At 33.5% G+C, this 113,970-nt stretch overlaps 2 protein-coding genes across 3 annotated transcripts; one reads left to right on the forward strand and one right to left on the reverse strand.

Annotated features, from left to right (window-relative positions):
- Positions 1-28,902: 28,902 nt before the first annotated feature.
- On the reverse strand, positions 28,903-67,571 carry LOC129217301 (tyrosyl-DNA phosphodiesterase 2-like). Its single transcript, XM_054851575.1, has 7 exons — positions 67,223-67,571; positions 64,621-64,712; positions 58,676-58,870; positions 46,271-46,481; positions 44,911-45,081; positions 31,222-31,505; positions 28,903-29,069 (listed from the first exon to the last, which is right to left on the reverse strand). Coding segments are annotated over exons 1-7 (1,095 nt in total). The 5' UTR covers positions 67,364-67,571; the 3' UTR covers positions 28,903-29,068.
- Positions 67,572-67,808: 237 nt separating this feature from the next.
- On the forward strand, positions 67,809-102,160 carry LOC129217302 (transmembrane and coiled-coil domains protein 2-like). 2 transcript variants are annotated; one of them, XM_054851579.1, is made up of 12 exons: positions 67,833-67,918; positions 72,247-72,351; positions 73,107-73,354; positions 75,628-75,817; positions 78,449-78,659; positions 83,510-83,592; positions 90,558-90,621; positions 92,741-92,990; positions 94,996-95,061; positions 95,172-95,327; positions 97,970-98,154; positions 98,981-102,054. In XM_054851579.1, exons 3-12 carry the CDS (start codon positions 73,121-73,123, stop codon positions 99,102-99,104), a joined length of 1,563 nt encoding a protein of 520 aa, XP_054707554.1. In that variant the 5' UTR covers positions 67,833-67,918; positions 72,247-72,351; positions 73,107-73,120; the 3' UTR covers positions 99,105-102,054. The 2 variants fall into 2 exon arrangements, with proteins under 2 accessions (XP_054707553.1, XP_054707554.1); XM_054851578.1 differs by lacking the exon at positions 72,247-72,351 and having other exon boundaries at positions 67,809-67,918; positions 98,981-102,160.
- The last annotated feature ends 11,810 nt before the right edge of the window (positions 102,161-113,970 follow it).

The raw sequence follows: 113,970 nt of genomic DNA on the forward strand, positions 1-113,970 counted from the left end.
CCCTTGAAAAAGAAAACTTTAAAAAACATATTCCAAACTTTTGCCCAACTCTTTTGAATAAACACTAGAGAAATCAGTATTGACACATTCTCGTATAATTTCTCATTGTTTGACTGTTAATTAAATGCAACAGTAAAATACTGACTGTATATAAAGAACTAGAAGCACCGCAATCGTGATATTTTCGATCGAGAGAAAATTAGCCATTGTTTTTACAAAATTAATGCATAATACGGATACAAGAAATTAAAAACCAAAAAACAGTTAAAAAAGAAGTAATAGTGGAAACAAACATTTTACAGAAATCGCGTTTGCAAAATCTACCCTTTACAAAAACTGCACTCGGAAAAACGATACCTACCTTTAAAAAAAATCGCGATCGCAAAAACGAAACTTTTTAAACAAAAATACGAACATGATATTTCTGGTCGTGAATGTTTATTACATTTCATTTTCCCTCATTTTAAAACGATTTTTTCAAAAATGAAACGCTGTAAAACTTTTCCTAACCCCCCCCCCCCCCCCTAGGCGGTAAACTTATAAGCGAGTTTTCATTTTTTTTCAACACATTTTTTTCTCCTAGGAGGAAAAAGAAAGTTACATTCACTAAAATAATCACCGTTTTTTTTTACAACTGATAGCAAAATAGTCGTTCATGCCCATATTTTGACTAGAATAGTCGCCCTAATAGCCGTTGCCGCCATTGGCAGCACTGTACTTACCCCTCCCCCCACACACACCTTCGATATTGTTGCACCCCCAGAATTCACATCATCATCACATCACACCCGAGGGTCCCCTGTTCCCCAGAATTCACAACCTAAATTCGCCAATACATTTTATGTTGTTTTTTTGTACATAAAAATATATTGAATATTTTTAAGCGACTTCGTTAAGGAAATTGAGTACTCAAAGAGTTAATGAAACATATTATAAACACAGAACATTTTAAATTGTGCTTATCAAATATATTTAAAAACAAGTAATAGGAACTTCTAACAAACTAAAAACTTGATTATGTATTAATTTTATGGGGAAAAAAGCGGAAATCTTTTGAAAAAAAAATGAAAATTTAAAAAACAAATTAACAAATACTCGATAAATACGAATTGTCACTACTTAGAAGTAGAATGTATCTTTTACTACGTATAAATCCATATTTATTTATTTATTTATTTATTTTTTCTGAAATTGGATTTTAATAGTAGCAATTCGTGAACTCCATTTGTTTAGTTGAAGGACATTCATTTTAAAATTCATACTTCTTTCAAAAAAAAAACTATGTTTGCAACACAATAAAAATAAATCTGACCTTTCGTTCACGGTGGAATACATTTGCATCAAATATTTATTTTCCATTTCAGCTGCTTGCAACAAAGCTTTCCGTTTTCTCCATTCAACATCATGTTCCTGATCAGAATCCTCGGCAAGACTTTCTCCCGGAACCTTTTCTTCAGCTTCGTGATCACTTGTTCCAACTTCTTCTTCGTTAACCTTTGATCTGAAAGTGAACGATGAAAATGAACTTAAAGGACGCGCTATATGTTAGGGATTGCATCTTCTTAAGCATCCCAGACGACAAAGAGAAAGAAGTCACGTGATAGATTTTAAAGGGAAGCATTGGACGAAACTAGGTTTCTTTCGCAAGTTTCACGCAAAACGTGTCAACCATTCGTCATTGTTAAGTCACGTGACTTGAGCTGTTTGCCTTAGCTTTTGCTAAGCCAATGATTGGACGAGTTCCCTCTACTTACTAATTCCGACTCTGAGGTTGTAGCCGAGTAAGCGGTTTTTCTCAGTATTCTTAGTGGTTCCCAGCAAGTAAACAACTCGTTTCGCGTAGTGCATTCTGGGTAAAAATCCAGCTAATATTCTGAAGAAGGCAGGGGAGAGAAGGATCCATATTTACCCGGGAAATAACCGGAATGCGGTTAAAAGCAGGTTTTTTTCAGGGTAAAAAACACCTGCCAGGCTTTTTGCTATTTTTATTGACATTTTCCATGAGAAATAAATTCAAGTTAAAATATGAAATATAGGCTCCACCCCCCCCCCCCCCCCGGATATAGTAGTCTGAATGTTTTCGCACGATTTGAAATTTTAGGTTTGGAGTTTTTCTGAAAATGTATATGTATTCCACCGTAACTAAAGCATAATGGAACTTACTCCTGCTGTTCTTCGCTCTCATTTGAATTTTCTTTGCTCTGCGATTCAACTTGTTCTGATTCCACGCTAGCCTAAATTTAAAATGAAGAAAAAAAAGACTGCGTAGATGCATGAAAACAATTTAGGTACAAAATATACAATCATTACTTAAAAGAAAGCTTAATATTTTATAAAAAAGAACACAATCAAAAGATTATGGTTTGAAATTCCATGCGTTTCTAAGAGCAAACTCATCAAGTAATTTTTGTTGTATATGTCGTCACATCTTAAAGGTTTTCAACAGAAAACTTCTCAAACAATGCGTTTAAAAATACAAGTGCTTCGTATTTAACACACATACTAAACATACAACTCTGGTTGTTTGCAAAAGTTGATATGTCAAATTTGATGTGGCAAAAACTTGATATATAGAGTCAATAACTTTTTGTGAAGAGTTGTCGGAAAGTTTTTCGTCAGGAAAAAACTATGTACCTACACTTCTTAATCCTATTTCGGTAAATTAACTTACTTTAAATCCATGCGCAATATCTTTTCGTAGATTTTCAATCATAATATCTTTACGCTGAAGTAATTTCTTGAATTCTTCTAAAATACTGAAATCTTCTTCTAAACTAGTACTCAAATATTTCGTTTCCATTTCATGACGCAGCCGATCAGATTCGCTTTCCTTGTGCTGTTTCTCGATTAAAATCTTGTATTTTTGTTTGTTTTTATCTGAAAGAGACAATTTTATTTTGTGTCATTACGCAAATGATAGTGAAATTCATTTTATCAAAATTTATGCTCGTTGGAATTTTATTTTTCATTCGATTTCATTTTCTGCAGAATGCTAAAATCCGGTTTTAACGGTTAGTGAAATGTGAACGGCATGTTGAAATCTGAAAAAAAAAAGTAATAATAATAATAATAATAATAACACTCAAAATTTTACTATGCTTAATGCCTTATTCTGTTTAAATATTTAAAAGTTAACATTCACAATGTTCAATACGCTTCTTAAAAAAGAAAAAAGAGTTGATCGTAATTTTGTTCAGCAGAAATATGAAAGAGCGTCTAAGCAGGGTTCAAGAAAATTATTTTTCTTTTCGGTAAGAATTTTAAAATTTAAAAGCGCCCCGAATAACTTTTTAACAATGAATCAGTCAACTTCATCAACTTTTATTCTTTAAGATGACCACGTGTTTCGATTGTCAACTGAAGTGCTTAAGAATAGCTTCACTGTCAAGAGTGTCGCCTTGTAAAAAAGCAATATTTACGTAAATCCATTAAATGAAAAAACTCGCAGATTTGGACATCAAGGCTTAAGACTGAATCACGAATGAATGCCGATATGTGTAGCTCATAAAACGTAGTTTGATAAATGTATACAAATGATGTGAGAGGCGCCTGTACAAATTTTTAAATGTATTCTTTTTTCCCTAATAATTATAAAGGCTAAAAATATTCCGAACAAATTTTGATCCACTTCATTGAATTTATCCAATCGCTTTCATTTTTTGCTAACTTTAATAACCAAATTTTGGAAGAAAAAAAAAAAGCGTACCAAACCATTGAGTGGGGAAACACTACTTATTCGGAAATGCGCATTATAAATGAATTTCATTATGCGCATATCTGAATCTATATATATAAAAATGGAGTTTGGTACATTTGTTCCCTAAGATCTCAGAAACTACCCGGCAGATTTGGCTGAAACTTTCAGCGTTTGTTCAGTTTGGTACTGGGAAGGTTTATAGACCAGTTCGAAAAAAATCCGATTGATAGTTCCCTTTTTATTCCAATTTTAGTCCCAATTTTCGCATAAATGCCCCCAATATGGGGGTGGAAAAAAACGTGCACATATTAACATTATATGTCCATCGAAAGCGCCAATTTTTCTGCTGAAGATAGCACCTGTAAACCATATACCTTTACTAGATTACCTTTTTAAACATGTAAATTTTTAATTTCATATTTCGGAAATTCTTCAAATTTGTATATGCTTAAATGTCGTGCTTTCGTTTCTAATTGAATACTATTTTGTTCTTTATACTTATTGCTATTTTAGTTTAATGAGTAAGGAAGAAGCTCGATTTTTAATCACGTCAAAAAGGTTTGTTTTAAATTCTTTCGCTTAAAACAGAAAACAAGGTCAAGTAACGATTGTTTCTCATAATTATTACTCACCCAGGCAACGCCGGGTATTTTTGCTAGTAAGTAATAAATGCCAGTAAAGGCAGTTCATAAAATGTTTCTTGCACTAATATTTCAAAAATATTGTGTATGTTAGCACAAAAGACTATGGTCTACGAGAAAAACAACATATAAACTCATATCGCATTAAAAAGTTTTATGGACGAGACATGTGTTAAGTTGAACTACGCCTAATAAAAGCTAAAACAAAATAGATATCGATATTATTTAATGACGTCTAAATTGTTTCAGTAGCATCAAAATCAAGTTATGTGGGCCGAACAGTGGGTCATCGAACATCCGTCCCTGCATCATGAGGCACCTTCTTGAAGAAATTCTCCTAATTGCCCATTTTTTCCTGTGAAATTGAAGGAGATTTTCAAAGTAATTAAATGTAGAATGGTCAGTTCTGCCACCAAAACAAAGTCCTGGCAGTTCCGTTAAAAACCATTGCAAAAGCTTATTGATCGAGCTTTGGCTAGCGTTAAATTTATTAAGTTTTTCCATTTCCACCAGGAATGCCAACAAACATTAATTTGCGCTTCTGAGTTTCATGTAGCAATCTTTTTTTTTTTTTTTGAGCAATCAGGATTGCTTATTGCTTTCATTTGACTGTTTTTGATGTCCTATCATTTTATTTTCCCACCGCCACCCTCCGCACCATCACCGTGGACCGGCTGGCTCCACACGATGCTGCTCCTATAGCGAAAGCCGTCTCCAGGTTGCATCCATGTCCTACACACACGCGCATACATACACAACTACACACACACACGCGTACATACACACACACACAAACACATACACCTACACACACATACACCTACACATACAAACACATACACACACGCATACATACACACACACATACACACAACTACCCACACATTCATGCCTGCACACAGACACAAACACATATGCCTACAGATACATACGCATGCCCCCCCACACATACACATGCCCCCCCACACATACACATGCCCCCCCCCACACACACATTCATACACACAACTACCCACACACTTATGCCAGCACACAGACACAAACACACATACACATAACCCCCGTACACACAAATACCCCCCCCCACACACACACACACACAAACACACATGCCTACATACACACACTCGTGATTGCGAAAAACATAATTTGAATTCAAAATGTCAAAATTCAATTTTTTTTTTTTTTTTTTTGAGCAATCACGATTGCTTATTGTTCTCATTTGACTATTTTTGGCGTCCGTGCCTTTTTCAATTTGGACCAGCGAGCAACACCGCCCACCGTCCTCTGCAGGCGGCGCGGCGCGGCTGCTCCGCTCCTGAGCTATCCGCTTCTCCTGCTCGGAGGCGTCCATGTCCTACACACACGCACACTCACACATATACACACACACGCCTACGTGCATACACACAGGTTTACGCACACACACAAGCCTACACACTTACACACACAACTATGCACACGTAACCGTCCAGGAGGAGAGGCAGGCTTGGAGGGGAGAACAGGAGCTGTTTCTAGAAACAATAACTCCAATGAGTAGGGTCCTGCCTCAGTTCGTGATTGCGAAAAACATAATTTGAATTCAAAATTTCAGAATTCAAATTAATTCTTTTTTTTCTCTTTCTTTTCGAAACATAATTTAACGATCTCCAAATAGAAATACGAATTTCTTTTTTTTAATTACTTTCTTTGATTCCCTGCGGCGAAGCAAACAAAAAGTCTCCAATTGAGTTTCCGCGCCATTGACAAATTTTGCTTTTTTTAAATTAGGTTTTGGTTTATATCGTATGACATTAAACGACAATCATAATTTTTCTGCTGACGCTCTCATTGCAATATGCTATCTTAGAGATATCTTTCAAATGTTTGCTATAAAGCAAAATGATTCATGTTATAATAATCATCGAATTCGTTTATAATCAAAATAATAAAGAAAAGAGATTTTCTACATTTTTACCCGACTCATTTAAAAATTAATCAATTTAAAAATCGTGGGTTTTCGCTTAATTTTTATTGAATGTTTTTTTTTTTTTTCGTTTTTCTTATTTAACTGAAAACATTGATGTGGATAAGGGTGTGTAATTTTTTACTAAATATGTATCATAAAATATATCATAGCGTGATGTACTTAAAATAGTTTTTAGTGCAGTGTTGTCTTAATGAATGATGAATGAAAGTGATCTGAATGAAAGTGCCACTAATGGTCGGTCAAAGGTCTGAATAAAGAATCCATTTACGATGCGCCATGATATGAATGAAGATCCAATTCATGGCTACGGGTGCACTATAATCTGAATGAAGACTTTATTTATGACCCATTATGACATGAATAAAAAGTTGATTTATGAGAGATCAGCTGCGTTGCCCGGCTTTGCCCGGTCTACCTTAAAAAAAACTATTGCTTCAAGTGAAGAATCTTCAATAACCAGGATTAAATGAAAGAAAAAAACCATCATGCAAATTTTTCTCGCCAAACATTGACGACAGATACTAAAATACTTTTAAGAAATTAAAATAAAATGAGAAATATGGATTTAAGAGGCGTAACCATGGAAACACAAAATAAAATAAATTTAAGAATTGAAAATGAGATAGATGAAAATAAACAATAGATTCAAAAAGCGTTACCGTGGAAACGCAAAATAAAATGGTTAAAAATTTGAATAGAGAACAGATTTTTGAACTTCATTTAATTTGCTTGTAACTTTTTTTATAATGGAGGTAGAGGGTTAAACTTTAGACCTTAGGTCGAATTAAATCTAGAGTAAAAAAAGCAGCCCTTTCCAATGCTGTAAAAAAGAAAACTGTGGGACAGTTCCTTCACTTTTTATTGATGGATTTAGTGAAGAAAGTAGTGCCTAAATTTCAGCTAAGCCTAAAAAAATTCTAGCTAAAAACGTAAAAAAACTTCCGCCGCAATTAAGTTGGAGCATTGGAACAAATTGCATAGAACGCGGAAAATTCTTCCCTTTTCAACGATATATAATATTACTATTTGCGAGTATTTTTTTCACCCCCATATTCGGGAATTTATTTAAAAATTGGGCCTAAATTGGAATTAAAAAAAAAGAACTATTCATCGAATTGTTTTCGAACTGGTCTGTAAACCTTCTCAGGACTTAAAGGAACAAACTGTGAAAATTTCAGGATATCGGCCGGGTAGTTCTCGAGTTTTGCGAGTTCAAACACACAGACGCTTTTTGGAGACTTCATTACTTTCTTCTATATCTAATACTAGCTGCGTTGCCCGGCTTTGCCCGGTCCACCTTGAAAATAAAAATTGTGTCAAGTGACGTATATTCAACAATCAGGCGTAAAAAATAATAAATAAAAAAACATCATGATTTCCCTTCCAAACAATGACGAAAGATATTAAAATACTTTTAAGAAATTAAATCCAGAAAGATGGATTTAAAATGCGTAACCATGGAAATACAGAATAGAATAAGTTTAAGGAATTAAAACGCGAAAGAAAATGGCTCACAATTCGCAACTCCAACAAACTATAGGGGGCGCTGCAGTCACTTTTCTAATGGCGGATGAAAAAACTAAAACAAACGCACGCTGTAACGTATAAATTGCTTCTAAACTTAGGAAATGACAGAAATTTTTGTTCGCATGTATGATTTTTTTTTTTTTTTTTTTGTTCTTTATTCATTTGAAAAGATTTTTCAAAGTCTTTTGGTTATTCTGACCCATGTAGAAAGAGATTAGAAATCAAAAAGTATTACGAAAGTAAAATATTAATGCAGAACACACAGTAAGTTGTTCTGTAGCAGCCATTTTCACGATGTTGAATTCGGAACTCATAAATTTTTGGTTCGCTTCGAACAGCATTTTCATTTTGTACCTTTTTTTCTATATATTAGTACATATTATGTCCAGTTTCGTGACATTTCCGGCATTTGTTGACTTTTTTGTGACATTTCCGGCATTTGTTGACATTTGTGTTACATAGTGCACATGCGTGACAGACTGTCAAGAGTAACATTTAACACTAGATAATTTATTTCTATGACTATATCATTGGATATCATGCATTTAATTCATTCGTCATGGAAATAATTAACTGATATGCGAAATCTTGTCAAGATACATTATTCTTTCACACAATTTTAAAACCATAACCCTATAAACAGATTTTTTGGCGAAACTCTTCCACCGATAATGACAGCTTTTGCAGATCAATAAAGTAAAGTTGGCGTGATATTTTTGCGATAAAAATTCCAAACTTTTATTTTTTATTGTTCAAATTCTTAACGTTCTTTCTGGGTTTTTCAATCTGTTCTGCGATAAATATTTTCAAGAAAATTTATTTGCATACTGTCCATTTCAGTTGGATGATGTAGTAACAAAGGTTATTTAAATCATTTATGTGGAATTTGGTTAAGGAAAAGAGTAATTTTAAAGCATGGCCTTAGTGTACAGTCAATGTTGTTAAGTCCGCTTTTTTTTCATCGAATTAAAAAACTGATATTTATTCAAATTCACTCAGAACAAGATGAATTAAATGTGTACTCACAGTTTATATCAGATATTTTTGATGTCACGCTGTTGCGGATGACGATTCCAAATGATGAATTACGCAAATAAAAAAATACACATAACAAACTGTTTGTTTTGCCCAAAATGAACACGTGGAACGCAATGTTTTAGTTTTTTCGGCAGTTTTGTAAATATCCGCAAGGTAGCGTATTCGAGCTCTGGAGTTGCGAATTTGAATGGAATCGAGATTTCTTAAACTTTATTTAAAAAGGCTTGTAACTGTTTTTCCTTTCGAGATAACAGCTTATTTTTTCGACCATAGGTCGAGGTTATGTAAATCTGGAGTAAAAAAGGTCGCTTTTTCCAATGGCGTCAAAATGAAAGCTGTGGGACAATTCCTTCACTTTTTATTGATTTATTTAATGAAGAAAGTAGTGCCTTATTTTCAGCTAAGCCTAAAAAAATTCGAGACAAAAACTCAAATAACTCCCGTCATAATAAAGTTAGAGCATTGAAACAAATTGCGTAGAACGCGGAAAATTCTACCCTTTCTAACGATATGTAATATTTACTATTTGCGAGTAATTTTTTACCCCCCAAATTCGGGAATTTATGTGAAAATTGGGCCTAAATTGGAATAAAGAAGAACTATTCATCGGAATTGATTTCGAACTGATCTGCAAACCTTCTCAGGACTTAAAGGAACAAACCGTGAAATTTTCAGCGAAATCGGCCGGGTAGTTCTCGAGTTTTGCGAGTTCAAACACACAGACGCTTTTTTGAGACTTCATTTTATACTATGTAGAGATATGGAAGAATGTATTGGATTCGTGCAAATTTTTGAATTTCGAATTTTGACGGATTCGAACGTTTTGAGGTGTGCTGAGTCCATTTCGACTATTTTTGGAAAATGTCTGTCTGTCTGTCTGTGTGTGTGTGTGTGTCACGTCTGTGTGTGACCAGTTTTTTGTGGCCGCTCTACAGCAGAAACTACCGTATAAAATCGATTGAAATTTGGTACACATATGTGCCCCTATGTGAACTTGTGCCCATTGGTTTTTGGCGCGAATTCTTGCAAGGGGGGGGGTGGAGCAATATGATGTTTTTTGAGTTATGCGTGCTTGCTATTCCTCAGGAAGTAACTGGCGGAATCAAACAAAATTTGGTCCATATGTTGCCATTAACAGGAACAGGTGCTTATTCAGTTTTGGTGTCAATAACTCAAACGGGGGTTGAGCTATAAAACGTTTTTTGTCGTCAATTGTGACTGCTGTATCTCAAGAAATAACGAACGGAATCAAACAAAAATTTTTTCGACAAGTAGCCCTTAGCGGGTATAAGAGCTGATTTTATTTTGGTGTCAACAGCTGAAAAGGGGGTGGCGCAATCGAACGTTCTCTTTTTCCATTGTGAGTGCCCTATCTCAAGAAGTAATGCTACGTTATGGATGAAATTTGGAATTAATGTTAATCCATATATAAACATGCTTTGGTTCAATTTTGACGCCAATCGTTCCAAGAGGTGTTGATTTTTTTTTTTTTTTTTTTTTTTTTTTTTTTTTTTTTTTTTTTTTTTTTTTTTTTGCGAATGAAAATAGTTTTATTAATGCAACAATAAGAAAGATAAATCGTAATAGATAGTCGTCAGCGTATTTCTCGTGATTTTAATTGTATGATGATCAGAAATATTCATAGACTAATAATAAGAGTAGATCGAGCTTTGCCAGACTTGCTGATGAAAAAATTGTTTCATGGATACATCATGTGACTAGTGGAAGGCTTGGCAAAAACTTTGGCGGCATGGTTGCTAGATGGCAACATTATCTATAGTTTGGCACTCGACATGTATCTTAAGACGTAATGTGTTTTCATTGTAATTTTTTTTCCTGGTGCAGGGGTTGAACTGTTTTTCTTTTAGTTATGCATTATTTTGACATTAGTAATTAGTTTTTGATCACAGTTTTCAGTAACTTTTATTTCATTTGGAACTACTACTTCAGCGTTGGCGTGAACGTTTTGCGTTAACGCAAAAATGTACTAATCGGTATCTTAAATTGAAATTGTTGGCAAAAATCTTACCGTTTGCCGATTCTTTTGGGGCACTTGCATCTTTAATTGCTTAGATATCTCGCCGGCGTTGATCGTCTGCTACGATCAACGCCAGCTGTTGCTAGGATATTCACCAGTCACATGGTTTGGTTTATGAGCAGCAAAAGGGTTGCCATAGCTCGGCCCATCTTATGTTTGTTAACAAATAAAGTATTTGTAACTAACTCAAGCAAGGCTTTTAAAATAACTTTCAATTTTCGCTCTTTGCTTTGCTTTTGCAATAATTCAGACATTGGGATGGTCGTCAAGTTTTTGCATGTGCAATTTTGTTTTTGTTGGGAATATTGCTTCCTCGTCAAGCATGAGGAGGGATCAGAAAAAAAAAAGAAAAAAAAGAAAAATATAGAAGAAAGTTTCGTGATGGCCACAACATACTAGTTTTATACTATGTAGAGAAGAGATGCGCCATTATTTAAATGAAGAAAATCCACTTACGATGCGTCCTGATCTGAATGAAGGAGGCAGGTACGAAGACTCATGATCTGGATCAAGAACGCATGAATGATGTTAAATTAAAATGGGATACAGTGACAACCATAGGTGCCAATATGGGAGGGAGCAAGTGTGGGGGCTCAGCCCCCCCCCCCCTTAGAAATTAGAATTTTCTTGGTTTTTGTACATTTTTCTTTGCAAAAATAAAAACAACATTTCTTCTCCAGCCATTAATGAATAAATTATTAAAAATACCAAATTTTAACAATTCGAATCTGTACTGAAATTGGTTTCCAAGAGGAAAATATCTTGCTAAAATATGGGGGAAATATATGAGCCCTCCCCTCCCCCCTTAAAATTTCGCATATGGGCGCCCATGATGACAACAGACAACAATTTTACGCTTTTATATGCATGGCGTGGGAATTATAACTACGAAAAATTAATCGGCTGGCAGCCGGTTTGCATAAAACACTGGCTTGGATTATTTTTTTTTCTTTAGTCCTACCTTTATCATTAACGAGATGATCTTAACAAATTGAAATCAACGTCTCGCGTTATTCACTACTACGGAATCTTCGAATAAAATCAGTTTGACAAATAAAAAAAATTAAATTTTCTACAGAATGTATAAAATTTTCATTAATATTTCAATACTATCAGTTTTGTATCAGTTCTATACTCACGTCTATGGAATATAACGTTTTGTTGATGTCACGACATTTGAGTAAAAACTTTTTCTTTTCGTCTTGCAAATGGAATTTTTCTAATTCAAGATCTTGTTTTTCAAAATCGGATTCCAGCAAGCTTTCTCCCATTTTACTCAGTCCTTTTCGTGCATCTCTTAAATGTGCTTCTGAATTCTGAAATTGAAAACTAAAGTCATTTTGAATTTCAGTTTGAAATTTAAGCAGACTTCCTCATTTTTTGACACGGATGCTGTGACGCTCATGCACACAGTGTACCACAAACAAAACAAAATAACAGTTTTTTTTTTTTTTTTTTGATGCGAAGCTGTTTTATAATGCACTCAAAAGGACAAAATAACTTTCCTGGGTCAGAAAGCACAATTTTAGTATTCCTGAAATTTTCAAAAAATCCAAGAAAATGGCACCACCACAAACGAAGAAAAGTGCGGCTCAAGTCATGAAGAGAATTTCTTTATCATTATCTAGCTTTCAATCATGACTTAAGAGTGTTGAAATATGCAAGTTTTTCTTATTAAGGACTTTTTTTTTTTTTGAAATGATTAGAACCGCACTTTTCTTCGTTTGTGGTGTCATTTTCTTAGAATTTTTCAAAACTACAGGAATACTTAAGTTGTCCTTTCTGACCCAGAAAAGTTATTGTCCTTTTGAAAGCATTATGGAAAGTGCTTAGTTTTTTCTTTTTTTCTTTTTTTTTTTTTTTAATTTCGTTATTTTATTCTTTTTAGTGTAAATGTATTGCAGAAGTAGAATAATGTTACCATCACGGATCGTCATCTTATTTTTTCACGTAAATGCTCCGTACTAAAAGGAAAAAAAAATCTGTATACGTGTCTAAAACTTTAAGCAGTTGGCACTAAAAATTAATCCTTGTTCCTCTCTAGGATTTATTTGCTCGCTAAATTAATTTAAAACCATTTAAATATTAAAGGTTTCCCAAACTAATTTATGTTTCAAGCCTACAAGTTAGTCGTGATAAAGATCCTAACATGTCTCTTTATTTAGCCCCGTTACCGATTATTGGCATATTTGAGAGCAATGATAAGGAATGCATTTCATGCTTGCTCCAGAAAAATCATCATTCAAAATTTTCATTATGATTGCTATTAATATTACTGTTGTAAGGCAAAGAATATTTGTAGGAAATTTGCTGTTTTCCATCCCAACCGAAAGAATAATTTTATTTTAGAATTTTAATATTTCATCGTTTTCCGTGACGAACATGCCAAGCATAAGAAAAGTACTTAAAAATAAAGACTGCCTTTATAAAAGTATTTTAAAACAAGTAGAAACAAACTTTTATTTATAGTCCTTACAAAGATTGTGCAATGTACTATAAGCAAGTACTAATAAAGTGCTCAGATATCTATACTATTATGTTGACATACTATTCCCAAATCTCTATATGTTATGGAAATGAAAATAAAAATGTCTAATCCTGATACGGTCTCAATAAATGTTGCTCATAAGAGGAAATAATTTATAACAAAGTTTTAAAATTAGGTGCTTTCCGAGATACTAATTTATGATATGAAAAATATTGGACTTCATATTCGAATGCAGTTTTGCGTTATTTTGGTTTTACTATACAAAACTTCAAGGTGTACGGATACTTTTGGAAACCACTGTATATTCTCTGTTTTATTTATGTAGATTAATTTATTTTTGATGGGATTTTACCATGACGAAAAATTTTATATTCATCCGATTCAGAAGCAGTCCATTTTCTAAATGTTAAAACACTACAATATCAATAGTTGGAGTTATTTAAATGCAAAACTTCGCTTCTCGGTGGAACCTATATATAATGTCATCCTTCTCAATTGGTTTGACTCTTTAAATTCCAAAAGTGTGACTAAAACATTCTAAAGGCTTAAGCCGAGGCATCGCTTCTTAAGCTCTTAAAACTTATCTGAGATCCTATTGGTCAATCATAGTTTTGAAATTAAGCAGCTAATTCTAACATAATTCGTAATTTTTGTAACAAATACTGAAATTAAAACTTAACTTCAGAGTCATTATAATATTTGAATCCTTTTTGTTCTTTTCTAACAATTCTTCATATTTTCTTCTCATAGTTCCATATTCTTCGCTCAATAACCGATTGCTATCCTCCACAGCATCCAAACTTCTTTTTGCAAACAAGCATTCTTGCACCATACCTTCCACGTCGTCTCCTAATTGCTATAGAAAAGCACGAACAGAAGACAGCTTGAATATTTGTTATCTTGAACTCAAATTATGTTTTGCGCAATCACGAATGTGTGTCTGTTCAGGGGGAGGGGTGCGCGCGTGTGTGTAGGCATGTCGGCATGTATATGTGTGTATGTAGGCGATGTGTGTGTGTAGGGCATACACGCCACCGCCCAAGAGTGGTCCCACTCGCGGAAGCCAGTGGACAGTGAAGTTCGCAGAGTTTCGTTTTGTGCTTAAGTTAAGCCTTGAATGAACGCAAACGGTTAGTAACCATGACGACGAAAATTTGTCCTCTTATTAAACATTAAAACAACGACTTAGACTTATCCTCGTTGTCATTGTAATCTGAAAATTCAAAGAAACATCAACTTTGTCAAGTGAGAATAGTAAATAATTCGTGATTGCCCAATAAAATGTTATCCATATCTAATGACGAATTTAAAATGTTACACTTTAATGAAATATGCAGGATTCCAATTAATTTATGATGTTTAAAAATATTTTTGAAAAGAAATATATACTTCTAAGAAAATTTTGCATTTTTACAAAAAAGATCACTTTAGCTTACCTTTAGAGCGTTGCATCTTGCTAAATGCATTCTCCATAACAAATTTCCCTTTTTTACCGATACCATGCTTAACAACTATTTTTGAAGATCTTTATCCACCTTTTCGCCTTGAGTTTCATTTTTCTGTCACTTTTTCTCCTGTTAATAAATTAAAATTTTCACAGCTTAAACACCCTGTTCAGAACCTTGACAAATGGGGCATTTATAGTGTTTCCTGCCATGTGCAAATTGGCCTACATTGGGCAGACTCGACGATCCCTCAAATTCCGGATAAAAGAACACGATAATTACGTCAAAAAACAGGATCTCAAACGCTCCTCTATTGCTCAACATTGTTGGTCTTGTGGCCATATTTTTATTTTTTATTTTTTCCTCCGCCAAAGTTATTCACGATTGTTCGTCCATTCATGATTTAGATTTTTGGGAGTCATATTACATATGGAAAAATGCTAATTTAATCGTCAATGATTTGTCTAGCACTCCCCCTTTTCCTAATGTTTGGAAGTCTGTTATTTGATTTATTTTTTGTCCGTGACGTTTTCTCCCGAGTGCAACTGTCCTCTGTAGTTCTGACGTAACCTTGACGTCATTGTTTCCGGTACTGCTCTCATATCTTTTACAACTCGTCTCTCATTCCAATGTTCGCCTCGACTGTGTTTTAGTCGGGTTGAACCTGTCTTCGTTTTTAATTGCACTGATGATGGCACTTGTATTTTAGAGTGCCGAAACAGCTGTTTGCTGGTTTTTAACCTTTTTTCATTTTGAATTTGTACTTTATATACGTTGTCATATTTTATTCTCTATTATGACTTGTTTTCAATACATACAGTGGTGGTGAAAAAAAATTGCATCACCGGCGCCACAAAGGAGAGGAATATCATCCTGACTGCATTCAACACATCATGTTCTGGTGTTCCATGCCACGTAGCTTCAAAAGCTGAAAGTTAGGTTACTGATTCTGGTTGGTTAATTTGATTGGTTTTGGCGCAAAAGCCTTAGTAGGCTATATAGTCCTGGCCCCACAATGTAGTCCCGTAAAAATTTTTAGGCCCAGAGATTTTCTCTTTAGAATCTTGATCTGTAGGTGTTTAGAACACCTACAGATCAAGATTCTAAAGAGAAAATCTTGTGAGAATATATTGGGTAGACATGTTGAATCCTGTGCGAAATAATTTTACAGGCCATCAAAGATAGCGGCCATTTTGGTTCACTTGCTCATTACGTTTTTCGCAACGGGCGTACCTACAAATTTGTTTTTAGTTTTGAACTGCAGTTTTTGGAGTTAAGGAAGTCAATTAATGTATTAATAATGTCATAAAAGCCGCTCTAGCTGTTTCCACAATTTTACGTGGAGATATCTCCGACATTTGTTGTTGAATAGTCTGGTTACTAAAAAGGGTACAAAAAAACAATAAATAATCCAAAATGCTCATTTTAAACTCCTGTTTATCACATACATGTTTCTTCAACAACACAATAAGCGAAAAATACAAGATTAGTTACTTTTAAAAAAGGTTACGATCTGTTTTTGCATTGCATGTTATCGCACTACGACGGACGTCTGTATCATTTGATACCGCAGCCACTCTTTTTGAGCAATTTTTATCAGCCCAGTCTATGTGTGGAAAAATTCGTAGATCTGCATCTTCTCTTGAGTTATTCTAATTAAGCTATTCAATGATGTGTCTCAAATCTCCTTTGAAAAGTATTGCAGATTGCTTCTTCATTAACTGTTAAACCACCAGCAATAGCTGAAAATGTAGCATTTTTGGACATTTCTTCTATTTCCTTGCGTGCTAGTTACTGTAATTTTTCCTTATTTGATACTGAAGATGAGAATTTTTCTACCTGCATAGGTACTAGTGTTTTTCTGTCAATTACAGCAATGTTTGTTCTGCCCTTAGTCGATTCTCTTCTCATCTTTTCGGATTATTTCACAACGTGCTGCAAATAACTATCGAACACACTATGAAGTTCATGAAAAGAGCATACAGGAATGAATCCGTGCAGAACATTGCTGATAACTTCGCCAAAAGTTTTCTTTATTTAGCGGACTTGTGGCATGAAATATATAACGAAGGCAGTTTTTATTGGGGATACTTTGCTAAATAAAAAATGTTCTGGGAACGGATATTTCTGCAATCTAGCTTGGTAGGTGAATCACCACCACCAAGGGCGTGCACAGGGAGGAGGGGGAGAGAAGAGAAACCTGCTGGCTCGGGCCTGAGCCTGAAAAGGGCCTATTATTTTTAAAACTAGGGATGAAATCTGTGCTTAAACAATATGGAAGGGCGGCCGAAACATTTGTGGGCATTTGTGACTGGCCCCAAATTTTCTGTGCACGCCCCTGACCATCACATAATGTGTTCGTTGGAAAGAAGTCATGAGCTAAAATATTTTTAATGCATTCTCCCCTTTCTTTCGCTATTTCCATGTCTCTGTACCCCTGTTAAAGTTGATTCTTTCCCATTAGCTTAGAAGTGATATTTTATGAAGAACTGTGTGCCTCAAAGCATGGTAAGTTGACTTTGGAAAGTAAATCAGACAATTTTTGAAACAAAATGTATCCAGTCTAAACTGGCGGTACTGTTCTGATCAATGATTCATGATATTCATGATGATGAGAAGGCGAATCTTGACACTACCATTCACAAGTTGTTTAGTGAGAAAGCTGTAAAGTTGCTCTGTTTCAGAAATATCATAGGGATTTACATGTTGATAGATAAAATCAACAAGTCTTTTGACATTTTCATCAAAATACTAGCTACGATTGCCTATAAAAATAAGGATGCGGGACACTCTCACAGTGATCCATTAAATGAGAACTAGTAAGACCACGAAACACATTGCATATCATTAAAATTTCATGATACTCTAAATGCCACTCGGCAACATACTTTTTCTCGTCTGCCCTGCAATTTCTCCAGCACTTTTCTGTGACCGTTGAGTCGTTTGTTCCAATTTCATCTCTGGCTTCACAGCATTGAATTTTAACAACAAATTTACCTTGAATGAATTTTTCTTACAGGTAGGGACACTCATTTTCTAGCGCCCTTATCCTCTCTACGTACCATGTTTCATATCGTAAATAAATGACGCAATCAAATACACGAAAGACTGGAAACAGTAATTCAACAGTTTGAATGTATAATTTGTAATTTTCTTCGCGATCAGCAATAATCAAGTGTTTTACAAGTGATAACAGTGAACGAAACACTTCCCAACACTTGCACAGTTCTGATTTGTCACTACATCCTTTAACAGAAACTCAATCTCTGTTTTCAAGCTTTCAATATTTGTGCGTAGCGATTGAATCATTATTTGACTTTTCTCCTCATCCTTTGAGCCAAGAGCATCCTGAAACCGTCTTTACTCGCTTAGCAGAACTTCTCTTGTAGTCTAAAATCAACATCTTATAATGATTTTCTCAAGATTCTCAATGATTTTCTGCAGTCTTCACAGCTTCTTGTGAGCTAAAAGCAGCAGCAAGTTCTTTTGGAGATAAATAACTAAAAAAAACCAACAAAGGTTCATTCTTTCTTTTGGAAGCACAGAAAAGAATACTTTCATTATACGTTGTTACGAGAAATAGTTTTGTTTCATTAATAAAAACCAATGCATTTTCATCTACATTGAGCATTGAGCAGCAACTCTTTTATTTCTGAAAGAATAAATCCATGCCCAGCATTTAACAGAGGCTTTAATATTTCATTTGCCTTTTTAAACAGTTCAAATTTTGAGGATAGATGTTGCGCAGACTGTGTATTGGTTTCTCGCTCATACTTTCGATTATAAGAACTTATACAGTTTGGATGTGCATATGAATTCGCAGCAGAAACATTCATATCGCTGTTAAGATCTGCTACTCTGTCAAAAACTTCGTCTTGATTTGGACCTCCTTCAGTACTTTCTGATTTTTCTAAAACATTGTTTTCACTTTCAAAATAACTTGTCTGTGCATTTTTTTCTACCTTTTTTTTTTAGCGTTTTTCCTCTCGTGTATTTCTTATAGTACTAGTTGCTGCAATCGCACACTATATTTTCTTGCCGCGTTTTTCAATATTGCGTCTTTACGTATTTCAGCAGCTTCCCGAACTCGTTTTTGTCGAAGAACATAATTTTTCTCTTGATTCCTTTTGACAAACTACAAATTCGTTTGTTAAAACTGCATTCAAGATGTCTTCAATTGCCTACCAAAACTTTCTGAACTCAGTTTAAAAATATCAGCCATTGCTAAAATAGTTATTGTCACAGAAAAACATGAAACAAAAAGTTTTTGGAACTGTGGAATATTTTTACTCGAAAACAATTACTTCGATAGCAGACGATAAATAACCTTGAACAGCGTGGAGTGAGGGGGGGGGTGAAAAAGTCCCTATAGCCACTGGTTTTAACATGAATGCAAATTTTAACACAGTAGCTTATGCATATGAAAGGGCTGTTTTGATCAAAAAATCCCCTTCATAAGGTATTTTTGATCGAAAAATCCCCTTCATAAGGTATTTTTGATCAAAAAATCTCCTTCAGAAGATATTTTCAATCAAGGAATCCCCTTCAGAAGGTATTTTTGATCGAAAAAACCCATTCAGAAGGTTTTTTCATCAAAAAACCCCCTTCAGAAGGTATTTTTGACCAAAAAACCCCCTACAGAAGACATTGCTGGCTGCGCTGGTGACCTTGAAAAATATTGATTTACACAAAAGGTTTTACACTGCAAAATCGTTTGGTTTCATTAAGAGTTATTAATTTTTGTACACTTCTAAGTAACCAAAATGTTAAACAACGAGCTGATGTGTGCATCACATGACTTCCTTTTACTCCAATTTAATGTCATTTCCCCATTATTCGCTATTTTAATGTGATTCAATATTTATTCTCTAAATATCACCAACAATGGCCAAATTGAAACCAAAAAAAAAAAAAAACTCCGCCAAATTTGTCGCCAAGTTGGCGACAAAACTTGGCGACCAAAAGACTGGCGATATATCGCCAAGTGTCCGACAAATTATAACGCCACTTGAGTTTACATCGAAATTAACAATGATTTCCCCCCAAAAAGGTGCAAAAGACCCCCTTAGGAACATCCGAAAGCAACCAAAAGGGGAGGTGCACAACTAGACCCCACTACGAGTCTATGTACCAAATTTCAACTTTCTAGGACATACCATTTTTGAGTTATGCGAGATACATACGCACATACGCACATACGCACATACACACATACGCACATACATACAGACGTCACGAGAAAAGTCGTTGTAATTACCTCGGTGATGGTCAAAATGGATATTTCGCGTGTCTATACATTCTTAGGCACTTTTCCGCATGTGGTCGAATCGAAAAAAAAACTCAACATTCATTTGGGGGTGAGCAAAAGGGAAATTAAGGGCGATTTTTGAGTGAAAATTTTTTTCGCGAATACAATACTTCCTTTTTTGTAAAAGGAAGTAAAAAACGTCAGAGATACCTCACGTAAAAATTATGGAAAAAGTCAGAGCGGTTTTTATGACATAACTATTACATTAATTGACTTTCTAAGACCCAAAAATTTCAGTTCAAAACTAAAAATAAATTTATAATGCACACACGTTGCGAAAAACGTAATGAGCAAGTGAACCAAAATGGCCGCTATCTTTGATGGCCTGTAAAATTATTCTGCGCAAGATTCAACATGTCTACCCAATATATTCTCACATTAGAACACCTACAGATCAAGATTCTAAAGAGAAAATTTCTGGACATAAAAATTTTTACGGGCATACCTTGTGGGGCCTGGAATAATACTGTTAAGCAAACGATTGTTAAATAGTGGAAGGAAGAGCCAAAAAAGTGAGATTTATTAAGGAGCATAGGACATAAAACTTCTAGAATTTTGAAGAAAAATTTTTTCCAAAAGAAATACATAAACGAAGTTTCAAATTTTGAATAATGAGCAGAAAGGAATAACACACTGAGAAACAATTTTAAGTAATAAAAAAAATGTTAAAAAAAAAAAAAAAAAAAAAAAAAAAACAAGACAAAGAAAAGGACATAAGAACGAACACGAAATAAGAGACAAAAATCCAATCTCCAGAAGCAAGGGGAACAATTTAATGATTCTGGACTGATTCTGGATTTTTACTGATTCTGGAGCATCTCAGTATATAGTTACATGGCATTTAAAAGTTTTTATTTATTTGTTGTTCTGGAACTAGTCAATAATACCTGACGTCAGAATCTAGTTGATTACATTGCTAAACAAATTTTTAGGAAAACACCAGTAGATGGAAAATGCAGGAAAATGGCTTGCAAGACGTGTGTTACGTCACTGAATTAAAATATCAATTTTATTATGCTTCTCATTCCTTAAGAAAAGGATTTAACATTTCACGAAAAGTAAATTTTGCTTTGATGAATATTAAATCATTCAATTTGGAGATAAATCAGAAAATTTTCTAAATTCGATGAAAATCTAAACTAAAAGTCCTAAAAAAACACCATTTTTTCTTTATTTATTTATTTATTTATTTTTTTTTTAAAGTTTTTATGAACCACTGATATTGTTAAAGTAATGCATGGAAGAAGAACTCATCAAAACAACAAATAAGTGTATAAAGTCTCTTAAAGGACATTAAAAACCAGGGACCAGACCCCCATGCCTACCACTATAAGTGGTTTAACCGGCTGAATAGGGCCCTATCGACAGCTGTTTTATGATCCAGACCAAGAGCCGATCAACCTCTGATCGAGCACTCCCAGAGGTATTGATTTCAAATGGGAACTTGAAAAACTTTGTGCTCTTCAACATATTTAACGTGCCCCAGTCATCATTAACGAACACGGAGGATCTTCGACCGACTGGTATCGAACTCGGAACCCTCTGGTTCTGAGTTCAACGCCTTACCTATCAGGCCGCCATGTCCTTTTTAAAACTAATTACACCCCTAGTTTGCCGCGAACTGATGCAAAAAAGTGTTTTACAGGGATTTATTTTCTAAGTATCTACAATTTCAACATGATTCAATGGATTATTCGCTAAATATTTTACCAATAGTGTCAAATTGAAACTAGATTCCTTTTTTTTTTTTTTTTTTTTTTTTTTTGCCAACTTTGCAATGCATCGCCAAGTTGGAGGTAAAAACGAGCTGCCAAGCTTAGCGATATATCACCAAAAAGGGGAGGTGAAAACCTAGATCAATGGTTCCCAAACTTTTTAGACCCCGGAACCATGAGTAATTTAATTTGAAAAAGGGAACCCCACTTTTTTATGGCTAAAATACAAATTTTAACGATCTATGAGTCAAATGAGAAAGATGAAAAATAATCAATATTCGTTTACTTCCTTCTGCATAGAAGAAACTATTGATTAGGTGAAAATTTTCGGATTTTAACAAATTAACACGTTTTTAGGTTCGCTGAACCGACCTTAAGCTTTTTTGGAAGCTATTTGTCCGTTTGTTAATGTTAGCGTGTATTTGACCGATTTCTTGAGTGTGATCTGACTAAAAACTTAGTATATACATGGAATTAAAAAAAACTTGGTATACATGTGCATCTCCGTGTGAGCTGTTGTTGATTAGTTTTGGCACTAATCTCCTCAGAGGTTGACCCAATCGAACGATTTCCACTTTTAGCGTGACTGCTGTCTGTCAAACAATAGCACAAAGATTCGCATAAAAATTGGCACACATATGTACTTTAATGGGAGGTGCGGAAACATTTTTACCACCAATCATTTTTAAAGGGTGAAAAACCGAATTTCTGTAAATGTGATAATAATTTAGCATCGATTGTTCATATGAGATACAGAGAGAAAAGTTTCGTTATGTCCACATCAAACTTCACTGCACACTCCAGGGTCGTTTGCAATGGTGGATTTAACATGCCGCAAATTGCAAAGATGCCCATTAGCACAAAGGCCTTGAAGGGAATACAAAAATGCTCATGAGGGATGTTTTATACATTTGTGTGATAGATATATAGGGTCCCTAAATATGCATTTACCAGCCCTCAAACCTACAAATCTGCCACTGTCTCCGGGACCCCCAGAGAAATTGATGGAGCCAGAAATGGAGCCTTGGAACCTTCGACCACAACTGATTGAACCAAATTAGTGCATACGGTGGATCTTTGACCGTTGTCTCTATCGAACCAGTGACTCTATAGCCACGAACTTTTGTGGGCTTTACTGAGCTCAGCCCGTTCCCGCAGCATACTATTTAACTATGTACCGAAAGCAACCTTCCAAAAAATTATGATGAAGACCTATTTATGAAAACATAATTTTCCCATGAAATTGTTGCAATAGTTTTACAACTGTCCCTGCAACAAATTACATTAATATGAAAAGTAAAATTAATTCATTGTGAAACTAATAATTGTAAATTTTTGCTTTTTGTGAGAATGCTGAGTACGCAGAGCATAGGAGCAGAATCCAATAACTAAAATTGTTTTAGATATGCATAGGCTGGAAATCTTGTTTTGCATTGATAAGTGGTTACGAGTGGAGAAGTTTAGCGATACAGCTTCGTTACCCTATAACTGTATTCATTTTCAAGATCACACCGAAATTTATTGAGTGAAACTGAATAAGAGAATTGGCTTCCATCAGACAAACTTTAAAATGCGATTATGATTTATACTCGGGCATGGACAGTGTCATAGGTTTCTCAAATAAATAGTAATGGTTTTCAATATCATGAAATAGTAGCTAATCTGCGTTTTCTTAACATTGTTTCTGGCAGAAATTCCCTTTAAGAGAGCAAAACATTGTACGTTGTTCTTTTTTGACTGGGAACACGAAAATTAACGTTGTTATTTTGTCTCTCATAACAAACGTGGTTACTGTTTCCCTTTGAGGGAAAATAGCCACTTCGTTCAGTTTGACAAAGAGCCGATAAAATATTTATCAGCCGTCGTTCCTCATGTGAACCATTGAAAACAGCTCAATATTATGCCTTTTGCTCCAGTTGAAAAACCCTCATTTCATCTGGAAATGCAAATGACCTTTAAAAAACTTTTGTTTTGGATAGCCATCATATTTTATGCGGAAAAAGTAGTGATTTGTGCTGCGCATGGCTTCATGCATCTTGCTAAATAGTCTTGACTGGAGAAAACGAGAATTAGCAAAATAAACTTTTTTCGAAGCTTCATCAAGAACTTTCCTCAAGTCATATGGTATTTATTTGCGATGCAAAACACTGTGACAACTACTACTTCAATCTGGAGCGGCATTTTGGATCCTTGATACTGATTATTTGATTTTTCTTGAAATTGTGGAAACTAAATTTATGCAACGGCTGACTCGCGGCGAAACCTTTCTTATACTTCGGTGGAACCCAAGGGTTCCGCGGAATACACTTTGGGAAAGCTGACCTAGACCATAGTCTTGGACACAATATTTTATCTCTCAATTTATCAAAAAAAAAAAAAAAAAAAAGCGGGGAAGGGGAGGATCAAATTTAAAGCAATGAAATTCGGTTTTCATTTACCCCAATTGACCATATATGGTTAAGACAAATTGCATCATTTCATTAAAAGAAGCCTTACCTTATTTTGCAAAAGTAATTTGAAATATGTATGTTTATGCTCACATTTAGCTATCCAGTATTCGCGTGGAAATTTTTCAAAAAGATTGTTTCTGATATTTTGCTATGATAACAAAATTACACACTTAATGGCTAAAATATATTTACTTACTTTTTATCCTGGAAAGAGCATCGTATAACGCACGGATATCCCCTATGAGAGAAGATAGAGACCCAATAGGAGGTTATCGAGACCTCCCAAAATATGTCGTTTTTCGGTAAATTGTGTCTGAGGATTCGGCGAGTTTGGAAACGGTATTGCAATATTGTTTTTTTCATTACGAATTGCTTATTATCCTCACTTGACCAAAGTTGATGTTCCTGGAGGAAATATCCTCCAAATGGGATTTTTAGATCACCATGACAACGGTTGTTTTTAATATTTATTTAGACATCGAAATTTTTGTTGTCATAGTTGCAAATCGGCTGCGCTTCAATTTTAATAATATTTTTTTTTTTAATCAGGGCTTAGCTCGAGCAGACTTTTAAAAAGGGTTTTTGTATAAAATAGCGTTTTTTTCAGAAAAAAGAACACCCATGTAGATGAAGTAATAAACGACTAAACTTCATCAAATTACAAAACTTCCAGATTACTAATGGCCATCATTTAAGATTGAAAAGAAATAAAAACATATAACGTTGTACGCTGTAAATACCCTTAATGAAAAGTGTAGTGGTGGATTGCAGACACAAAAATTTTGTCGTTATTATTATTTTTATCGTTTTATCGCCCGCATCTTAATCACCATTTCTATTTTTATGGATGTACCTCGTACTACCTATTCTAGAAAATCACCAGTCGTAATATGACTGGTGCAAATTTCTGGGCCATTTCCATTCCATTTTTAGAAACAACAAACCGAACGGTTAGGGTCCTATCGCAATTCGGGGTACCGAAAAACATAATTTGAATTCCAGACGTCAGAAAAGCTGGATGTGTAGAACTTGAACTAAGCTGTCAGGAAAAGTGATTAGACGATAGAAGCGGATTGATGGTGAGAAACTGGGGGGAATGCCCCCCCCCCGCCAAACAAAGAACCCCGAAGTGTACATAAAAATTTTCAAATCACAGAGTACAGGTTTTTTTCTTTTTTTTGTGAACCGTTATGGAGCCTTTTAAATTCATACACTATTGCAACAGTTGCTTTTCCTGTTGTTTTTTTATGTTTGTTTACTAGTAGTACCCGCACAGCGATGCCCGTGTTAAAAATTTAAAGGAAATCCGTTAAATTGAAGAAAATTGACGCCCCCGCCTCGCCTCTGATCTGAAATGATCATTTACACTTCCTTTTACAAAAAAGAAAGTATTGTATTCGCGAAAAAATTTTCACTCATAAATCGCCTTAACTTCCATTTTGTTCACCCCCGAATGAATGAGTTTTTTTTTCCACTCGACCACACGTGGATATACAGCTAAGAACGTATATACACCCGAAATATCCATTTTGACGATTCCCGAGTTAGTTACAACGAATTTTCTCGTGACGTCTGTATGTACGTATGTATGTGCGTATGTATGTCGCATAACTCAAGAATAGTATGTCCTAAAAAGTTGAAACTTGGTACTAGACTCCTCTTGGGGTCCAGTTGTGCACCTCCCCTTTAGGTTGCATTCGGGTGTTTTTAAGGGGGTCTTTTGCCCCTTTTTGGGGGGGGGGAATCGTTGTTAATTTCAATGTAAACTTAAGTGGTGTTACAATTTGGCGGACACTTGGCGATATATTACCAGTTTTTTGGTCGCCAAGTTTTGTCGTTTTTTTTAAAAATCTGGTATCAATTTGGCCATTGTTGGTGATATTTAGAGAGTAAACTATTGAATCACATTAAAATTACCAATAATGGGAAAATGACATGAAATTGGAGTAAAAGGAAGTCATGTGAGGCACACATCAGCTCGTTCTTTAACTGAAATGCGTACGCAACTTTTCAAAATACCCCCCCCCCCCCCCCCCCAAAGTTTCTTTGGGATTTAAAACTGTTCGCCAAAACATTAAATCATATTTACAGTTGCTTTAAAACTCTTTAGCGGTTTCTTCTGCAATTTAAAATGTTTCGCCAAATAAACAAACAAGACATCAAGTAGCACCTTTCCAACGTAAAATAATTCCGTAACTCTTTTGTCTACTGCCAAACTCGCCAAGCAACCAGGCTACCGTAATCCAGTTGTAAGCCCTCCGATAAATTAGCTATCCCATCTGTCAATCGAAAAAAAAAATTCCGTGGGACATTCGACAATCATCTCAGAAAAAAAAAAGAAAGAAAAAGTAGTATATATTTCATTCAGTTTGAAAAAAAAAATCAAAAGTTTCTTGGGAGTTCAAAACAATTCGCCAAAACATTGAATTACATTTACGGTTGCTTAAAAATAACAATCCTAAACTGGATTGCTCAAACTATACTACAGATCTTCAAACTATACTACAGTAGACCCTCGTTTTATGCGGGTTTATTTTACACCTTTATTTTATTTTACACGGATGTGGCAATGCAAACAGATAAAATTTCTCCCTCTTTCAAAATCCAAACCCCTAAAGATTGCAGTAATCAACCAGTAAAGTAACCAACTGCATTTTGTTGTTCTAATAATCGAGCTTGGGCCACTCAAGACATTTTATGCGAGTGGTTCCAGAGCTCTTTCCAGAAGTAAAGCTATTAAAACTCACACAGTTCAGAACTCAATGGAAAAAGAGCTTTTAGGAGGGACAAAGAGGGCCAAAACTAGTGAGGATACCAACGTCTGTGACGCACAACCAAAACCGTTCACATTTAGCCCCCCTTGTCCTGCTTTCTGTGCAAAAATTAAATCCATTAATGTCTTTCATTTTGAATAACTTACTCTTTGCCCAGGCTATTATGCATGTTAGGGAGCAAAAAATATGTATAACCTAAAACTGGAGGGATAACAGGATGGTTTCAATCATTATAAATTTAGATTTTGACGATGAAGTATGCATTCCTACCAAAATATACTGGAAAAAACTCAGTAGGTTATGATACACAGAAATTTTGCATTTTAATTGTTCTTCTTTGGGAAAGAACAGGGATTTTTTCAGTATCAAAGTTTAATCAAATGCAAGTTTTTTACATCGTATACACAATTGAGAGAAATGCTTAAAATCCAAGGAATCTTTCAGGAAAAACCAGTCGAGTTGGCAGGAATGAATACGGCTTTCGAGGGATCCCTGCAAACAGTATACTCGAAAATAGATGATTTCAAGAACTCGAAATGAAATGAATGAAAGGGGGGCTCAACCGAACCGAGCACTGTGACCAGAGGTATATTGTACTAGTCCCCAAAGAGAAGTCTTAAAACAGACCAGTAGCTGAAGCAGAATTCAGCAAACACCTAGTATGAATATCATGAATCACGAAAGGTTCAAGCAAATGATGACCAAGGTGTTCAAACCTATAGGCAGAAAACACTTCACAATCACACAGGATGTGAGTAATAGTTTCCTCCTTAAAGAGGTAATCTCTGCAAATTGGATCATTACTGACACCAATTATAGCAAGGTGCGTTTTAAGGTGTTAAGTCCAGTAAGAAGACCAAAAGCCTTCCTAATACTATTTTTGTTAAGAAGCCTACTGCATTATCGGCATATGATCCTCAGAGAGAATCAGGTCTGTCCTCCTTAGAAAGACAAGCTGAATATGTTCAATGTCATCGCTAGATAACCTCTCAGACGGGAAGGTTTCTTTCACAACATATGCACTGCTTGAGCATAGGACTATGGCTTACCAGTTCTTACTATTTAAGATGCAGCAGTTTGTGCAGGGGAAGGAGTTGAAACCTCCAATCGATGATGCTTGGTTTCTCCTACCTTCTCAGGAATGGCTGGCCCAGTGGCTTTTTGCCTTCTGTAACAGCCTCCCATCTCCTGCCTGCGCCTGTTGCATTTTCGTGCATAAATGAGTACGCCCAGCCCCCAACTGCAGTGTTAGAGGGTTGCAGAATAGCCCCCTCACCAAATCGGTGGGTTGCAGACTTGCACCCTCACCTCCTCCAGCAGCAAGGTTGCTGGTTCTCTCCTTCAAGGCAGTATCCAGCTCCAAAGGAGCTGGGCAGTGGTAAAAATTCAACACCCGCACAACCGCCCTGTACGAGTGCAAGGCAAATTACAAAGCAGTTTCGCCCAGTTCCTCAAGGGGACCATTTAGACATATTACAACCCAGATGCCACCCATCCATCAGCACGATACCTCACACCTTAGATTGGGTATCCATTTTATTCGTCTTTTACGACACGCATGGACTACGTTGGGACTATTTTGCTCCGGTCACCACATGGAGTTTCAAGAACTAACAGGAACAACAAGAGTAAAAGATAAAAACAAGATTCAACCCAATGAAGTGGCAAACAAAATATTGAATTAGGAAATCTTAACAGCTGAAGGAAGAAATGTAGCTATTAAAGTAAAAGTCCTTGGATATTAAAAAATATTTTATTTCACAAAGCTTTACATTTTTATTGAGAATCAACATTATTGAATAATGTCACACATAATATTTAGTAAAAAATGTGAATATAACAAAAATTTACATAGATTATGATATATTTACATAAAAGAAAATGGAGTAAAAGAGAAAGATGAACTTCCATATGAAGCTGGGACACCATTAAATGCACTTTCATATGAAACTTGGAAACCATTGTTATTCCTCCTATTCCTGAAAAAATATTTTACAAAAATGTAATTTAAAAAACCCATGTCTTTTTAGTTTTCAGCAATTTTTCATATGGCAATCTCCTCCAAATAAAAAAAAAACAACGAATATATTTCATGCATGAGGTGTTTACAGCTAAAATAGATCAGTCCATGAATGACTTGACTCACTTTAGCTCTGAACATTTTAGAGAATAAGAGCACAAAGTGATGATTTATGTTAAAGGTGCCAATCACAGCTACAGTGAATTAAGTCGTACGTGGACTTGATCCACTTAAGCTCTGAGTACCTCATATGAAAGGAATGCATAAGGACAATTTATAAAACTAGGAAACCATACAGAATGGCCAGGGGTGAATTTACCAGGGGTGAACCACAACGTATTTTTTGAGGCCCACTTATACATGAACAGAGCTGCATGAAGTATTTATTGTTCACGTGCCTTTTTGGATCTTTGAATTGACAGTAATGCCATGGGGGTCTCGCAATTGTGACATGATAAATCTTCCACATGAAAGGTACTCTTCATTTGAGAAAAGAACAGGCTTGATTCAAATCACTGTCTTTTTGAGATGGACAATTCTTAGGTATTAATCTTTAAAAGTACAGTATCCTCATGACTGGACTCCATTATCAGGAAACCTTGGTAGGTACATTCTAGAGCTCTCTCCTAAAAACTATTCTAAATTTATATCCTGTAACTTAATTTCAGGCCATCTTTGCTAACATTAGAAGGGTCCATATTCATTATTTTGCCTGGTATTTTTAATAACATGTATAGTTTCAAAATTTCATTGCAAATATTTGCATTCCACAATAACGAACATTCCTGTCAGCTAACATTACCTTGGTCTTGAAAATGCAGAAAGTTAAAAGTGTGCATATGCATATTAACAGAATAAGCCTCTTTGTTTCAAAACAAAAGCTTTTAACCATTATGTTTTATTAGCACCAACATACAGAGCAAAAACCAAGGACCTTATTAATCAAGCATTACAAAGATTTTAGGTTATACAGAAACATACGGGAAGACGTTTAATGGAGTTACAAAATAAGACTGAAACGCATCAATTTAAAAAAAAAAACTGTTATGTGATAAAGTAACAATTTTTGTAGGATCAAAAATCTATATTGAATGAATGGCATAGTGTAGACTTTCATAGTGTTTGGCTTGTAAGCTTTTGTAAGTTTGTGACATCAATTATCCCAGAAAGTGTCCTAAAATTAGATGGTTTGACGAGCTATAGAACTAACTTTTAAACGGCTTTATTCACGATTACGAACAAATTACAGTGGTTTGGGAGAAGGGGAGGGGGAGTCAGCTGGGGAGAAAATCTTTATCAAGTCATAAATAGCTGAAATAATAACAAGATACAGGGTGTCCTGAAAAAGACGACTGTTTTCAAAAATTTATAACAGTAAAACTGTAAATGATAAAAAAAAAATTCTTGCAGAAAATTCATGTGGAGGCCTGTAAATTTTCCCCCCTGAGTTCCAAATTGTAGTTGAAAATTTTTCCAATAAATGGCGCTGCAGATAGTAAGCCCCTAAATCGAATAAAAGATAGAAAATTACATCATAATTTTCCAAAAAAAAAAAAAAATGAACAGGAGAACAAAACAATATTTTCAAACAATCGTCTGCTGTAATCCCATCTCACAATCAGAGGAAAAATCTGTAAATTTCAATTCTTTTTTGACTTACAGGCTTACTATGTGCAGCACCATCAATTGAAACATTTTTGAACTAAAATTTGAAATTCTGAGGAAGAAATTTAGCCCCCCACCACATGAATTTTCTACAAGCATTTGTTTTTTAATATTAATTGTTCTCCTATTATAAATTTTTGAAAACAGTCAGTCTTTTTCTGGACACCCTGTATGAGTGCACATACTTATCTATACAAACTGTTTTCAAAGAAAAGAGTTTTTAAAAATGCTTGAGGAACATTATTTCCTGTAAAAAATGTTTTGTGACATTTGTAAAATACATTTTCCTCGTTATACCAAAATAAGGTTTTATTTTTGCTTCACAAAATTTCAAAAAAAAAAAAAAAAACCAACCTTCACTATATGTTTGTATTATATTGCCTTCATTCTTCGTACATGTGAAAGAATATAGACAAAAAAATATAAATTACTAATCAAAAACTTACTACTCCATTTCGAAATGAGCTAAAACACCCCAATGGTCACTTGGAAAGCATCTGTGAGGCAATAACCTTTCTAATCCAATAAGCCCAAAAAATGCAGGTTTTAACTTTGAAGGTGAACTGGCACGCATATACACTCGATCAAAACGACATCTTGGCTTAAATCTGCTATTATATTCAAGATTGTCATTTCTAGTCATGTCCCAAGTGTACGAACACTCTTTTCGACTTCCACACATCACCCACACATCTTCAATACCAGCAGGAAGGTTACCTAGTTCTGTTAACTAAAACAGAAAATAAAATATTCACTTTAAGATATTCCATACTTATTTTTATCCATATAATATCATTTGGGGAATCAAATACATTTTAAAACAGAATTGAACAATGTTTTTGCCTCTTCATTGCAAATGAAGTGGTAACAACTTGGCGTCACCTCATCAAAAATGTTTTAGCATAAGCATAGTTCAAAATGTTTCAACATAAGCATAGTTCAAAATGTTTCAGCATAAACATATTCTAATGACAAGAATTTTGGGCAATGCAAACGAATTTTATTCTCAACATTATGTTCATTAGGGTGGTTCAAAAAAAACTTTTTCAGCCTAGAGTCCAGGACACACCTCCAATTTTTTTTTACACTTACTAATAGTAGTATGCTGTAAAAGTTTTAGCTTCTTACTCAAATTTTAAGCGGGTGCTCAATGACCCTTTAATTTAACATTAGCTGTAGCATAGAAAATGCCAAATTTAGAAACATTTAATTTTCCCAGCTTTTCTTTTGTTTGGTAAATACTTATTTTATTGCAATGCATATGCGTATTACTTGTGTATATTATCATGTGTAGCATTGTTTTTCCAGTTCAGTATATTTTTTAACCCCCTTCCTGTCCCCATACTTGAATCGATTATTGCAGAACGGGCATAAGTCACATTTTTTTCAAAATTGAGTAAGCTGGTTTTTCCATATTTGGTATGTAGAGAAATTGACTGGTGTAGCAGGAAAGTCAATCCTTGTACAAAAGCACTTTATTTTGTGGTCATATTTTTCATTTAGTGCAGAAAGGGCATAAGTCCCGGACTTAGGCCCTTTCTGCACTAATCGTGAATGAAGGAGTAGTAAGATGCAATGGCAAGATCATAGAACTAGATTTTTTGGCGCAATGAAGTAAAAACAAATTACTCCTTTGATCTAGCATTTCGGTAATGGTAGGTTCATCAGTTCAGGGGGATTCGAAATCACGGAATTGGAATGAAATTCATTAAATTATCAGGGGTTTTATTGACATCACTCTATTAAATGCAAAAAAATTGTATGTTTTCAGTGAGATATATGCTGGTCAAAATAAGAACAACAGTGCAGGAGAGAACTAAAAGGCAAATTAGCTGCCTGCTGCTAAATCCATGAATGTAATTTGTTAATTAACCATAATAAAGATTTTTAATGATATAATTCCTTTATCACCTTCTGTACAGCTGAACTTTTTATCCATTGAACTATATCATCTACACAAACATTTGGATGGAGGTGGGGGTGACAAGCAGGCATGTAACTAACGATCTTACAGAGTAATTTTAATTGGAAAATAAATTTTCTACTAATCAACAGGTGAAAACTGGCTGATTATAAATAACCAGCAAAGTGATTAATGAATCAGTGCATACCTAGGTAAGACCTTTTAGACACAGTTATTACAGTAAACAACTTAGTATATGGTCCTTTACAAAAATTTATGTAACCAGTTTAAACAGAATTCATTTTGATATAAGGTACTGAAAGACAAAAAGATATATATAGCAGTAAGTTACGGCCCCTAAGCCAGGGCTAAGGCAGAACTACAACATGCAATATACCAGACAGCCCAGTTTAATATACTAGACAGGCTAGACAATATACTAAACAGACCGGTTATCACATCCCGAAACTGCAGTCTCAGGATGTGATACCCGGGCTGTCTGGTATATTGCAAGAATATATAGTCCAGAGACCAGGAGAGGGTCCCCTCTTCAGAGCCCTTGGTTTTAACACATATTTCCAACCCTAATATGGTAGTTTATATACATATGAGGGTTTATGACCAAACACCCAACCGAGGAGGTAATTTATGGAACACTCTACTACCTAAGTTCAACAATATTAGCGGTTTGTTAAATCATTAAATAGTACAGTTGAACCTCGTTAAACCGCCAAGCTTAGCGACAGGCCAAAAGTTGGCGAAATTTGAGGGTGGCGGTTTAACGAGGTTTCTCCTATCCGTCATAAGTGCATGGTTTTAAGAAAATAGTTAAAAATATGTATTTTCCTTCCCAATTGATCTTTGAATCATAATAGAAAATGGATACTAAGACAATAAATAAAACAAACAAATATTTAAAAGATAAACCTACCGGCATGAATCAATTTAATGTTTAAAAAAAAATAACTATCTAAAGTGCTTTTTTTTTTTGTTTTTTGTCTGGTACATAACTCATCCACATTTTTTTCAAGACTGAGTACATTGTTAATCATTTCTCTGTCAGTTTTTTCGTTTTGTTCGAAGTAGAGTCTAAGTTTTTTGACGTAATCCTGTGCTTCTTCCCCCGTGATTTTTGGTTCTGATTCCTCTTCGTCACAATCCGATTCGCTGTGGTCTGATACTTCGGTAGCTTTAAAAAAAATTAACTATTTCTTCATCTGTCAACACTTCAAATATTGGCTCGTCATGGTCAATGTTTAAAAATTCATCCACGTTCATTTCAAGGCTAAGCACCTCGTTCGCTTCTTGAAATGTTTCATTAAAAGCTGTGATTGCAGGGTCTTGAAAAATCTGTTGGTCAACATTTGCATCGGCTCTTATCAATTCGGTATGTTTCCTACAGATTTTGATTTTGTCCTCACTTACACAGTCCCAGGCTTTTTTTGCAAAGTAAATTGCAACGTAACTTCCAACGTAACATCTCATTTACAAATACAAATGTGACGACCAGCAACAGGCTCTGGGCCCAGCTAGGCTGGTCCTAGTCAATTAATTAGTCCCCAATGAAGATCAATGGCCCTCTTAAAGCTATCCACTCCCTTGCTTATTACCCCCTCTTCCGGTAAGCTATTCCAAGTGCCCACGATCCTGCTAAAGTAGTAGTTTTTCCTGATTTCCAAGTTAGCCTGAGATTTAAATAGCTTAAAACAATGACCCCTTTTCCTGCTTTCCCCGCAAAAATTTAATCCATTTACATCTTTCATTTTGATAAATTTAAATAACTGAATCATGTCCCCTCTGACTCTCCTTTGCTCCAGGCTATACATGTTAAGCCTATTAAGTCTGGTATCATAATCTAAATCTGAGAGTCCCCTTACTAATTTAGTTACCCTTCTTTGAACCCTTTCCAATACAAAAATATCTTTCTGCAGATAAGGCGACCAAAACTGAACAGCATACAACAAATGATGTCTTACTAAACTCCTATATAAAGGCAGAAGAACTTTCTTAGATTTGTTTGAAATAGATCTATTGATAAACCCAAGCATTTTGTTGGCTTTGTTACTAGCAATACTGCACTGTTGACTAAACTTGAAGTCCTGATTAATAAAGATACCCAGATCCATAACATTTTCTGCCTGATTTATGACTGAACCCTGTAAACGATATCTCATACGTTAATTTCCATGACCTAAGTGTAGCACTTGACATTTCCCTACATTAACTGCCATACGCCATACCCCATTTATCTGCCCACTTAGTAATATGATCTAAATCCTCTTACAGCTGTTTTACTTGTTCTTCATTTTCGACAATTCCCATAACTTTCACATCGTCAGCAAAACAATTCATGCTTCCAGAAATATTTTCATTGATGTCATTCATAAATATAATACACAAAAGAGGCCCTAACACTGATCCCTGAGGAACCCCACTTAAAACATCACTCGAATTAGAATGATTTCCTCTCACAACTACTCTTTGCTTCCTACCAGTAAGCCAATTTCTAACCCAAAGTAAAGTTTTTCCTCCTATTCCTATGTCAGCTAACTTGCTGAGAAGAGCAACATGCGGTACCTTGTCAAAAGCTTTTTGAAAATCAATATAAACAGCCACACATTTTTTGTTATCTAAAGCTGAGGTAACCTTGTCGTAGAAATGCAATAAATTAGTAGTACAGGATTTACCTTTCCTGAAACCATACTGCAAACTAGTCAACAGACTATTAGTCTCTAAGAACTTCATGATCTTAATTTTAAACAAATTTTCAAAAATCTTACAAATCACCGAAGTCAAACTTACAGGTCTATAATACCCAGCAATACCTTTAGACCCCCCCCCCCCTGTTTCAAGCTTTCCCAGAATTAGTGTAAGCAAAAAACCTCTTAGGGTTCCCATCAATGTCATCTGTCAGCCTTTGCTCCAATTCCCTTTTCTGAATCCGTACCAAATACTTAAAATTTCGCCTTGCCTTACCATACTGGAGTCTCTCCGCACTCTGACCAGTTTCTTTAAACTGACGAAAAGTGGCTTGCTTATAATTAAGAGCTTCTTTAGTCTCCCTGGAGAACCACATGGGCCAAATTTTGGTACTAACACCTTTTCTCCTAAATGGAACATAGTCCTCAACTGTTTTAGCAAGTTTATCCTTAAATTCCGTACACTGCTGATCTAAGTCGCTATTTTTCAATCCTGACGAAAAAAACCTCTTTCAAGCTCTGCCTAAGTGCAACAAAATCAAGTGTTTCTGAAATTGGGCACAAACCTAAAATTATCATCTTTGCACACTTCAAATTTAACCCGGAACCTAATGCTGTTATGATCACTATCTCCAATATGCTCCCCTATACACAACCCTTGAACAAAACTACCTATGTCACAAAAAACTAAATCCAAAATCGCCTCCTCTCGAGTTCCTTGAGTTACAATTTGATCTAAGAAACAATCACCAATTACTTTTAAAAATTCCTCTTCTTTGCCATTACCAGGATAAAAATTATTCCAATCAATACCCGGAAAATTGAAATCTCCCATTATGATAACGGATCCCTTACTGGACATGTCACTAATAATACGGTACATCTGTTCATCTTGTCCCTGGTTTGAATTAGGTGGCCTATAAATGTTTCCAAAGCGTAGCTTTTTGCCCTTACTGCTCATCAACTCCAGCCAAACCATATCAATATCAGTAGGCTTATCATTTATGACCAATTCATTGCAAATAAAATTGTCTCTAACATAAAATAAAACCCCACCACCTCTTTTACCTACTCTATACTGTCTGAACAAATTATACCCAGCAATATGTAATAACTCTGCATCAGATTCGGTAGCCCGTGTCTCTGTAATTCCAATAACATCCAACTTCTCATCCATAACTATGCTTTTCAATTCATCCATCTTGTTCCTAATACTGCGAGCATTGGTATAGAAAACTTTAAGCATGCCTAAGTTGCTTTTATTTAACACCCTGAAATTTCCTAAATTACAATTGTTAACATTATTACTCTTGTTCGTCACTTTATTTCCATTTCTAGCAATACCCAAAAAAATTTCATTCTCTCGATACCTGATGCTTGAATCATGCCCCCCATTCCAACTTAGTTTTTTGACTCCGAAGCCCCTAAAATTAATCCACTAACCATTTTGACCCCTGTAGAGCTCAGATGCAGGCCATCTCTAGCAATCCAATCCCGTTTACAATGACTCCATACATCAATGAACCTGATACTGCGCTTTCCGCAAATTGACTTGAGTAGCAGGTTCATACACCTAGCACGTTGATTTAGCCAGCTCCTATGCACTCCATACTAGGGAAGCAAACCAACCACTTGGACATTCGTCGAAAAGCTGGTTGCTTTATCCAACAGAGATTCCCATTCCCTAGAAAACTCCTCATTTTTACTGTGGCCTACATCATTTGTTCCCACCCACAAAGTAACCGCGTCCTCCTTATTCAAAACTCCCTTCTTTTCAGCAACCATATTAACGTCTTTTACCCGAGCCCCTGGTAAACAACACCTAGTCACCTTACGCTTTACTCTCCCAACTGTGTTACCCACCTCCCTTACCATAGAGTCCCCCAAAATTACACCCTTAGTTTCCCAATCTAACTCCTCATTTGAAACTTCCCCCTGAATCTCTGGAACATTTATACCCTCTAGAACTGGCCTACACCCTAATGCTAACTGGGCTTCTAAAACTAGCATCTTAAGTCTTAAGTCTGAGAGTTCAGCACATTTAGTGCAAATATAATCCTCCTCAAAAACAGACTCATTTTCCCCCTTATACAGGCAGAACGTATGACATAAATCACAAGAGATCCACCTGTCCCCCTTCTCACTCTTTATCTCTTTCGTAATGCATATAACACCCATTTCTACTCAGTGAATATGTTCCAAAAGGCAAAACAGAAAGATAAAAATGCAAAAAAAAAACACAGAATAAATACTAAAAACAGCAGTAAATAAACAGAGTTGCTACACCCAATAAAGCACACAAGATCAAAAACCAGGAGATCACCACATGTCAGGCTTAGCTCCAAAAATTGCAAAAACACTTCAAGAATACAATAACAGCAAAAATGAGCCCCCAAAACACAATAAAACTAAATTACATGATAAAGTGAAGTAAAAAAACTTAAAACTAGACAGTAATAATGAAAAATTATAATAAGAAAACACTTATCAAATTAGCAGCAATAACACTCCCTGCATCACAGGCGCCCTCTAGTGGCCAAAAAAAAAGATTAGGATTTTCATTTATATCCTCCACGGTTTTCTTTATCAAAACCCGTCTGTAATGGGCCTTAAACGATTTGATGATGCCAGCATCCATTGGTTGCAGAATTCCTGTGATGTTCGGTGGCAAAAATTCTATTCTCACATTAGATAGTTTAATTTGTGGCATGGTGCATTGTCGAGAATTAGCAGCACGTTTCTTTTTTGCATTTTCATTGCATGTTAAACACATTCACCCAGTCCGTAAATTCAACTTCATTCATCCACGACGTTTTATTGAAACGATACTTCGCATAGAGTTCTGGATGAAAATTTTTGAAGCAATGAGGTTTTTTCGCTTTACCGATGACTTCTAAAAGTCGTTTGTCGCTTCCAACAGCATTTGTGCAGTGCACAGTTGTTATCCTGGTTTTCTTCTTCACACCTTTTTCGGCTTTATTTGAAATCGTTTTGGAGGGCATCATCGCAAAGAACAATCCAGATTCGTCCATATTGTAAACATCTTTCAAGTTGTACTCTGCAATAATTTCAGCTAGCTTTGTTTTCCCAGCATTAAGTTTTGCGACATCAACTGCAGCAGTCTCACCGTGTGTGCAAACACAGGCCATTCCTTTTTTTAAATCGGTCGAGCCAATCGTTACTGTACGAAAAGTTTTCAACGTTCAATGTTCTTTGCCAAAAATTTTTGCTTGTTCCTTTATAAATTCAGTCACAGCACCGTGATTTTCGTTCACTTGGATTATCCACATGAGTAGAGCATTTTCCAAATTTTCGTGCTTCCCAGTTTTTATCTTCTTGACTGTATGTAATGATTTCTCTAATCCTAACCACTTTTGTTTCTCCTGCAGAATATCTCCAACGGTTCTTCGGCTAACTTTTTTTTCCAGAATATCGGAGAAATGATTGGCAATAGATTGCTGGCTTGCGGCTTGATTTTTTTCCTTAAACTCACAAATTAGAATTTTTTCGTGCACGCTTAAGATAGTTTTCAACATTTTTACTCTGCGAAATGAGAGAACGGGACGTTATAGAACGCTGATACCTAAAACAACATTCGTTTGCAAAACCTGCATAAAATGTCAAAGGTTTAGCGTCACCCCTCCCTCCCCCAAGCCCCAAACCAGATCCAAGAAGGGGTGGAGAATAGCTGAGTAAAGGCGAAATGTCAAAATGAAGAGTAGAAACGTGGAAGAGCTGATAAGCTCAGGTTAAGAATTCTTGGAGACGTTGAAAACAATGCTCCTTGGGGAACTGAGCTTCGCAGGGGACGGATTAATGGGTAAATGGCCAGAAAGTAGAGGTGGAGCTGAATGTTGACAGAGAGCGAAAGAAAGCTGGACAATTACCTGGTGACTAATCTAGGGAAATTTGTTAAGGGCAACACAATGTGGGCAACAAGAAGTGACAGGTGCAAATGATGGCATATGCACGATTTCTGTGTACTTAGTCACGCTCTAGTAAATGGTTTATCTCCTACTTTGAACTGCCTGACATTCTTTGAATAGAGGGCATTGAAAAGTATCCGTTGTATAGTCTATCTTCTCTAGTGCTGCTTTCAATATGGCGGTTTAAACAGCTATTTTAACATGCTGAGTAAATAGTTTCCGTGGAAAATCAATGGCGGTTGGCGGACAGTGAGGTGGCGGTTTAATGATGGAATTCGTACTACATTCCAATACGGAGTGGGTTTTTTTTTCAGTCTTTCTTGGTGAACCAAGAGGGTGGCGGTTTTTCGGGGGGCGGTTTAACGAGGTTCGACTGTATGCTAAGTATCCATATCGTTTCTTCATATTTATGTATTAGTTGTTCTGCCACCCAGGGCTCGAGATATACGGTCGCCCGGTCGCCACTGGCGACCAAAGATTTTTAACTGGCGACTATGTTTTCAGCTTTTCAGTTTCTTTTTTTTTTCCAGTCTGGTTTGTGAATAGCAACCCCCGCGACAGCCACATCGCATCCGCAGAAATTAAGGTCGCATTTTCCTACGCTCCAGCAGCTCAAAAGCTAAACGGAGAGCTCTTTCTTCCTTCTCCCAGAGCGAACAGGCAACTCACGTGACTAGCGCAGGGAGTAGGAGGGGGAGAGGGGAAGTGCTGCGCGCAAAGGTGTTTCGGTTTCATAGTATCGTTGCCATGGCAGCCACCCTCGATAGAGCTTTCGTTTGAAAGCCAAAGCACCATCTATACTAGCTTGCAAGTTAACTTGTCAGTGACGTCATTAAGCGCGGAGGAAAAACACTGAGTGAAAAGACCGCCTGTAGGTTTGTAAGGAGGATCTCCGATAAGACACCGCACTCGCAGTTGCCTGCTTGGCGAACTAATCCGCTTTGGCATACTTCAACGAGAGTGGAGCACTTGAGCAAAATCGCGCCAAACGCAGAATATCCGGAGATCGCCAACTGTTTGTGAGCTCTGATTGGCTGGTTCGTTCAGTTGCAAATGAATGTATGGATCCGCGCTGCACCGCTCTTAAAATTGAAAATATTTAACGATTCACAGAAATTATGACAAAAAAATGTCCCTTTTGCGTCGGTTTAACTAACTAATCCGATAACTAAAGCAAAGTGCGTAATTTCCCCCCGATTATCTGGCAAAGCGCAAGGAACTATTTCCTTCACTTGGCCGCAGCTCATTTCTCCATAGCCAAGAAAGCTTGCAATCGAGTATAGGGAGTTATGCATAAGATCGTTGCTGGATGGAAGGGATTCAAGGAAAATTAACTGCAAACTGTTAATGCCACCACGTGTTGTTATCGAATCGAGCGTGCGTGCGCTTCTTTGCGTGTAGTTCCCTCACCACGTTGTTTGAAGGTTATTTTATTATCTCAGCCGACGGATTTTAGCTGGACATCGATGGAGCAAAACAGTATCTTATCATTTTTCCAACGACAAACAGTGCCTGAAACATCTCAAACTGCTAGTGGAATACACCAAACTGAAAGCCTGGAAGAAAGTGAAAACACAAAACCAAGAAATCCAGTGTTAACAAGTCAAAATGCAAGTTGTAAGACGAGTGGAAAAAGAAAATTTCAAGATAGGTGGTGCACTGAATTTCCCTGGCTGATGTATGAAAACAATGTGGCTTCGTGTAAGGTATGTGCAAAATATCCAGGAATTTCTGATAAAAACTCGCAAATAGTTAAAGGTTTTCAAGGACCTTTTAAGATAGAAACTTTTAAGATACACGATAAATCAAAAACACACGCTAACTGTGTCGATCGCGATGCAGCTGTAAATAAGCCCGAGTGCACGCCGCTAGCAGTGTGTCGTAAAAGAATGGATGATGCTATGTTTAGCCATTTAAATAAATTATTCAATACAGCATATTACATTGCAAAACATAACAAACCATTTACAGATTTCCAAAATTTGATATTGCTTATGAATAAATTTGATGTTAATGTTCGTTTAGAGCAGTATCAAAATGATAAAAAGTGCAAGGAATTTATTTCCTATATTGCAGAAGACATTAGGCTACAATTAATTGAGGAAATCAAGCAATGCAAACATGTAACACTGCTTGTTGACTCATCAACAGATAAGTCCACTGTTGAAGAACTGATGATATATATCAGATACATAAAAGAGAACAAAGTGAAAGAGGATTTCCTTTCTCTTGTACCATTACAGTCATCTTGTGCTGAAGGCTATTATATGGCTATAGATGCAGAAATGAAAAATTTAGGAATTGATTGGCTTAAAGAGCAGTGGATAGTTGGACTCGGAACAGATGGTGCAGCAAATATGATTGGAAAAGACAATGGGCTTGCTGCAAAAGTGAAGAATAACCTTCATGATATCATCTCTCAACACTGCATTGCCCACAAGTTGAATTTAAGTGTTCTAAGTTCCATAAAAAATGTGAAATACCTGGAAGAAGTGGATACAGTACTTAAAAGCTTGTACAAATTTTATGGAAATTCGCCCAAACGAATGAGACAATTGAGTGCAGTTGCAGAAATATTACAGTCCAAGCTGTTGAAATTCCAATATTTACATAAAGTTCGATGGGTTGCCAGTAAAATTGGAGCACTAACTGCAGTAGCAAACAACTTTAGTTCAGTTGTAACGCATTTAGAGAGTGTAACACATGAGAAAGGAAATGATGCATCTGTAGCAAAAGGACTAGTAAAAAAATGAAAAGCTTCAGATTTGCTTTAATGCTACATTTCCTACTTGATTTTTTGATGGTATTTAAAGGACTATCACTTCTTTTTCAGAAAGAACAATTATTGTTTAGTCAAATTAGTTTGTATGTTAAACATGCTCTAAATGAACTTCAGGAATTAGAATCTACACCAGGCTCATTTGAAAATCGCTTTAAAAACACGGTTACATTGAATGGGAATTACTTAGACCTTCAACTAAGTAATGTTGACACCACAATATTTGAGTCTGATAGGAAGAAAATTATCAATGGTGGAACAGTTTATCTGCAGGAACGATTTGTAGATGATGATACTGAACTGAAAAAAGCTACCTCAGTGTTTGACACCTTTACTTGGCCGAAAGAAAATTTAGAAAATTTCGGGAAAACAGAAATCACAGTTCTTGCCAAGCACTTCCTAAAACATCTTTTCTCCCACAATGGAATTCCATTTGAAATAAATCTGAAATCATTATTAAAAGAATGGTATGAATTTAAAGTGTTGGGACAAGGATTAAAAATAGAAGAGTTGCTACAAAATATACTTGTGAATTCCAAACGATTTCCTCATCTTAGCCACTTATTTGAAATCATTGCTGTGCTACCAACTTCAACATCATCTTGTGAACGTGGATTTAGTCACATGAACTTAATTAAAACAGACATGCGATCTTCAATGGAAGCATCAACACTAAAGGACCTTCTGATGGTTCACATGAATGGTCCTTCAATTCAAGACTTCAACCCGCAAAGAGCTATGGACAAATGGTTTTTCAAATCCATAAAATCAAGACATACAGAAGGACATGTGATGAAAAAGCAGCAAACAAACCAATGACTGGAGGAAAAATTCAAAAAAAAACTTAAAACCTGTTTGCATCCTTTTTTTTTTTGCTTCATACATTTATTTTCCTGCCAAGTTATGTCATTTCAAGTTGTAAGTATATGATTCTCATGTATTTTTTAAAGTAACATAAATGTAGCTGAAAAATTGACGACTTTGAAAGCGGGGGGAGGGGGGAGGGTTTTTTTTGCTGGCTACCAGAATTTTCTGCTGGCTACTAGTTTTTTTCAAAAACCTCGAGCCCTGCTGCCACCAAAGTGTTGTAAAGGTCCTCAAGTATATACAAAAATTTGTAAGAAAGAAAATATTTTATTGAAGTCGCCACACCCAAAAAAAAAATGCAAATGCTGCTTTAGAGATATATACACCGAACGTAAATCTGAGCCTGCATTTAGTGAATAACTGTAACCAAGAAATGAGCGCAACTTCAGATTCTTAGAGGTATATTTTGAAATTAAAAATACTGAGTATGAGTATTTTCAAAAAAAAAAAAAAAGGATATAAAGAAACACAAAAGTAATTCAGTTTTTAGTTATTAAAAAATAAAATTAAATAATATAATCTGAGGTAGCACATGTCAAAATAGCTACCAGTTTCCAAAAATATTAAAATAACTACAAGATGCAAAAGGGTTAAAATCTTGAACACGAGAATCAAATTTTTGCCAAGTACGTTCACTTTTGGCATGTTTTCCAAAAATAAATTTATTTATTATTTACTAAAACTCAACATAACAAAAATTAAACATAAAATATGCTAGTCTAAGATAGCATATGTGAAAATAACATTGGACTGCCTGAAACATTAAAAAATTTACAAGATGCATAAAGAGTGAAACCTCAAACACAAGCAATTAAGTTCGGGTGATTGCAATGGTTCTAAAAATAAGAAAGTTTATTATGTATCGAAATTAAACAAAAAATAAGCCAATCTATAGCGGTATATGTCAAAATAACTTTGGATTGCCAAAAATATCAAAATATTTACAAAATTTCAAAACACGACAAGCAATCTTCAGCAACGTCTGACTAAGTTCCATGTTATCATGGTTCCGAAAAAAAAAGTAGTTTGTTACCTATTGAAATTATATAAAATAAGCTAATCTAAGGTGGCGTATGTTAAAATAACTTCGGATTGCCGAAAATATCAAAATATTTACACGATGCATAGAGATTGAAATCTCAAACAGACAAGCAAATTTTGGCGGTGAAGTCTGAGTGAGTTTGATGTTGCCACAGTTATTGAAAAAAAAGTTTATTATCTCTGGAAATTAAACATGAAATAAGCTAATCTAAGGTATTGTATGTCAAAAGAAAAATTTTTGGTTGTCAAAAATATTAACAAGATGCAAAAAGATTGAGCTAATAAACACAGGAAGCAATTTTTCGCAATGCTGCAAATTGAACACAAGTTCAGAAAATTGCACTGATTCAATGATTTTCTACCGATTTCAAGCACTAAAAAAACTTCATTTCTCAAAGTTTTTCAAGCGCATACAAACCTTGTAGAAATATCGGTAGCACCATGCTTCGATCTGACGTCATAACTCCTCCCCAAACCTCTCCTATTTTGCTAGATTTCCATGCTGCAGCGGTTAAAGGAGAAGTAATGACTTCAATCCGACGCAAAATACGGGAAAGTCAGGTTCAATAGAGAAAAGGCGCTGCAGCCGCTTGTTTGGGCATAACTGACATCCAAAAATGCAGAGAAAATGGGCTTAAAAAATAAGATTGTCTATAACATTTTAGCATATTATACCTTACTCTTACTTCTTAAGCTTTTTATAATATAACTTTACAGAATGAAGCCTGTTATCTGAGTCATATGTTCTCTCAAAGTAGAAAGGCAAAAAGAAAAAAAAAGTTTGCTGACACTAGGCAGATTACTACTGCAGCTCAGCTCACAGGCTACGATCACAAATCCAAACACAAAATGAAAAGTGAAGTTAAAATTTAAAGGCTTTTAACATTGGAATAAGAAACAGAAATTTTAAAATTTATTACTTCTTTATCTCTTAGGTTTAAATCACCACCAAAGATCACAGTTTTATCTTCTGGAACTGTAAGGACTTGCTTAAACATAGATTTTAGCTGCTTTTTCCTCTCTTCAGAACCATCAGGTGTACTTTCAAGATGAGAGTTAAATAAAATTAAGGGCAGGTTCTGGAAAGTTGCCTAAATTTGGTTAAAGAAAATTTCAAGACTAGAACAAAAAAAGGCATTTTTTTCAACAATACAATAAGTATACAAAAACAGTGAACACATAAATTAATCATGAAAACATAAATATTGTAATTGTGAAAAGATACTTCAACATTTACTCGCAGATTTAAAAAAAAAACTCTTTACTATAATTTTTTTATATATACTCTAAACCTGATAAATAAGACCCAAAAACTTATATCATATCATTGAACTAGAAGCAAAGGGAGTAAAAATAGACCAGTTATAAAAGAACAAAAATCCAATTGAAATTATAACAAATAATACGAAACCAGTTCCAACTTATCAAAAGAACCAAAAATAACCAAAAATGTTCAAAAGGCAAATTACAAGCAGAAAAAACTTTAAAATAACAGAAAAACCGGAAATGTTACGGAACGCACAGGGTAAGAACATCAAGAAGTTCAAGAAAAAACAAAATAGAAAATTTGATTGGGTGAGAAAAAAAACCACAAAACATAAAAAACACCACAAGAATAAAACAAAGAAAACTTTAATGATCAATCAGCGAAGTAAAATTGAAAGATAAGAAACGACAATGGTTCCATCTACCAATAATAAAAGTAAAAGGTAAATGAGAATAGCAAAAAATAAAAATAAAATTTTTGAGGCTAGAAATCCAAAGTTTAAAATTAAAAGCCAAAAAAATATATAGCAGTGAGACACTTTGTATAGTGTGATAAAAAAATTATTCCAATAAAAAGAAAATTCCATTCATATACTCTTAAAACTATCAGGGGAGCTAAAAAAAAAAGTCAAAACACTTCAAAATTAAGGGAATCAATGAGGAGAGTTTATTAAGACTTTAAAATTTTATAAATGAAGCAGCGAGAAGCAAAGGGAGGTAAGTGCCAAATTAAAAATTTTGAGACAATCAATACAAATGATAAGAGAACAACTAATCTGTTTAGGGCAAGAGATGGTACTAGTAGATCTGATTGGTGCTGCTATACAACATGATTTAGAAAAAAAAAAATAATGAAACCTACCTAGGATCTGAACTTAAAACTTGTTTTACTCGAAGTCCACTTGCATCTCTTTGCTTCTCACAACCTCAAATAGGAAATTACTATACAAGCTTAGATCAATAAAATATGATCTTGGACAAAATAATAGCAAAACGCATGAAAAATGTACTGACCTTTATTCTCAAACAATTTCTCATCATTCGACTGTCAGGAAAATCTATGATTTCAAAATCATCATATTTGACTGTTGATTTTTTTAAGAGAGTTCCTACAAAATAGCCAGCTTCATTTCCAAATAAACAATGATAGTCATGCATGCTTTTTAAAAAATATTCAGCTGATTCAGGAACAACTTCTTGAAGAAAAACAATATCAGCTTGCTGACTAAAAATAAAAAAAGATAGGTGAAAAGTTTATCTAATTGTTTTAAAGCAAGATGTGTTCTATTAATGACTATGCATCTAATCAATATATATATATATATTTTAATTTTACAGAAGAAACTAAAAACATTTCACATACAGCTCATCTAATTTTTCTATAAGTTTTTTTTTTTTCATTAAAATGACCTTCAGTGTATGTCTTCATTTCAGCTTTCTTTTTTAAATTAGCTGTACTGTCTAATGATTTAAAAATAAATATAGTATAGATTGCATTTAAACTCAACTGATTTTTCAATTTTATGCCTTGTACAAATGGCATACAATTCAATTGGAAAGCCTGTACAATCAAAATTATGAGTTGATCGAGTAATTTATTATAATGATGATTTATGTTTTTACAGTGGCCATATGGTAAAACATGGATTGAGCTAGCGTTGAAGTGAAACTGGTTTCTGGAACCTGTTTGAAAGGGATTCAATTCAAATTCATTCTTCAACTTTTGAAAATTCATGAACTCAGTGTTGTTCCTATCGATTTTTGTGAGGGTATACTCCCAGTAATCCACTATGCACAATATGTGTATGCTATCATGCACATAATATGTCTAAAAAATTATTGACAGCATACAGCATATACAGATAACCCTATTGCAGCATTTTTTCAATTGTCTTCCGCGAAACATTAGGGTTCCATGGAAATCATTCAAGGACTCCATGAAACTTGTGTAATGTTACTCACAAGTGCTTTAATTACGTTTATTACACAAGACAACACAAGCACACGATACATTCAGCTTACAGCAATTCTACATAAACAAAAACCCCCCTTAGTCTCGAACCCAGAGTCTCCGATAAGATCCTTCATCGGATGTTGCCAGATGCACCAACTTACATTACATCTCCTCCTAAAAGCGTTCAATGAGTCTGGACAGCGCATGAACAGTTCTACCGCTCCGAGTCTTATATGGTAATTTGTCAGGAACGCCACTAGGAGAATTAGTAATGTCCACTGGATTACTGGTGGAATCTTCTTCCCGGGAGCTGCCATACCCCACTGTAGAGTCAGGAGCACTGTCCTCATTCATAGGGGTGTCTTCACTATCCCAGGAGAAAGATTTTGGCACCGGTGAGGGATGGAGGTACCTGCGGTTCCTTCTAAGAACCCCTCGCGCAGTCTCGATTATATATGATCTGGGAGCCTGGTGAGTCGCTTTTACCTTCCCATATGTCCGCATGTCAGACACCTACACTTGTTCACCTATGTTCAGTTGTGGAAGTTGTCTAACTTGATGTTGTCGATCAAAGTAAAATTTCTGCTTCAAAATTCTTTCTTCTTCCTTTTTTAGTAAGGATTCCTCATCCAATGCTCTCGGTTTAAGCTTCACGCTTAGTGTAGGAATCGGTGTCCTCAAACATCTTCCCATTTGAAGTTCAGCTGGACTATGACCATTTTCGACTGCCGTGGCTCTTAGTGCAAGCAGCATAAGATAAGGATCCTCTTTTTCAGCTTTTACGAAGTGTAACATAAAGTTTTTTATCATAGATTCAATGAAACCATTACTTTGAGCATGCTTGGGACTAGATGTTACAATGGAAAACTTATATTGATTGGCGAATTTCCGATACGTAGAATCTATTATTGCTTGGGAAAACTGAGGGCCATTATCACTTCTCACCACTTCTGGAATCCCGTGGCGTGCAAATATGGACTTCATGTGGTTAATGACTGCTTCAGAAGAAAGGCTCTCTAACTTTGCCACTTCAATATATCTGGAGTAGTAATCTGCCACAATAAGATACCAATTACCACTTACTTTGAGAAGATCAGCTCCAACCGTTTGCCAAGGTCTATTTGGAAATGCTAATGGAAACAGGGATTCTTTGAAATATCTTTGATGTTGAAACACTTGTGACATTTTGAAACGAGATTCTGAATTTCTGTTGATAAACCTGGCCACCAAACAGACTCGTGAGATCCGGCTCTGCATTTTGTTATTCCAAGATGACCATCGTGTATCCTATTTAGAATTTCTTCACGCAGTTTTGAAGGTATAATAATTCTAGAATCTTTCATCAGCAAATCATTTTGAACAGAGATTGAATGACGATATGCCCAGTATTTTAGACATTCTTCAGGTACTTCATTCTTGTCAGGCCAACCATCTTTAGAAAATTTAATCAGGAGCTTGCAGACCGGATCTTTTTTCTGTAAAGACCATATTTCTGCCAATCTGGCATCTGATGATGGAAAATTTTCAACAACCATTTGCACATAAGCTGTTATTTCTTCACTTAATTCTTCCTTTCCTTTTTCTGGTAAGGGACTTCGAAACAATGTATCTGCAATGATGAGTTTCTTCCCTGGAGTGTACTTGATGGTATAAGAGTACCGCATCATTCGTAACTTCATAGGCTGGAGCCTAGGAGTTAAATTATCTAATGGTTTAGACATAATGGGCACAAGAGGCTTATGATCTGTTTCGATGTGAACTTCCATCCCCACAATGAAATCATGGAATCTTTCACAGGCCCACACGATAGCCAATGCTTCTTTTTCTATCTGCGCATATCTCTTCTCTGTGTCGGACAATGTTCTAAATGCGTAGAAAACTGGACGTAAATTACCATTGCCTTTCTGACAAAGAACTGAAACAAGACCCTAGGACGATGCATCTGCTGAAATGAATGTCTCTTTCGTTGGGTCGTACAAAGCCAATTCAGGAGTTTGACACAGTTTCTCTTTAATTTCTTCGAATGCCGTTATTTGAGAGTGCCCCCAGATCCATGCTCCATCATTCTTTAACAGCTCATAAAGAGTTTTTGCAACATCTGCAACTTTGGTATGAATTTATTCAGAAATCCTGCCATCCCTAAGAATCTTCTTAATTCCGTCACGTTCTTGGGTGTTGGAATCCTAGAAATAGCTTCTGTTTTCCCTGTATCAGGTTTGATACCCTTTCCCGAGATAACATGTCCAAGAAAAGTAATAGATTCTTTTGCGAACTGGCATTTTTCAGCATTTAAAGTCCACCCCGCAGCTTGGAGTCTCGAAAGAACTTCACGTAGTCGTTGATTATGCTCCTCTTCGGTCGCACCAAAAATTACAAATTCGTCCATGAGACCAACTACACCAGGACCTTCTTGAATAGTTTCACAAATTCTTTTTTGGAACATTTCCGGAGCAGACTTAATTCCAAAGGTCAAACGCTTGAAATTGAATCTTCAGAATGATGTAATAAAAGTAGTTAATTTTGCGGAATCTGGATCTAAGCTTACTTGCCAAAAACATGCATTAGCATCTATGATACTGAACACTTTAGCATTACTTAACTGACTGAAACTATAGTCGACTGAGGCCATGGGAAAATATTATCTTTCAATGTTAATTCAAGACTGATAAATCGACACAAATTCTTATATCACCTGATTTTTTTGGAACAATAACCATCGGCGCACACCATTCCGTGGCTTCATCAACTGGTTCTATAATTTCATATTTTGTCATCTCATCTAATAGCTTTTTCAATTTACCCCTCAGAGCTACTGGAACTCGCCATGGTACCGAAACTGCATAAGGCTTAGCATCATCCCTTAGCTTTATACGGTATGGCTTTTCAACTTTCCCAATTCCTTGAAATAGTTTAGGAAATTCATGCAGGGGATCTAATTTTGACTTCAGTTCAAAGATTCGTTGAATGAGATTTAGATTTTCACTTGCTGTACAACTTAACAATGGGTGTTGCAAATTATTTACTATATACACCTCATCTTCATAACTAAAATTCTTATTCTTTAGTTTAACATGAATTATCCCAGCCAAATTCAAATTCTCCCCATCGGGACCACAGATAATTTTATTTGAACTTTCTAATCTTACATATTGTAATTTTTCTTCATAAACAGTTTTGGGCACCACCGTCACATCTGCTCCCGTATCAATTTTGAACTCCAACGGTGTATTTTCCAGCAATATTTTAGCATTCCAGCGTTTTCCTGGATGACTGTGTTTATTGTTAGTGTTCATTATGTGACCTATGAAATTCGAACTCTCCGACTGTGTTTTTTCAATTTCATTTACACGTAATTTTGCCTTACACACTTTGGCATAGTGTCCTACTTTTTTGCAATGGTTACAGATAGCTTTGCGAGCCGGACAATCTAATTTGGTATGTTTATTTGGTTTACCACACCAGAAACATGCATTTGTTTTCGTTTCTGAATTAGACGAATCGAATCGGCAGCTTTCGAGTTCTTAAATTGAGTGTTATGTTTATATTTCTTATTCAGCGGTACAACAACTCTGTTAGCCACTTTAAACGATGTAGAGTTATCACTCAGAATGTGTTGTTGATTCTTAATTATCTCCGTTTGGCGGGCTGTCGTAATTGCTTTTTCTAAAGTAAGCTTTGTATCTAGTTGTAAATTTTCAGAAACTTTCTTATCGCGAATACCGCAAACAGTTCTATCCATAATCATTTCTTCCTGAAAACTAGCAGGAAATTCACATGAGGATACTAATGCATACAACGATGTGATAAATTGTTCTACCGATTCAGCTTCATCTTGTGTTCTCGTATAGAACTTATCTTTTGTATATTACATTATGTGTAGGAATAAAAAAAGATTGAAATTTCTCTCTTACAACATCATACTTTTTGATATTTTCTTTGCTTATTTGAAACGATAACAAAATATCTTCAGCTTGCGAGCCCATTAGATAAACCAAACTGTTTACCTGTTCTACCTCGTCTTTCGTCGTTAGGCCTGACGCCGATCGAAACCGCTCAAATCGATCTATCCATTTTTACCAGTCGTCAGGACGAAAAGAGAATTGTTCAGGGGCAGGTATTTGATACATTGTTGTTTAAAAAACGTTGCCACCATGTAATGTTACTCACAAGTGCTTTAATTACGTTTATTACACAAGACAACACAAGCACACGATACATTCAGTTTACAGCAATTCTACATAAACAAAAACCCCCCCTTAGTCTCGAACCCAGAGTCCCCGATAAGATCCTTCATCGGATGTTGCCAGATGCACCAACTTACATTACAACTTGCATTTTTTCTTTTTTTTTTCAAAACATTTCAAATTAATCACCAAAAAATGGCTTGAATAAAGACTCACATTAGTATTTTTCGAATGAACGGCTGAGAAAATATCAATAGTGGATTAAAAGGCCATTTACTGTCAATGTATGGCCTTTAATTATTTCAGCTCTTTAGTAGGACCTAATGAAATGGCACTTGATTCTTCCTTGCAGAAGAAAATTAAAATGACGTAATTCAGTGAACTTCTGGTGCAATTTAAAAGATGAATGTTCACAATTGTTGAGAAATTCCTTGTTGGCACATTTACTATTTGAAACTAAATTTATGTTCTCAACTTATCTATCGACAAAAACTAAATATTGTCGCAGACTTTGTGCTGAAACTGATATAAGAATGCAACTTTTATCCATACAGCTTGATCTTCAGGATGTATCTGTCACAGTAAAAATAAGCACTACTTATATGATTAAAATTAAAATTTTGTTTGAAAATGAGTTTTGTTGTGAAACAAGTAGATGTTTAGAAAAATTTGTGTTGATTTTGAAATAACTTTTTTTGGGGAAGATAAATAACTTTTTGTAACAAAATTTTTTTTATTGAAAATAAACCATTTCTAGAATATTACATGCAAACTATTCAACTGAAAAAAAAAAAACCTGTACAATCCCTACTTTAGAAAATGAGCCACACCCATATTATTGGAATTATTTGGAAGATACAAGTTTTTTAAAATTTCTATCCATATTTAGATAACTAATACATAAAACACTACAAAATAACGAAAACAGCTTCAAATTTTTTGTTTCACATTAAACTTGTTTTTACGGGGAATGTACAATCTCAAACATATGCTACTTGGATAGCAAAACTCTTAAAAACAATGTAACAAGCAACTTTCAGAACATTCAGGAATAGTAGGATCTGAAGGTGTGAAAATTAAACAGTACGATAGCCAAACTAATATATAATCTGAACGGTACAGATGTCATATACCCCCCCCCCCCCCCCATTTGGTGGCATCCGAATTTTTGCACAAATTTGAAGTTATTTTTTTTCGCCAATGAGGCTTTCATTTTTTTAAACATGGCATCCCTTGCGAAACTAAACTATGTTTGGCAACCTGCAGACAATCTTAGATCTGTTCAAACTAGAGATGGGTGCTCAGTTCACGAATTGCATAAAATAATCTCATCTTTCAATCGAGTGAATGAATCATAGTTCTCAAAGAATGAACCGCAAGACTTTTGGCGAATTCCCGAGTGAGTTAGCCGATTAACTCATTTGACAGTTCGCTAAAAGAGTTGCAATAGACACGTTTAGTGGTGACGTCAGGGGTTGCCAGAAACTCGGAAGTTTCCAATCATGCCGTTGCTAAGGAGGAAACAACATAGGATCTTCGTATGGATAGGGTTAGAGTGATGCTTAAATGATGTTTTTTTTTTTGCCAATTAAATGCTTTAAATAATTTTTCTAGTGGTTTCAAGTTACATATAAGCCACCTGTAGACATCATTTGACGAGTATTTATAGTTTTTACATGTGAATCGGGTTAAAATTCGGCAAAACATAGACTTATGTGAAATACAAGTGTTTTTTTTAGAGTCACACTCTTCTTATTGTTATTTCTTTTTCTTTGGGGGGAGGGGCACAGCTCCGCCATTCGAGAGGCTTTTGATGCAATATGCATTGACTGTATATCATTTGCAACACCCCCCACCCCCTTTGTAGACAGAATTTGAAATGACGGGACGAGGGAGATATTTTTTTTAATCTTGTTTATAAAGTTTAGTAAGAATTTGAAAATAATATTTTTTTTTCGGGTGGGATTTTTTTTTTTTATTGTATAACAGGGGTGATTGTAACTCCATGGAAAAATACCTGAACTTTTTTTCCCAAGAAGAAAAAGGGTTTTGATGGGCACATATATGCATTACGTGTATGTACACATCATATTATGTATATAAATAATTTAGATACATAGTTATTTGTTGGGGCTAAAACTCTAAGTTTTAATTGGACTTCATACGTCCATGTGCATGGTGGGAATTAAATTCATTTAATTTTTCTCATTTCTTAAAATTTTTCAAAGAATGTTTTATTTTCCGCCTTTGTAACTGAATCCTTTTAATTACATTCATTTACTAATACACTAAAGCCTAATACACCAGCATTTTTTAATGATTCCCGGTTTCTTTTATGAGTATTTGTAGAAGAATGTTTCATTGCAATAATGCCTTCACACCATCATTAGCATATGTAAAGGGCTTGTTGCAAGAAACACAAAACCAAAATCCAGCCCTATTAATTTTTTTACACTATATTTCCATCTTTTCAGTGTAGGAATCCACTCTGTTTAACCATTTCCATTAAACTTGTTCTTCTTTCCTGCATCGATGGAGCCAATATCTTCAGATTTATCCAGATACCTCATTTTTTAAATGAGAACATGCAAAGTTCAAATGAATAAATTTATCAAACAAAAAAAGTAGCGAAATTAAAAGTAAGTGTTAACTAGTATGATTTAATTAAATAAACTAATTTATATTTATGAGGAGCATATTAATAACGATAAAGTATAATTAGAATTAGTTCAATAACAACAGAACGCACGCAGATAAAGATTATAAACCAGAATATAAAATAAAGAAAATCTTTGCATACGATCAATTCCTCCAACTGCCATAAAGAACAAAGACAGGAGTCGAAGCTCTTATCCCTTTTCTCTTTCTACCTTCCCCTAGTTTACAAAACATGACCGTAACTTACGCTCTATATTTATACCAAATGTCTTCAATTTGGATTTTTTCGTTTCATTAAACATTGCCCTGAATTTTACTAAAATGAGTTTTTCTGAAAATATAGAAGTTCCGGTATTTTCGAAGATGAAGATACCGGAATTCAAGATGAAAATACCGGAAATCCGGTAAAATACCGGAACACAATCACCCCTGGTATAAGTTATTTTTTGTTTGGGGAAGGAGAATTTTTACTTTTCTCGATTGTGATGCTTGTTTGCATTGAAATTATTTTTTTTTTCGGATGGGAGGGGGATGTTAGGTTACATTGTCCTTATCCCAATTCATGTTTGATCGGGATATTTTAATTTAAAAGCTTTTCTTCTGCGAGAACACACACATAATTTAAGCTAAACTCCAAGTGAGCTCTATTCCGAATAGGAATAAAAACTAGCTTGAAGAAATCCTAATAGTAGGTCCCAGTAGATCCTAAATATGGAAAGATTGGACAACTTCAGAACGGCGGCCATCTTATGTCCAAAGATGCTCACTCCCTGTAGACCGTAATGCATCTTCTGCCCCAAATATCACTGTATTGAAAAAATTGGATGTTAGTTATGATATTATGAAATGCAATGTGCAGATCACAAATATCTGTTTGTTTTCTATTTTTATGAACAAGTTTTTGCGAACAAAATTTTTTTTGCAAGTGCTATGAGGATACAAAATGATTGGCGCCAGATTGATAGACTTGATGCTCACTCCGTTTAATGAAAATACAAGGAGAAAAAAAAATCACTCTTCTTTAAAGGTTTCATGTCCTATATTCCGTCGGAAAGATAAAAATTCACACGGCACAGCATTTTCAGTCGACAACACTTAAGTTATGGCGGAGATCGGCGCGCCATTGTCCAATCTTTCTGTATATAAGAACTCTAGCACAGAGGTGCTTTGATGCTTTAGAATTCACATATGGATGTTTATGTCAATTTAGGGGATTTCTCCCACCCCTCCCACGAGGGTTACCCTTACTCAAAGTCACTGCTTACGTTAGATGTTTGCTAAATTTGACAAAGGTCCTTTGATACTCTATAATTCACATAGGGGTGTTTTCGTCCCATTAGAGAACCCTAACTTTAGGGGCACTCCCTAACGAAAAATCTGCAGCTTACGTCCTATCTTTGCCATATTTAGCACAGAGGTCCTTTGATGCACATCAATTCATACAGGGGAATTTTTTCTCCCCATGGGAGGGGGGGGGCTTAATCCCAAAACCATGGGGTTTTTTCTTATACAAATACTGTTTATGTCGGATCTTTGTCAGATCAGCATAAAGGTCTTTTGGAGAAGGAATTCATGAAGGTAGGTTTTAGAGCCCCCCCCCCCCCAACCCCCTCCCCAAACCTTTATGCGGGTCGTACCCCATTTTGTTTTTGCCATTCAAATTGAGTTTATGTCAGATCTTTGCCGAAATAGGCACAATGGTTCTTTGATAGGATAGAAATTGGATAGGGATATTTTCATTAATTTGCAGTGGGTGGGGGGGGGGGGTCCAACCCCCCAAGGATCCACTGGATACAGATCCACTGCTTACGTCAGATCTTACCAAATTTGACAAACAAAGATCCTTTGAAGCTCAATTTATAAAAGGGGATTTTTGCTCCTTACAGGGTCTGCACCCCTTGAGATTTTTCTTCATGCAAATCCTCTGCTTATGTCAAATTTTTGCCTCATTTGGCAAGCCACTTGCAATGCTTTTTTGGTCGAAATGGGGAAAAAGCGGCAAGGGGGAGGGGCATATGTCATTAGTTCCAGCTGAACAACGGTTTAACGATTGTAGTATTAAATCCACAATTAAGATTCATGCCTCAAATTGCTAACTTGTAGAAGAACTCTTATTCAAAAGTGATGCCCTTTTTCACTTCAAAAAACTACAAAAGCATTGACTAAAAAAAATCTTTTAAAAAAATAATTTAATACAGAGGCGTAACTTGGCCATGTGAAGTGGGGGGGGGGGGGGGACAAACTTCTTTTTTCAAGGGAAATTTATTTGATTCATATTCTGCCATCCAACTAAAATAATAAAAAAAAAATTTTTTTTCAAAAAATAAATGAATAAATTTAAGAAATCATAATAATTTTTAATGCAAGGTATGTTATTCAGTTTAAACAGAACTGAGCTACAAAGAGTAATGCCCACATACATCCGGAGAAGTTTTAAAAAAAATGAAACTTCTCTCCCAAAATATATACTGACCCTCTTTTTCTGTTGTGTTTATAGTGTACACGATCAATGGCACCAAACAGTTGCACTTCTCATTTGTAATCCTAAAATACAGATTTATTTTTCTAAGTTGCGTTAGTTTAAATTCGTGAATAATTCCATGGACTATAGAAAGCTCAAGAAATTCTAAGTTCTTTGGAAATGATTTTTCTTTCTTCCGAAGTTGTTTTCCAGGATCCCAGGAATGAAGAATCTGTACAGTTATGCCCTGAACCAAATTGATATTCTATTTCAGAGACACAACCAGAAAAACGTAGGGGGGAGGGGAGAGGGCATATCGAGAAATAAAAGAAAAAATGATATCTGATAGGAAAGGGGGGGTCCGGAGGCTCTCCTCCGGAAAAATTTTGAAACTTGAAACTTTAAAAACGCAATTTTATACTTTTTTCGTTGATGTTAGGGGAAAAATAGGTACAGGGGTCTCAGCGGAATTTCTAGAAATTGAAGCTTTAAAAACGCGATTATAGGCTATATTTATTGGCTTTCGGGTAACAGATGGAGCTCAACGGATGGCGCCCTCGATCGAATTTTGTTCAATGAGTTGAATTCAAAATTCCTCCTTCCCCCTGCTTTCGACATTGAAGTTTCAAAAACGCATTTTCAAAATTATGGTGCTAAAAACTAAAGCAATGTTTTATATTCAGGGGCTATTCCACTTAAAACTTTTGTAAGTGTCATTTAAGAAACTTAATTGCTTATGATGTTGGAGAAAGACGGTATAGGAACCCTTGCCCGAATATTTTCAGAAATTCAAGTCTTAAAAATGTGATTGTATTGTAAGGCCATATTTTGTAATATTAGGGGCAGTAATTTTTCAAAATTAAAGCTCTATAAACGCAATATTAAGCGATTTTCGATGTTGTTCGGTAATTGGGATATTTTCTCGCAAAAATTCGCAAAATTGAAAACCGGAAACTGAAATTTAAGATGCTCCATAATGCTTCAGGTGTGTTAGAGGGGCTTCAGAGGAGTAGTATTTTCAACACTTTCTTATTTTCAGACGAACTATAATAAAAGAGAAGAAATATGACGGGGGAGGGGAGGATAGCCGATCAATAAGCTGTTACTTTTGAATATTTTTAATTCAAAAATTTATTTTTAAAAGAAATTAAGATTCCCCTAACATTACTATTAATTTCTAAAAATCACTTTGTTTTCCAAAGACATGTTCCTTTTCTTCTCATCAATAATAAGGGTTTTGAAAAACATTCAACTCAGCATTCTGGGGGAGACTGTGGGCCCCCTTTCTGGTTGGGCCGCTGTTCTATTTTGACCCGTCATTACATGGTTGGCTGTTCATTCATGTCAGCGCCAGTTACAGGATTAAAAGTAAATTTCTCATTAAGAAAAATTTCGGAAATGCAAAATGTTCGCTCTTTTTCGAAAACACTCGGTTTTTAAGCATGTAATCCTCGTTTACTACCTAAATTAAGTAAACTAGGATCACATGCCTATATATATTGTGGGGAGGGGGGGAGGTTCATCATCACTTTGGGATCAGGTACACGAGCCTCTTCTGTGCTTCAGATTGCGCTGTTGTGGTGCAGTTTAAAAATAGATAAACTATAGGTTGAATTTACTAATTGGTGGTTGAAGACAAGGGTACCACTTTCACATATAATTTATAACAATTGCATTGGTAATATGCAAATTACATTTTATTATCGTTTGAAAATGAGGTATAGATCATTTGACAAAGAATTTGAAAAAAATCTTTTGCTCAAAAACTAGGGGGCGAAATAATAACTCTGCCCATGGCTCAAAAAAAGTAGGGGGGCATTTGCCCCCCCCCCTAGTTTACGCCAATGATTTAATATAAACAATGCTCTCATTTTGCTTAAAACCCTTCTTTAATAGCATGTACTTTAATCTTAAATAACTTTGCCATCTTGTTAAATGCTTTTAAAATATCTGCTATTTTCAAGTCATTCAACATCCTTGAAAGCACCTACTTAAATGCTTGATAAAATAACTGAGAGAATAAAGAATTAAAAGTAGAAGATAGCAGTAAGAAACAGCTGTTAGAATTGATAATAGTTACTCAAACCTAAAATAATTCAAAAATGTATCATTTACATTGATAAAATTTTGACCTAATTTAAAAGTTAAAAAAACATTTTTACCTTATTATATTCTTGGCCACAGCTTTTGTTCTTAACTTTAAGTTTTTTTCATTCAAGCCATCAATATTCCATGTAATAAACTTCAATGTCGAGGAAGGTTTCATTTCCTTTGAACGAGGAGATTCTGCTCCTCTGCTTAAAGCAGATTCTGCAAGAACTGCTGTGGCAGCTGCTGCAAGTCCTTTACTACTGCCACTAAAAATGAAATTTAAAAAAAAAAAAGTTTTAAAAGGAAAAAATAACTGTTGCTAATGCATAGATGTAATTGTAAGAAGTTCATTTTTCCAAAATATCTTAATGCTAACATTTTTCATTAAATTTTTAACATGTTTAAATGTTTCTTTGTGTATTTCTTAACATCCCTCTCCTTCTCTGGTACAACAAAAATATTTTATGCTTTCACTACATTTGGTAAGTTGTAATCACTACTACAAATACAAAAGTGACGACCAGCAACAGGCTCTGGGCTCAGCTAGACTGGTCCTAGTCAATTTACAAAACCCAATGAAAATCAATGGCCCTCTTAAAACTATCTACTCCCTTGCTCATTACCACCTCTTCTAATAAGCTGTTCCAAGGTTCCACTACCCTGCTATATTAATAATTTTTCCTAATATACATGTTAGCCTGAGATTTAAATAGCTTAAAACAATGACCCCTTGTCCTGTTTTCAGTGCTAAACTTCAGCCCTGTAACATCTTTCATTTTAATAAATTTAAACAACTGAATCATGTCCTCTCGGTGTCTTCTTTGCTCAAGACTGTACATTTTTAGCCTACATTATCAGACTTTTTGGAAATCAAATTGATATCCAAAAGATCTCAAAATGTAATCAATATACAATTTGATAAAACTGTAATCTTAACAAATTTTTCAACTTCATATTGTAATTTAGACAACTAATTAAAAAAAAAGATGTTTGAACACTGATCAAAGCTGTACCCAAATTGGTTTATGTCAAAAAATGATTTTTGATGTGCCAAGGGTAGGGTGCATCATACGCCCCATCAAATTTTTTTTCGTTTACAAATGCTTTGTCCCTAAGCTACTTTTATTCTACATACAAAATTAATTATTTGTGTGAAATTTTTCCCACTTTGAACAATATCTATGTGTGCCACCTGACAATTGAAAGTTATGAAAACTCAGAAAAATAACACATTAAGCAATTTTTTGCATTCATTTAATCATTGAAAGAAATATTTGATTTATTGAAGCCAATTTATTGTATATTTCATAATATTACTTTGAATTCTGAATCTAACTTCAAAATTAAAAATAAAAACCAGGAATCAATGCCAACAAAATCAGACAGTGTTGGTGAAAAATGAATTCCTGTTGGAAACTGGTTTTCCAAATCCCATACCAAATCTGTGTTTTGGATTAGAAAGATTAGCTGGTCTAATGGCTAATATACTTTCTACAAGAGCACGTCAGTCTGCTTCAGGCACTTTATCACTCCATAGTGCTAGAGGTACAATTTCTTCTGTCAGATACCAAAGGTGTTTTTTAAAAGCATTAATTGCACTTTTCAGAAATTTCTGAATTAATAATACTATATTTTATAAGTAAATGAAAGAATTGCGAGTCATTCCATGGTGCATCGAAAACAGAAGTGCACATCATCCACCATGAACAATATATCATAGTGACAAAATTAACAAAATTTCTAAATTTTAAAACTTGTTGATGCGTAGCGATTGTTCCAGTCGGTCGTTCTTGGATTTGATGTTGAAATAAGCAAATTTTGATTGAATAAATTAATTTTGCCATCTGCTTTATATAAAGCTGCTGGAAATTTCAAGTCTGCTGCAGTTATCTCATTTGGATCGTTTACTAAGAATAAAAAACAAAGTAGAACAAATTCTAAGTAGTCACCTCTGCAAAACACAACATTTGATTAAGCTAATTTGATAACATTGTTTTTGCACTCGTCAATTAATCTTCTTGCGAACTCACTGAATGAACTGTTATCAAATTTGGATAAATTTATATAGGTATAGCAGCATCACTCTCTTCCACAAACTGCAGTAATGTATAATGTTTGCGAAATCTTTTAAACAAATATGTCTGGCGACTTCGATGCTTCAGTTTTTAAATCGTCAAACACATGTAACAATATAATTTCTCCAATGTGGTGACCACTAGCTGACCACAGGAGAGCTTTACCCAAACGCTCTTGAATAGCTACACATGCTAGAGTTATATGTCCTGTATTAGAAGCAGTCGTGACTAACGACATATTAACTATTGAGTCAGAATAGTTCCATGAATTTAGCAAATTAGTTGTTAAATTAGCAATGAAAACTCTGTTTATTTATTTATTTATTTATTTTTTATTATTTATTTATTTATTTATTTTTTTTTTTTTTTTTTGTATGTTCCTATTGGATATACTGTTACACCAAGAAGCTTAACTTCATATGAATTACCCACTATAACTGCAAGCCTTTCTTCTGCAATATTTTGATTTGTTAAAGTTGCATAGAAATCAGATATTTTTGACAAGACAAGTTTTGAAGACTCCCATTTGGTGTGATTCTGATTGCACCTTGCTCAGATACATCAAGCAGCGAAGTACTTGCAAGCTAGTGCGTAAACGTGAGCCCTTAAATTCGGAGTCCTCTTGAGTTATTCCAAGTCCAAATACCATTGAAGATTGTCTGGTTTTGACTTTTACCTTTTGTACAGATGAACAAGGCTTTGTTGGGGAGAAAATGTCACTGATTCAACAACAGCTGATTTATTCATGTTTATTGAAAGATTTCAAAATATGTTACTTTCAAAATTCATGGATATTATGAATTAAAACAGAATAGATCAACTTATTTAAGTGGTTTACAACACATATGCATAGAATAACAAGAAGAAAATGTAAAGAACTAGCATTAGCAGTTGAATGATAGAAGAAAATGGTAGAAAGTTGAAAACAAATAGTGAACCTAAACTTACAGTTACAAAAGATGTTATAGAAAGCTACTGAAAAAATGGTAACAGTTGAAGTTAACACCGGTACAATGTAAATTAAGTAATTTAAAAATTATTTCCCAGTATTGCACTTTGAGTTACTTTTGATGTTATAATTGTTCATTTACCTTAAAAAAGAAACTTCTTGCTTGAGGTGAGATACTTAAATCAATTTTGATTTTCATAAAAATTCACAGGAATACTATCTAGTGGTATGAGAACATTTTTAAATTAGGGACAAAACAATTTTAGACTAGTTGGGCAAATGATGCACCCTAGCCAAGGGTTAATATTGGTTTAAACTCAAAAAATTAGCAAACAGCCCCATATCATCAAAAACTGTTGGTGAACAAGAGCTTGCTGAAGAAACCTATAAATTAATAACATACAATATTTCTCTTTCATTAAATATGATTTGTGGGACTATATAGATGCTATTTGTTGGCTATAAATTTAGTTAAAATATGAATTTTGTCATCAATTTGAGACAAGCATAAAAAAACATAGTTTAAATGGCAAAAAACTAAAGTTGATGCTGAGAAACTTATTAAAACAGTAATTTTTTTAGAACATTTTTCATTCGCTACATGCAACGCTAATTTCATTCATTAGCGTTATATTTCAAAAATGATGGAAAAATAGATATAGAAGAAAATGATGTTTCAAAAAGTATCCTTTTCACTAGATCAATATTAAATACTTTTTACTAGCATCCATACTCTAATAATACACACAGAAATTTCAGTTTCACCTTCAATACCTCCTAGTTTTGTCTTAATTTGCAATATATTTAGAGAAACAATTGTCATTTCTGTGTTGCAATTTATAAGAACTATTGCAAAAAAGGAAGAAACTTTAATTTTTAAATTCTTTTTCTCTTGGAAGAGGGGGAATAAAACTTTTTCTTTCTTTTGTTCACTATTCTAATTCAAAATTTCTGCAAAAAAGACACAAAAAAAAAAAAGAAAAAAGTTAGTAGTTAATTGATGAATATAATATAGAATTAAAATGAAACAAAATCAAACAAATTTTACAAAGGTTTCACCCATGCAAGCATTCGGGGAAGGGAGAGGAGCAGGGCCGTATCCAGAGGGGGGCCTGACGGGCCCGGGCCCCCCCCGAAACCCGAAATGTTTTGTACCGTAAAACAGAAGGTTTTTTTTTTTTTTAATTCTTAATGTCAGAAAAGGAAAATGACAAAGTTTTTTTTAATTCTTAATTTTGCTATTATTCAAAATTTATAATATTTTGCAAAAATACAGAAAAAGCAGTTCCAGTTCTCATTAGCTGCAAGGCACACTTGAAATTTAGACCTTTAATTAGGACTTCCTGATCTCTTTCCCAATTCAATTCAGGGCAGTCCAGGGTTAAAGCAGGCCCTTTGTCAGTTCGGTAGACTTTTCAAGTCTACCGAACTGACTTCTGTGCACTTCCTCCTCCAGGGGCGTGCACAGAAATTTTGGGGCTGTCACAAATGCTTTTTTTGGGCCCCCTCAATATTGTTTACCCATACTTTCAACCCTAGGTTTAAAAATATTGGGCCCCATTTAAGCTCGGGCCCAGCCAACAGGTGTCCCTTCTCCCCTCTATGCACGACCCTGGACTCCTCCCCCTAAAACTCTTATAAAACTTGCACTGTACTGATTTCGAGCCGGGGACTCCCCAAAGGCTGGGCCCCTAGTTTCCGATTAGGCGAGTATTTTGTTACCAAGATGTGCCAAATTCAGCTCCTTGATACATCCTGAGTAAAAAATGCAAAAATCACGATTCTCGCGTTTTTGTAGCATAATTTTCCAGATCCTTTTTGTGACTGCTATGTTTCTTGTCTTGCATTTATTTAATGCCGAATTAGTATCATGGAAGTTCTTTTGTTATTGTTTTTTTTCTTACTTCTACTGCATACTGTAAATACCTTTAGTATGAGAAAAAAAAATAACACTTACTATACTCTCTTTCATTTTCTGCACTACTTGTGATTGAAAAAAAAAGTTTGTTTCGAGAAATATTTCGTTACATTTATTTTTAACTTAAAACGAGTGTGTCTTACAAAGTTATACTCATTTTGTAAGACTGTGCAATCAACTTTTGAAAAGTGTAAATAAAGAGCTTCAAATAATTTCAACTGTTCGATAGTCTTTGAAAATTATTTAAGTTTTTGAAATTCCTTGAAAAGTTCTTCAATTTTGTATCTTATCAAGAAAATAAAGTATGAATTGTCCAAATGGCCAGAATATTACTCTTCCATTCTTATTTTCTGAATGTCTACACTATTTCTTTTAAATTATTTTGTACAATTTTCATACTTTATGGCATTTAAGGAAAAAAATGGGGATAGGGGGAGTGATCAAAAACAAACTTCACTAAAAGCCGATATGAGCAGATGAGGAAGTGCTTCTCTTTTCTCCTCTCTGTCCATTAAGTTCCATGATTTGTCGAGCAAGCAATTTTTATTTTGTTTGATCTTGATTTGCAAAAGAATGTATAACTTTTAAAAAACTTTGTTTGCCTAGTTTTTTTTTCATATTTTTGTAGTCCCAATTACCTAATATAAGGCCTCAAAATACAGGGGGTTTTTTTTCGAAAATTTCTCGGGGAAAGCCCCCAGCACCCCTGAAGTTATGGATGTTCTACAACCGACTTAAAGGGACACTCTCCTGTTATCCTTACCACTACAAGGTGAATAAGAAAAATAAGAAATTAAAATAACAACGTCCAAACAGTGGAATCATTAAAAATCAAGACAAAAAGTCTTCTATGTTAACATTTTTATGCGTTTGGTGTGTCTATATATACTATATGTGTGTGTGTGTTAGGGCAATGTGCTAATCCGGGCCCCTCCCGAAAAAAATTTCTGGATACGGCCTTGGAGAGGAGGAGAATAGAACAGCTTCATTTGAATACATATATATGGATAATCTATTTAGTGTTGTTCTTATTTCAATAAGATAGCCAACAGAAATATAATGTTTAATACTTACTCAACCACAACGACAACTTCAGCTTCTTGCCTATCATTGACACGAACAGCTCCTTTACTATTTCTGTCTTCGAAAAAATCATTCACAGATTGCTTGAATAAAAATAAGAAACTTAAAATGTAATAAAAATGACAAAATCATAGCAAGAAGAAAAACATCTTGAGCCAATCAAATGGATAAGCAAAACAAGTAAATGTTTTTGAAATTTTGTATTTTCAATTTACCTAGAACATCAGAAAATCGTGGTAACATTAGGGCTGATCACATAGAGCAGTAAAAAAACGAGCGGGGCAAGAGAATACAGATATGGCTTGAACGTGGGAGTAAGATGACGGGTGAACTCGGAGCGGAAATGCACTTCATTTTGAAATAGGTAAGATAAACGAGAACGCTGGAATTTACTGCCTTGCATATTCTCGCTTATTCTACCTATTACAAAGTCAAGTGGTCTGTTTTCACTTCCAACTCACTCGCTTTCTCTCCATAGTAAGCTTTACTATATACTTACTTTTATTGATGATGGCACTATTTTTAATAATGATGAATGCACACTTATGTACCGCAGAGCCAGAAGGTCGTAGATCACATTATGGTAACTTTACAGCAGAGAGGGAAAAACTTTTTCTGGAGCATGCAAAGGATGGAACAGGCACTCTTTTCACCATGGTAAAAAATTGCAAAGGATATTTTTTAAGAATTACGTTCACATGGCTTGATGCGGAATAGGCTTCTACACATACAAGTGCTTAGAGGTCTCTAAAGTTGTTGTATAAGAGAGCATAAACATATTCTTAAAAAAGCTTTTAAAAGTTTAGTAGCTAATTATGTATTATGCTATCATGTTCGTAAATTTTTAACTTCTGCAAGTTGTAACCAAGGCTGCGGAACTGATTTTGGGTTAATGAAGTTGGAGTCAAAGGATTTAAAACTCACAGTCTGAGGCTATCACTTTCCCTCAAATCTGAAACTTTTCCAACTTATCCAGGACCACTAGTGATGTGGATCGGGTAAATACCCAGCGGGTAGGTAAATATTTTTTGGGTATTTACCCGGGTATTTACCCAAGGCCTGGGTAAATACCCAAAAACTGGGTATTTAATAAAAAATGCAAAAAAGCGACTGAGAATTTTTGTTTTTTTAAATCTAACTATGAAATAATTGGTAAAACTGATATATACATATGTATTACACAGTTTATAATATTTTTTATTGGAAGACTTGATGAAATCATGAAAGAAACATATCGTGAACCAAAGAACCTTTCTTTTTAATTGGAGAAGTATAAGCAATTCATTATGAACTTCAGGATTTCAAAATCACAATCTAGGTTAATCATATCCAAAATGAAAAAAAAAAAAAAGGAAGCATGAGGGATGTTTGGAAGAATAAACTGAGAAGTTATTAAGAAACTATGGTGTTATTTATTTTATTGATATTTAAGTGATATCATGGAAAAAATAGAAACAGTTTTCACATTAATAAAAAAAAGCAAAATTTTCTTTTCTGTTGCCTTGCTCATTTGCATTTGCTCCCCTTAGGGTGGGAAGGTAAATATTTTTTTGGGTATTTATCCGAAGGCAGGATAAATCCCCTAGTAATTGCGCATTTTGCAAAAAAATTTTAGGTAGTATTAAAAGGTGACTATTATCTTTTTTAAACATAAACCCTAAAATAAAAGATTAAAAATTTTAAATGTTTATGTATATTATGTGTGTGTATATATATGTGTGTGTGATACAGAATACACCTGAACAATTGAACTAAGTTTGGAGGAAATTTCTGCATAAGATATAGGTAAATAAATTGTAATAATAAATTGAGCGACATTTCGTTACATTTTGATGTCATGCAGGGATATATTACTGGGTTATAAAAGACTAGGACCTTAAAAAATTGATGTTTGCTTTTTTTTTTTTTTGTAACCAGTTAAGCTTTTTTCTTTTTGTAGAATGGCTTTTTATATCTGAAATTTGGCTATCAACATTGATTAGGCATATCCAACACATTTAATGTGAATATCATATTAGATTGCTAAGCTGTTTCACACAACAATTCTTTAAATATGTGATCAAAATACAATTTTTGGGCAAAAATTTATTGTTTTGTATATGGTTGGTTGTATATATACATAATGGAATACATACAGAAAAGTATTTTAGATGAATTTAAATTTTTGAAATAAATACCCGGGTATTTACCCATTTTGGGTATTTACCGAGGTATATACCCTGGGTATTTACCCCTAAAAATAAATACCCGGGTATTTTACATCACTAAGGACCACCAAAAGGACTATTTTTAGGGCTGAAAAAGTCAGAGCAGATGATTTTTTAAATTCTTGAGTTAGAGTATCATTTACCTTTTAACAAACTCCACAACCTTGGTTGAAACACTAATAAAGTTTTTGTTTTCTTCACATTGTGTTGCAACATGATCAGCTAACAATCCCTGAAATACCCTATTTGACATTTTTTTTAAATAAAAGCTGGAACGTATAACATCAAATGAATCGCAATTTAAAAGAAAGTTAATAAAAAAAAAGCTCAGAACCTGAATTTATCTTTTAATTCCTGAAAGATAAGATAACTAAACTATTTCTTACTTCCAATCCCCATTTTCGGTCCTGTAAATAAAACTGGGCACATGCAGTGTCGGTACCAGTAATTTCAGCGAATTGCTCGCACAAAAGTTGACATTCGGACGCCTCTGGAATATCTTCACTGTCGCTTTCGTCTGAACTCATCTTCCTTCAGGAAACAACTCTGTTAATCCTAACTAATAATTATGTATCAGAAAGCAAGTAAATTTGCAACAGTACGGTGAAACCGTTTTTTTTTTCTTCGCACTAACGTGAAAATTAATGAAAATATTATGGCAGTAGTGTGAAATACTGCTATTCATCAGATAACGAAATCACCGATCAGACGAAGTGCATGGTTTTTGGGGTTCGCGGCAGGATTCGCGGATTTAAATGGATTGCATGGTTGCAGTTATGGATTTGGAATCGCAACATGTAAAATTTTGAGTATATACACACAATAAATTTTTTTAAGTGCACGATTCCACAAACGTACTGTTTCAAAAAAAATTCTGAAAAATATCACATTATACTTCGTTTAAATACATTTTTCCGACTTTTTTTCTCTTCATTTACAACATCACTTCTACTTTCATCATTGTCAGAATCTTTGTCTTGTTATTTATTGTAAAATCGCAGGATGGTTAAAAAAAGAGCTATTATTTGTCCATATCTGTCTTATATGGGAAATATATACATATGAAGATTAATTTATGAACGGTGAGAATTTCATTTAAGTAACTTAAGTTTATAAACATTCAAATCCCAATTCAGTTTTTAAAAGGAAAAAAAAAACTTTTTGTTGAAACCGTATTGGAACTTCGTTTCATATCGTTCACTATTTATGCTTAATTAGTTTCTTTAAAATATAACTTCAAAAAAAAATTTTCTTAAGTGACGTTTGAGATGTTTCTTTGCTTGTTCATTTTCTTTAATTGCCATTAAGTTATATCAAAGTCCTTCATGAATTTCCCTGTTGAATTGTTTTAATAATAAAGCGAGGTCACTCAATGGATGCAATAGTGCATAGCCAAAAGTAATTTCAAGACATGAGTAAATTTTATATTGACCGGAAATTAGTCTTAATGAAACAAAGTATGCTTGATATCTGTACCTGGAGCCTCTACCATCCTTTTCATGTAATAAATTTATACTAATCCCATGTATGACTAAAAGGACCATACTTTTCGTTTTGAATGGAATAGTCCTGTTTTTAAGTAGCATGTCCTTGTTCTCTAACCAGGTTAAAGGCACCGAACTGAAGAAATTGGCTCTTTCTCTGTTACAGAGGTAATGCAATGAATGCGCTTGACATTGTCCTCATCCACGTACAAAATTGCAATCTTGGAACCCAATACTTAGCGTAGCAATATTTTCGGTTCCAAATCAATGTCTCTCAAACTGTGGCATCTAATTTTCCTGAATTGTCCCAAAAGAGTCTGAGACTGTGAGAATCACTCACTTTTAACAGATAACTTGCGGGGAATAAATTTTGACATGGAATTTTCTTGCAAGTTTGTCACTCCTGTTTGATTAAATCCCTAATAGCATGTATAGTGGAAAAAAGAACAAAAATATATATCCACAAACAGCTCAAAAAATTTATTTCAAAACCCTGATTTTGTAGAAATTGAAAATTCTTCTTTCTACTGTATTTTTCTCACTGATTCCCTTCCACACTCGGACGTGTCCTACTGTTATGTTTATCAGTCTGTTAACAGTCTTCTGAAGAGATTAATTCGCACTTGCAGTAAAAGCTGGATTATCCAAAAAATACGATAAGCACAAAATTTTGAAAAAGTGAGCTCTTGAAAATTTCAGCTTATTTTGAATATAACAACTTTACAAAACTCTAGTGTAAAAATGAACTATTCTCTTACAAGAATACAGAAAATATTTCCGTTTTTGAATTTATTTTTTACACTTTGTTTACATTCTTTCAAAAATATTTCTCTTCAACTTTGCACTATTTAAAAAACAAATGTAATTAAAAAAAGAAGTTTCCAAATGATTTGACTAAAGAATCTTTGAATTTTGCATATTCAAAGAAATATTCCCAATAAAAAAGGAATTAGTTGCAAAAAAGTAGATTTAAAACCCAAAGGAAATTATATAATGTTTAACATGCTCCCAATAAATCAATAGGTACATATATTTTCACAAACAAAAAGTGCTTTTAATTTAGGAGATGACTAATTTCAATAATATTTTCCTCAAAAAGTATTTCCTTGTTTATTATAATAGTTGTTAGAATTCACACTTTTATTTTATTAAAAACATATATGAACAGTCATGTAATACATTTCACCAATGCAAAAATGTGGTGTAGTAATGCTTAGTCTTTGAACGTTGTCTTCTGTGGCATAAAGTTTTTAAAAAAATGCTCTCTCAATTTTTAAAAGTTTTACTTGAATTTCAACATAAAAATGGGTGAGGTTTTCTCACCAATTGTTTTCCTCTAATACGATTCTTGATTCTGATACATATATGTTTGATTCATTGAAATATCGTCCCTGTTGCTCATTTTGAGGTCGTTCCAGGTTTTTATTTACAGATCTGCAATTAGTGAAAAAAAAAGTGAACTTTTTCTTTTTAGATTGTTTTATTTATTTATTTATTCTTTACTTTTTTACTTTTATTTATTTATTTTTTTTTGTTAAAAAAAATCCTGTCTTATCATAAAGAACATGTTTAGCTATCACAAATCTATATATATAAAAATGGACTTTGGTAAATTTGTTCCCTAAGATCTCAGAAACTACCCGGCAGATTTGGCTGAAACTTTCAGCGTTTGTTCAGTTTGGTACTGGGAAGATTTATAGACCAGTTTGAAAAAAATCCGATTGATAGTTCCCTTTTTATTTTAATTTTAGTCCCACTTTTCGCATAAATGTCCCAATATGGGGATGGAAAAAAACGTGCACGTATTAATATTATATGTCCATCGAAAGCGCCAATTTTTCTACTGAAGATAGCATCTGATCTAAGTTGTATAAAAAACGAGTTATGAGCTTTTTTGTTCCCTGTTCAAAGGCTTTCATCAACCCAAGTCACTATTTAGTGTGTCATCTCAACTCCTAAGAACTGTTATATTGTTGAATATTTTTGTGTTTCGTCTGACTTTTTGAGGCTTTTCTCAAGTCAAATCTTAAAGTAACGTTTTTCCACAAGATTGGCTAAAAATAAGTGGATTTGGCTAATCATTTTACTTTTAAACGGAACTTATGTAATTAATGGTTTGTTATTAATGCTGATTGGACACTTGCTCGCCAGAATTTTTTCAGAAAGATTTCAGTAGCTGATGCATTTGGCAGTTTTTTCCACTGTCGCTGTTTTTGAGCCCAAAGACTACGTAATAATGTTTCTCAGCTTTCACCATATAAACAAAATATCGCCAATCAAAGATACTTAAAAAAAAAAAAAAAAATACTGTGTAAAATAATTCAACAACTAAATTAGGCAAATCCATAAACCGCACAAAAACTTCCATTAATTTTTCTTTTTGCACGATTTCAAACAATCGCCAAATTTTACTACTTATTTTGGAAACATTTCGGATGAAACCGTTTGACGACATTTTTTTTTGACCAAAAGTATCTCAGCATCTGGCAACAATATTTCTATAATAAAAATTAGTAAGGAGGGGGAGTATTATCGAAAGTGTCCCAAAATGATTCTCGCAAATTTGGTAAGATTTTAAACTGCACCAAGTGTTCACAAAAATTGAAATTTCCCAAAATAACTAAAGCAAGTGTAAGGGGAACACGGGATGCTACATTTTTTAAAACAGTTCGTACATCAATAGCCATACTGAGAAGGTTTTAGATTTAAAAAAAAAGTACTAACAGATAAATCTTTTTAAACATGTAAAGTTTAATTTCATATTTCGGAAATTCTTCAAATTTGTATATGCTTAAATGTCGTGCTTTCGTTTCTAATTGAATACTATTTTGTTCTTTATACTTATTGCTATTTTAGTTTAATGAGTAAGGAAGAAGTTCGATTTTTAATCACGTCAAAAAGGTTTGTTTTAAATTCTTTCACTTAAAACAGAAAACAAGGGCAAGTAACGATTGTTTCTCATAATTATTACTGACCCAGGCAACGCCGGGTATTTTTGCTAGTCTAATCTAAAATCCTTTTGGCCTAAAGGTGGAAGGACTTAGATGCTGGAAGTTTTTTTTATTTTCACTGATTTTCCTTTCAAATGAATTGATTGTTCTTAATAGTGATGAAAGAACTGTTTTTGCAAATGAAATTATGTGAAAGATTTAATTGTAAGGTGTGACATTTTGTCAAGTGGTCACAAGCAATCCAATTTATGTCTTGAATCGACCCCAGGGGCGGACCCAGAAGTTCTTGTAAAGGGAGTCAAGTTCAATGTCCAGTGCTATACCTCCAACATAAAAAAGCATCAGTTAAGCAGAGGTGCCTATCCCCCCAAGGGGGATGGCGCACCATGTCATATGCAATGGAGACCTCCCCCCCCCCCTCCGCCACCAAATGTGGTTAAAACCCTTTAAAATCACCCTCCCAGAATAGCGCAACCTGCACCATGGATCATATTCTCGAATTTTTATCAAAAGTCGTGTTAATTTGTAATGCAAACAAGTTGGACACGTTACCACAGGCTTCGAATATGTTGTTTTTTTGAAAATGAGCAAAAATTCAAACTAGCAATGACCCAGTAAACGAATCTAGTCAATCTTTTCAATTTTGATGCGTTGAGAAGAAATACCTTATAGAACCAAGCAAAAAAAAGGTTAACATTGGTTCCATGTATTTTTTTTTTTTTTTTTTTTTTGGATCTAAAAATTTAATCATAATAAAATTTATGACACACGGGGGTCAGCTGACCCTTTGACCCTAACCTGAATCCGCCCTTGGGTCGACCTCTTATCCAGATTTAAACTCTTATTACTATCACTGATGTGCCTTATCATCAACAGTTTTGAACAATTCGCTATTAGTTTTAGTATCTTCTGTGTTATTGATGAAATAATTTGAATCTTAATTATCTGTAATGAATTTTGATGGCTTAATTTCAGCATCCATAGGCTGACATATGACGTTGTGTTTGCTAACTAGAAGACGGTCTCCAGATTTCATAAATGCATGTTTTTTTAAAATGGGGAAGTCACATTATCCACAAAGTAAATATGTTTTTTCTCTCAAATAAACTTTTTATCCAAAGTCTCAAGCCAATCTGCCATAATATTGTTTCACTGGTTGTCATCCAGGCCCTTTAATTTGAATATCAGTCTTCTGGTAAATGCTTTAAATCCAGGCCTTTGAAGCAGTTTTGGCCAGGCCTTTTCAGTTTTGTGCCTTTTCCATGCTGACTCTAAAAAAAAAAAATTGTTAAGCATGTTTGGAAAATTTTGCACCAAACCTTTTTTCTGTCTTTTTAGTCATTTTTTTTTATCCTGCAGAGCTCTAAAAAACAAATAAGTTTCATCAACTTTATAAAAGTAACAAACTTTCCAAAGTTTCAACTTTTTATTCTCGAAATTTATTTTTTTATTCCTGAAATAATTCATTCACAAAAAAGACTATCTCAATGTAAATTACTCCCAAAATAGTGTACATATTCCAGAGTGTCCGTACAAGAGAGATTTCTAATACATTAGACTTAATACCTTATTCTCGGGAAATTAAAAACTGTTTGCGTAAGAGAGGTATCTGTTAGAATTAGTTTTACTGCAGTACATTTTTGAATGAATTGTATCATTGATCTGCTACAGATGTTTCAAGCATGATTACATAAATAGCTATTAATTACATACCTATTATATTTTACTTAGATTACATGAGTAGCTGAGCTATTTGAAATATTTTTGATGTAAAAAATATTTTAAAACATAATTTCTGCTATAATTTTCAGCATATTTGCCTTCTTACTTTTCAGTAAATGATTGAAAAATGAAACGCAAAAAAAGCCCATTACCGAATCGCAGAGGTGGTACATCCACGGATAGCAATGATTCAACCAAAGCTGGTCTCCATCAGTCAAGTAACGTTATGATGTCTAGTCCCGCTGTCCTTCACCCACCTTCATTTTTAGTTACTGCATCTCCATCTTTACTTACAGCTTCTCATCCTGCTGTTAACCACTCTACTGATGAATGGAGCAATATGGAAGATACTGGTGATGTGGTATGAATATTTTTTTAGAGAGTATATACACACAGTTCTTTCTCTATCTTTCAAAAAGTTACTTTTTAATTGTATTCTTTGTACATTATGAAAAAATAGGCTTTTGTTGTATGTCTTTTTATCTATAAGCTCAATTACTTTTAAATTGTACCAATTTGTTCTTAGAATCCTTTTTACTTTTAGCTTACCACACAAACACACACACACACACTGTTTGCTTTGTATTTTCTATTTTATGATAAAGCTTACAGCCTCACATGCTCTTCAGCATTTTGTCTGAATAACCAATTATTTTTGTTTTGTATTAGAGCCCGTTTTGTATTTATTTCACAGTTCTCTCGCTTATTCAATTTTGAAATTCATTTTTTTAATGACTTTTGATATTATTTTCATTTTAATTTAAAATACATATCCGAAATCATTTTTTGTTTTATTTTTACTTATGACCTGATGTTTCTATTTAAAATTAATGCACTATTTCATGTAGGTCTATTTATTTATTTTTTTTTTTTTTAAATTTATTTTCTAACACTGAAATGTTTCATACAGCAGTATTTAGATCTATTTTGATCTGATTTTTTTTTTTGAAGCCCAACTTTAGTGGTTTTTTTTTTTTGGGGGGGGGGTCATCTAATATTAAGGATTAGGGAGCTAATATATGGGGGCATCTTTAAAAGTAATAATACAGTCAGACCTCTTACTATCGAAGTAGCAAATTTCCGGAAAAAAATTCGATGTATAGAAATTTCGATATATGGAAACAATTTTATTTTATCATAAAAATCTCCTAAAACATTAAAATGAAAGCTAATTTTTGTGAATGAAATTCTATTTCTAATTTATACTAGCATTGGATTAAATGAAAATTAATAATTACAAAACTAACAGAAATTACATTTTTGCACTTTCATACATCTTCATTCTTCTGCAATTCAACTTGATGAGCAACATTAGGGGGATTTTCGTTTTGACAATGTAATCGGAGAAAAGTAAAAAATCATTCTACCTAACTTGAATAATTTTTACTGAAGCTAAAAGAACTAGGAATGAGAATCAGCAAACAAAAGGGATAACTTGAAACTGATTTTACAGTGCTACTGGTTAAAACTAAGATTTGAAATAAACTAGAGGGAATTTAAGAGCTCCAGAACGGAACAACGACCTATCTACACACCCCTCAACCCCAGATTCCTTATGAGTTTCGTAGCAACCTTTGGTTGAACATAATTTTCTCCCATCACCTTTAGTTTTCATGAGACAAACAGTCAAAAGTGGGAAAAAATCTACGAATGTCTCGAAATTTTTTTCGATATATAGAGATTTTTTCGATATATAGAAACAATTTTTCTATGTAATGAACATAGAAATTTGCTGGGATTTCGATATGTAGAAAATTTCGATATGTGGAAGTTCAATATATAGAGGTTTGACTGTATAAGTTTATAACTAAATCTAAAACAGCTTACTATGTTAATATTGCATTGCTATATTTAGTTTAAATGTATTTTTTAAAAAAAGAACTTGTGGGAAAGTTATTCAGCCTGAATATCATTTTTTATTTGATAAAACTAGCCAAAAATGAGGATTTTTTAAAAAAATTCCTGTTATTTTCTCATTTTTATTATTATTTTTCTAACTTTGTTTAAAATCTTATTCAGATAGTTTAAAGCAGGAACTCCCAGTTGGAAAATTTTGACCGATATATTTAAATTTATATTGTGAACCTCTATTTAAATGGCCCATGAGCCACCACTGCTTCCTAATGTTCAATTCTCAAGTTTTACTTTCTTGCTCCCGAATAATGACCACATTCAGGTTTTTTGAGAATGCAATCTAATACCACAATAGAGTTCAGTTGCCATATATCAGTGTGCACGAGAAAGAAGTTTTAACTCATTAGACTTACTGTCTAACCACGGATTGTATGGAAAGGCAAACATCCGGTTTGCATGCGGAAATGGAAGCATCTATTAGTTTTTAGGGATGTCACAGATTTTGCAGATGTATGTTAGCCTCTAAATTAAGCAGAGTCTCATTCAAATGAGAGGAACATGCACATCAAATTTTTATTTGTCCCCTCATTCAGATGGAGTCGCCTTAACTGGATGTTTGCCAATTCCATACAATCTGTGGTCAAACAGTAATACCTAGCTGTCTCAGAAATAAAAACCATCCTCACGAGATTGGTGTCTCTTTAGAGGGGCTTTGCTGCTAATTATTTTTGTTTTCAAAAATGTTTAATTAATTTAACATTAATTTACAATCATTTGTAGGATGCTAGAGTTTCCAGTGGGAGTTTACCTTCATTAGGCAGTAATGAAGCTCTGCACTTTTGTGATGAAATTGACTATGGTTCCTCCCACCCACCAGATCTTCAAAGAACTAAAGCTGCAATTGAACATCTACATCAAAAAATAGCTCGCACAAAAGAACTCATCAAATCTGAGCAAACTGCTAGAGATGGTATTATTTCTTTTTTTTATTATTCTTCAAGTAAATGTTTGTGTTAGTGTTTTTTGATTGTTTTCAGTTATTTTTTGATAACGATTCAGAATACAGTCAGACCTTGATATAAGGTCATAACCGGATCAGGGGTCTGTCCAGGATTTTTCGCAGGGTCCGTTTTTTGTGAAAAATAAAATAATTTTGTGAAAAGTGAATTAAATTTGTGAAAAATCAAATAATTTCGCAAAAAAAAAAAATTAAATCGAAATTTTAGAATTTAGAGCGGGCACAAACTGCATCATTTAAACTTAAAGTAGAGTGTTTTCCTCTTCTATGTTGAGAATATCATTCTGGTGTGTTTTTCTAGTATTTGGCAGGGGGAGGCATCGCTCCCTCAAGTAGCAATATTTATCTCCATTCTACATTATGTTAAATTATACTAGAAATAGTTCTGTACAGCATTTAAAATAATTGTAACAAAAAAATAATAAATAAATAAAATTCAGACGAGGGTTCAGCATTTAACTTTTCGACCCAAGACACTCTTAAAAAGCACAGAATTTCCTTTAAAACTTATAAATTCCGTCATTTAACAAAAATAAAAAGAGATTTTTTTTTTGTTTACTTCTTAACAATGTGTATTAAACATCAAAAATTCAAAAAATCGGATTCCTATAGCGGATGCAAAGAGATCGCAATTCTCAAAGTAAAGGCATCAAAGGTATAAAAACGGCTTGTAAAAGAAATATTTTTGATTAAATTATTTTTAAATTGCATTTTAGAGTCCTATGATAAACATATCATTAATATCTGTGGACACAGTTGAAGCAAAAATAAAATTAAGCCATCGATTCAGCATTTTAATTTTTGACTCATAAGAAAATGGAATTTTGCTTTAAAAACTTGAGATGCATGTTCTAAGAAAAATAGAGACTTTTCATTTATTTGCATCCTAATAAAGCGAAGTTAGCTTGAAAAAAGAACAAAATATGATTCTTATATCGGATGTTAAAAGATTGTATTTTTCAAAATGTAGACTTCTAAAGAAAAAAACGGCAAGTAAAACAGTTTAAGTTAATCATCCTTGTTAGCATTGAAAAATCAAACCCATATAATTTTCTCCCAAAATAACAGTTAAACATTGTACAGCACCATAAAAACGCAAATATTGACTAGCTGGTAAAATGATGAGAATAATTTCTAATCAAGTCATTATAAAGGATTAACGCCAGATGCTAATGGCGATTAATTTTGAAGTTGGTAACCCTATCTGAAGCGATCATATTTTTTCCCCACCCTTACTATCTCTTTGCAGTTCTAAGTTCATTTCGTTGATATATATTATAGTTTATTAAATCATCAGCAGGGAGAAAAGTGCTTACCAACGCCTTTTCAGAAAAGTTTATAACAACACCGCTGCTACTTAGCTGTGATAAAACAAACAAAATTATTTAAAATCAAACTTATTTTCAGCTGTTAATTTCTTTCCAAGAAACAAACAACAAGCATTATATTTATTTGGCAGTAGCAATTTATCGCTTGCAAGACTGCGGATTTTTTTTTTCTTTGCAAAATTAGCAGATTTTGTATAGCTGATCCCTTTAATTTGACTTCAAAAAGGTTTCAAAAATTATCGGTTTAATATGCCTTATTTTGCTTTCAGATTTGCTCTTTCAATAAACAATTTGTGAAAGATCAGTTCTTGTTTATCAGAATTTTGTGAAGGGTCCGTTTTGGTTGATCCGGACTTTGTGAAAGGTCCGTTTTGTTTGATCGGGATTTTGTGAAAGGTCCGTTTTGGTTGATCGGATTTTTGTGAAGGGTCCGTTAACGGACCCAAATATCCTCTGGCCAGACCCCTGCGTATATAAGGTCACTTTTCTAAAGTCCCGGCTGACTGAATAGGAATCCTATGTTGTGTATTATCGGATATATGGTCGGATTATAATACATTAATCGCTTATAAGATCACTTTTGTCTGAATTCAGTTCCTAACAGATTCATTTCCAAGAATTTTCTGCAATAAACAATCCTTAAAATGTGAAGTCATATTTCCTATTAACGTATCATGTAGTGCACAGAATTCAGTAGAAAGTGAGTATTATGACAGTTATACTAAAATATGAAGCAGTAACGCAGGCGCTTAACATGTACATATCACACTCTTTACCAATCAGGAGAAACTGAAGAAAATTTTCAGAAGATACTTACAAACCTGCTTAAATTAAAAACTGTTTAAACTAAAAAAAAGCATCAGTCCTGTCCTATTGATAATTTTAAGTAAGGGAAGTTGCGCATCAGTACTTTGCTTGGACATATTTGTATGCAGCTTGATTCTAAATGAAAGTTTTAAAAAATCATTTCAAAATTTCTTATTGATTCCAAAAATTTTAATTTGTTCAAATGGATTAAACTATTATGTAAGCTAATTAACTGATATTTCTGAATACATTATAAATTAAATTGAGTTTTTGAATTTGTGGTGTGTATTTTATATTTTGAGATAAATTTTCAGGTTATGGAAGGGTTCTTTGACAATGTTTGCTTCATAAATCTGGGAAAGCTTTCCCATTTTGTAATAATTTTTCTCAAAATTTGAATGCATTATATTTTGCCTAATTACTGACTTGCATTATACTTCCTTTTTAGATAATGTCAATGAGTATTTAAAATTGGCTACAAATGCAGATAAGCAACAATTACAAAGAATCAAAAGTGTGTTTGAGAAGAAGAATCAAAAATCTGCTCAGATGATAACACAGTTGCAAAAAAAATTGGAAAACTATAATAAAAGGATTAGAGATTTAGAAGTTCATGGTCTTCCTCGAGGAGTGCTTAGAGACATGGGACAAAATTTGAAGTATGGAAAATAACAATCTAGTTTAAGTTTTCTAATTTTTATTTAGATAATGCTGTAGGAAGAATTTCCAAATAGGATTTTATCTTTCTTGTGAAATTTTCTCACGGTTTTAGCATGATTTTTTAAAAACCTGCAATTATTGCAGGATAAACTTAATGGTAACCATGAAGCTAAACTAAATAAATTTTTTGTTTCAAAATCAGTTTATAGTAATTTGCTTACAATATATTAATTTTAGGAGTGGGCATTCTTAATGCCCACTCCTAAAACTCTTCACAAAATGTTTTTGAAAAGAACTTCCCAAACATCCAAACTAGTGTGCAAAAGGTGAGAAAGTACACAATGTGTACATTTTGTTAAAATTAATGTGAAGTAAATATTTCTACTGTGGATTCCATCGAGGGCTGAAAAGTTTGATTTATATTACACCAACTGTGAAAGCGTATTTTTTATTTTATTTATTTATTTATTTTTTGTATAACTTATCCATTGTTTACAGCTTAGTAAGCAGTGCTGAATCTAGATTGAGCAAACTGAGGGCCCTTGCTCTGGGGGCGGTAAATTTACTCTAATTCTGTGTTTTTTTCCTTGAAGCTTGATATCAAAACTTCAAGGAAGATGGGCAATGGTGGCAAATATCAAATATCTGGCACTGATAGTAGTGAACAGTAAAACAATCTTCAAAAAAATTTCAGTTTAGAGAGCAAAGCCAGGTAGGAAATACATTTATTGCGCAAAAGGAATTACACTGTGACTTTTTTCCGACAAAGAATTTTTGCAATTCTTTTCTTTTTCATAACAAATATGTGGTTATTATTCAAGAGCAATTAATATGCTGGTAAACATGACAAGATAGAACCTTTCTTTACACAACAGGATCAAGCGAAATTAACATGCAGATGTTTAATTAAAAATATGCTTGCCAGTGATCTACATAGCTCAACTCCCTATTTTGATACTAGTTTTCTTCACTCTACTTAAAACTTTGGAAGGCACAACAGTATTTTTTTCGGGGGTAGAAGTTTGCATAAGAAAATAAAAGAAAAAATGCACCAGGAACTAAAATCTAAAACCCTTTGTATATACAAAGATTTTGAAATGGGTTATTTTTGAGACATAATAGATGACGTGATCATCTTTAGGCTAAGTATTTCTCATTTTAACACAATACTTGAGCCTTAGTGTTAAAGCTAGTTGAAGATGATGCATTTTGAACTGTCTAACTCGCTGTACAAATGAAGTAGTGTGCTCCTATTTTCAAACCAAAATAATTGTTTTGTTACATGCATAGCCAATTTTTAGAATCATACTAGAATTACATTTTCTGCATTTCTATGAGTCAGCAGCAGGGCCATGTCCAAGGGGAGGGTTTTAGGGGATAAACCCCTCCCATTAGGGTAAAAATAATAAGCCAAATTAAGAAAATGTACCTTTGACTAGTTTTAAAGTAAAAGTTTGTGTGCAGCGTTTCTTTAAAAAAAAGGAAAAATAAAGAAAAAAAATCTGCAATATACGACTGTTAGAGCTTTACCAACTGGAACAATATTTTGGAAAAACTGGTGGAAGAAGCGCTCAATGATTTGTCAGTATAAAGCCAAAGTTAATATTACTTAAGGAGGTTATGAAGGATTTAGCTTATGTTGCAGCTATGAAGATGCATTAGTGATGAAGTTTGGTAATGTAACTTGCATCTGCAATCAGTTGTTTGTTGTTTCGTTTAACGTTTATTAAGCATTATTTCAGAACATGAAACTTATAATACATTATGATGCCATGCTGAATTATAAAAGAATCTGTGGACAGTTTGTAATACTAATTGCAATATACCACAGAGTAACCAGTTATCATTAAAAAGAAGCATGGTTTTTTCCTTTCGAAACAAATAATGTTTGATTACAAAGAAGCAGTAAAATGAAGGTATATTGCGGTCACTTGTGCAGCCAGAATTATCCTTTGGGGGGGGATAGGGAGGGGGCACAGCAGTCCTTACAGGAATAGAAATGCCATACTGAGATTACGTAATTTTACGTGAAACTAAAGTTTGTGAGGGATTGAGGAATTGAACTCCCGCCCCCCTCGATTAAAAATTTGGTAGCTTTAAAACCCCTCCCTTTATGAAAATCTGGACACGGGCCTGGTCAGCAGAATAGTTCACCCAATGGTTAATAAATTACTTCTTTATATTGAATAATGTTGAACAATATTCAGCTCAGTATAAATAGTGTCTGTGAACTGCAATCGTTTTATGTATTACATTTTCAAATTTTCTTTCATGTTTTCTTTTTTTTTGCAATTTTTTTGCAAATTGCAATAACATTTTTGTACTATTATCTTCATGTAAGTTTCTTGCTGTTTAAAAATCCATTTTATGAATTGATTTGAGTTTTTGTGTATCTGTGTTGTATTTTATGATCCGTTTGTGCTTCATTTATTTATTTATGAAAGCATTTCACTTTCATTTTGTTTTTACCAAGCCCATTTTATCAGTACATAATTTTATTCTTTGTTCCTCTTAAGACATTTTTCTATTTTTCTTTCTTTCTAAAACTTTACTATTGTTGCCCAATTTCACAACTTACATTCTTTGGTTTTGATATTTTTGTTTTGGGACTTAGCATTTGGCTAACATATTGAATACTGACGTTCTTTTATCTGAGATTTTGCTCCTTGCATTATTTGGTTTTATTCTTTCTGCCTCTTTTTTTCATATTATTTTGTTTTTTCATTATTTATTCATTATTCATTTTCTTGGTTATTTTAAACGTCATGAATGAGTGTTTATAAATTTTAGAGAAAATTCTGCAAAGTAGTTAGAGATTTGTTTATTGTGTGATGTCAATCATATTGTGATACTATAGGGGAGTTGTTGGCAGTTTGAAAGGAGGGCGTTTATCTCGTAATGCTCCAGGTCATACTACAACAGAGTAAGTTTCATTAAGTGATTTAAGTTATTATAAACTTAGCCATCTGCATGAGTACTTTCAAAATATTTTTAAATCTTTTTTTATTTCTAATTTAGTAGATTATAATGGTAAAATAATTTTTACAAAACCATTTTTACTTTTACAGTTTGGTTAATGAAAATAGTTCATCTTTTTTTTTTTGTTTGTTTGTTTTTTCTTGTTCTCAACCACTATCAAATATCTTGAAAACTGTTCAGGTTCTTGAAAATAACTTAAATTTAATAGTTTCCTTTGAATAGTTCTTAGTATCAAAACTTTCCTTATCCTTTCGTTAGATACAGTAAAACATTTCTAATGCAGAGACACTAACAAGACAGATTTTTTTTTGTCCACAATAGAGGGGTGTCTGCAGGACAGGTATTAAACAATTTTACTTGCCTTATTATTGGGGAATTGAATATTGTCCACTGATTAAAGGAGTGTCCGTTAGGAGGGGTTTTACTGTATTTTGTATTGGCAATGTTCAACATCTGTCTCCTGGCTCCTCCCAATTCACTGGTATTTTTGAGTGCTGCCATGAAATATGACTTATATGAAACAAGAAGTATAGTACCCGGAAACAATATTACATTTCCAATGTACTATATTCTCTAAAAGTCCCTGAAAAATTGACTTCTGAAATTTTTGACCCCTATCCATACAATTTCATCACCTCCATCCCCTTCCACACTTTTGTTTTATGTTTTTCTATTTTATTTAATCCTGCAACTGATAGAAGTACTGAAATAAATTGAATAATTTTATGTACTTCCTAGAATGTATTCTACTATGCTTTATTTTTTGCTGTCCCACAAATTTTAGTATGTTTTGATGCATAAAAGAAATGTTAATGCTTTTGCTAAAGATATCTGTTTGATAACCTAGTTCTTTGTTTATTTGTAAATTCAATTACTTTGAAAGTTGAAATAATTGTTTGGATCATTTGAAAAAATAATAGTTTTTTTTGTTTTTGTACTTCGTTTCTTTAATTGGTAATTGCATGTTATACCTTTGGGAATTCACGAAATTGTAAAATGGTCTGTTTAACCTCATTTTGTTTTATTTATTCATTTATTTATTGATGTATCAGTGAAGAATAAAATGTGTTCCATAAGATTTTAAATATATGGAAATGGTTTTTTATCATTATATATTATCATTAGTAATAATCATAATTGTGTATGGTAATTTATTTTTTTATTTTTAAATTTCTATCTGAGAAACAATGTTTAAACGATTCTAATTTGTAAAGCTAAATTTACATTTCTACATGACTATTGTTGTTGAGTGATGCAATCCCCCCCCCCCCCCCCCAATTATTACTGTTTTTACAGCACTTTCATTATGGCTGCTGTACGTGGATTTGCAATATTTTGGTTTTTTTCAATGGTACCTATTTTATGAATATTGTGTGAGTAATTTGGAAATTTCTGAAAATCTTTTTTGTGTATGTAAAAATCAAAGGGTAATCAACTATTGTGGAGGAATAAAAAACATAAGAATGAATAGTTTTTGAATCTGAACTCTGCACTTTGAAAAAAGAAATACAGTTAGTTACTTTCACGTAATTGATAATGATGAGTAAGTGAAAGCATAATTTTTTAGTAAAATAATTTTTTTAATGTAAACCCATTCAAAGATTAAAAACATAAATAATTTTTTTTAGTTGTCCTATCAAGGATTTTTTTTTTTTTTTTTTTTTTTAATGTTTTATGTATTGCATGGCTTTTAAATAGTGGCTTGTTGTGAAGGAAAAATATTTGATGTATATAACTTTAACCTTTTCCCTTTGCTAGTAGTTTGTTGAAATAATGTAATGAATTAAGTTATCTGAAGTTTAGTGCCTTGTGTAATGAAAAAAAAAAATCTGTCACTGCATTTATGATTTATATACATTTTGTTTTACAGAACTGTTATGGCTAAACCAAGAGAATTTGCACATCTTATAAAGAAACAATTTGGAAGTGCTGATAATATTAACTCGATCGCAAGTAAGTGATTTTTTACTTCCTTCCTGTAGTATATTTTTATTAAAGTTAAAATCCACTCTCAAATGCATAGAATTTTGAACTGAGCAATTAACATAACTTAGAATTTTGCAGATTTTAGGCCACTGGTTTATTTACACATTTTATAATGTTACATTGCAAAATTTGCACCATTCTTTATAGGGAAAAAAAAGCATCTTTAAAGTAACAAAGAAAAATATCTAATCAAATTAAAATTTTGAAAAGAAAGGTTTTACAAATTTTAATTCTTGAGGTTATAAGATTTTTTTTTTTTTTTTTTTTTTGAGGTTTCTCTGCTAGTGACTTATTTATTTAATTTTAATGTTACTGTATAATTGTATAGTTCCAAGTATATGATCAGATACAATCTAAATGCTGAAATAAATATGAAATATGATCAAAACCAAAAAGTCATTGTGAAAGAGAAACCTGATATATAGTTACGCCAAAGCAATAACGTGAATGATTCTAATTCAAATCATATTATTGCAAATTGAACCTTAAAGTTAGTATTGATTCTTTTTTGAGCATTTAGCAGTCATAATGTTATTTCCATCTTTAATTCCTTTGCAACATTTAATTGTGGATTTCATCGTTTGCATCCCAAAACTTTAATGAAATTAAGACCATTATTGGGTCATATGTTGGGTCAATGAATTTACAGGGCTCCCAAATGGTCTGCTTTTCCCGCCAAAGTCCGTTTTTAAGGGTAAAGTCCTCTTTTAACCACTTTTTAATATTTTGGTCCGTTTAGTTCGCTTTTATATTGTTTCTACTTAAAAATCAGATTTTTAAAGTTTTCATTGCGTTAAAAGATAGTGTGTGCTGATGTTTGTTATGGCCCAATCACGAGGCCGCAGCACCTTGTTTCTATTCAACCTGTCTTTAACGTATCATTTTCTATTTCGCTTCAGACTGACGTCATTACTCCTCCTTCAACCGCTGCAGCGTGGAAATCTAGCGAGTAGAAGGTTTGGGGGAGGAGTTATGACATCTCTGTACGCCCTTAAAAAATCTTAGAAAAGTGCTTAAAAAAATTCATTTTCAATTTTTTGAAAACCTTTAAAAAAAAGCGTGAAAGTTTTTTTCGGTTTTCGAAGTTGGTAGAAAATTATTGAATTGTGCTTAAATATTTTTCAAGAACACATTTCATCAATGGAATTTTCTTAACTTGAGTTCGATGTGCAGCAAATAGCTTCCTGTCCGAAAATAGCCTCCTGTGTTTGCAAGTTCCAATCTTTCTGCATCTTGTTAATATTTTGATATTTTTGACAATCAGAAGTTATTTCAACGTACGTTACCTTATATTAGCTTATTTTATGTTTAATTTCAATAAATAATGTCGTACTTTTTTTCGGAAGCATAGTAACATGAAACTTACTCGGACATCGCCAAAATTTGCTTGTCAAGTTTGAGATTTCAATCTCTTTGCATCTTGTAAATATTTTGCTATTTTTGGCAATCGAAAGTTATTTTGACATACGCCACCTTAGATTAGCTTATTTTAATAGATAATAAATTTTCTTATTTATGGAACCGTGGCAACATTGCACTTACTTGGATTTCGCGGAAAATTGCTTGTCGATTTGAAATTTCAATCTTTTTGCATCTTGTAAATATTTTAATGTTTTGGGCAATCGAAAGTTATTTTGACATACGCCATCACAGATTAACTCATTTTATGTTTAATTTTATTTAATAGATAATTAACTTTCTTATTTTTGGAACCGTGGCAACATTGCACTTACTCGGACTTCGCGGAAAATTGTTTGTCATGTTTGAGATTTCAATCTTTTTGCATCTTGTAAATAATTTGATATTTTCGGCAATCAAAAGCTATTTTGACATAAACCACAATAGATTAGCTTATTTTTTTTAATATTAATGGATAATAAACTTTCTTTTTTTTAAACATAGCAGCATTGCACTTACTCGAGCTTCGTGAAAAATTGCTTCTTGTGTTTGAGATTTCCATCTTTTCGCATCTTATAAATATTTTAATATTTTGGGCAATTGAATTGTTATTTTCACATCTGCTATCTTAGACTAGTATAGTTTATGTTTAATTTTAGTAGGATAATAAACAAATACATATTTGGAAAACATGCCAACAGTGATCGTACTTCGCGAAAATTTGATTTTCATGTTCGAGATTTCAATTCTTTTGTATCTTGGAATTATTTTAATATTTTTGGACACTGGAAGCTATTTTGACATGTGCTATCTCAGATTATATTCTTCAATTTTATTTTTAAAAAACTAAAAACTAAATTACTTTTGTATTTCTTTGTATCCTTATTTGTTATTGAAAATGAGTATTTTCAATTTGAAAATATTGCTCTATAAATCTGAACTTGCATATTATTCAGAAAATCAAGCTCAAATTTATGTTCAGTGTATTTATCACTTAAGCAGCATTTGCATATATTTGGATGTGGCGACTTCAATAAAATATTTTCTTTCTTAGTAATTTCTATATATACATGAAGACAGTTACAAGCTTCGTATACATGCATATGAAGAAATAATTTGGATACTCATCATACCAATAAATGATATGCAAACCTCTAGTAATTTTTACCTCCTGGGTTTGGTGTTTGGTCATAAACTCTCATATGTATAAAAACTATCATATAAGGTTGGAAATATGTGTTAAGAACAAGGGCTCCGAGGGGCGGGGTACTTCCTCATGGCCTCTAAACTATATCTTCTTGCCTTGCAGTACCTTATATCAAAATGAATTCTGTTTAAACTGGTTGCATGAAAATTTTTGTAAATGACTATGTGCTAAGACGTTTATTTTTAAAACTATCTAAAAGGTGTTAACTAGGTATACACTGATTCATCGGTCACTTAGCTGGTTATTTATAATCTGCCAGTTTTCAGTTGTTAATTAGTAGAAAATTTACTTTTCAGTTAAAATTACTCTGTAAGATCGTTAGTTACATCCTTGCTTGTCACTCCCTCCCATCCAGATGTTTGTAAATAATATAATTCAATGGATAAAAAGTTCAGTTGTATAGAAGGTTATTTTTTCATTAAAATTCTCATTATTATGATTAATTAACGAATTATCTTCATGGATTTAGTAGCAGGCAGCTACTTTGCCTTTCGGTGCTTCCCTGGGTGTAACTATGAATGGTCCTCCCAAGGTCCTCTTTAGCCCCCTTTTTGATTGAAAGTGGTCCTCTTTTACCCCTTTCTATGGGTAAAATGTGTTGGGAGCCCTGAATTTAAAATATTTGATTGTTCAAGAAAAGTTTTACTGTCAAGAAATCTACAAAACTAAATCAATTTTAGATGCAAATTTTCCTAATTGATAAGGCTTCTAAATTTCGAATCATTTTGAAAAGTCAATTGTAGTAATTGTTGACCAAAAAAATGTTACTATTGTTTTTCGTCTTACCAACTGTTACTAATTGGCTTTTACTATGTTAAAAAATATACAGTCGAGTCTCCGATTATAGCGAACACTATTTAGAGAAGTTTTCTATATAACGAAGTATGTTCAGTGACACAGAAAGTTTCAATAAAAAAGCATGCAAATCTGTGTCTCTCTTTAACGAATATCAAACAGCCAAATTTCTCTGTTGCAAAAGTTTTTATGAGGGAGAAAGTGTCGATGATTTGCAAAATAGAAGTTTTCCTTCTGGTGCTTTTGTCGAGGCTTACTCATTCCACAACTTTCTTATCTTGTCTTTCAACATTCCTTTCTTTTCGTCACTTGGGATGGAAGGGGAGGAATTTGAAAGGAGAAGAGTAGAATTCTTTGAGGGGTGAGGTTTCCTGGAAATGTGTTGACGCTGAGCTCGAGTCTCTTGAACTGACTATGGGCACATTTGGCTCATTTTCACCTTGCAACGTCGTGCGTTGTTCTCAAAATGTCGAAGAGAAAGGGTTTGAGTGTTTCAAAGGTACAGCAAAAGATCTCGGACTATTTCCAATGTAAAACTAGTGTCATTGACTAAATTTAGGTTTGATTCTTGTAATCTATATGTAAAAATTTGCTAAAATTCACAAATAGTACAACATATGCAAGTAGCATTCCTGATTAAATTTAATTACTCAATAAACTACTTTAATAAGTTTGTTTCCTAATTCATTACTTATGTTAAATTAATAACTTCAAAATATACCATATTTTTCATGATAATATATATTTAACCTAGAAATTATTAAGTGTTTTAACTTAATGTATATAGCATTAGTTGAAAAATTAACCATAGAAATTTACCATTTTCTATAGAGTGAAGTTTCTATATAACGAACCTTTTCAAAGGTCCCTAGCGACTTTTTTATATGGACACTTGACTGTATATAAAACTTCTACCTAGTCCTAAAGTCAAAGTTAAAAACACTCTAGTATTTTAAAATCCAGATTATAATTTCAATTTGTCTCTCTTCCACTCTCTTTATTAATGCATATTTCTTTCTTCTTTTTTTTTCTTTTTTGTTTGTCTGCATTGTTTTTCACAAGTTTATTTTTATATATTGTGCATTAACTGTATTCAAAATTTCTATGTTTGTGACCAAAGCTAGATAATGTAAATGCATGTGTGCCCGCCTTTTGCGGATACATTCACTGATGTGCGGATACATTCGCTACGGAGTTGCATATCGTCCAATAATCGTAAAATCTCTTAAATAAAAGATAAAGATTAGATCAATTAAGGATCAATTTGAAATGAATAAGTAATAAAAGTAACGATAATATCTTTACTTCTAATTCCTTTTGTATTGATATTGATATTATTTATTTAGATTGTAAAAATTACTACAAGATAGTATATAAATATACACCCATGCGTTCGGTGGATGTTTTCGCTTCGAGCACGCACATCTTGCGATAATTGTTCAAATTCTTACTGCGTACTTCTAATTTGTTTTCAACTGATATTATTTAATTAATTTGTAAAAGTTATGAATAGATAGTATATATGCAGGTGCGTAAGGTGGGTACATTCGTTGCTGTGCGGATACATTCGTTGCGAGCACGCGCATCTCGCGACAACCATTCAGGTTCTCCTTCTTTACTTCTAATTTGTTAAAAATTTATATTGCTAATGTAAAACGTAGTAATCATAGATAGATAATATAGTCAGACGCAGATACATTCGCTACTGTAAGAAAATATTTGCTGCTTTGAGTATACATTCATTGCGGACGTGCGCATCTTGCCATAATTGCAAGTAATATGTTCTAAGTTTTCACCTGTCCTTTGTTTCCTTCTGTTAAAAAATTACTAAAATGTTAATCCTGCCTTTTCTCCTATGCACCAAGTGGTGACAACTGAGCAATTCTTTTCATGTTGCTTTGTATTTCCTTTTTTCCTCTTTTTTTTTGTGCTCATATCAAGTCACAAAAGCATCTCTGTGGCTTTAAAGCTTATCATATGGGGCCAGCAAGTCCGCACTTGCTGCATTTTTAGAAGTTTGCACCACACCCGGCGTAAGCACCGCACTTTCAGTTTAACAAACAATGTGGAAGAAAACTGGTTTCTGTTTTTTTTTTTTTTTTTTGAAGATATCTGGAATGCAGATTAAACAAATTAAATATAAATAAAAAATTCTTAACTACTTACTAATAGTTAATTACCCTAAATCAGACAACCCCGGACTTTGCCAAATTTCGAATCGCTGCTGGAAATTTTTGCATTGTGCATGAAAAAACTTTAAACAATTGCCTTTATGGATATTTGAAAATGTTATGAACTTACTTTGAAATAATTACAGGAAAAACTCTCTTAAATTTAGCACCTTAGTCCCGAAAATGATGCTTCATGCAGGAGATTTGGGCTTCACCACAAAGTAAGAATTCCGCAAATATTCCCAATCTTTACTCGAAAATTTGGACATTTTTCTGATTTTAGCTCAATTCTTTTAACTAAAAACTAAAGACATAAAACCTTCTGGCATAATTTTATATTATCTTCCCATTAATTAAAAAAACTTAAATTACAGTAGAAGCTTAACTGTGTGGAAAAGACGTGCTAATTATGAATTCATCAATTTTTTGCATAGTTGATGGCTTAGGGGGGAAAAAAAGCATGTTTAATAATGCTACCAGAAATTCAGAAAAAAAATTTGTTATTTTTTTCCAAAACATATTTTGAGCACATTTCCGATCATTTCGAAGAAAGTTCCAAACATTTCATATTCCTTCTTTCCAAAATAGTTTATTTTCTGTAAAATGTTGCAAACTATAAAAAAAAAAAAAAAAAAAAAAACACCATATGCACCTGCTGTATCCGCTGAATTGGCAATTTATAAACTTGTTTTCTCGAAAGTGCTGGGGTTCTTACGCTCGAAAATTCGGTATTGTTTTTGGCTATTAAGGGACCAAAGGCAGATGGAGGACTTGCTCCTAGTGGTATCTCTCATCTTCATAAATAACACTTTTGCAACTAGATTTATTGCACTTGTTTTTGTCCCCTCCCTCAACAGAGCATTTCCAAGAAGCAGCAAATTGCTACTTTTTCCTTCATTCTCAAAAATTTGGATATCCTATTAATTTCTTGACTTGACAGCTTAAGAAAAGAAAGGTCTCACCAACGTATGATCTGCAGTGGGGTATAATTCCCAAAAATATGTTAGCTTACAAATGCAAAGATATCTGCTAAAAAAAAGAAGCTTAATTTTAAAATTTTATAATTTAGCTTAGACCTCTGCATCCATAGGCTCGCATAATTGGCATGAAAATTAGTTCCTTGTAACCTCAAAGCATGTACCTGCAAGTATTTATTTCTTATGATTAAAAATGTTTTTGAATCCGGACAATCCCCCCCCTCCCCCCCCCCCCCACTTTTTTTTTAACGCCATAGATAATGATTTGCTTGCAGATATTTTTGAGTTGCGTGCGCAGATACTTTATATTTTTATCTGACTCTGTTTGTGACATAGATTTTTGTTAATGCTTTTTCTTCTTTCCTTTTCTGTGGTCCATTTTAGAACATGAAGATACTCTTGAGGAACCAGAAGTAAATATTCATGGCAGTGCCCTTTCCACTCACAGGTAACTGTAAAATGCATTTTACTTTATTCATTTTCAAAGAAAAAAAAAAGTTTCTAATTATTTTATTCCAGAAAATTTATTGTGTTACACAAATGATATACTTTTGCTAAGTTCTGCCAGCAATTAACAGTATTTGTTTATGCAGTTTATCTTTTAGAGCAGGAGCTAATTTACATGCTTTTGGAGATGAACAGAACTACATAAAATATTTTTCACGTTCAGCGAAACTTCAATAAGTCAAAGTAGCAGGGAATGCGAAAAAATTCGAGTTATCGAAAATTCAGCTTATTGAATATGAAAACAGAACTATGGTATAAAATATAATACCAACTCCACTGAAACTCATTAAATTTATGTTATAAGCAAAAAAGTGATAGAATAATGTATGAAAGATTAGGTTGTCGCCTGAAAACAACAATAGGATATCATGCTGTCATTCCTGGGATCAGATGTTTTACTGTTGCTCTGATGCACTCGACATAATAAATGTATAATATAATTCCAAAAGATAGCAGTTATATAGTAGTACATATTATCAGAATATATATGATGCAGTGAGAAGCAAAGAGATGTAAGTGAACATTTTCAAGTTTTAAGTAAAACGGATATAAAGATTACATTCTAGGCAGGCTTTCATTGAATTTTTTTTCTAAATCATGCTATACAGCAGCACCTACCAGTTTTTCTAGAACTATCTTGGGCCCCAAGACAGAGGAGGGGTTCACCTACCATTTGTACTGGTTATCTTCAAATTTTTAATTTTTCCACTTGCATCCCTTTGCTTTTTACTACCTCATATATGGTTTGTGGATGATGGAAAACAAATTTATAATTTTATGTAGATAGCATATAATAATTTTTACTTGCCAAAAAATAATATCAAAAAGAAATCTGTTATCAATAATTGCTTTGAGCAGAAACTTCTTCTTTCATTAAAAAGTCCTTGGATGCTTTTAAATCATTGAAAAGGGTGTCGGGAGCATTCGGACGGGTTCTATAAAAATGCCCAACACATCTGGTTTTCTTGCAGTTTTTTTTTCTTGTACCTCCAAACGAAAGGTTTTTTCGATTTTTTGAAATTGTCGAAAACTTGGAGGCACATCAAACTTTAATGCAATTTCCTTCTTTGCCACACCACAATTGAATTAACTCAACTTTTTCTTGGTAGCTTAATATTTTAAATTTTCTCCTAGCCTATTTTAAAATTCTATCCCAAACATTCTGGAATCAGTCAAATGGCACCACAGACATTAGCTTTCTATAACAGTGAAAGAAAAAAAAGTTAGCCTTGGAAAGACCAGTAACTTTGTAGAATGCCTTAAAAAATCCTAAAAAAAAAGCTCTTCCGTACAGTAAACCCCCTTTTCGCCAAAAGTGGAATCCTTCCCTAATTCTGATTATACGCTGTATTTTTTCTAGCCCATTTTCAGGCTGCACTAAATTATTGCGTTGGTTTTCTCTATGTGCAGGTTTCTCTTCTCTATGGGAAGAAATGAAGTAAACAATAATTTGAATAAGAGGAACATTTTTTAAAAACCTTGCCAAATTATGTGCAAATAATCGGTTTCAGTGATCTATTAAATAAATTTTGTCTCGGCACCTTTTGATGCGATGCAAATGTGCCAATTACTTTTTTTTTTTTTTGAGAGCAAAGAAGAAAAAAAAACAATTTTGATTTAGAGAGTTATGTTTGCAAGGAAACTGATGGCAGTCATGAAATAAATCGAATATTTTGATTCACCGAAATTCAGCTTATCAAAAATAAATAACATTAATTCTCCATTCAGTTAGACAGGAACAAATATTCACTTCAGCTTATTAAAGTTTTCGGCTCATCAAAGTTCAACTTACCGAAGTTTCACTGTACTTTTTGGATCCCCTTTAGGGCTCTAATGTTATGGGGGTTCCTCACAATAGTTAATTGATTTACAATTAATCGGCAGCGCCAGCATGCGACTTCATAACAATATTTACATTGTTGGAGCTGCCCTGACAGTCGAGTGCTAAGAGTTAAACTTTAAAAAATTTCTTTTGAAATATTTTAGTAGAAGTGATGCCTAAAAAAGTCATTGTATTAAATGTTTTGTATCTAAAATGAAATTTTTAATTTTTAACGTAGATATACTTCTGATGAAGAAAATTCCAGTAATACATCAGAATCCGGCCGAAATGCTGCCGAAGCTCATGCACATGCACCAACTGCCAGTCCACATCATCATCCAGCACTGCATAGTCTGCCTTCTGGAACAGAATCAGTTGTAGTTCACACTTTAAACCCTGCATCTCTTGACCTGGAACCCATTCTACATGAATTGAGATCCCAAAGAGATGAATATCAGCATTTGGTAGAAGAAATAGAATCTGTCAAAGTTAGTTTGCAATGTTCCTTGCTGGTTCCTTGTAACTTTAAACTTTGTTTGTTTTTTTAAACTTCTTATGTTGTAACTTAATTGTATATTATTTCTTAGTTTGGAAAGATTTTGAAACTCAAATAAATGTACCAAGTGGGTATAATTTGATGTTTTTATCATGCATGACTAATGAAATAAATAATTACCATGGGTTACTAAATATGTGCTCTTCTTTAATTGAATCTGCTATTGTAATCTGGAACATTTATTTTCAAGAAAAAAGTTATATTTGTGAAGCCTTACGTGTTATTTATTGAGTGTAAAAATTGTGTAAGACCTCCTGTATTTTAACCAAAAGTTGTAGCGCATATGCAAGTAAAGGACTAGCAACAAATCGATAGAAACTAGCAATTGGGTTCACCCTTGCAAAAAGTAATATTTGAAATGCATTCAAATTGAAGTATTAGGTTATGGTGCGTCTTTCAATTATATTTGTTTATTTTCATGAGATTAGTGCATTATTTTGTGAAAGTAAAAAAATTATTTTTAAAAAAATTAAAAAATAAATAAAAATATTTTATATTTTTGTTTTTACCTCACATGATTTTCACCTCACTACAATGCTATTTTTAAGAAATGTGACTTAATTACAATCGAAGTAATATCTGCAGATTATAAAAATATATAAAGCATTAGATGAAAATTGAGGAGATTACTGAAATTTGTAATCTGTGACTTTACATCTCACTTGCATGAACAACTTTAGCTTGCATTCATTTTACCATCTTTAGAATAGAAAGTTCTGAATTGAAACAAGTACACATGAATTGAATTATTACTTTTGCAGCGACTACATACTTTGAAAAATAGAACTTTGCTTGAGGCAATTTGCAATGAATATTGCACTCAAATGTTTAGGAGCTACAAGATGCCCCCCGCTCCTTTTTTGGTGCGAGTAAGTAGGTCTAATACCTATGCACAAGTTAAAAGAAAAAAAAATCTCATGCACCTTCTTCGCAATTTTGAAACTGTATGTCGTTTTTACTGCAAATTTATGCCAAAACAACTATTTTGGCTTTATTTCTTTATTTATGTGCTAATTATAGCTGCTTTGTCTTCTCTTATATGAATTTATTTTTCTTGTTGGGACATATGGTGTAGTTTTTAAGAATTTCTTATAAACAGTACAAACCGATTTTTCTCTCCTCTCTTTTGCTGAAAAAAAGAATTAATCAAATGGCTGTATACTTCATAGAACATAATTAGCATTTTGCAGCAAGCCAAAGAAAAGAAAAATGGTTTAATCTCCTATTGAAATTTCCCGAAAAATTGAAATTGACAAAATAATATAATTGATGATTCAAATTATTTCAAATATTAGTTCTAAATCACAGAAGACAGAAAGAATTTAAAAAAATCAAATGAAAAGATATGGTAACTGGTTTTGCTATTTTTAATATTTGTTTTTAAGAATCAGTGTGTATGTATCAGGGCTGTGGAGTCAAAGTCAAAAAGTCGAAGTAGAACTGACTTTAGAGTAAAAGAGTCGGAAGTCTTAGATTTATAGTTCCAAGAGTCAGTTGGAGTGGATCATTTTCCCTCAAAGTCCGCAACTGTGCCAGTGCTTGCGGAGTCACTGATTTTGGGGTTTCAGAGTTTGAGTCGGAGTTGAAGGTTTTAAAGTTCCAGGGTCAGAGTCGGTCATTTTCCTTCAAAGTCCGCAGCCCTGGTATGTATATTAGATAATTTTCCACAAAATATTAAAAAATAAAGTAATTAAAAGTTACTAGAGGAAATATTGGGGGTTAGCAGAGTCTTTCTTAATATTTCCTACCTGAAAAAAAAAAAAAAAAGTATGATTATTGTTTTATGTAAAAGAAATTATGGGCAACAGGGTATACTCTTAATAACAATGACCTATAAGCTTCTACCCTTTTGACTACTTGTCCTTTTTTGGCTTCATAAAAATTTATGTAACAAGTCTTTCAATGATAAATGAATAAAATGTCGTGAACATTTTCAGAGTCAAATTCAGCAGGAATCAACATATTTTAGTCAAGCTTTACAAGAAGAAAGGTACAGGTATGAGGTATGTAACTGTTTTTTTTCCTCCAATATTTTGTGATGATTTCACAGTACTTTTCACAAGTTACTGTTCATAATCATGCACAAATACAACAAAAATTCTTACCATCCTAGAGGCTGGAGGAACAAATGAATGATTTAATAGAACTACATCAAAATGAAATAGAAAATCTTAAACAAGGAATAGCAGATATGGAAGAAAAAGTTCAGTATCAAAGTGAAGAAAGACTAAGAGATGTTCATGATGTCCTAGATAGTTGCCAAACTCGTGTAAGTATATTTTGTTCTTTTTTCTCCACATTACAATATGTTTAATCATTAGTATTGTACATATACAAGATGATTTTTAATTAATGCGCTGATGTTAAAAAATAATTTCTTGAAAACTACTGATTAAAAAAATTGTATTTAAATTCTAAAACTTAGTACAAGACATGGGAAATCATTTCATTCATGTTCAATGTTTCTTCCATGTCTAGCTATAATATGGTACAAATAGCAAAATTATGCATCACTCGCTGAAGGGTCGAAGTTTGAATGCCCTCAATAACTGCCTGAATCGCAGTTTTCAGGTCTTCGATGCTCTTGGTGGTTCCAGGGTAAACTAATATAGCCCCAGAAAAATGAATCACAGGGGTTCAGGTCAGGAGAATAGGTTGCCTAATCGATCCCCATATTTTTCGATCTTGAGTACTCTCAAACCAAAATCTACTCATTAAAGTGTTTTTCAAGCAGATCAAACACTTCATTGGTACAGTGGGGTGGTGTGCCGTCTTGCATGGACTACGTGCTTTCGAAATCCGGCTGATTATGAATTGCTGGAATGAACTGATTTCTCAACAACTCTATGTTTCAGAAGTGATTATCTGTTCATTGTCTTAAGCTTAAACTCTGTCGAAAACTTTCTTTGAGTCAAACTTGGGCTGTTGTTCGAATAATACATTCGAACCATGAAAATGCTCTCATAAACGCTGTATCCCGAAATTTTCACTGAAAAATAAGTAACAAAAGCCATCTCAATGAAATTGCGCAAAAAAATCCTCCAATGCTCTGAATCTAACCACTAAGTTTGGACTTGATTTGCCTAACAGTTTTTGAGAAATGGACATTTATTTTCAACTCTTTAATTACTGGTCGCCCTGTATATCACAATACCTATTTTCAATAAAACTTCATATGATCTTTTTGAAACTCCAAGTAGTCTTGTTTGCATCCATAGACATTGCATAGCCTGTGGTTTTGTTTTTGCAAATAAAAATCAGTTTGAAGTGTTTAAATTTTTTTTAATTTTTACTTTCACATTAATAACTGTTAGTCAGTTTTAAGTTGACTCATTACAGAACATACCGCGAGAAAGAAGATTGCACATGATCTTTGATAGATGAATGTTCAGTGGGGACCCCTGTCATTAGAGTGTATAGTAGTTAATTGAATTTAATAAAGTTAACCATTACTAATTAGAAGGAAACTTAATACTTAAGGTGATCGATACTTAAAGTGATGGGAGGTAGATTGCAGTGCTTACTTTTATTTATAAATTCTAGAGTACAAAAATCAAATTGAGCAGGCAATAATCAATGGAATGGGGTTCAATTACAGAATTTAAGCATTAATATAATGTTGAGTGCAGTCGTTTTAACTGGCACAATTTTAATACATTTTGTTCAATTTTTAATTGCTAGAGTCAAATATCGGATAAGCATCCAGACAGCTTTGGTACTTAGTTTTGATAACTACATAGATAGAAAATCTGGATTCGCGTTGGTAAGGTGTAACAAATGGCTTTTGATGGCAAATGACGAATGCACTTTGCTTTTTTAATGAGCTATTAGTATTTTTTTCCAGGGGAGGCCAAAAGTGGGGGTAAACTGAAACCGACAAAAGTTGTAAAATTTTGCGCCAGGTAAATATTTTAGATGCCAAACAAACCATGTCTCAGAGGTTGTGGGAAAATTTGATGAAACATGATTTCTGAAATAATATTGTTCTAAAAGAACTAGTTGACAAGGTATTTGTTTATTCGCCTGGGATTCGCCGGACTCTGGAGGTAAGTATCCTGGAAGGAGGAAAAGGTAGACTTCAAGGTGAAGTCTGAAGTTACGTCTATCAATCATTGACAACAAATTAATTCACTTTACAGCAGACTGCATGGTTTTTTCTAAGCAGAAAACGGTTCAACCACCTATGCAAATGCATGTTCTTGTGTCTCAACATGTCAGGGTATAATGCTCTATGTACCACTCTACACTGAAAAAATTGTGAAAAGTCATCACCATGAATGGGTGTAACGTTTAACAACTTCTGGAGTAAGTGGTACTGATTCTAAGAAAACCCTATTTGTTGTAGGAAACGGTCACAACAGCTTGCTAAAAGTTCCAACTAGCGTCACAATTACTTTAAATCTGAGGTAGAATTCAAGAAGAATGTAAAGATCGGCATCAAATCGTAAAGGTCGGCATCGACGACTGAACTTGTATGCTCTTATTAAAGAAACGAACATGGGTCTCCCCTAAAAAACTCTTTCCTTGCGAGCTGTTTGGAAACTGACATTGTGGGTTCAATTCCATTCAGGTGCCCTGGGTGTTATTTTCTCCCTTAGTGCTATAAAACTGTCTTCTCTAAAATTAAAATAAATTTCAAATTGGTGTAAAGTTCTTTGTGTATATTGGGTGTGAAAACATGAATGTGATAAATATTGAGTAACAGAATGATTGAAAGCAACTTGGAAAGCAAAAGCTGTAAAGAAAACAAAAAACAAAATAGGTTTCTAGCATGAAATTGCTATTTTTAGCCTATGTTCCCAGTAAAAGTCAGAGAAAGAAGAAAAAAAGCATTAACTTGGAATATTTTAACAATTATAATATTTAAATGTTCATATGCAATTCAAGTTTGTTTAAAAATGAATTTTTTAGATTTCACGCATGGAACACCAGCAACATCAACACCTGCAGCAATTGGTATCTTTAGATGCAGTAGAAAATTCTCAAGCTCGTGCACTTCTATTGAAGCTAATAAATGTTGCACTTACTGTTCTGCAAGTCGTTTTGCTTTTAGTAGCAACTTTATCAAACATAATAATGCCTTTTCTGCGAACACGGTATGTATTTCAACTTAAACTTTGATTCTGTGTTCTTGTTTTGTAGTTTTGTACACTCATCGTGACTTAAAAGGCACACTTGCAAGGTTTTTTTTTTTTTTCATTTATTTATTTATTTATTTATTATTATTATTATTATTATTTTTTTTTGAACTATCAAGAATTCTGTTTATTGATCTCCCTTCATCCTCAAATGGCATAAGGGGTCAACTATTGTCTTTGTGATTGGTCCTACCAATCACATTATTAAGAATCTTTTACAGTCACGTGACTGACTCTTTTCAATTCAGTTGATTGTCCAAAGAACAAATAATCTCACCAATCTTGGCTTTTGTATTTAAATTCATTGTAAATTTAGTCCCATTTTTGCAAAAAAGGAAATTCTGTGAAAAGCAGTTTTTTCATGCCATTATGGCAAAAGTAAAACTTTCATCTATAATATCTTTTCATCATAAAACCATCCAAAAATACTTGATAACTCAAAAAAATTACAAAATACCCATCTATTGAGGCATTCAAGTTTTAAAAATATATATTTCAATTTGTTCTGTAGTTACTTTTAAATGAAATCTCACATTTATAACAAAAGTACCATTTTATTAAAAAATCATTTATATATCGTGTCTTCCTTTTTCCAAACATATGACTCGCACAACAGAAAGAATTGCAATTTATTCAAATAAAACTTACGTATCAGATCAAGATTTAATGTTAAATTAGTCAGCCTAAAAGGGTTTATTTATAAGCTGGTGGTACAAAGATAGAAGATTGTTTTTTAATTAAATTTTTCATAATAATTTTTTAAATCCTACTTTTTCTTTTTCAGGGTTCGAACTCTTACCACACTCCTACTTATACTTGTAATTGTTACTGTTTGTCATCAATGGCCTGAACTTCTTGAACTCTGCCATTCAAAGGCTGTCAAGTTTTTACCTCCTATCACAAAATAGTTACTGATAAATCATTTATCAAAAATTTCAAAATTTTACTCAGAGTAATAAAATTATGTGAAAGAGATTTAAAAGTGGTATTTTAGTGAGAATGTACATATATGTGTTAACTGTATTTAGAAGTAAATGTCAAAAAATGTACAAACATGTTTTTACATGACTGACTGGGATCATTGCTATTGATGAAGAATTTATTGTGTGAAATTCTAAATTATCAGTATTACAATCTTTTATTAAGCAGTATTCATTCTATTTTATTAATTCATGCATTTGTTATTCTGGAACAAGAATCTTTTTGATATCAGTGTTTTACCAAAGCAATAAACATGCTTTTAAAAACAGATTTAAATATTGGTATGTTTAAGAATGCTTGATTATTATAACCAATTTTATTTTGGCAGATTTTCTGACATATTTTCTTTTTAACTTTTAAGCTGATGATTAATTTTGTTTTTGGCTGAATAATGATTAATTGCTTGTACACGTAAAATCCTGATCAACTTTCTTTAACTTCTAGAAAGGGAAGCTACACCACTGTAAGAATTTCCTGCAAAAAATTTATTCTTTGCCATATAGTGAACTGAAACGTTTTTGTATGGTTTTTCATGTCTTATTTGAGTAGGTGATCTTGGTTATATAAGTCTTTTTTTTATTTACAGGCCAATTTCTGCACCCTACGTTTTTTCCTTATTATTTTTAAGCCAATTTTTAATTCCTTGTAAAAACTCACCATTCCATAGCTATTGTATTTTTGAAACTTATCACCTATTATTCCAAAACCAAAGTATCAATACTTTAACAATTTTATTTCTACTGAAACAAACTGTGCACTAAACCAATTATTAATTTAACACCAAACTTTAAGTACCATGAATATTAACCAATGTTAATATGCATGGCTGCGCAATGTGCATGCAGAAATACTAATGATAATAATTAAACCGCATATGCGATACAATCTCACTAATGCTCCAAAATATTAATAAATAGATTGCATGAAACATGGCTAAAAAGTTTTTTTTAAACTCGTTTCAAAATACTTTTCAATGGTGACATAATATAAATAATAATCAATTGTATAATTTTATAAATTATTCTCTGGTGATAAAAATAAAATCTATAAAAATAAATATAAAAAGAACTCAAAACAATAGTATAATATATGTAACGTGTATCACTAGCACAGCCAGAATCTTTCTTTTCTTTGTTTTTATAACAGGCCAAAATTTTCTTCTGTTGAGGGGTTTTTTTTTTTGGTTATACAATCTCCCACTGAAATATGCTAGGATTGACAGTATGACTTAAAACTAAGCTATATAGAGGATAACCTCCATGCTTCCCCTTTGGAATAGTGTCAATTATTAAAATTTCAAATTAATTATTTTTAATTAACAATCTACATTGATTATTGCTTTTGTAAAACACCTGCAAGTCTGATGACAATTGGGGTTATCAGTGATTTGAAAATAATATCTAAAAAGGTAGTGTAACACATTCAAAATAGTTTTAGAAAATTTGGAAATCACAAAACAAAGAAAGAACAAAAAGTGATTAAAAATTTTGACATTTTGCGAGAAATCTGTAAAAACGCTGCAGTAATACATAAAACATTTAAGTTAAAGTTATTATAATGGTGAAACTGAAATATAATAGAATTTTTTTTTATTATTTTTAGCATTTTTTTTTTCACTAACTTACATGTATTTAACTTTATTTAATCATACAAGGCATATATTTTATTTTGTTATGATTTTATCTTACAGTAACCTTTCAGTTGAACAGGCCTCCTCCAACCCCTTCCATTGTGTATGAGCTTTTTTGAGCTTAGTACTGTTTGTCAAGTATGTTTTTAAAAAATTTCGGTTAATTTTGAGAATTAGAGTATTGTATGAAATTACAATTTTCACAAACTATATTTCATTGAAGAGTATCTCATGTAAATGTTTTTGTATCTAGCCTTAATACATGTGCCTTCGAAAGATATTAAGGCTAGAATTAATTTTATATATCATTTTAGTGTAGAATACTTTTACATGAAATTTAAATTATTTTATTTAGGAAAAGCAAGTTTTAGCAAATGCATGACTTCGTGATTAAATCATGAGCATTGTATATTTTAAAGTATATACTAAAAATAATTGTAATAGTATACTGAAGTGAATTAAATGAATTGAGTAAAATGAAAATGAGACTTTGGAGCAAGGTAATTTTTTCAAACATAAATTTGTGTTTATTAAATGTACAATTTTTTGTTCTATGAATTTGATCTGTTTATGATGGTAGTTAATTGCTTTGCTTAAAATTTTCCAATTTTCAAATTTTACTTAAGTTTTATTTGTAGTATCTTTTCATATCACAATGAAAAATCACATCAATTGTTTGTGCACGTGTGCTTTAAATCTGTATGCTTGGTCTTTCCATTAAAGCCATACTGCACATTTTCAATGCCACATTTGTACATTTGATTGTGTAAATCTATATTTGGATAGTATAGATGCTTCTCTCTCTCTCTCTCTCTCTCTTTTTTTTTTTTTCCAAATTGGTTAGTATAGTATTTTTCTTAATATAATCACTCACTTCCCCACTCACAAAAGTTCTTCATTTTAGTATACTTTTTGCATAGATTATAGAAGATTAGCAACAGGAAAGAAGCCAAATCAAACTGGCAATGCCCTGTGGTGAAAAAATGTGATAAAACAAAACATGCGCCAAGTGGTATGGCTCTAATAGAAATTTATTTTGTTTTCATAATGATGTTTTATGTTATTATAAGTTTTATTTCATGTTAAACTATTTGTATAGTAAAACATGATTGTTAATTTCCTCTTAGTTTATTTATTTTTGTTGTGCAATAAATACTGTTGGACAGTTTATGTATTGTTTAAATTATTATTATTTGAAAGTATCTTTCTGTATATGAATCATTTTAAACTTCAGTATTATACCATATGCAGTTGTGATGATTTACTGTTTTTCTGCTTTTCCTTGCATTCCAGTTTATGTGGATAAACAGTGACTTGTATGAAAGTGCTTCAAAAATTGCATGAATAAAAATTTCTTGCTATAATTTTGCAATTTTAATTCTTTGTGCAAATGTATTGTTCAGTCATAAAATAAATAATGTATAAGAAAAGCTTTTAAAAAGTCTTAAATTGATAACTAGAATTGAAGAAAATTTGAATTATTTCTCAAGTTTCAAAGCCCAAAATCCACAATTGATTCCATGCTTGCTTGGATTCTGCCTTGAAATTCATTTGTTAACTTTACTAAGAATTATCTTTATAATTTCTAATATTCATTTTTGTTTTGGTAATGATTAAAGGGCTCTTCTCTCCCGAAATGACAACGAGGCAGAGTAAGTGCTTGCAATTTAAATAAACTAGAGGAGGCATGGCAGTCAATGGCCTCTGAAAGAGTTAAAACAATGACTCTACCATTTACAGCCGTTCAATGGGGCACTGGTATTGTTCACACAAAAATTAAGTTCAGCCTTGATATTAGTTTTTTAATTTTGTTAATGACAAACTTGGTAATTTCTATTATTCTTGTTTGGTTTTGGTAATGATAAAAAGTGTGTCCCACTCAGCAACAGAGTAAGTATAATAAAAGCTAAGAATAAAATCTATACTATTATTATAAAGAGAGAGGGCGGATTTTTGTGTGTTTATATGTTCGAGGTAATCTCCGAAACCACTGCACCTATTTGAAAAATTCCTTCACTATATGAAAGGTGCTTTCTTACTGAGTGTCATAGGCTATAATTCGGGAAAAATCCGATAAATAGTTCTTTTTTTTTAATTCCAACTTAGGTCCAAAGTTCACATAAATTTCCGAATATGGAAGTAAAAAATTACTTGCACATATTAATATTATATATCGTTGAAAAGGGCAGAATTTTTCGTGTTCTAAACAATTTGTCTCTATACTCTAACTTAATTACGGCAGAAGTAATTTGCGTTTTTAGAGCTCGAACTTTTTTAGGATTAGCTGAAATTTTTAGGCATTACTTTCTTCATTAAATCTATCAATAAAAAGTGAAAGAATTGTCTCACAGTTTTCTTTTTGACACCATTGGAAAAAGCGACATTTTTTACTCCAGATCTCTCAACCTATGGTCTAAAAACTTAACTTCTATCTTCAAAGGGAAAAAAAAAAGTTACAAGCATTTTTAAATCAAATTTGAAAAATATCATTTTGATTCAGGTTATCAACCATTTTATTTCGTGTTTCCATGGTTATGCATTTAAAATCCTTCTTTCGCATTTTAATTTCTTAAAAGTATTTTAATTCGCAACTCCAACAAACTATAGAGGGCGCTGCAGTCACTGTCTAATGGCGGATGAAAAACTAAAACAAACGCTCGCCGTAACGTATAAATTGCTTCTAAACTTAGGAAATGACAGAAATTTTTGTTCGCATGTATGATTTTTGTTCTTTATTCATTTGAAAAGATTTTTTAAAGTCTTTTGGTTATTCTGACCCATGTAGGAAGAGATTAGAAATCAAAAAGTATTACGAAAGTAAAAAATTAATGCAGAACACACAGTAAGTTGTTCTGTAGCAGCCATTTTCATGATATTGAATTCGGAATTCATAAATTTTTGGTTTGCTTCGAATAGCATTTTCATTGTGTACCGTATTTCTATACATTAGTACATATTATGTCCATTTTCGTGGCATTTCCGGCATTTGTTGACATTTTTGTGACATTTCTGGCATTTGTTGACATTTTTGTCACATAGTGCACATGCGTGACAGACTGTCAAGAGTAACATTTAACACTAGATAATTTATTTCTATGACTATATGATTGGATATCAAAAGAAATCATCATGCATTTAATTCATTCGTCATGGAAATGATTTAACTGATATGCGAAATCTTGTCAAGATACATTATTCTTTCACACAATACTAAAACCATAACCCTAAAAACAGATTTTTGGCGAAACTCTTCCACCGATAATGACAGCTTTAGCAGTGCAATAAAGTAAAGTTGGCGCGATATTTTAGCAATAAAAATTCCACGCTTTTATTTTTTATTGTTCAAATTCTTAACGTTCTTTCTGAGTTTTTCAATCTGTTCTGCGATAAATATTTGCAAGAAAATTTATTTGCATACTGTCCATTTCAGTTGGGTGCTGTAGTAACAATAAAGGTTATTTAAATCATTTATGTGGAATTAGGTTAAGGAAAAGAGTAATTTTTCAGCACGACACTAGTGTCCAGTCAATGTTGTTAAGTCCGCTTTTTTTCATCGAATTGAAAAACTGATATTTATTCAAATTCACTCAGAACAAGATAAAAAAAAAAGGGGAACTCACAGTTTATATCGGATGTTTTTGATGTTACCCTGTTGCGAATGACGATTCCAAATGATGAATTATGCAAATAAAAAAAATACACATAACTAACTTTGTTTTGCCCAAAATGAACACGTGGACAGGGCCGTCTGAAGCTCTGACAGCGCCCGGGGCGAAAGCTTCCTGACGCCCCCCCCCCCCCCCCCCCATACACACAGAAACATCAAGTTAGCTATAACATTAGTGCGTAATACATACTTGAATTTCTTACATATTAATGAACAGAACAATCAGAAGGCTATACATAATACATATTAAAACACAAGCAATGAACATGTTTATAATATTTGAGAAACATTAATACCCCAAAATTTTTTCGAAAAATGGAAACGTTAAAAATTCAAATATTTATCTAGTAAAATGTCACTGCACTTGATAAAAAACGAACAATTAAAACTGAATTCGTTATTCATATTGATCAAACTAAGAACACAAATAAGTTGCTGATTATAAATAGAAAATGTATTTATGGAAGTTAATTACATGAAAATTATATTTCGATCTGGACTCATCCAATGATTCTTTTCAAGAGTTTTTCTGTGGTTTTACTTGTTCCAACTTAATGCCAACTTTCATATGTGTTATAAACAAAGATGTTATTCTTTTGCATCAAATATTTGAAAAATTTTAAGGAGAAGCCCACAAATACCCATCAACATCGAAAATCGCTCAGAATTGCGTTTTGGAGGTCTAATTTCGAAAAATCACTGGCCCTAATATTACAAAATATGGCCTTACAAATTGCGTTTTAAGACTTAAGTTTGAGAAAATATTCGTGCAAGGGTCCCCATGCCGCCTTTCTTTAATATCACAAAAATTTGGTTTTTTAAACAACACTTTCAAAAAATTTAAGTGGAATTGCCCCTGAATGTAAAACATGGATTAAAGTTTTTGAACCACATTTTTAAACAATTTTCTTGGGAAATGCTCGAGATTCTCCAGTCCATAAAATCTTCAAAGTTTGTCTAAAGTTTCGTTTTTGAAATTTCAATTTCGAAAACTTGCAGGGGGAGAAGGAATTGATTTCAATTTATTTAAAAAAATAATCGATTGGAAACAGTTTCTGAGCCCTAACGTCAATAAACATGGCCTATAGTCGCGTTTTTAAGGCTAACAAGGAGAGGTTACGGTCTCGGAAATTCAGATCGGGATGAGATTTGGCAGATTAGTAGTATCCCTTAAGGGTACTCTCAGGGTAAAGTAATAAAGCGCACTAGCCATAAAATTCCGAGAAAACAGCCTTTAAAGATTTACGCGCAACTTATTAACTAGTAGAGATTGTCCGTAAACAAGCGTCCGGCGGTCATGTGGGCAGCGCGCTGGGCTTCCATGCTGTCGATCCGGGTTCAAATCCACTGCGAGTGTTTTTTTTTTTTTTTGTTCATTTATAAAGTAACTGTTACAGCTTTGTACAATTTGAATTGAAGATAATGCGAAATTTTTAAACACGTAAAGCACTTGAATAGAGAAAATGGAGATAAATTAAATCGATACAAGTTAAAATTTGAATTACAACGGCTACAAAATTACTGTGGAGCTTAATTTATAGATGATTTTTAACAATATAGTTGTTATTTATATACATACACCAGAATGATATTTATCATAAAAACATGGAAAACAAAAACTGTTTTGATATCTCGCACAATTTATAAAGGAAGATTGCTTACAGGATCAACTTTTTTGTGAAAGAGTCGTTGGAAAACATACTTCATTTACATTCAGGAAAATTTCTCTTTTGTCAGAATGTTTAGAAGTATACCAGGTATATCGAATCATTTTATCAAAAATTGGCGATGACAGTTGATGGACAATTGATTGTATTTTTATGCAGTCTTCACGGGCATTTATTTCTCTATTATTTTCAACGAGAAACGCGCAATTATGTATATTTTTTATTAAATTCTTTACCTGTCTATAAAAATAGACGTCGCAAGGTTGAACAAGTGGAGTACATTTTGGTGGAATCCCTTTAACTGAAAAGTTGGAGATTTTTCATCATCCTGGAAAATTTGGTCGTATAGTTCAGGTTTTGTTTGTCCTCCCGAAGAGTCGATAATCAATAGAAATTCTTCCTTTCCCACATAAAACTTCAAGCAAACGGTTTAAAAATTCGATGTATAGTCTTGTCGTTACCTTTCCTGATTTCGAAGATGTTATTATGACATTTTTATATTTTTGTTAGTATTTATCAATTGTTTTTTGAATTCGGGGGCCAAAAATACCAGTTGCTTTATGTAAAAAAACAAATACAAAGGGCAGAACTTTTCCAGACAGGGTAAAAGAATATTGAGCTGTATATGAATGCATTACTCTATTCATGTCGTGCCTTTTGACGAAAATAGTTTTACTTCCCTTTCAAGCCAAAGTCCTGTTGTACGCCGACTGATACTGACATCCTGGAAAAAGGAAATGGGAATTAAAAAATATTTTGTCAAAATCAGGCGCGGATCCAGAGAGAGGGTTGTGGGGGGGGGGGTCATGACCCATCTTTTAAATGACCAAATATAGAATAAAATTGCATTTTTGGGACATATTTTGAAAAAAAATTTCCCATTTCGCACAAAAATTACCCTTTTACCCCTCCCTTTCCGAAAATGACCTCCTCCTAAACCAGAAGCTGGATCCGCCCTTGGTCTGAAGATTGTAAAATAAGTTTTTAATAACTTACCAGTTTGGTCAGCATTGATAACATAATCGTTTTTGAAATTCGGTATCAACTTTAACGTCTGGATTACAAAAGTGTCTGCAGAAGCCAAAGTTTCTTCGATCGTCGCAGTTTCTCTTTTTGAAACAAATTTTGTGACTTTTCGCTGACGAATGGCATGCTTCCTTTTGAAATTTTTTTACCCAACTGTCAGATGTTTTAAATTCAAAATCTGTAAACTGTCGTGCTGCTGCTAAAGCCCACTGTTGCAAGTTCCGAGTAGTAACTTGTTGATAATTCTCTCGAGCTTCTAGAAAACGATCATATGTCCAAGAATTGATTACATCGTATTGATCTAATAGATTTACTCCATTTTTTATTTCTTTCTCCCATTGCGATAAATATTCATTTTTTTTAACCTTTTTTTTGTAAGGTTTGTAGATTCCATGAGGGGTGAGCCGTTGCTATGTTCACAACTTTAATTTTGTAATCCAAATGAAGATGCTCTACCTCTCTTCTTTTTTTCTCTTTTGGTTCGTATTCAGCTGATGAGCTTTGAATTTCGACTTGCTCAAAAGGTTCCTCCTCACAGTTTTCATTTTCATGAGCAAATTCGTCATCAGTTACAAATATTTTTTCAACCAGCATATCCATAGTACGTTCATAAATTTCTTCGCCCATTAACACTGCTTCATGAGAAATTGAACTTGATGATTCTGCTGCAATCAAATGGTTTTCAGTAAGCAAGCTCTCGTAATAAACGACCGCATCTTTTAATCTCTGCTTCAACAATTCCTTGTGCAATGAATGTTGATCCATTTTGCCAACAGATTTTATTTGTTTCAGGATTACTTCAATAACCGACCATTTCGATTCACAATATTTTAAAAACTGAAATCCTTTTTCACGGTATAGAATGTTCCAGTCTAATATACAGTACAGACGATAAATAAATTTAATGATGAAAACAAATATGAACATTGCAAACAATAATAGATGGAAAATAAAGAGTTGAATATTCAATGAAAAATACAGCAGACGATAAATTTACAAATAACAGAATCAAGGAGCAAAACCATTGCTCGATAAGTACGGTTAGGTTTTTTTAAAATTTGACTACCTGCTTATATGCAATAAAACAACATTCTTACTCATCCACAAAGAAACTGATTATGTTTTTATTGCAAAAATCATTTACTTCGTCAAAGTTTATAATATCTAAAAATGTGTAATCACTTGTTTGTGAGAATAGTAAATAGAGTTTTGCAAACTGCAAAAAGCGGTAATAGTCACTTTATAAATGAACAAAAATGAAAAAACTCGCAGTGGATTTGAACCCGGATTGACCGCATGGAACCCCAGCGCGCTGCCCACATGACCACCGGGCGCTTGTTAACGAACAATCTCTACTAGTTAATAAGTTGCGCGTAAATCTTTAAAGGCTGTTTTCTCGGAATTTTATGGCTAGTGCGCTTTATTACTTTACCCTGAGAGTACCCTTAAGGGATACTACTAATATGCCAAATCTCATCCCGATCTGAATTTCCGAGACCGTAACCTCTCCTTGTAAGATTGCGTTTTCAAGACTAGAAGTTTCAAACTTTTGATCTTTTTTCCTATCAGATTTTTAAAAAAAATCTGTTTTTTGTTTTTTCAATGTGCCCCCTTGAAACTTTTTCTGGTTACGTCACTGCAAACAGGGGCAGAATTCTAGCAAATTTGGTGAGAACTGGACAAAGGAGAAGTGCCTTTTGTTTGATTCGAAACAGTTGTATTCGCAGAAATTGTATCTGCTTCAATGATACAAAGGAAACTAATGTTTTGAAGACAGAGAGAGGAATGGTTTCTTACCCTAGGAAAAAAATAGAGAATCATTGCAATGATTATGTATTTTTGACTGTGTATCTATGATACATAAAATGAGGGGGCGCCGCAAGGCGCCCCTAATTTTTATGCAATCGGGGCATTTTATACGATGAGGGTCGCCTTACTGCGCCCCTCATTTCGAGTGAATGTCGTCGTGTTCCATTGAAGCGAGGGGCACCTTGCGGCGCCCTTTCGTTTCGTGGCGCCCGGGGAGATTGCCCCGCTCGCCCCCTCTTGGGACGGCCCTTAACGTGGAATGCAATGTTTTAGTTTTTTCGGCAGTTTTGTGCAAGGTAGCGTATTTGAGCTCTGAAGTTGCGAATATCTCTCGTTATTGTTTGGAAAGGTAATTTTCAGGGTTCGTACGCTCTGGAAAAACCTGGAATGGAATTATTTCCTTCAGTCAAAGGTACTACTTTTAGTGACATAAATTTATATAATAAGCCAAAAAAATAACATGAACCCAGAAAATACTTTTATTTTCTCAACAGTTATTTTTTAATTAATTTTATTAAATGTCCGATTTTTCAAACAAGGCGTGATCTTGACGTCACAAATGATGCATTTTGGCGCATCTTTCTATCGCGTTTCCACGTTATGATAATCAAGAAACGAATTAAATACTGCGCTTTACGCTTGCTATCAACCATATCGTTGCCAATACACGTGAGTAAAGATGCGAAATAATTATTTTGCTCTGTGAATGGCAACACTGAATGGCATTTCATCGTTTGTGATGTCATCGTCAGAAGCGTAAACAATGAAAGCGCACCGATGAAAGGATTTTTTTTTTAAATATTAAACTTAAACAAATTATTTAAAAAATGGTTAGATCCTTATGTTAAGCATGCTCTTTCGGAAAAAAAATACTTTTAAAATTTTGGAAACGACACCATTGTCAGGAAAAATGAGACAAGTAAAAATTTCATAGAATTTTCCAAATTTGCCCCTCAAAATTTTTTTTCCCGAGTTAATTTCGTTCTATGAGATCTAATCTTCATTTTTATCGAAGTTTCCAAAAAAAAAATTTGGAAAATTTCGAGGCAAAATGACGCTAGCAATAAAAAAAAGTGGCGACCCCCCCCCCCCCCCAAAAAAAAAAACGTCCTCAGCCGCCATTTTTGACCCACAATATTTCCTAAGAAAAAAAATTCCTCGGGTGAACAGGAATTATGCACACACTCAACAGGGAAGATGACAATTCACTGCTTCGGAAGCACAAGCCTGAAAATGCGAGGGTCGATCGTTGAAACCGTTTTTTTTTTTAATCGCGAAGTTTTTTCAGCTACGTGTGAAACGTAGTCGCCATTTTTGGTCATTCACAAGATGGAAGCAGACACGATCCTTAAGTTTCCAAAATCAAAGCAGAATTGGACGTTTTCTTTAATTGCAAACTATTAAAAATAATAGTCCAGTCAATAGGTAGAAAAAAACGGGCTTGCCTAACAAAAAATGGGGTCAAAGATTTTTTTTTTTTAAATTTGTATATACTATTGCCAATATGAAAAAACCAAGTTATCTAACACGAAAGACCTCGGGAGAAGTTTTGGGGGCCGAAAACCCTCAAAAATTTGTGTCTTTTTGTGGTATTTGCAAAATATCTCAAAAATGGTTAAAATTACAAAACAACTTCCAGTGTAAATGTTAAAGAGGATTAAATTTCTTTCAACTTTTGTCATTACAACATTTTTGTAGCATGAAAAGCAAACGAGTTACGGCTTCTTGAAAGTCACACTTTTTCTGAACCCCTCAGCGAAGTGCGTGAAAGCGCATCGGATAACAGAGGAAAAAAGGAGAAACGCCGGCAGTCTAACCGTGGAAATCATTTGTCTTTCGCAGCTGAGGGTAAATGCCTCCGTTCCCTTTAATTTAAACAAAACACCCTAATTCTATCCCCCCCCCCCCCTTTTTTTTCCAAATGCGATTTGTCAACTCAATAGCTACTCATGGTGATCACTCCAGAGTTCGAGCGAGAGCATGTTTTATCAATCTGTGTGTTCTGTATTACAATTTTTTTCCCCTAGATATGATTACGCCTGACCAAGGGTTTTTTTTTTTTTTTTTCGAAATCAGTTTGAATGAATGAAATAAAGATTGTGAAGGAGAAGGGAATATAAAATCTTCAAAGATGCAGTGCAAAACGTCAAAATGAAGAACATCAGCGTTTTTGAAGGACAATTCACACTGCCTGTCATAAATGCTAAATCAATGAGCAATAAATCTCTTCCCTTGAAGTAATGGTTGAACCCAGCATGTTAACTAAATTCCTTATGAAAGATTTCTGACAAATTATAACAACAAGAATCGTCTTATTCAACTTCTTCAGATATATTTCGAAGAGTGTGGCATTAAAGTTATGCAGACTCAAGAAGATGCCGACTTACTGCTCTTTCAAAAATAAAGGAAATTGAAAAGGTTGTTATAGCGGGCGAGAGGATATAGATCTGTTGGTGTTGATGACAGCTTTAGGACAGCCTTTCAGCAACTTGTTCTTTTTAAAACCTGGAAGAGGGAATGCTTGTGATTTGTTTTTTTCCCCCACTAAATCCTTTAAGTTTGACCCCAGCAATATTCTTTTCATCCATGAGTTTAGTGGGTGTGATACGACTTCGGCAATCTTTGGTCAAGGCAAAATTAAGTTGTACAACATAGTCAAAAAAAAATCCTGAAATTAAGGAAGCTATTGTAGTATTTATGAACCCAATCAGTCATCATGATGCCGTAGCTGCAGCTGGAGAAAACATTTTGAAAATATTATACACAAGTGACGTAAAGTATTTGAACCTATCTTTGGATACTTTGCGATTTAATCTTTTTATAAAATTAGTATACAGGGCCAAAATAAATCTTGCAGGGCTACCTCCAACGTGCGGCGGGGGGGGGGGCGGATGCTGGACGTTATCACTCATATCGGTGCTAACACCAAATTCTAAGTTGGTTGGGCAATAATTGATTCATAGAAATGGGGTTGGGAACGCAGAACATAAGGTCTAATACCTGTTGACACGGAAAGAGATTCAGTTACTCAGAATCTTTTGAAGATTGTACCTTGTACCTGCAAGAAAATTTGTACTGGAGCCTGTTCTTGTGGCAAGGCAGGTTTAAAATGCTCCAGCACGTGCAAACACTGCAGTAGCACAAATTTTGAAAATGTTGCAGAAATTTCATCTTTGGATGAGACTGCCGAAGAAGATGATTTGTTCCAGGAGCTTTTGGAATCACCGCAACAAGGAGATGAACAATTAAAGGACCACAGCTTATTTCTACCCCCTACAGATTCTGAACCAGGAGAACCTAGATTCTGAACCGGGAGAACCTGGGCTTTCAAAACGGCTTCGAAGAAGATAAACAGCGTATTTTGTTGTCCTTTCTCTATTTGCTTTAAGGTCGAATGAATTTCCCTGTAATTTATATGTATGTATTAAGCTTCTACAGTTTGATTTTCATTTTGAAAGGTAATTCTTTTATGATTTTCATGCCTCAAAAAGTCAGTTTCTGCAGAATTTTTTCAAAGTGATCATTACGTATTACTATTGTACCTTCAATTATGCATTATTATGTCTATTGTTTGCTTATTATCACCCTAATATTTATTCATTCATATTTATTATCAAATATCGCATTTTCGCTTGTATTAGAATAGATGGTACGAATTATGTGCTTTAAAAGAATTTGAAGATTATGTAATTCAATTACAAACTGCAATATAAATCATATGTTATTGGAGTCTGATGAAGACTACAGTCGAGTCCCGACTTACGCGAAGGATGCGTTCCAAGACTCCTCGCGTAAGTTGAAATTTCGCGTTGTGGAAAAGTATATGAAAAACTTTTTTTAAAGCATACCAAATTCTTTTAGTCACTTATAAACACATCTCAAACTGCTTTAAAAAAATTCCTTAACTACGCACCACAATTTCTTAAATAAAGAACTGAACTTTTACCGTATTTAAAAATAGAAAAAAAAACTTTTCTTCAACATGAAATATTTTAAATGCTCAAAATGAATGGAGATATAGACATAAAATAAAACAACACTGTACGCAAAGTATTTATTAATAATAAAATGCTGAACTATAATAGTACTGTATAGTAGATACAGTAATAATATTTATGAGTTAAAAAATGAAGATGATTATGTATGCTCCATGATCAGATCGTTATTCTCATCTTATGTATTTTTAAATACAGTTGCTTCGCCTTTTCTTTTATAACGTTTCAATTTGGGGCAACAGCCCCTCTTTCTTATCTCTTTAATCCACAATACAAGAGCAGCTTCTTTATTAATATTTACTTTGCTAGACTGCTCTGCAAGCTTCAATATTGAAACTAAGTTATGAACTTTTACGGATATCTTTTTGTTTTGACTTTTAATTGTACGTATGGAAGATTCACTCATATTAATGTCGTGCTACCGTCGACGTTTTGTAGTTGTTCAAGTCTATCGAGAATCTAAGGCTTTTTTTTTTTTAAATCAGAAACTTTCTTTTTCTTCCCATCTTCACAAACTTTAGATAAAGGTGCCACTGAGGTGCCAGAAATTTCATACAGTTTAAGATTTGGAATGAAAAAAAATGAATAAATGAAAGATGCTGAGTGGTTTTTTGATGCACTAACAACGCGATGCGTAGATTAGTTTGATGTGAGAACTTTCGCTGTCAGTGATGCTTAAAGTGATGTAGTAACATTTACAAAATAAATATTTTGTAGCCAATAACGAAGCAGATACTTCCTTCCAAAAAAATTCGTGTTGTGGACGAAAATTTCGCGTTAACTCTAAAATTCGTTACTCGGAAAAAACTCGCGTTGTAGCCATTTCGCGTAAGTCGAATCGCGTTGTAGCGGGAGTCGACTGTACCTCTGTCAGACCAGAAATATTAGTTCATGAGCGGTGGGGGAGAATTTATTATTATTATTGTATCAGAGCATAGGATACATGATTGTGTTGATTGTGCTTGCTTATTAGCATTGGCGTAAACTAGGGGGGGGGGG

Source organism: Uloborus diversus, chromosome 2 (assembly GCF_026930045.1).
Source record: "Uloborus diversus isolate 005 chromosome 2, Udiv.v.3.1, whole genome shotgun sequence".
Taxonomy (NCBI): domain Eukaryota; kingdom Metazoa; phylum Arthropoda; class Arachnida; order Araneae; family Uloboridae; genus Uloborus; species Uloborus diversus.

Excerpts from the sequence above, each read along its gene's own strand:
- LOC129217301 (XM_054851575.1), bottom strand. The coding sequence starts at position 67,363 with ATGAGTTCAGACGAAAGCGACAGTGAAGATATTCCAGAGGCGTCCGAA. Across the intron at positions 58,871-64,620 it reads GAAGTTGTCGTTGTGGTTGA|TGGCAGTAGTAAAGGACTTG; the intron begins GTAAGTATTAAA and ends TTTCATTTTTAG. Across the intron at positions 45,082-46,270 it reads GAAATTGTTTGAGAATAAAG|GCAACTTTCCAGAACCTGCC; the intron begins GTCAGTACATTT and ends AACCAAATTTAG.
- LOC129217302 (XM_054851578.1), top strand. The coding sequence starts at position 73,121 with ATGAAACGCAAAAAAAGCCCATTACCGAATCGCAGAGGTGGTACATCC. Across the intron at positions 75,818-78,448 it reads TGAGCAAACTGCTAGAGATG|ATAATGTCAATGAGTATTTA; the intron begins GTATTATTTCTT and ends CTTCCTTTTTAG. Across the intron at positions 78,660-83,509 it reads GACATGGGACAAAATTTGAA|AACTGTTATGGCTAAACCAA; the intron begins GTATGGAAAATA and ends TTTGTTTTACAG.